At 49.9% G+C, this 107,891-nt stretch overlaps 4 protein-coding genes across 18 annotated transcripts in view; 2 read left to right on the top strand and 2 right to left on the bottom strand.

Annotated features, from left to right (window-relative positions):
• Positions 1-34,100: 34,100 nt before the first annotated feature.
• Positions 34,101-41,683, bottom strand: CFAP141 (cilia and flagella associated protein 141). Its single transcript, XM_088456290.1, has 5 exons — positions 41,630-41,683; positions 39,682-39,738; positions 39,555-39,595; positions 36,853-36,982; positions 34,101-34,848 (listed from the first exon to the last, which is right to left on the bottom strand). Exons 2-5 carry the CDS (start codon positions 39,727-39,729, stop codon positions 34,747-34,749), a joined length of 321 nt encoding a protein of 106 aa, XP_088312416.1. The 5' UTR covers positions 39,730-39,738; positions 41,630-41,683; the 3' UTR covers positions 34,101-34,746.
• A 4,266-nt stretch (positions 41,684-45,949) lies between these two features.
• LTAP1 (lipid transport auxiliary protein 1) lies at positions 45,950-64,764 on the bottom strand. 4 transcript variants are annotated; one of them, XM_088456334.1, is made up of 7 exons: positions 64,619-64,764; positions 59,044-59,145; positions 58,848-58,956; positions 58,687-58,755; positions 48,191-48,357; positions 46,828-46,886; positions 45,950-46,746 (listed from the first exon to the last, which is right to left on the bottom strand). In XM_088456334.1, exons 1-7 carry the CDS (start codon positions 64,685-64,687, stop codon positions 46,548-46,550), a joined length of 774 nt encoding a protein of 257 aa, XP_088312460.1. In that variant the 5' UTR covers positions 64,688-64,764; the 3' UTR covers positions 45,950-46,547. The 4 variants fall into 4 exon arrangements, with proteins under 4 accessions (XP_088312460.1, XP_088312462.1, XP_088312459.1 ...); XM_088456336.1 differs by having other exon boundaries at positions 58,702-58,755; positions 64,619-64,763; XM_088456333.1 differs by having other exon boundaries at positions 58,839-58,956; positions 64,619-64,762.
• A 40-nt stretch (positions 64,765-64,804) lies between these two features.
• On the top strand, positions 64,805-96,557 carry UBAP2L (ubiquitin associated protein 2 like). Of its 12 annotated transcripts, XM_088456330.1 has the most exons (30): positions 64,805-64,915; positions 66,909-67,038; positions 67,124-67,201; positions 67,335-67,445; positions 68,377-68,539; positions 68,706-68,801; positions 68,997-69,042; positions 69,129-69,235; positions 69,739-69,813; positions 71,340-71,392; positions 71,489-71,574; positions 71,661-71,832; positions 72,149-72,344; positions 72,425-72,687; positions 72,859-73,031; positions 73,517-73,709; positions 73,976-74,030; positions 74,435-74,612; positions 74,708-74,774; positions 75,062-75,245; positions 80,622-80,710; positions 80,938-80,991; positions 81,277-81,358; positions 81,731-81,948; positions 83,914-84,019; positions 84,651-84,767; positions 85,825-85,892; positions 86,112-86,309; positions 87,595-87,642; positions 96,003-96,557. In XM_088456330.1, the coding sequence occupies exons 2-30, from the start codon at positions 66,949-66,951 to the stop codon at positions 96,096-96,098; spliced, it is 3,462 nt and encodes a 1,153-aa protein (XP_088312456.1). In that variant the 5' UTR covers positions 64,805-64,915; positions 66,909-66,948; the 3' UTR covers positions 96,099-96,557. The 12 variants fall into 12 exon arrangements, with proteins under 12 accessions (XP_088312456.1, XP_088312449.1, XP_088312448.1 ...); XM_088456323.1 differs by lacking the exon at positions 84,651-84,767 and having other exon boundaries at positions 69,739-69,798; XM_088456322.1 differs by lacking the exon at positions 84,651-84,767 and having other exon boundaries at positions 80,944-80,991.
• A 6,883-nt stretch (positions 96,558-103,440) lies between these two features.
• Positions 103,441-107,891, top strand: part of UFC1 (ubiquitin-fold modifier conjugating enzyme 1) — a 9,388-nt gene continuing 4,937 nt past the window's right edge. Inside the window, exon 1 of the mRNA XM_088456280.1 lies at positions 103,441-103,595. Coding sequence (XP_088312406.1) covers positions 103,473-103,595 — 123 coding nt within the window. The 5' untranslated portion in view covers positions 103,441-103,472. The remainder of the gene's footprint in view (positions 103,596-107,891) is intronic.

Raw genomic sequence — 107,891 nt, 5'->3', positions numbered from 1 at the left:
AAGAACAGTCTGCGTGGTGGCAGAAGAACCGTGTATTTTGGTAAGTGACCGCGGTGCGCCGGCATCACAACCAGCTGATCCAGATTGTTGTATCTTCGAGTCAGCCCGGGTTCGTGACAGAGATGATGTATTAAAAATTATTAATAAGAACACAAATACAGGGCCTGATTCAGAGCCGGACACTGTGAAAGAGCGCTCGCTGTGAATCAGGGTTTTTTTCTTTTTTTTTTTTTGTGCGGCCTCCTGGCCGCTCGCTTAGCTGACAACCCACAGCTATTGCGAGCAGCCAGGTGATGGTCGCGACCATCGGGGCTTGAGACAAGACCCGTGTGGTAGGGTCTCGTTACCGCAAGCCCCAGTGAGCTTTTGGCTATTAGAGCCGTAGGCTCACCCACTGACATCACTCCGTTTGGCCAGCCACCCCCCCTGCCCGCCTCCAAAATGGGGCAAACCTCCGTTTGGCCAGCCACCCCCCCTGCCCGCCTCCAAAACGCCTCCGTTTGGCCAACCACCCCCCCTGCCCGCCTCCAAAATGGGGCAAGCTGTCAATCAAAATCGACAGCTGCCCCGCTTTGCTGCGAGACCCGTAGTGACGGATCCCCCAGTCGCTAGCCGGGTCTCGCGCATGCGAAACGTCGGAGCCGGCTCCGGCGTGCGCATGCGCAGTGGCCAAACATCGACCCGCTCGCGAGCGGGTCTGAATCAGGCCCAGAGTTCATTGGGATGAAACTAAATCCCAATACAATTTCAGTTCTGAATTAATATTTGTGGCTGCAGTAATGTTGCAGACCCCGACCCATCACACCAAACAGACATTAGTTGTCCCTTTCTTTATGGATTTTATTTTTAATATTAAAATTCATCACAATCTATTTTATATATAAAGATGTCACTGGCTCCTAGTGACTGGATAGGCTACATTCTCAGTGATGTCACTGCTTCCTAGTGACTGGATAGGCTGCACTCTCAGTGATATCACTGATTCCTAGTGACTGGATAGGCTGCATTCTCAGTGATGTCACTGGCTCCTAGTGGCTGGATAAGCTGCATTCTCAGTGATGTCACTGGCTCCTAGCGACTGGATGCGCTGCACTCTCAGTGATGTCACTGGTTACTAGCGACTGGATAGGCTGCATTCTCAGTGATATCACTGGTTCCTAGTGACTGGATAGGCTGCACTGTCAGTGATGTCACTGGCTCCTAGTGGCTGGATAAGCTGCATTCTCAGTGATGTCACTGGCTCCTAGCGACTGGATGCGCTGCACTCTCAGTGATGTCACTGGTTACTAGCGACTGGATAGGCTGCATTCTCAGTGATATCACTGGTTCCTAGTGACTGGATAGGCTGCACTGTCAGTGATGTCACTGGTTCCTAGTGACTGGATAGGCTGCACTCTCAGTGATATCACTGGTTCCTAGTGACTGGATAGGCTGCACTCTCAGTGATGTCACTGGCCCCTAGTGACGGGATAGTCTCCTATCTCAGTGATGTCACTGGCTCCTGGATAGTCTGCTCTCTCAGTGATGTCACTGGTTCCTAGTGACTGGATAAGTTGCACTCTCAGTGATGTCACTGACACCTAGTGACAGGATAGGCTGCGTTCTCAGTGATGTCACTGGCTCCTAGTGACAGGATAGGCTGCATTCTCAGTGATGTCACTGACTCCTAGTGACTGGATAGGCTGTATTCTCAGTGATATCTTCTGATTCCTAGTGACTGTATAGGCTGCACTCTCAGTGATATCACTGGTTCCTAGTGACTGGATAGGCTGCACTCTCAGTGATATCACTGGTTCCTAGTGACTGGATAGGCTGCACTCTCAGTGATGTCACTGGCCCCTAGTGACTGGATAAGCTGCATTCTCAGTGATGTCACTGACTCCTAGTGACTGGATAGGCTGCACTCTCAGTGATATCACTGGTTCCTAGTGACTGGATATGCTGCACTGTCAGTGATGTCACTGGTTCCTAGTGACTGGATAGGCTGTACTCTCAGTGATATCACTGATTCCTAGTGACTGTATAGGCTGCATTCTCAGTGATGTCACTGATTCCTAGTGACTGGATAGGCTGCACTCTCAGTGATGTCACTGGGTCCTAGTGACTGGATAGGCTGCATTATCAGTGATGTTACTGGCTCCTAGTGACTGGATAGGCTGCACTCTCAGTGATGTCACTGGCTCCTAGTGACTGGATAGGCTGCATTATCAGTGATGTCACTGGTTCCTAGTGACTGGATAGGCTGCATGCTCAGTGATGTCACTGGTTCCTAGTGACTGGATAGGCTGCACTCTCAGTGATGTCACTGGTTCCTAGTGACTGGATAGGCTGCACTCTCAGTGATGTCACTGGCTCCTAGTGACTGGATAGGCTGCACTCTCAGTGATGTCACTGGTTCCTAGTGACTGGATAAGCTGCATTCTCAGTTATGTCACTGCTTCCTAGTGACTGGATAGGCTGCACTCTCAGTGATATCACTGATTCCTAGTGACTGGATAGGCTGCATTCTCAGTGATGTCACTGGCTCCTAGTGGCTGGATAAGCTGCACTCTCAGTGATGTCACTGGCTCCTAGTGGCTGGATAAGCTGCATTCTCAGTGATGTCACTGGCTCCTAGCGACTGGATGGGCTGCACTCTCAGTGATGTCACTGGTTACTAGCGACTGGATAGGCTGCATTCTCAGTGATATCACTGGCTCCTAGTGACGGGATAGTCTCCTATCTCAGTGATGTCACTGGCTCCTGGATAGTCTGCTCTCTCAGTGATGTCACTGGTTCCTAGTGACTGGATAAGTTGCACTCTCAGTGATGTCACTGACACCTAGTGACAGGATAGGCTGCGTTCTCAGTGATGTCACTGGCTCCTAGTGACAGGATAGGCTGCATTCTCAGTGATGTCACTGACTCCTAGTGACTGGATAGGCTGTATTCTCAGTGATATCTTCTGATTCCTAGTGACTGTATAGGCTGCACTCTCAGTGATATCACTGGTTCCTAGTGACTGGATAGGCTGCACTCTCAGTGATATCACTGGTTCCTAGTGACTGGATAGGCTGCACTCTCAGTGATGTCACTGGCCCCTAGTGACTGGATAAGCTGCATTCTCAGTGATGTCACTGACTCCTAGTGACTGGATAGGCTGCACTCTCTGTGATATCACTGGTTCCTAGTGACTGGATATGCTGCACTGTCAGTGATGTCACTGGTTCCTAGTGACTGGATAGGCTGCATTCTCAGTGATGTCACTGGTTCCTAGTGGCTTGATAAGCTGCATTCTCAGTTATGTCACTGGCTCCTAGTGACTGGATAGGCTGCACTCTCAGTGATGTCACTGGTTCCTAGTGACTGGATAGGCTGCACTCTCAGTGATGTCACTGGCTCCTAGTGACTGGATAGGCTGCACTCTCAGTGATGTCACTGGTTTCTAGTGACTGGATAGACTGCATTCTCAGTGATGTCACTGGTTCCTAGTGACTGGATAAGCTGCATTCTCAGTGATATCTCTGGCTCCTAGTGACTGGATAGGCTGTATTCTCAGTGTTGTCACTGTCTCCTAGTGACTGGATAGGCCGCGTTCTCAGTGATGTCACTGGCTCCTAGTGAATGGATAGGCTGCATTCTCAGTGATATCACTGGCTCCTACTGACTGGATAGGCTGCACTCTCAGTGATGTCACTGGTTCCTAGTGACTGGATAAGCTGCATTCTCAGTTATGTCACTGGCTCCTAGTGACTGGACAGGCTGCGTTCTCAGTGATGTCACTGGCTCCTAGTGACAGGATAGGCTGCACTCTCAGTGATGTCACTGTCTCCTAGTGACTGGATAGGCTGCACTCTCAGTGTTGTCACTGGTTCCTAAGTGACTAGATAGGCTGTATTCTCAGTGATGTCACTGGCTCCTAGTGACTGGATAGGCTGCATTCTCAGTGATGTCACTGACTCCTAGTGACTGGATAAGCTGCACTCTCAGTGATGTCACTGGCTCCTAGTGACTGGATAAGCTGCACTCTCAGTGATGTCACTGGCTCCTAGTGACTGGATAAGCTGTGCATTCTTAGTGATGTCACTGGCTCCTAGTGACTGGATAGGCTGCATTCTTAGTGATGTCACTGGCTCCTAGTGACTGGAAAGGCTGCACTCTCAGTGATGTCACTGGCTCCTAGTGCCTGGATAGGCTGCATTCTCAGTGATGTCACTGGTTCCTAGTGGCTGGATAAGCTGCATTCTCAGTTATGTCACTGGCTCCTAGTGACTGGATAGGCTGCACTCTTAGTGATGTCACTGGCTCCTAGTGACTGGATAGGCTGCACTCTCAGTGATGTCACTGGCTCCTAGTGACTGGATAGGCTGCACTCTCAGTGATGTCACTGGCTCCTAGTGACTGGATAGGCTGCACTCTCAGTGATGTCACTGGTTCCTAGTGACTGGATAGGCTGCACTCTCAGTGATGTCACTGGCTCCTAGTGACTGGATAGGCTGCACTCTCAGTGATGTCACTGGTTTCTAGTGACTGGATAGACTGCATTCTCAGTGATGTCACTGGTTCCTAGTGACTGGATAAGCTGCATTCTCAGTGATATCTCTGGCTCCTAGTGACTGGATAGGCTGTATTCTCAGTGTTGTCACTGTCTCCTAGTGACTGGATAGGCTGCGTTCTCAGTGATGTCACTGGCTCCTAGTGAATGGATAGGCTGCATTCTCAGTGATATCACTGGCTCCTACTGACTGGATAGGCTGCACTCTCAGTGATGTCACTGGTTCCTAGTGACTGGACAGGCTGCGTTCTCAGTGATGTCACTGGCTCCTAGTGACAGGATAGGCTGCACTCTCAGTGATGTCACTGTCTCCTAGTGACTGGATAGGCTGCACTCTCAGTGATATCACTGTCTCCTAGTGACTGGATAGGCTGCGTTCTCAGTGATGTCACTGGCTCCTAGTGAATGGATAGGCTGCATTCTCAGTGATATCACTGGCTCCTACTGACTGGATAGGCTGCACTCTCAGTGATGTCACTGGCTCCTAGTGACTGGACAGGCTGCGTTCTCAGTTATGTCACTGGCTCCTAGTGACTAGATAGGCTGTATTCTCAGTGATGTCACTGGCTCCTAGTGCCTGGATAGGCTGCATTCTCAGTGATGTCACGGGTTAATAGTGACTGGATATGCTACATTTTTAGTGATGTCACTGGTGCAATGAGTGTACCTATAGTGTAGGCTGGGGGTGATGGTCACTGTCTATCCCTCTTAGTAAAGCTCCACACTGATATGATCCAGTCCCTGCCCTCTCGTGTCCCCCTCACAGGCACAGCTGAGATAATCAGTGAGCCCAGCACTGTCAGAGTATTCTCCTCCTTAATTATAGCCTTTGAGAAATGAGCTGAGGGGCAGGGACTGTGCTCCGACATTAAGACTGTCCTAGAAAGTTACAGTGTACTAAAATGAATCTCTCCCTCTCAGGTAGACGCTGGTCTGTCCCACCACCTTTGCCCCTGACTTTGTACACACTGGAAAGTGCAGTCCTCTCAGACCTGAAGGCACTGGATCCGTGGGGCTGCCGTGTCAGTGGGATGTAGGGGGAGGTTTATCAAGCCTTGGATAGTGATAAAGTGGAGAAGTTGCCCAAATCAACCAATCAGCTTCTATCATTTATCTAGCACAGTCTATGAAATGACAAGTAGACGCTGATTGGTTACTTTGGACTGCACTGCGAGCTGGAGAAGGGAAGAGGATGAGGAATCTGTTATCCTCACTTTACATCATGTTTTATTATGTTTAAACATTGATTTTGTTGAAAGTACCAATAAATCTAAAGGTTTAATTTTATAGACTGTTTATATGAGTATTCCCGTGAATGGGTGGGTAGGGGCCCCAGTGCAGGGTGGGTAGGGGCCCCAGTGCATTGCTTTACCCCGGGTCTGCAATGCTGTTAAGACAGTCCTAGGTGGGGGGTGGGGGACTCTTTAAAATGTTGCTCTGGGACCCACAAAGTTCTGGCTACACCCCTGACTGATACATTAGCACAGTGATGAAGGACTGTTATTAATAACTGGAGCATACGATGGCATTTAACTTTTTTTTATTTTTGATCTCAACAAACAAAGATATAAAACATCCATAGAGACACAATGGTACAAGCAGAGTCGGTCTCTCTTCGCTCTGAGATGGAGCTGGGTGACTGCAGAAGCAGCGAGGCAGGAACATATTACTGACCGGTACAGGTATGTCTACTGAGCCATGTTATTAGTGTATACGCACCTTAGATTATTAGCTAATATCGATGCACAGGGATTGTAGCATCATGCAGCACAGTGATTACGGCGCTGTTCCGCGCTCATAGTGTAAGTGAGGGCCAGTGGCATAACTAGGGGGGGTCGGGCAGGGCGCGTGCCCTGGGAGCCGTGGGATCGGCGGCGCGGGGGGGGGGGGCGCCGCCGGCCACGGTCCGGCCCGCCCTAGTTAGCCACAAGTGTAGCGCCGACCGCAGTGATTGCGGTCGGCGCTACACATTTACACAGGACCGGCGCTAGGCTTCCAGCGCCGGTCCTGTGCTGCACGCCTGAGCCCGTTCCCTCTCCCTGAGCGCTTGCCCAATAGCGCCAGGAGGCGGGCTCAGGCTGTGCATAACACACGCATCGCCGCCAGCGCTGGCAGCGATGCGTGTGTTAAACAGCAGCCAATGAGAGTCAGATAGACTCTCATTGACTGCTGCAGCACCCACTGCAAGAGCCGGGCTTCCTTCCGGCTCCTGCAGTGGGTAATGGGACTGACGTCATGACGTCTATCCCATAATGCTGAGCGCGCCAGCCCGGGAGGACTGGCGAGCGGTGGCGGGAGTGGCGGCGCGGACCGGAGCAGCAGGTAAGTATGTTTTTATATATATATATATATATATATATATATATATATACACACACATATTTTTTTTTTTTTCAACCTATCTGCAGAACGGGGGAGGGGGGTGGCTACTACCGAGGACCTCTACTGGGGGGTGGGCACCATTATTGGGAGGACCTATGCTGGGGGGGGGCTACTACTGGGGGCACTTAATCGGGAGGGGGAACCTCTACTGGGGACTACTACTTGGGGGGGAACTACCACTGGGGGCATAATAAAAGGGGCCTACTAGTAGAGGCACTGCACTCGGGGGACCACTACTGGGGGCAATAATAGGAAGGGCCACTACAGGGGGCACTGGATAGGGGGGATCACTACTGGGTGCCTGCATAAGGGGACCACTACTGGGAAAACTGCATGGGGGGGGGACTACTGCTGGGGGCACTATATAAAGGGCACTGCATCAGGGGATACTGCTACTGGGCACACTGCATTGTGGGGACTGCTACTGGGGGCACTGCATAAGGGGGAACACTACATGGGGCACTGCATTTGGGGGGACCACTACTGGGGATACTGTATAAGGGGCACTACTATGGGCCTGCATAAGAGGGACCACAACTCCATACTGGGGGTACTGTATAAGGGGTACTACTGGGGTTAAGGTGCATATGGATGTCAACGCCCCATTTTTAAGTGACCACGCCCATTTTTTCGCCACGCGCACACATCAGGGGGGGGGGTCCTTTTCAAATTTTCCCTGGGCTCCAAATACCCTAGTTACGCCACTGGTGAGGGCTGTGGACATCAGCGCGCTCTGGGAGGGATCGGAGACACACACTGATTGTAATGAGCTGTGATGCTGAGGACGATGGACACTGTGCAATAGATGGAGGAGTCCGTCTGTATTATACCTCACAGTAACCCACTCTCTGTACACTGCAGCTGGTGACTGTGGATTCCGGGGCCTGCGGCCAGAGATACTCGGAATGGTTCTGTGTCACCCGGCTCCAGCTGGCTGACCATTTCTAGAAAGGGATTATCACGTCCCAAATTGGCCTCTTGTTGTGTCTTCTATTGTTACAGTTTGGGAGATCTATCTATCTATCTATCTATCTATCTATCTATCTATCTATCTATCTATCTCATATCTATCTACAGTATCTATCTATCTATCTATCTATCTATCTATCTATCTATCTATCTCAGGGTTGCCTACCCTCCCGATAAACGGGTGCAGCTCCCGCCCCCCGGAAAGGCAGGCAAGCCTCACACTTGCCGCCGATCCCCCGCCCCCCCCCTCCGCCAATACCTGTTAAACCCCCGCAGCAGGGGGGGGCCTCTGACGCGATTCATGCTGAGTCGTGTCATTTTGGCCCTGCTCCCTGCTTCACAATGCCTGTTTTTCGGCATTGTGTAGCAGGGGTGGGGGCAAAATGACGCGACCGCGTGGCCCCGCCCCTGTCATGCCCACAAAACTATCTCAGCACATCCGGACATGCCCCTTTTTGCCAGCCACGCCCCCTGTTCTGCCGATCTGGCTGCTCCCTCTCGGAAGAAGCAGCCAGATAGTCGGCAAGTATGATCTATCTATCTATCTATCTATCTATCTATCTATCTATCTATCTATCTATCTATCTATCTCTCATATCTCTCATATCTATCTATCTATCTATCTATCTATCTATCTATCTATCTATCTCGCGCGCACATCAGGGGGGGGGGGTTTGTGTAGATGGTAGGGTGAGCTGGCCTGGACGAGTTCTCCCATCTCCCTAATCCAACAGTGTGAGATTTAGAAGGCAGGAAGTCATCCAGTGATACATACATGTGTAGTACAGTCTGTATACATACATACATGGCAGCCATATATGTCCCTGAGCAACCCTTCCTCTGTGTAAGAGCCTGTGTATCTGGGCTGGGGAGGGGGTTAGCACATACATCTGTAGTACAGTCTCTATACATACATACATACATGGCAGCCATATATGTCCCTGAGCGACCCTTCCTCTGTGTAAGAGCCTGTGTATCTGGGCAGGGGAGGGGGTTAGCACATACATGTGTAGTACAGTCTGTATACATACATACATACATGACAGCCATATATGTTCCTGAGCGACCCTTCCTCTGTGTAAGAGCCTGTGTATCTGGGCAGGGGAGGGGGTTAGCACATACATGTGTAGTACAGTCTGTATACATACATACATACATACATACATACATGGCAGCCATATATGTCCCTGAGCGACCCTTCCTCTGTGTAAGAGCCTGTGTATCTGGGCAGGGGAGGGGGTTAGCACATACATGTGTAGTACAGTCTGTATACATACATACATACATGGCAGCCATATATGTTCCTGAGCGACCCTTCCTCTGTGTAAGAGCCTGTGTATCTGGGCAGGGGAGGGGGTTAGCACATACATGTGTAGTACAGTCTCTATACATACATACATACATACATACATACATGGCAACCATATATGTTCCTGAGCGACCCTTCCTCTGTGTAAGAGCCTGTATCTGGGCAGGGGAGGGGGTTAGCACATACATGTGTAGTACAGTCTCTATACATACATACATACATACATGGCAGCCATATATGTCCCTGAGCGACCCTTCCTCTGTGTAAGAGCCTGTGTATCTGGGCAAGGGAGGGGGTTAGCACATACATGTGTAGTACAGTCTCTATACATACATACATACATACATACATACATACATGGCAGCCATATATGTCCCTGAGCGACCCTTCCTCTGTGTAAGAGCCTGTGTATCTGGGCAGGGGAGGGGGTTAGCACATACATGTGTAGTACAGTCTCTATACATACATACATACATACATACATACATGGCAGCCATATATGTCCCTGAGCGACCCTTCCTCTGTGTAAGAGCCTGTGTATCTGGGCAGGGGAGGGGGTTAGCACATACATGTGTAGTACAGTCTCTATACATACATACATACATACATAGCAAGCCATATATGTCCCTGAGCGACCCTTCCTATGTGTAAGAGCCTGTGTATCTGGGCAGGGGAGGGGGTTAGCACATACATGTGTAGTACAGTCTCTATACTTACATACATACATACATGGCAGCCATATATGTCCCTGAGCGACCCTTCCTCTGTGTAAGAGCCTGTGTATCTGGGCAGGGGAGGGGGTTAGCACATACATGTGTAGTACAGTCTCTATACATACATACATACATACATGGCAGCCATATATGTCCCTGAGCGACCCTTCCTCTGTGTAAAAGCCTGTGTATCTGGGCAGGGGAGCGGGTTAGCACATACATGTGCAGTACAGTCTCTATACACACATACATACATACATACATACATGGCAGCCATATATGTCCCTGAGCGACCCTTCCTCTATGTAAGAGCCTGTGTATCTGGGCAGGGGAGCGGATTAGCACATACATGTGAGAAGAACTAATCATATTAAAGGATGACCAGAGCACTAAGGTGGTGCTTCCATGGGGCTGCTCTCTGCAGGGTGTGCGAGCGGGTCACGCTATACAGTTCATGTTTTCTTCTCCTGTACACAAACATGCATTATACGTGTGTCCCCTCTGTCGCCATAGTCGTCCCAGACCACGTGTCGTCACTGGAGTGCGCGGAGAGACCTCGGCGCTGTAGCAATATGTCTGATATTTAGTCGATTTTCAATAAAACAACCTAATATCAAACATATCAGGCAGAGCCGAGGAGAGAAAGCAGTGATCCGGGTACCGTCCTCGCTGCGTGGGGTCCTGTCCATCCACCGGCCCAGCGCACAGAACCTTATATCACCTATGGTCTGCACGTGTACATGGACCTTACAGCGTGCCAGGCGGGTATTCATTACTCACATACCACCAGCTTACATATGTCTGAGAGAGAATCCCCGGGATGGGACAGTAATACCAGTCTAGGTACTACGCGCAGGAACGGAGCCATTTGGGGAGGTGGGCTGTTTAGCTCTGTGATTTCAATATTAGAAGGCCAGAGAGACAAGCAGGGGAAGAGACAGCCAGGATCTGTATGAAAGAGGGGTCTGGAAGAGGCACACAGAGGAAGAGACAGCCAATATGTGCGAGAGAGATGGGTCTGGAAGAGGCACACAGAGGAAGAGACAGCCAAGATGTGCGAGAGAGATGGGTCTGGAAGAGGCACACAGAGGAAGAGACAGCTAGGATGTGTGAGAGAGATGGGTCTGGAAGAGGCACACAGAGGAAGAGACAGCCAAGATGTGCGAGAGAGATGGGTCTGGAAGACACAGCCAGGATGTGTGAGAGAGATGGGTCTGGAAGAGGCACACAGAGGAAGAGACAACCAGGATGTGCGAGAGAGATGGGTCTGGAAGAGGCACACAGAGGAAGAGACAGCCAAGATGTGCGAGAGAGATGGATCTGGAAGAGGCACACAGAGGAAGAGACAGCCAGGATGTGTGAGAGAGATGGATCTGGAAGAGGCACACAGGGGAAGAGACAGCCAAGATGTGTGAGAGAGATGGATCTGGAAGAGGGACACAGGGGAAGAGACAGCCAGGATGTGTGAGAGAGATGGATCTGGAAGAGGCACACAGGGGAAGAGACAGCCAGGATGTGTGAGAGAGATGGGTCTGGAAGAGGCACACAGAGGAAGAGACAGCCAAGATGTGCGAGAGAGATGGGTCTGGAAGAGGCACACAGAGGAAGAGACAGCCAGGATGTGCGAGAGAGATGGGTCTGGAAGAGGCACACAGAGGAAGAGACAGCCAGGATGTGCGAGAGAGATGGGTCTGGAAGAGGCACACAGAGGAAAAGACAGCCAAGATGTGCGAGAGAGATGGGTCTGGAAGAGGCACACAGAGGAAGAGACAGCCAGGATGTGTGAGAGAGATGGGTCTGGAAGAGGCACACAGAGGAAGAGACAGCCAGGATGTGCGAGAGAGATGGGTCTGGAAGAGACACACAGAGGAAGAGACAGCCAGGATGTGCGAGAGAGATGGGTCTGGAAGAGGCACACAGAGGAAGAGACAGCCAAGATGTGCGAGAGAGATGGGTCTGGAAGAGGCACACAGAGGAAGAGACAGCCAAGATGTGCGAGAGAGATGGGTCTGGAAGAGGCACACAGAGGAAGAGACAGCCAGGATGTGGGAGACATGGGTCTGGAAGAGGTACACAGAGGAAGAGACAGCCAGGGTGTGCGAGAGAGATGGGTCTGGAAGAGGCACACAGAGGAAGAGACAGCCAGGATGTGTGAGAGAGATGGATCTGGAAGAGGCACACAGAGGAAGAGACAGCCATTGATGTGCGAGAGAGATGGGTCTGGAAGAGGCACACAGGGAAAGAGACAGCCAGGATGTGCGAGAGAGATGGGTCTGGAAGAGGCACACAGAGGAAGAGACAGCCAGGATGTGCGAGAGAGATGGGTCTGGAAGAGGCACACAGAGGAAGAGACAGCCAGGATGTGTGAAAGAGATGGGTCTGGAAGAGGCACACAGAGGAAGAGACAGCCAGGATGTGCGAGAGAGATGGGTCTGGAAGAGACACACAGAGGAAGAGACAGCCAGGATGTGCGAGAGAGATGGGTCTGGAAGAGGCACACAGAGGAAGAGACAGCCAAGATGTGCGAGAGAGATGGGTCTGGAAGAGGCACACAGAGGAAGAGACAGCCAAGATGTGCGAGAGAGATGGGTCTGGAAGAGGCACACAGAGGAAGAGACAGCCAGGATGTGGGAGACATGGGTCTGGAAGAGGTACACAGAGGAAGAGACAGCCAGGGTGTGCGAGAGAGATGGGTCTGGAAGAGGCACACAGAGGAAGAGACAGCCAGGATGTGTGAGAGAGATGGATCTGGAAGAGGCACACAGAGGAAGAGACAGCCATTGATGTGCGAGAGAGATGGGTCTGGAAGAGGCACACAGGGAAAGAGACAGCCAGGATGTGCGAGAGAGATGGGTCTGGAAGAGGCACACAGAGGAAGAGACAGCCAGGATGTGCGAGAGAGATGGGTCTGGAAGAGGCACACAGAGGAAGAGACAGCCAGGATGTGTGAAAGAGATGGGTCTGGAAGAGGCACACAGAGGAAGAGACAGCCAGGATGTGCGAGAGAGATGGGTCTGGAAGAGGCACACAGAGGAAGAGACCGGGTGTGTGAGAGAGATGGGTCTGGAAGAGGCACACAGAGGAAGAGACAGCCAGGATGTGCGAGAGAGATGGGTCTGGAAGAGGCACACAGAGGAAGAGACAGCCAGGATGTGCAAGAGAGATTGGTCTGTAAGACAGACAGAATGTTTGACTTAGGACATAGTGGAGAGGGACAGGCTGGAGGATGTAAGAGACAGATGAAGTTGGAGGAGAGAGACAGATTGACTAGAGAAGATCCCAGAATCAGAGACAGTCTGGGCGAGAGAGGAAAAAGAAGTTGTCATAAATAGGAGGAGAAAGAGATCAGTCTGGGAGAGGCCACGGGGAGATACTGGGATAAAGAGGAACTTAGAGAGAGGGAGAGGAGAGAGATGGAGGGAGAGAGAGGGAGAGGAGATAGAGAGGGAGAGAGACAGAGAGAGAGACACAAAGAGAGAGGGAGGGAGACAGAGGAAGAGAGAGAGAGAGAGAGTGCGCGCGAAGAGAGAGAGAGAGAGAGTGCGCGCGCGAAGAGAGGGAGAGAGAGGGAAGGAAATAATCATCTGTGGGAATAGGCAGAACACGGATTTTGGTGAATGACCAGGAGAGAGAGGACAATACATGTGACCCTGCAAGAGACCTCTAATATGCGGAGTGATGGGGAGCGGATTATTACATTACTGACCTCTCTAGTGATCTGCAGAACATTGCTCTGTCCTGTCTACCCCCTGACAGGTACATAGTGATATATTCTGCAGATTATTACATTACTGACCTCTCTAGGGATTTGCAGAACATTGCTCTGTCCCATCTACCCCCTGACAGGTACATAGTGATATATTCTGCAGATTATTGCTTCCTGAGCATCCGTAATTCTTCTGAGAATTCCATACAGAGGGGTTGCGGGGAAGAATTGGGAAGACGTAACCAGACTGCTGTTAGTGTGTACGGCTGTCAGTGTGTCTGACAAGTCACCAGCGCTGTGCCAGGCACCACACTGATACTGCTGTTAGTGTGTACGGCTGTCAGTGTGTCTGACAAGTCACCAGCGCTGTGCCAGGCACAGCACTGATACTGCTGTTAGTGTGTACGGCTGTCAGTGTGTCTGACAAGTCACCAGCACTGTGCCAGGCACCACACTGATACTGCTGTTAGTGTGTACGGCTGTCAGTGTGTCTGACATGTCACCAGCGCTGTGCCAGGCACCACACTGATACTGCTATTAGTGTGTACGGCTGTCAGTGTGTCTGACAAGTCACCAGGGCTGTGCCAGGCACCACACTGATACTGCTGTTAGTGTGTACGACTGTCAGTGTGTCTGACAAGTCACCAGGGCTGTGCCAGGCACCACACTGATACTGCTGTTAGTGTGTACGGCTGTCAGTGTGTCTGACAAGTCACCAGCGCTGTGCCAGGCACAGCACTGATACTGCTGTTAGTGTGTACGGCTGTCAGTGTGTCTGACAAGTCACCAGCGCTGTCCCAGGCACCGCACTGATACTGCTGTTAGTGTGTACGGCTGTCAGTGTGTCTGACAAGTCACCAGCGCTGTGCCAGGCACCACACTGATACTGCTGTTAGTGTGTACGGCTGTCAGTGTGTCTGACAAGTCACCAGCGCTGTGCCAGGCACCACACTGATACTGCTGTTAGTGTGAACGGCTGTCAGTGTGTCTGACAAGTCACAGCGTTGTCCCCAGGCACCGCACTGATACTGCTGTTAGTGTGTACGGCTGTCAGTGTGTCTGACAAGTCACCAGCGCTGTCCCAGGCACCGCACTGATACTGCTGTTAGTGTGTACGGCTGTCAGTGTGTCTGATAAGTCACCAGCGATGTGCCAGGCACCGCACTGATACTGCTGTTAGTGTGTACGGCCGTCAGTGTGTCTTATAAGTCACCAGCGATGTGCCAGTCACTGCACTGATACTGCTGTTAGTGTGTACGGCTGTCAATGTGTCTGACAAGTCACCAGGGCTGTGCCAGTCACTGCACTGATACTGCTGTTAGTGTGTACGGCTGTCAGTGTGTCTGACAAGTCACCAGCGCTGTGCCAGGCAGCACACTGATACTGCTGTTAGTGTGTACGGCTGTCAGTGTGTCTTATAAGTCACCGGCGATGTGCCAGTCACTGCACTGATACTGCTGTTAGTGTGTACCGCTTTCAATGTGTCTGACAAGTCACCAGCACATGGGACAGAGCAATGTTCTGCAGATCACTACAGATGTCAGTAATTTAATAATCTGCAGAATATATCACTATGTACCTGTCAGGGGGTAGATGGGACAGAGCAATGTTCTGCAGATCACTAGAGAGGTCAGTAATGTAATAATCTGCAGAATATATCACTATGTACCTGTCAGGGGGTGGATGGAACAGAGCAATGTTCTGCAGATCACTAGAGAGGTCAGTAATGTAATAATCTGCAGAATATATCACTATGTACCTGTCGGGGGGTAGATGGGACAGAGCAATGTGCTGCAGATCACTAGAGAGGTCAGTAATGTAATAATCTGCAGAATATATAACTATGTACCTGTCAGGGGGTAGATGGGACAGAGCAATGTTCTGCAGGTCACTAAAGAGGTCAGTAATGTAATAATCTGCAGAATATATCACTATGTACCTATCAGGAGGTAGATGGGACAGAGCAATGTTCTGCAGATCACTAGAGAGGCCAGTAATGTAATAATCTGCAGAATATATCACTATGTACCTGTCAGGGGGTAGATGGGACAGAGCAATGTTCTGCAGATCACTAGAGAGGCCAGTAATGTAATAATCTGCAGAATATATCACTATGTACCTGTCAGGGGGTAGATGGGACAGAGCAATGTTCTGCAGATCACTAGAGAGGTCAGTAATGTAATAATCTGCAGAATATATCACTGTGTACCTGTCAGGGGGTAGATGGGACAGAGCAATGTTCTGCTGATCACTACAGATGTCAGTAATGTAATAATCTGCAGAATATATCACTATGTACCTCTCAGGAGGTAGATGGGACAGAGCAATGTTCTGCAGATCCCTAGTGAGGTCAGTAATGTAATAATCTGCAGAATATATCACTATGTACCTCTCAGGAGGTAGATGGGACAGAGCAATGTTGTGCAGATCCCTAGTGAGGTCAGTAATGTAATAATCTGCAGAATATATCACTATGTACCTGTCAGGGGGTAGATGGGACAGAGCAATGTTCTGCAGATCCCTAGTGATGTCAGTAATGTAATAATCTGCAGAATATATCACTATGTACCTGTCAGGGGTAGATGGGACAGAGCAATGTTCTGCAGATCACTAGAGAGGTCAGTAATGTAATAATCTGCAGAATATTTCACTGTGTACCTGTCGGGGGTAGATGGGACAAAGCAATGTTCTGCAGATCACTACAGAGGTCAGTAATGTAATAATCTGCAGAATATATCACTATGTACCTGTCAGGGGGTAGATGGGACAGAGCAATGTTCTGCAGATCTCTAGAGAGGCCAGTAATGTAATAATCTGCAGAATATATCACTATGTACCTGTCAGGGGGTAGATGGGACAGAGCAATGTTCTGCAGATCACTAGAGAGGTCAGTAATGTAATAATCTGCAGAATATATCACTATGTACCTGTCAGGGGGTAGATGGGACAGAGCAATGTTCTGCAGATCACTACAGAGGTCAGTAATGTAATAATCTGCAGAATATATCACTATGTACCTGTCAGGGGGTAGATGGGACAGAGCAATGTTCTGCAGATCACTAGAGAGGTCAGTAATGTAATAAACAGCAGAATATATCACTATGTACCTGTCAGGGGGTGGATGGAACAGAGCAATGTTCTGCAGATCACTGGAGAGGTCAGTAATGTAATAATCTGCAGAATATATCACTATGTACCTGTCGGGGGGTAGATGGGACAGAGCAATGTGCTGCAGATCACTAGAGAGATCAGTAATGTAATAATCTGCAGAATATATAACTATGTACCTGTCAGGGGGTAGATGGGACAGAGCAATGTTCTGCAGGTCACTAAAGAGGTCAGTAATGTAATAATCTGCAGAATATATCACTATGTACCTATCAGGGGGTAGATGGGACAGAGCAATGTTCTGCAGATCACTAGAGAGGCCAGTAATGTAATAATCTGCAGAATATATCACTATGTACCTGTCAGGGGGTAGATGGGACAGAGCAATGTTCTGCAGATCACTAGTGAGGTCAGTAATGTAATAATCTGCAGAATATATCACTATGTATCTGTCAGTGGGTAGATGGGACAGAGCAATGTTCTGCAGATCACTAGAGAGGTCAGTAATGTAATAATCTGCAGAATATATCACTGTGTACCTGTCAGGGGGTAGATGGGACAGAGCAATGTTCTGCAGATCACTACAGATGTCAGTAATGTAATAATCTGCAGAATATATCACTATGTACCTCTCAGGAGGTAGATGGGACAGAGCAATGTACTGCAGATCCCTAGTGAGGTCAGTAATGTAATAATCTGCAGAATATATCACTATGTACCTCTCAGGAGGTAGATGGGACAAAGCAATGTTCTGCAGATCCCTAGTGAGGTCAGTAATGTAATAATCTGCAGAATATATCACTATGTACCTGTCAGGGGGTAGATGGGACAGAGCAATGTTCTGCAGATCCCTAGTGAGGTCAGTAATGTAATAATCTGCAGAATATCTCACTATGTACCTGTCAGGGGTAGATGGGACAGGGCAATGTTCTGCAGATCACTAGAGAGGTCAGTAATGTAATAATCTGCAGAATATATCACTATGTACCTGTCGGGGGTAGATGGGACAAAGCAATGTTCTGCAGATCACTACAGAGGTCAGTAATGTAATAATCTGCAGAATATATCACTATGTACCTGTCAGGGGGTAGATGGGACAGAGCAATGTTCTGCAGATCACTAGAGAGGTCAGTAATGTAATAATCTGCAGTCTATATCACTATGTACCTGTCAGGGGGTAGATGGGACAGAGCAATGTTCTGCAGATCTCTAGAGAGGCCAGTAATGTAATAATCTGCAGAATATATCACTATGTACCTGACAGGGGGTTGATGGGATAAAGCATTGCTCTGCAGATCACTACAGAGGTCAGTCATGTAATAATCTGCAGAATATATCACTATGTGCCTGTCAGGGGGTAGATGGGACAGAGCAATGTTCTGCAGGTCACTACAGAGGTCAGTAATGTAATAATCTGCAGAATATATCACTATGTACCTGTCAGGGGGTAGATGGGACAGAGCAATGTTCTGCAGATCACTAAAGAGGTCAGTAATGTAATAATCTGCAGAATATATCACTATGTACCTGTCAGGGGGTAGATGGGACAGAGCAATGTTCTGCAGATCACTAGAGAGGTCAGTAATGTAATAATCTGCAGAATATATCACTATGTATCTGTCAGGGGGTAGGTGGAACAGAGCAATGCTCTGCAGATCACTAGAGAGGTCAGTAATGTAATAATCTGCAGAATATATCACTATGTACCTGTCAGGGGGTAGATGGGACAGAGCAATGCTCTGCAGGTCACTACAGATATCAGTAATATAATGATCCGTACTTTATAAAATCATTTATAGAGGAACTCTGAGGTCTTGGCTGGAATGAGATTTAGGGTAATGCACCCTGAGCCCCTATAGACGGACGCCCCAGCAGTCAGTCTGCCCCTCTGTGAGAGTACCTACCTGCGGATCGGTCAGTCAGTGGTCAGGGATGGCAGCAGTGGAGCTGAGGGACCTGGGTTTATAATGCCCAGCCCTGCTGTGGGGCACAGACCCCACCCCCCCTGCTGCCAGCTTTCCCCAGCCGGCTCCTCTTATGCCATTAATTACAAATCATTGATCCTTACCTCAAATGATCCAATCAATAAGGTCCAGTCTGCGCTTTGCTGTGTGCTTCTGCTGGCCCCGGGGCCCGGGCTGTGGGTAATAAGCCGTGCTAGTCGGCCTTGTGAGCATGTAGCCTACAATCCTGCTCGGCTTCGCCTGCTCTGTGTCTGGGGGTGTAAAGTGTTTCACGGTCTTGTGTGGGTAGAGTGTAAGTGCCAGCGATCGCTGCGAGCCCAGGAAACAGACACTCTCAAGGCTTTCATTCATATCTGTGCTTACTCCTTACATCCATGTATCAGCCGCGGCCATAGGCAGCTGATACTGACATGTACTGAGGTTCCCATGCAGAGCCTATATAGGAGCAGCACATAACTACTGTAAGCCTGGGGGGGTCTGTGTATATCAGGGTACACTCCCCACAGGTGTCCCTACCTCTACTCACCTGTGTACAAGCAGGGTGCACTCACACCAAGCACCACAGCCTCTGTAATCACACAGATGTTCCTTATATCCGGCATTCAGGTGGTCTCCAGCCAGGAACACCCCTGACATATATCATCCAGAACCTCGTAGCTCCTCTACGGCGGTGCCTCAATTACTGTTTATATACATTAGGGGGTAAATTTACTAAACTGAGAGTTTTTAGAAGTGAGTTTTAGAAGAGATGTTGCCCATAGCAACCTAATCAGATCCTAGCTATTATCTTCTAGGAGGTGCTAGTTAAATGTTAACTAGAATCTGATTAGTTGCTATGGGCAACATCTCTTCTAAAACTCACTTCTGAAAACTCTCACTTTAGTAAATTTACCCCTAGATGTTTATCATTACATTACTGACCTCTTTAGTGATCTGCAGAACATTGCTCTGTCCCATCTACCCCCTGACAGGTACATAGTGATATATTCTGCAGATTATTACATTACTGACCTCTTTAGTGATCTGCAGAACATTGCTCTGTCCCATCTTCCCCCTGACAGGTACACAGTGATATATTCTGCAGATTATTACATTACTGACCTCTATAGTGATCTGCAGAACATTGCTCTGTCCCATCTACCCCCTGACAGGTACACAGTGATATATTCTGCAGATTATTACATTACTGACCTCTTTAGTGACCTGCAGAACATTGCTCTGTCCCATCTACCCCCTGACAGGTACATAGTGACATAGTGATATATTCTGCAGATTATTACAATACTGACCTCTGTAGTGATCTGCACCACATTGCTCTGTCCCATCTACCCCCTGACATGTACATAGTGATATATACTGCAGATTATTACATTACTGACCTCACTAGTGATCTGCAGAACATTGCTCTGTCCCATCTACCCCCTGACAGGTACACAGTGATATATTCTGCAGATTATTACATTACTGACCTCTATAGTGATCTGCAGAACATTGCTCTGTCCCATCTACCCCCTGACAGGTACATAGTGGTATATTCTGCAGATCATTACATTACTGACCTCTTCAGTGATCTGCAGAACATTGCTCTGTCCCATCTACCCCCTGACAGGTACACAGTGATATATTCTGCAGATTATTACATTACTGACCTCTATAGTGATCTGCAGAACATTGCTCTGTCCCATCTACCCCCTGACAGGTACACAGTGATATATTCTGCAGATTATTACATTACTGACCTCTTTAGTGACCTGCAGAACATTGCTCTGTCCCATCTACCCCCTGACATGTACATAGTGATATATACTGCAGATTATTACATTACTGACCTCACTAGTGATCTGCAGAACATTGTTCTGTCCCATCTACCCCCTGACAGGTACACAGTGATATGTTCTGCAGATTATTTTACATTACTGACCTCTATAGTGATCTGCAGAACATTGCTCTGTCCCATCTACCCCCTGACAGGTACATAGTGATATATTCTGCAGATCATTACATTACTGACCTCTTTAGTGATCTGCAGAACATTGCTCTGTCCCATCTTCCCCCTGACAGGTACACAGTGATATATTCTGCAGATTATTACATTACTGACCTCTATAGTGATCTGCAGAACATTGCTCTGTCCCATCTACCCCCTGACAGGTACACAGTGATATATTCTGCAGATTATTACATTACTGACCTCTTTAGTGACCTGCAGAACATTGCTCTGTCCCATCTACCCCCTGACAGGTACACAGTGATATATTCTGCAGATTATTACAATACTGACCTCTGTAGTGATCTGCAGAACATTGCTCTATTCCATCTACCCCCTGACAGGTACACAGTGATAAATTCTGCAGATTATTACATTACTGACCTCTCTAGTGATCTGCAGAACATTGCTCTGTCCTATCTACCCCCTGACAGGTACATACTGATATATTCTGCAGATTATTACATTACTGCCCTCTCTGGTGATCTGCAGCACATTGCAAATCCAGGAGACTGTGCTTGTAAGGAGAGGGCTGAAGTTTGCAGCACGGACTCTCTCTGTGTACTAGTTGTGTGGATAAGCTGTTTGACTAGTAATGCTGGAGAAACTCGCACCCCTAATCCCTCACACACGTACATGTGAAGAGAGCTGGTGATGGAAGCTGATGTGACATTGCTGTAAATTAATATTGATTCCCAATTTTTGCCCGCGGAGGATCCCTGACCTTGGGAATGAAGCCATATGCCGAAATCATATGAATCCTGCTCCTAAACTGCAAATAGATTCTGTCACACTACAGATAGGACCTATTAGTTGTATAGTCTCCAGTCTGTCTTCCTTTATCATCCAGGTTTATTAATCATAGACTGAATTCCATCTCAGACCAGCACTTCCCTTCTTCCAGCGCTACAAAACATCACAGGTCTCTTCTTCATGTGTCCAGCGCTATATAACCCTCACAGGTCTCTTCTTCATGTGCCCAGCACTATATAACCCTCACAGGTCTCTTCTTCATGTGTCCAGCACTATATAACCCTCACAGGTCTCTTCTTCATGTACCCAGCGCTATATAACCCTCACAGGTTTCTTCATGTTCCCAGCACTATATAACCCTCACAGGTCTCTGCTTCATGTGCCCAGCACTATATAAACCTCACAGGTCGCTTCTTCATGTGTCCAGCACTATATAACCCTCACAGGTCCCTTCTTCATGTGTCCAGTGCTATATCACCCTCACAGGTCTCTTCTTCATGTACCCAGCACTATATAAACCTAACAGGTCTCTTCTGCAAGTGCCCAGCACTGTATAACCCTCACAGGTCTCTTCTTCATGTGTCCAGCACTATATCACCCTCACAGGTCTCTTCTTCATGTGCCCAGCACTATATAACCCTCACATGTCTCTTCTTCATGTGTCCAGCGCTGTATAACCCTCACAAGTCTCTTCTTCATGTGTCCAGCGCTATATAACCCTCACAGGTGTCTTGTTCATGTGTCCAGCACTAAATAACCCTCACAAGTCTCTTCTTCATGTGCCCAGCGCTATATAACCTTAACAGGTCTCATCTTCATGTGTCCAGCACTATATCACCCTCACAGGTCTCTTCTTCATGTTCCCAGCACAATATAACCCTCACAGGTCACTTCTTCATGTGTCCAGCACTATATAACCCTCACAGGTCTCTTCTTCATGTATCCAGCGCTATATAACCCTCACAGGTCTCTTCTTAATGTGTCCAGCGCTATATAACCCTCACAGGTCTCTTCTTCATGTGTCCAGCACTATATCAACCTCACAGGTCTCTTCTTCATGTGTCCAACACTATATAACTCTCACAGGTCTCTTCTTCATGTGTCCAGCACTATATAACCCTCACAGGTCTCTTCTTCATGTATCCAGCGCTATATAACCCTCACAGGTCTCTTCTTAATGTGTCCAGCGCTATATAACCCTCACAGGTCTCTTCTTCATGTGTCCAGCACTATATCAACCTCACAGGTCTCTTCTTCATGTGTCCAGCACTATATAACCCTCACAGGTCTCTTCTTCATGTGTCCAGCGCTGTATAACCCTCACAGGTCTCTTCTTCATGTGTCCAGCACTGTATAACCCTCACAGGTCTCTTCTTCATGTGCCCAGCACTATATAACTCTCACAGGTCTCTTCTTCATGTGCCCAGCGCTATATAACCCTCACAGGTCTCTTCTTCATGTACCCAGCGCTATATAACCCTCACAGGTCTCTTCTTCATGTGTCCAGCACTATATAACCCTCACAGGTCTCTTCTTCATGTGTCCAGCGCTATATAACCCTCACAGGTCTCTTCTTCTTATGCCCAGCACTATATAACCCTCACAGGTCATTTCTTCATGTGTCCAGCACTATATAACCCTCACAGGTCTCTTCTTCATGTACCCAGCGCTATATAACCCTCACAGGTCTCTTCTTCATGTGTCCAGCACTATATAACCCTCACAGGTCTCTTCTTCATGTGTCCAGCGCTATATAACCCTCACAGGTCTCTTCTTCTTATGCCCAGCACTATATAACCCTCACAGGTCATTTCTTCATGTGTCCAGCACTATATAACCCTCACAGGTCTCTTCTTCATGTGTCCAGCACTATATAACCCTCACATGTCTCTTCTTCATGTGCCCAGCACTATATAACCCTCACAGGTCTCTTCTTCATGTACCCAGCACTATATAACCCTCATAGGTCTCTTCTTCTTATGCCCAGCACTATATAACCCTCACAGGTCATCTTCATGTGTCCAGCACTATATAACCCTCACAGGTCTCTTCTTCATGTGTCCAGCACTATATAACCCTCACAGGTCTCTTCTTCATGTGCCCAGCACTATATAACCCTCACAGGTCTCTTCTTCATGTACCCAGCACTATATAACCCTCATAGGTCTCTTCTTCATGTGTCCAGCACTATATAACCCTCACAGGTCTCTTCTTCATGTGTCCAGTGCTATATAACCCTCACAGGTCTATTCTTCATGTGTCCAGCGCTATATAACCCTCACAGGTCTCTTCTTCTTATGCCCAGCACTATATAACCCTCACAGGTCTCTTCTTCATGTGCCCTGCACTATATAACCCTCACAGGTCACTTGTTCATGTGTCCAGCGCTATATAACCCTCACAAGTCTCTTCTTCATGTGTCCAGCACTATATAACCCTCACAGGTCTCTTCTTCATGTGTCCAGCACTATATAAACCTCACAGGTCTCTTCTTCATGTGTCCAGCACTATATAACCCTCACAGGTCCCTTCTTCATGTGTCCAGCACTATATAACACTCACAGGTCCCTTCTTCATGTCCCCAGCACTATATAAACCTCACAAGTCTCTTCTTCATGTCCCCAGCACTATATAAACCTCACAGGTCTCTTCTTCATGTGTCCAGCGCTATATAACCCTCACAGGTCCCTTCTTCATGTGTCCAGCGCTATATAGCCCTCACAGGTCCCTTCTTCATGTGCCCAGCACTATATAAACCTCACAGGTCTCTTCTTCATGTGTCCAACACTATATAACCCTCACAGGTCTCTTCTTCATGTGTCCAGCACTATATAACCCTCACAGGTCTCTTCTTCATGTATCCAGCGCTATGTAACCCTCACAGGTCTCTTCTTAATGTGTCCAGCGCTATATAACCCTCACAGGTCTCTTCATGTGTCCAGCACTATATCAACCTCACAGGTCTCTTCTTCATGTGTCTAGCACTATATAACCCTCACAGGTCTCTTCTTCATGTGTCCAGCGCTGTATAACCCTCACAGGTCTCTTCTTCATGTGTCCAACACTATATAACCCTCACAGGTCTCTTCTTCATGTGCCCAGCACTATATAACTCTCACAGGTCTCTTCTTCATGTGCCCAGCGCTATATAACCCTCACAGGTCTCTTCTTCATGTGCCCAGCGCTATATAACCCTCACAGGTCTCTTCTTCATGTACCCAGCGCTATATAACCCTCACAGGTCTCTTCTTCATGTGTCCAGCACTATATAACCCTCACAGGTCTCTTCTTCATGTGTCCAGCGCTATATAACCCTCACAGGTCTCTTCTTCATGTGTCCAGCGCTCTATAACCCTCACTGGTCTCTTCTTCTTATGCCCAGCACTATATAACCCTCACAGGTCATTTCTTCATGTGTCCAGCACTATATAACCCTCTCAGGTCTCTTCTTCATGTGTCCAGCACTATATAACCCTCACAGGTCTCTTCTTCATGTGCCCAGCACTATATAACCCTCACAGGTCCCTTCTTCATGTACCCAGCACTATATAACCCTCACAGGTCTCTTCTTCATGTGTCCAGCACTATATAACCCTCACAGGTCTCTTCTTCATGTGTCCAGTGCTATATAGCCCTCACAGGTCTATTCTTCATGTGTCCAGCGCTATATAACCCTCACAGGTATCTTCTTCTTATGCCCAGCACTATATAACCCTCACAGGTCTCTTCTTCATGTGCCCTGCACTATATAACCCTCACAGGTCACTTGTTCATGTGTCCAGCGCTATATAACCCTCACAAGTCTCTTCTTCATGTGTCCAGCACTATATAACCCTCGCAGGTGTCTTCTTCATGTCCAGCACTATATAACCCTCACAGGTCTCTTCTTCATGTGTCCAGCACTATATAAACCTCACAGGTCTCTTCTTCATGTGTCCAGCACTATATAACCCTCACAGGTCCCTTCTTCATGTGTCCAGCGCTATATAACCCTCACAGGTCTCTTCTTCATGTGTCCAGCGCTATATAACCCTCACAGGTCTCTTCTTCATGTGTCCAGCGCTATATAACCCTCACAGGTCCCTTCTTCATGTGTCCAGCGCTATATAACCCTCACAGGTCCCTTCTTCATGTACCCAGCACTATATAAACCTCATAGGTCTCTTCTTCATGTGTCCAGCGCTATATAACCCTCACAGGTCGCTTCTTCACGTGCCCAGCGCTATATAACCCTCACAGGTCTCTTCTGCATGTGTCCAGCGCTATATAACCCTCACAGGTCCCTTCTTCATGTGTCCAGCACTATATAACCCTCACAGGTCCCTTCTTCATGTGCCCAGCACTATATAAACCTCACAGGTCTCTTCTTCATGTGTCCAGCGCTATAATCCTCACATGTCTCTTCTTCATGTGCCCAGCGCTATATAACCCTCACAGGTCCCTTCATGTTCCCAGCACTATATAACCCTCAGAGGTCTCTTCTTCATGTGCCCAGCACTATATATCCCTCACAGGTCTCTTCTTCATGTGTCCAGCGCTATATAACCCTCTCCTGTCCCTTCTTCATGTGTCCAGCGCTATATAACCCTCACAGGTCCCTTCTTCATGTGCCCAGCACTATATAAACCTCACAGGTCCCTTCTTCATGTGCCCAGCACTATATAAACCTCACAGGTCTTTTCTTCATGTGTCCAGCACTATATAACCCTCACAGGTCTCTTCTTCATGTGCCCAGCACTATATAACCCCCGAAGGTCTCTTCTCCATGTGTCCAGCACTATATAACCCTCACAGGTCTCTTCTTCATGTCCCCAGCGCTATATAACCCTCACAGGTCTCTTTTTCATGTGCCCAGCGCTATATAACCCTGACAGGTCTCTTCTTCATGTGCCCAGCACTATATAACCCCCGAAGGTCTCTTCTCCATGTGCCCAGCGCTATATAACCCTCACAGGTCCCTTCTTCATGTGTCCAGCGCTATATAACCCTCACAGGTCCCTTCTTCATGTGCCCAGCGCTATATAACCCTCACAGGTCTCTTCTTCATGTATCCAGCACTATATAAACCTCACAGGTCTCTTCTTCATGTGTCCAGCACTATATAACCCTCACAGGTCTCTTCTTCATGTGTCCAGTGCTATATCACCCTCACAGGTCTCTTCTTCATGTGCCCAGCACTATATAACCCCCGAAGGTCTCTTCTCCATGTGTCCAGTGCTATATAACCCTCACAGGTCTCTTCTTCATGTGCCCAGCACTATATAACCCCCGAAGGTCTCTTCTCCATGTGCCCAGCGCTATATAACCCTCACAGGTCCCTTCTTCATGTGTCCAGCGCTATATAACCCTCACAGGTCTCTTCTTCATGTGCCCAGCGCTATATAACCCTCACAGGTCTCTTCTTCATGTATCCAGCACTATATAAACCTCACAGGTCTCTTCTTCATGTGTCCAGCACTATATAACCCTCACAGGTCTCTTCTTCATGTGTCCAGTGCTATATCACCCTCACAGGTCTCTTCTTCATGTGCCCAACACTATATAACCCCCGAAGGTCTCTTCTCCATGTGTCCAGCGCTATATAACCCTCACAGGTCTCTTCTTCATGTGCCCAGCACTATATAACCCCCGAAGGTCTCTTCTCCATGTGTCCAGCACTATATAACCCTCACAGGTCTCTTCTTCATGTATCCAGCACTATATAAACCTCACAGGTCTCTTCTTCATGTGTCCAGTGCTATATCACCCTCACAGGTCTCTTCTTCATGTGCCCAGCACTATATAACCCCCGAAGGTCTCTTCTCCATGTGCCCAGCGCTATATAACCCTCATAGGTCTCTTCTTCATGTGTCCAGCACTATATAAACCTCACAGGTCTCTTCTTCATGTGTCCAGCACTATATAACCCTCACAGGTCTCTTCTTCATGTGTCCAGTGCTATATCACCCTCACAGGTCTCTTCTTCATGTGCCCAGCGCTATATAACCCTCACAGGTCTCTTCTTCATGTGCCCTGCACTATATAAACCTCACAGGTCTCTTCTTCATGTGTCCAGCGCTATATAACCCTCACAGAGATGGTCTGGGGGTTTGACTTGAATAGTCAGTGTAACCCTGCCCCCACTATGCAATGGCGAGATTACTGGCATTGTGAAGCGGGGGGAGGGGAGCCACAATGACGTGATTCCACGCTAATTGCATCATCAGGAACGCCAGGGTAAGGTAGGCAAGTATGATTTTGGCCACGTGGCATCTGTGATGGTGTAGTACTGCAGGGGTAAAAAAAGAAAAGGCCTTATAGCTGTTGTGGAACTACAAGTTATATCTAGCCTGGCATCAGTTGCAGTGCAGAACTGCAGATTGCTTTCCTGTGCCGTGTATAAAGTGACTGTAGAATGGATGCACACAGTAAACATATTTGTCTACTTGTAGTAATGCACAAAGGTCCAGTAAAAGGAATCACTACCTGTGATGGTTATAAAGTTCTGAGGGCCTGATTCAGAGCCGCTCGTAAGCAGCCGCTGGTTCGCTCCGAGCGATGTTAGCACAACTGCGCATGCTCCCTCCGTCGTGCGCATGCGCAATTCGGCACCATCGACCCGCTTGCGAGCGTCCTGCGCTCGCGAGTGGGTCTGAATGACCCCCTGAGTACTAGGACACAGCATCGGTCGCACGTGGGCTGGATTAAGGGGGGGGGTGACACGGGCGGTCTACCCGGGGCCCCCACACACACAGAGGGGACCCCACACAGGGTTGGGGTGACCCTGCCGAGAACAGGTGTCCAGTGGCATCTATTCCCAGATGGAGGCTCGGCTGCCTCAGTCAGTGCTGCTGTATACAGCGCAGAGCAGCACCCGAGTCCCCTCATCAGCGTCACATGACACATCACGTCCATGACACTGAGGAGGGGGCTAAGGAGCAGCTCTGCTGGAATCAGGAGCTGAGCAATCAGGGGCGGGGATGGAGGCAGTAGAGCTCCGTGTGGCTTTGCTGTGGGGGTGGTTGGTGCGTGTGGCTTTGCTGTGGGGGTGGTAGGCTCCGTGTGGCTTTGCTGTGGGGGTGGTAGGCTCCGTGTGGCTTTGCTGTGGGGGTGGTTGGCTCCGTGTGGCTTTGCTGTGGGGGTGGTAGGCTCCGTGTGGATTTGCTGTGGGGGTGGTAGGCTCCGTGTGGCTTTGCTGTGGGGGTGGTAGGCTCCGTGTAGCTTTGCTGTGGGGGTGGTTGGTGCGTGTGGCTTTGCTGTGGGGGTGGTTGGTGCGTGTGGCTTTGCTGTGGGGGTGGTAGGCTCCGTGTGGCTTTGGAGTGGGGGTGGTAGGCTCCATGTGGTTGAGGGAAGGGGGGGGGCTAGGCTCTGTGTAGTTTGGGGGTGGAGTTGGTAGCCTTCGTGTGGCTTGAAGGGTCCTGAGTAAGCCTATGGTCTGAGAAGATGAAGCCATATTTCTTGTCAGGGGCGTTTCTAGAGAGGAGGGTGCCCGTGTGCAGTCTCCGACACGGGCCCCTCCTCTCCGCCTTGCGGCCTGCAGCGCACTGAAGTTGTGCGCGGCCAGCGCCGGAGTTATAGACTCTGGGCACTAGAGTGTGCGCAGAGTCTATTTTGTCTCCATAGGTCACCGGAAAAATGGCCGTGGCGGCCATTTTTTTTCCTGTACTCCGCATGCACAAACGTCGGGAAAATGGCCGTCGACGCCATTTTCCAGTCGTTTTACAATGCCGGACCCCCGCGCCGACGTGGGACTCTGGAGAGGTAAGTAATATTATGGGTGCAGGGTGTGCGGTGTGGGCCCCCCTGGACCCATGGACCCATGTTCCCTGCACACCCTGCACCCATTATAGATACGTCCCTGTTTCTTGCGTATGGGATCGCAGTTGCAGGGTGTGACATGCCCCTGGGACACGCCTGTATTCTGTGCTGCCACTTCCCGTTACACCCCCCAATCGCTCCCTGTCAGTAACCTGTACCCTGAGACAGGCATATGGCGGCTTAGGCACATACTGATAATCGCTCATCTGCGTAAACGTCATTGCGTATGTGTAAAACTCGGAATCAGGGCCTTAAGCGATAACAATCGGGACTCGTGCGCAGACTGAAAACATCGGGGCCTTACGTGCGACTTGACACTGCGCATTTATGAACAAGCTCCTGTAGCTCCGCACTCTGACAATTTTCTGCACAATGTAAGTACTAAGTAAAGACAGGATGAGGGGAACTAATTATACAGTAGTCTCACGGCGCCAAACCGGTCTCCGCCCACTCATTTGCATACAATGGCACTTGCATGACTAAGGGACTTGTAAGTAGGTTATAAAGAAAAAAAAACGAAATCAGAATTCAATAATCCCTGCCCCCAATTTACCCAAACTCCTCTCAGATTGGATCACCCACGCCCACATTCCTGGGATGTCACGCCCGCTTTACGATCGGCACTTACGTGGTAATGTCTAAGCACATAACTAACATTGCTGAAGGGAAGACTTGTGGTATAGGTGCTGTCCACCTCCTGGTGACTTGTGTCTCTGAGTATTCTCCTTTTACTAACTGCAGTGATTTATCATCAGTTTATGTATTTATATTATTACCAAAACGAGGTAACGTGCGGAGAGCTTTGTAGGTGTCCATTGCCCCCCTCCCAGGGGTTATAATTTGTGGGTGTCTGAGCCTGACGGCGCCCTCTCCCTCAGACGGCCCTGGCGCGCGCCCACTTGCAGCCCTGGTTTTGTGGATAATGTGTATCGGTGTGCCGCAGGCCTCCAGCGCAGTAAGGGTTACTAGAAGCGCTATAGAACAATGAACAAGCAGATGGAGGTGGAATTAGGGGTGTGACGGCAGCTTGGCTCCTGTGAGGTGAGGTGTGGCACCGGGAGCTCCCTGCAAAAGAATTTACCATCCTGAAGCTTGTGGACTCGGAGCTGCGTTCCCTCACGTGCTGAGCAAGGAATTGTAGAGAAATATCTCATACCAGATAGAGATCTTTGTTCTGTTATAACACGCACCATCGCCTGGTTACTAAATGTAAGTGCCGGATCGGCCTGAGAGATGGGAAAATGCTGTGCTGTCATTGCCTTTACATATATAGAAATACTGTACAGCAACGTCTGGTAGACAGCTTTTATATGTTTCACTTTTGGCAGTGAACCAGGATCAAGCGAGGCACGAGGCTCCGGCCAGAGGGCCAGTTCGTACCCAAGTGCAGCTTGACTGAATGTTTTTCCAACACTCAAAATGGCCGCCTCCATATAAGGCGACCTGTGGGGTTTCAAAAAGTGTGAGTGGATCGGTGTGAGAGAGGGCTGCGCTAACCGGCAGCGTCATCGGGCCTTAGGCTTCCGTTACATTTCACTTTCTATCACTAAACAGCACATTTGGTAATATTAGAGCAGGCGTCATATGTCTCCTGGGCTTCTGTCATCCCGACATCCAGCTCACTTCCTGCCGCTCTCATAGGACTGACAGTTCTCAGGGATATCTGTAGGGGCTCAGCCTTATCCTCCGGCTGCAGATGTCAGTGCCACATCCTCTGACAGACCCAGAATTGCCGCCCAGGGAGATGCTCAACAAGATCTAGTTGTCTGACTGGTGGGATCCTGGGATTTACAGGCGGAATCCTCTCTAACCCTCATTAGAGGCCCCTGGGACAGACTGGTCCGGCTGCCTCATGACCGCTGGTGGTTAAGTGCCAATATTTGTTCTAGAACATCTAATATGGCTGCCAGAATTTCCTTTCAATCCAGGGCCAAATTACTGCAGAGGAGGAGGGTGTGTGTCGTCTGTGGTGTCAGAGGACCTCAGGGCACTGCAACGCATCTTCTATAAATGTTACCTTATATAAGTCCCAGAGAATGAGAGTAGACCTAATTATCCTAGGACAGTCCTGATTTTTGAGAGCTGGGTCCTGTCTAAAATGGCCATGGTTTGGCTATACAGGGAGCAAGGGACTATGCTTTCCCACAATTCCCTTTAGCACAAGAGGGATGCATATTTAGACAAAATGTCAGGCTGTCAGTGTACAAACACTACTGACCTCATTGAATGCAAGGCACTATTTCCCAGTGCATTGATAACTAAGCTACGTTCTCATTAATATAGAATAAGAGCACAAACTGGCTGCCTATCCAGTCACTAGGAGTGACATCACTGAGACTATAACCTATCCTGACACGGTCATATTACTGACTTGTGACTGGATAGGCTGCATTCTCAGTGATGTCACTGGCTCCTAGTGACTGGATAGGCTGCATTCTCAGTGATGTCACTGGCTCCTAGTGACTGGATAGGCTGCACTCTCAGTGATGTCACTGGTTCCTAGTGACTGGATAGGCTGCATTCTCAGTGATGTCACTGGCTCCTAGTGACTGGATAAGCTGCACTCTCAGTGATGTCACTGGCTCCTAGTGACTGGATAGGCTGCATTCTCAGTGCTGTTACTGGCTCCTAGTGACTGGATAAGCTGCACTCTCAGTGATGTCACTGGTTCCTAGTGACTGGATAGGCTGCATTCTCAGTGATGTCACTGGCTCCTAGTGACTGGATAGGCTGCATTCTCAGTGATGTCACTGGCTCCTAGTGACTGGATAGGCTGCACTCTCAGTGATGTCACTGGCTTCTAGTGACTGGATAGGCTGCATTCTCAGTGATGTCACTGGCTCATAGTGACTGGATAGGCTGCATTCTCAGTGATGTCACTGGCTCCTAGTGACTGGATAGGCAGCATTATCAGTGATGTCACTGTCTCCTAGTGACTGGATAGGCTGCACTCTCAGTGATGTCACTGGCTCCTAGTGACTGGATAGGCTGCACTCTCAGTGATGTCACTGGCTCCTAGTGACTGGATAGGCTGCACTCTCAGTGATGTCACTGGCTCCTAGTGACTGGATAGGCTGCACTCTCAGTGATGTCACTGGCTCCTAGTGACTGGATAGGCTGCACTCTCAGTGATGTCACTGGCTCCTAGTGACTGGATAGGCTGCACTCTCAGTGATGTCACTGGCTCCTAGTGACTGGATAGGGTGCACTCTCAGTGAAATTCGTGGTTTAAAACCACCAAATGTGTGTTAGTGTCAGGTGCATTTTAAGGCACAGATTATATTTCATTAAGCGTGCTAATGGTATATGATTTCTACTCGACCTCCATAGACTGTGAGAACAAATCATATAGAGACACATCCTGCAAAGCCGCTGCAAGCCTTTTTGGTGATGGCTCGCGGGTAACTAAGCAAGCATCGCCTCGCCTTAGTCTAGTGCTGTGATGTAAATCCTTGCAGCGAATCCCCACGTATAATGTCCTTAGTTTCTGCAGACGCAGGGTGCGGCGTGCTTCCAACTCTCCACTCTCCTGTATACAAGCACCCCAGATGTGTTTACTTTACAGAGTGATACAAGACAGGTTTACCATACAAAGCTACAAACCAAATCCCAGGGATAAACAGCATGCGTTGCATGACGCAGTCACATACAGGAGAGACACAGACATTGCTATTGGGGTGATGGGGAACAGAGAGGTCCTCTTGTGAGACGGGGGTGACCAGCACCCAGCAAATGCTCAGAGACTGGTGATGTTCAGCAGAAAATGTGAAAGCTTGTGTTGCCCTCTGCTGGTCAGTGCTGGAACTCTATCCACCCAAATTAGTACACAACACACTGGCGTATTGTTCCTGCTCAGCGAAAATAAAGGAGCATTTATCTGATGAAAGTCAAGTTCATCTCTGATTCTGCGTTAACTCCTTCCTCCCCGGCCTGCAGACACGAAATGCCAGTTTCACTCCAGCACATACCGAATCAAGCCCGCCCCTCCACGCCCGTCTATGTATGCATTCTGACCCTACTTCCATACAGAAATCCCTAAATCCAACAGAGTCGGGGGCATACGGAGCGCAGCGGCAGTGGAAGGGTTACATTTCACTTGTGCTGTGATGGGATATTACATTGAAGGATGTTAGGGATTGTCACTAAACCAGAGATCATATGGGGATGCCAGAGGCGCCCAGCCTCAGCGGCAGTCCGTATAGGGAGCGCTGTGCCCTGCGATTGTAAGACTTTATAGGCATATATTATATGACAGCGCCCTTTCTCCCAGACAGTACATTACCACCTCTCTCTAACCGGTCCAGTACAGCGTCTGTGCTCAACATGCGTCATAAAGTGTTGGCGGCTTTAGAAACTCATTATAATGCTGCGAATGTGATAATAGTGAACTTTTTTTTGCATTGTAACTTTTTATAGCTTAGAGGATAAAACTAGATAAAATTGCAGAATTGAGAAACGTTATTTTTTTTTTTATTTTATCAGTGGCGAGAAATTAGGGACAGTTGGCCTATCAACTGACAGGGAGTTAGCACCTCATGAATATTAATCAGGTAGCGTCTCAGCCAGATCATGGATCCCTAGCAAAGTGAAAGTCTGTGTCGTGCTTTAGGCCATAATCTCCTGCGCTTTATAACTCCCCTCAGGGAGATCCAATCGGGAATTACAAGGTGCATGGTGGCACGATTCACGTCACTGCAGTCCCAACCCAGGCTGCGTAATTCCTGGGAGAACGGACACAATGATTTAGGGTGGTGGGTCAGGTCCGGGAGTGTGGTTTGCTCTCACCCATATTTGAGTGTATAGTATAGGCCAGGGGTCCTCAACGCCCATCCTCAAGTACCACCAACAGGACATGTTATGTGGATGTCTTTAGCCAGGCACAGGGGAGTTAGTGTATCTTGCTGGGCCAGTAATTATCCCACCAGCTTCCATAGACCGAGATCCTGAAAACATGACCTGTAGAGAAAACTTGAGGGGTGAGGGTGAGAACCACTGGATTAGGCCGCAAAAAAATGTTGATGCTATATCTAAGATGCGAAACGTCCGTCCTGGAATGCAAAATGGCGATGGACCTGCTGCGCACTGTGAATCCTGCCGAAATGTACAACGTTATGGGGCGTGAGTCCCCGGGGCGCAGAAGCTTGCACTGGCGGATAGGGTAGGAAATAAACTGGACAGTGAATGCATTGAAGGTGCCTGTAGGCTGGTCAGAGATCACACTCTGACGTGACCTTTGCAGTATTGCGCAGCGACCTTGTCGTTCCTCGCCGGGGTACCATCATCCGCGCGGTGACGCCATGCTTATTATACAGTGCTCAGTAAGGAATTTGCCATCAGCTTTATTTGACTACTGTATAATACAGGATGTAATGTTGGGCACAGGCGCCCCTGGATAGAGATGCCCAGGGTGAGGTCATTACTGGAGAATGTTGTTACTAACAGATCACGCGGATTTTATTCATAGCGTTGTGCTAACAGCTAATTGGCAGCCTGGAAGCCATGGAGGTGACCTCTGCTGTGCATCTCACAGTCTCTGTCCAAAGAAGGTCTTTCCTAGTATGATCAGCTCCTCCTGGTACTGCTGGTGTTCCACCTGCAGGAGGCGCTGTAGAGCCGCTCTACGAACCTGAGGAACACACACATCAGTTCACCACATAGATTGCAGCCAAACTGAGAGCCCCCCCAATATTTATTTGTAGAAATTCACCTTTAATCCATTGCCACATATGTTCAGCTGCTGCACCCACCGAGCCTGAATATACAATGGCAGACTGACTCCTGCTGTACTGAGCCTGACTATACAATGACAGACTGACTATCCTGCTGTACTGAGCCTGATTATACAATGACAGACTGACTCTCCTGCTGTACTGAGCCTGATTATTCAATGACAGACTGACTCTCCTGCTGTACTGAGCTTGATTATTCAATGACAGACTGACTATCCTGCTGTACTGATCCTGACTATACAATGACAGACTGACTATCCTGCTGTACTGAGCCTGATTATACAATGACAGACTGACTCTCCTGCTGTACTGAGCCTGATTATTCAATGACAGACTGACTCTCCTGCTGTACTGAGCTTGATTATTCAATGACAGACTGACTATCCTGCTGTACTGAGCCTGACTATACAATGACAGCCTGACTATCCTGCTGTACTGATCCTGACTATACAATGACAGACTGACTCTCCTGCTGTACTGAGCCTGATTATTCAATGACAGACTGACTCTCCTGCTGTACTGAACTTGATTATTCAATGACAGACTGACTATCCTGCTGTACTGAGCCTGACTATACAATGACAGACTGACTATCCTGCTGTACTGAGCCTGACTATACAATGACAGACTGACTATCCTGCTGTACTGAGCCTGACTATACAATGATAGACAGACTATCCTGCTGTACTGATCCTGACTATACAATGACAGACTGACTCTCCTGCTGTACTGATCCTGAATATACAATGACAGACTGACTATCCTGCTGTACCCAGCCTGAATATACAATGACAGACTGACTCTCCTGCTGTACTGAGCCTGATTATTCAATGACAGACTGACTATCCTGCTGTACTGAGCCTGATTATACAATGACAGACTGACTCTCCTGCTGTACCCAGCCTGAATATACAATGACAGACTGACTATCCTGCTGTACCCAGCCTGATTATACAATGACAGACTGGTTATCCTGCTCTACCGAGCCTGACTATACACTGACAGACTGACTCTCCTGCTATACCCAGCCTGATTATACAATGACAGACTGACTCTCCTGCTATTCTGAGCCTGATTATACAATGACAGACTGACTCTCCTGCTATTCTGAGCCTGAATATACAATTACAGACTGACTATCCTGCTGTACTGAGCCTGAATATACAATGACAGACTGACTATCCTGATGTACCGAGCCTGAATATACAATGACAGACTGACTATCCTGCTGTACTGAGCCTGAATATACAATGACAGACTGACTCTCCTGCTGTACTGAGGCTGAATATACAATGACAGACTGACTATCCTGCTGTACTGAGCCTGAATATACAATGACAAACTGACTCTCCTGCTGTACTGAGCCTGACTATACAATGACAGACTGACTATCCTGCTGTACTGAGCCCGAATATACAATGACAGACTGACTCTCCTGCTGTACTGAGGCTGACTATATAATGACAGACTGACTATCCTGCTGTACTGAGCCTGATTATACAATGACAGACTGACTCTCCTGCTGTACTGATCCTGAATATACAATGACAAACTGACTCTCCTGCTGTACTGAGCCTGACTATACAATGACAGACTGACTATCCTGCTGTACTGAGCCCGAATATACAATGACAGACTGACTCTCCTGCTGTACTGAGGCTGACTATATAATGACAGACTGACTATCCTGCTGTACTGAGCCTGACTATACAATGACAGACTGACTATCCTGCTGTACTGAGCCTGAATATACAATGACAGACTGACTATCCTGCTGTACTGAGCCTGACTATATAATGACAGACTGACTATCCTGCTGTACCGAGCCTGAATATACAATGACAGACTGACTATCCTGCCTTATCCTGAACCTGTCTAATGTGCTGGATGTGTCCACTCACCAATACCAGTTCCTTATTCGCCATCCTCAGTTCCTGACGCATCTGTGCGCTCTGTCGTCTCTGGATCCGACCGGCGATGGTTCCCATGGAGTCCTCCTTCCATGCATTGTGGATACTGAGCTCCTGCTCCCTGCCATCCGGGAAGGAGACAGAAGGAGGTAGTTAGGGCAGTTTTATGGTCAACAAAATGCACTTTACTTTCTACAGAGCGGAAATGTCCCTGTAGCAGGTGTAAGGTTGTATCCTCAGAGCTCAGAGGGGAAATTAGACATAGTAGCAGGTGTAAGGTTGTATCCTCAGAGCTCAGAGGGGTAATTAGACATAGTAGTAGGTGTAAGATTGTATCATCAGAGGGGAAATTAGACATAGTAGCAGGTGTAAGGTTGTATCAGAGTACGGAGGGGAAAGTAGACATAGTAGCAGGTGTAAGGTTGTATCCTCAGAGCTCAGAGGGGAAATTAGACATAGTAGCAGGTGTAAGGTTGTATCCTCAGAGCTCAGAGGGGAAATTAGACATAGTAGCAGGTGTAAGGTTGTATCCTCAGAGCTCAGAGAGGAAATTAGACATAGTAGCAGGTGTAAGGTTGTATCCTCAGAGCTCAGAGGGGAAATTAGACATAGTAGTAGGTGTAAGATTGTATCATCAGAGGGGAAATTAGACATAGTAGCAGGTGTAAGGTTGTATCAGAGCTCAGAGGGTAAATTAGACATAGTAGCAGGTGTAAGGTTGTATCCTCAGAGCTCAGAGGGGAAATTAGACATAGTAGCAGGTGTAAGGTTGTATCCTCAGAGCTCAGAGGGGAAATTAGACATAGTAGCAGGTGTAAGGTTGTATCCTCAGAGCTCAGAGGGGAAATTAGACATAGTAGCAGGTGTAAGGTTGTATACTCAGAGCTCAGAGGGGAAATTAGACATAATGAACAGAAACGAAAGATAGAGGGGGCGAAGATAGAGAGACCTATTTATCATTAAATATTTGCTGCATATTCCTCAAAAACACCAATTTTCGGAGGATACCTGCAAATATTTAGTATCCCCCAGATGTATTATATTTCCGACATCAGCCACAGCTCCCTAAAGTTTCTAAAGGGGATACGATGCTGTCAAATTTACCAAGCTCATTCCGGAGCTTGGCCCCAGCAGCTAACATATCTGAAGATGGCGTAAGCCGCTGCAGTCTTTGGGTTACACATCGCAAAACTTGCCGGGAAAGGGTTACGGGAGAAGCTTCTCTGGCAATGGCCGCCATGCATGCGTGGTCTGTATAGTCCGGCACAGGAGTAACGAGATGGACTCCTTTTGTGATGATGGGCGATGGTGAGATGTTATGCCTTCACCATAATCAGTGTAGGGATGGATACAGATGGTTCTCACCACCGATGTTTTTCTTACGTTGGTAGTGGATTTAACCATTTGATGGCGGCATTTCCGATGGCAGCCACCACCAAATGGTGTGGAAGCGATGTCTGTCCGATGTTAAAATACAGCTTTCTCTAGCTGTTACACATCGAGAACTTGTGTTTTGTGCAATGCACACCATTGCAAAGTTTTTTCATCAAATTCTTTTGATGCGATGGTTAGTTGCCATTGCATTGAATGTTACGATGGCGGTAGCCCAACCATCATTCGATGGCGGATTTCCGATGTCCATCCCTAAATCAGTGAGCATCATAATTTCAGTGGTTATTAGAAAAACATGTTAATTATAAGGGATAATACAGCAAATTATTATCGACAGTAGAAGTCAGCTCAGATTTTTGTGACCTGTGTAAAAGGGAATCAGTATGATTTACCACCGGCCGCATGGCTGGCGGTTCTAATCCCGACAGCGGAAGCCCGGCAGGGGTGAAGATTCCGAAGCTACAAAGGTAAGTACTAACTAACCTTTTTTTACACCCTAACCCTCCTTTAGGGGTGCCTAACCCTAACCTCCCCCCCCCCCAGGTGCCTAAACCTACCCCTCCCCTTCTCCGCAGCCTAATCCTAAATCTCCCGGGGAAGGGGGGTGCCTAACCCTAACCTCCCCCCGGGGTGCCTAATCCTAACCTCCCAGGGGGGTGCCTAACCTTAAGTCCCACCTGGGAGCCCCTAACCTAACGCGCGGCTGTCCGCGTCCGGCTTACCTTCGATCGGTAAGCCGGGTATCGGGATCCCGGCGTAGGTCTAATGACACGTCGGGACTTCGACGCCTGTCATTTGTACCTTGCCGGGATTAGACAGACGGGAAGCTGGCGGTCGGGATTTCATCAGTCGGCTTCCTGACTACTTCCCGTGTAAAAGATCATAGTGTACTGGTGTTTTCACGGGGAGTGATTTATAATATCCAAATAATTAGCAGTATACATCACTTTCTATATTAAATGTACTATCAATGTGCCAGGTGACATAAAATGAGGGGTATAGCGTACCCCATCTGCTTTTATATCGCTCTGCAATCGTAGCAAACTAACCACAGTGGAATGCAGGCTTCTAGACAGCCCGGAATAACAGCGACGACGGGCAGCGTAATACGGTTTCCTCCACTGCTCCACAAACAGGACATGTACGTTATTTATTTATGGCTAAAAAGCGTCATCCACTCTCCATAACACGTCACTTGAGAATTCATCGTCTTAGGCGGAACATTTTTTATTACTTATAACATTAGTAACCGCCGTTTAGACGTTCTAGCTGTGTGCGCGTTATGCAGAAGGCTGTTATACCGTTGAAGTTCCATCTCCGCCAGGCGCAGCAGATCGTTTCTCTGAAAGGGAAACACAACCAGTCAAATCACAAGACGATTTAGTGGGGTGATTTGGGGAACGGGGCAAGAGGCCTTCGTCTACTGACCTGGGTCATGCTCTTTGTGTGTTGTAGCACCTTGGTGGTCAACATCATCACCAGCGTCTGAGGAGACAGAGGAGAAAGGGGAACTCCGCCTCTATGGACACGACAGCGCTGCCAATACTGAACACACATGGGGCATAGAGGCTGTGCATTCAACCTTCTGCAAAGGGCAATTGGGGAAGTTGCCCATAGCAACCAATCAGCTCCTAGCTGTCATTTATCAAGTACATTCTATAACATGATAGCTAGACAATGTTTGGCTGCTATAGGCAATGTCTCCACCTGCCCCGTAGTCCGCACCAGTGATGGGCCACCGGCTTTCCTCCAAGCCTTCACTTGCTGCCTCCAGCTCCCTCTTGCTTTGTTCTAGTTTGTAATATGTAAGGCGGCTGTCATGTTACTACAGATAGGTGTCTCTCTTTCCTTGATGAAATATATTAATTGCTGTTGAGACAAGGAGAACCGCGCGGCCCTTATGAATGTTAGAGGAAGAACCGTTACTAGGGGTGAGCAGTGACATTGCACAGGGCGCTGCCCCAAGGTCTTTGCTTCTGACCTGTAACGGCACCCTACCACTGGTATGGCTGTGTAATAAGCCACTGCTGCCCCTTTTGCACTACCCCAGGGTTGGAGAGCCAACTAATATAGGCAATAAATGAAATCTCACTCTGATCGGGGTCTGTAGGTGGGGAGAATACACACAGCACAGCAGCACAGAGTATTTCAGGTTATGTCACAAAGACTGGTGCTGGGATGGCAGGATCGATAATGCAGGAGACGGGTCCTTTATGTGAGCGGCTTCATGACCAGGTGCGTGAGGGGGAGTGCACAGTATTAGTGTAAGCACATCCCATTACCGATGATGACCTAAGCGCCAGCCAGGTGTTACAGTAACATAGGGCATGATTCACAGATGTACGCTAATGCTATTGCAGCTGTGACACCGCACTCCGCTGCTGCGCAAAGATGTCCAAATGTCGCAGACGCAGGGGGATGTATGGAGACTTCTGCAGCTTTGCAAATCCCAGCATCTGTGTACAAAGGCTCAGCATCGGTTCCAGACACTTCAATGATTGGACTTGAGTAGCGCTACGGTAGCGCAGAATGGTGGCGTGTATGGAGTGTCGGAGCACTGTCACTGCGCATGTCCCAAGCACGGTCACAACACATCTGCGTTTATTTCCACCACCTCCCATTAATCACACAAATAGTCGCTGCAAGCGATTACGGTACCATGACGCATGCGCCACACGACTCATATGCATGCACAGACTGCTGATTATCGCGCAACTACATCTCAGGTGCTTAAGCTGTTTAAAGCCACTAGGGGCAAAGCTATAGGGTAGGTAGGTGAGGAGGGTGGTACTATCATTTGTCTGTTCACATTTTGGGAGTTAAGTTACAGATGTAAAAAGTATTCATCAATTAGGCTGATTTACACTAATTCAGGGCGCTCAGGTGTGGGCTATAGTATACACACATATATATATATATATATATATAATCTCTATATATACATACACACACACAGGCATTCTATCTATGGGCAAAACCTGCATAGGGCAGCTGTGGGTTCAGACATTATATAATCAGATATAACACGGAGGTCATGGGTTTGAGTCTAACTAGAGCCCTATCTGTGTGGAGTTTTTATGTACTCCTTATCATTGCATGGGTTCCTCCAGGTGTTCCAGCTTCCTTTCACACTCCAAAAATATACTGGCAGCCTAATTGGCTTCAGACAAAAAATAACCATAGTGTGTATATGTGTGTGTACATGTGATAGGAAATATAGATTGCAAGCTCCACTGGGGCAGGGACTGATGTGACTGATATATCACTGTAAAGCACAGCAGAATTTGTGTGATATTTTATATATATATATATATATATATATAAAACGGTTAATAAATATGCTATGTAAATGATAATAAATAAGTGTAGTACCCACCTTGCAGCCAGGCACATGTGTGCTCCTGCTTCCAGGACTGTTACCTTGGTTACTGTCAACAGAAACGCTGGTCTAGTTGTCACTTCCTTAGCAATCGGGGTAGTGTCTGTATAGTTTTTTTTTAAATAAACTTTATTGACACTATTGTTTAAATAACAGGTTTGCCTAAGTGACATGAAAGAGACTCGTGCGTCATGAATGGAGGACAAAGCTGAGTCCATTGTGGCAGGTGCGTAAGTTCATACCAGAATCCTGGAGACGAGACAGTTGTTGGTGCCCCTTCCACTCGCATTCACTCCCAACATCAGTCCCAGCAGCACTCACATGTACTCCCCCAAACCCACATTTACTACCAACACCCCAGCAGCGCCCAGTCACACACTCTCCTCCCCCTGCATTCACTTCCAACATCCCAGCAAGGCCCAGCCACACAGTCTCCCTCCCTTACATTCACTTCCAACACCCCAGCAGCACCCAGTCACACTCTCCCTCCCTTACATTCACTTCCAACACCCCAGCAGCACCCAGTCACACTCTCCCTCCCTTACATTCACTTCCAACACCCCAGCAGCACCCAGTCACACTCTCCCTCCCTTACATTCACTTCCAACACCCCAGCAGCACCCAGTCACACTCTCCCTCCCTTACATTCACTTCCAACACCCCAGCAGCACCCAGTCACACACTCTCCCTCCCCTGCATTCACTTCCAACACCCAAGCAGCACCCAGTCACACACTCTCCTCCCTTACATTCACTTCCAACACCTCAGCAGCACCCAGTCACACACTCTCCCTCCCTTACATTCACTTCCAACACCCCAGCAGCGCCCAGTCACACACTCTCCTCCCTTACATTCACTTCCAACACCCCAGCAGCACCCAGTCACACACTCTCCTCCCTTACATTCACTTCCAACACCTCAGCAGCACCCAGTCACACACTCTCCTCCCTTACATTCACTTCCAACACCCCAGCAGCACCCAGTCACACACTCTCCCTCCCTTACATTCACTTCCAACACCCCAGCAGCGCCCAGTCACACACTCTCCTCCCTTACATTCACTTCCAACACCCCAGCAGCACCCAGTCACACACTCTCCTCCCTTACATTCACTTCCAACACCCCAGCAGCACCCAGTCACACACTCTCCCTCCCTTACATTCACTTCCAACACCCCAGCAGCGCCCAGTCACACACTCTCCTCCCCCTGCATTCACTTCCAACACCTCAGCAGCGCCCAGTCACACACTCTCCTCCCTTACATTCACTTCCAACACCCCAGCAGCACCCAGTCACACACTCTCCTCCCTTACATTCACTTCCAACACCTCAGCAGCACCCAGTCACACACTCTCCTCCCTTACATTCACTTCCAACACCTCAGCAGCACCCAGTCACACACTCTCCTCCCTTACATTCACTTCCAACACCCCAGCAGCACCCAGTCACACACTCTCCCTCCCTTACATTCACTTCCAACACCCCAGCAGCGCCCAGTCACACACTCTCCTCCCTTACATTCACTTCCAACACCCCAGCAGCACCCAGTCACACACTCTCCTCCCTTACATTCACTTCCAACACCCCAGCAGCACCCAGTCACACACTCTCCTCCCTTACATTCACTTCCAACACCTCAGCAGCACCCAGTCACACACTCTCCCTCCCTTACATTCACTTCCAACACCCCAGCAGCACCCAGTCACACTCTCCCTCCCTTACATTCACTTCCAACACCCCAGCAGCGCCCAGTCACACACTCTCCTCCCTTACATTCACTTCCAACACCCCAGCAGCACCCAGTCACACTCTCCCTCCCTTACATTCACTTCCAACACCCCAGCAGCACCCAGTCACACTCTCCCTCCCTTACATTCACTTCCAACACCCCAGCAGCGCCCAGTCACACACTCTCCTCCCCCTGCATTCACTTCCAACACCCCAGCAGCGCCTAGTCACACACTCTCCTCCCTTACATTCACTTCCAACACCTCAGCAGCACCCAGTCACACTCTCTCCTCCCTTACATTCACTTCCAACACCCCAGCAGCGCCCAGTCACACTCTCCCTCCCTTACATTCACTTCCAACACCCCAGCAGCACCCAGTCACACTCTCCCTCCCTTACATTCACTTCCAACACCCCAGCAGCACCCAGTCACACTCTCCCTCCCTTACATTCACTTCCAACACCCCAGCAGCACCCAGTCACACTCTCCCTCCCTTACATTCACTTCCAACACCCCAGCAGCGCCCAGTCACACACTCTCCTCCCCCTGCATTCACTTCCAACACCCCAGCAGCGCCTAGTCACACACTCTCCTCCCTTACATTCACTTCCAACACCTCAGCAGCACCCAGTCACACTCTCTCCTCCCTTACATTCACTTCCAACACCCCAGCAGCACCCAGTCACACTCTCCCTCCCTTACATTCACTTCCAACACCCCAGCAGCACCCAGTCACACTCTCCCTCCCTTACATTCACTTCCAACACCTCAGCAGCACCCAGTCACACACTCTCCTCCCTTACATTCACTTCCAACACCCCAGCAGCGCCCAGTCACACACTCTCCTCCCCCTGCATTCACTTCCAACACCCCAGCAGCGCCTAGTCACACACTCTCCTCCCTTACATTCACTTCCAACACCTCAGCAGCACCCAGTCACACTCTCTCCTCCCTTACATTCACTTCCAACACCCCAGCAGCACCCAGTCACACTCTCCCTCCCTTACATTCACTTCCAACACCCCAGCAGCACCCAGTCACACTCTCCCTCCCTTACATTCACTTCCAACACCCCAGCAGCGCCCAGTCACACACTCTCCTCCCCCTGCATTCACTTCCAACACCCCAGCAGCGCCTAGTCACACACTCTCCTCCCTTACATTCACTTCCAACACCTCAGCAGCACCCAGTCACACTCTCTCCTCCCTTACATTCACTTCCAACACCCCAGCAGCACCCAGTCACACACTCTCCTCCCTTACATTCACTTCCAACACCCCAGCAGCACCCAGTCACACACTCTCCTCCCTTACATTCACTTCCAACACCCCAGCAGCGCCCAGTCACACACTCTCCTCCTCCTGCATTCACTTCCAACACCCCAGCAGAACCCACTCACTCTCCCTCCCTTCATTCACTGCTGTCCCAACACCCCAGCAGCACCCAGTCACACACTCTCCCTCCCTTACATTCACTTCCAACACCCCAGCAGCGCCCAGTCACACACTCTCCTCCCCCTGCATTCACTTCCAACACCCCAGCAGCACCTAGTCACACACTCTCTTCCCTTACATTCACTTCCAACACCCCAGCAGCACCCAGTCACACACTCTCAGCCTCCTGCATTATTTGCCAACACCCAGACACTCACTCTTCTACCCTGCATTCACTACTCACACCCAAGCACACTCTCCTCCCCTACATTCACTTCCAACACCCCAGCAGAACCCACTCACTCTCCTCCCTTACATTCACTTCCAACACCCCAGAAGAACCCACTCACTCTCCTCCCTTACATTCACTTCCAACACCCCAGCAGAACCCACTCACTCTCCCTCCCTTCATTCACTGCTGTCCCAACACTGCAGCAGCACCCAGATACACACTCTCCTCCCTTACATTCACTTCCAACACCCCAGAAGAACCCACTCACTCTCCTCCCTTACATTCACTTCCAACACCCCAGCAGAACCCACTCACTCTCCCTCCCTTCATTCACTGCTGTCCCAACACTGCAGCAGCACCCAGATACATGTTCCTCTCCCAATTAACTACCAACACCCCAGCACACAAATACTACCTGCTGTTGATCAGGGTCCTCCGTTCTTGCACCAAACTGGGCAGATGTCTGGCTTACCCCTCCTCATGCACCATATAATATAAATAACCACCATACATGATAAACACAGGACGGGAGAGGGAGAAAAAGAAATGGAGCAGATTTCTGGGAGCACTTTAAATATAGTGAATTAATGGACATTGTACCATGTAATATAAACTTGGAAGTAACTCACAGCGACGCACATTTTAGTAAACCCAGATGTCCCCTCAATGTCATTAATTTAGGACAGAAATGAGTGTAACCCAAGCGATATTTACAATCACTGAAGAGGAGGTGTAATTGCAGCAAACATACATTAGGTGGCGTTGCAGCATGGACACCTGCTCCCGCGGTCGGTGGAGGTGAGCATCCTGTATGCAGCCATCTTCTATATAAACCCGACAGCTGAAAAGATCATTGAACCTAATTCACTCTCAGAGTGCTAAGATAAGTTCTGTAGGTGTGGACGCAGAACTCAGACGAGGGATAACTCATGTTCCGATTTAATACTGTACATGAAAGTTACAAAAGATAAACACCCCAACGCCGGGTGTAAAGGTCAGGGACGAACGGGGCTTATTTACAAATCCATATGTACAGTAGTTAAACTAAACCAGCAAATACATCCTGAAGGCTTTGAGCCAGTGACCAGTGGGTGCAACATGCGGATTGTTGGGCATCACTGCACCGAGTTCAAATGTCAACGTTTGGAGTCATTTAGCTGCATCTAATCAGCGACCCCCCCCCCCCCCTCCTTGGCCAGTCGTAAAGCTAAACTCCAACAATAACAGGGTTTATTTGAGGGCTTCCTACCGATCTGTAGTCATCCAACTCTTAGAGAATGAGATACGACACTGCCACAAGAGTGAAGATAACCTCCACGCATTTCGCCGACTATGAAATAATACTGTTATTTCTCTGTCTTGTGAGAAAGTTCATGACCCAGCGATGACCACAAACTTCCTCCAGGGGCAGCACTGCTCATGTTGTCCTGCAGAGGGAGCTCTCTCAGAAAAATAACTAGGGACCCTCTGATGTGGGGAGAGGGGGGTCTCACAGGACCAACAAAACAGGGTCCGCCAGAGTCACAACGTGCTTTCTAACGTATTGTAGTTGTCTTTAAAACTCTTTAACTCCAGGAAGTGTTTCGGTCTCTTGGTCTTCTGGCTGGAGGGCAGGTAAGTCACTTGGATGGTGGGGGAACCGGAGGTCTCCGGGGAGGAAGTCAGGTCTCTGGCTGCCGACTGACGCTGCCGATGGCTTCCCGCCTCTCTGGACTTCACACTGGGGGAAATAAGGCAGGAAAGATTATTATCCCCACATGGAACCAGAACTGACTACAAGGAGAGGACAAAGACATCTTACAATGCAGACAGCTCCGTCAGCGCCTCCAAAAACTTTTCATGATCCGTTTTTCCGTACACCTAGTAACGAAAGGAAGGGTTACCCAGAGTGACCCGATTATACATGGGGATGAACCGTAATTAGGAAAATACTAATTAATACACAAGTAAATTATTGAGCTATCTGGGATCTGTACAATTTATGTCTTTACGCTGGGTGAACGCAGGACTACGGCCACTCGTACCCTCCCCAAGTGACCCCAAGTAAGAGCTATCGAGTGAAAGTAGGGCCAAATTAGCCCATATTGTCATATAGCCAATGGAAGAGGGAATGTAACTTATACATTAATATATAACGTTCACTAAACTAGAGAAATTGTATACGTACATTATGTGTCAAAATAACAATACACATTATAGGACATATTGAGGGGGCGCAGTGACTGGTTGAAAGCAATTAGGACCTCATTCAGAGTCGGTCGAAGCGGCCGCACGATCGTACGGGAAAAGGGGCCGGATATGCAAATGATTCCCTCGCACGTTGCGTCCCTAAGTTCGGATCGGTAGTTGGCCGACCAAGGGGAGGAAGCGGCCGGAAGACAAAAAAATACGCCCCCTTCTCGTACGCATTACACGTCATCTCCGGCATATAAGGATTAATCGAGACCATCGGGAACCATCGGCACTGGTCGTAGAGCTTAAGGTTGACCATACCCTCTCTATAGCTCTACGATCATGTCAGTGTAAAAACCTCCCATGTCACATGTGCCATGACGCTACTTTGTTAATTATGCACTCCCATAAACCGTATGCACTCCCATAAAACGCCGTTCGCATAATTAGGCACGCCTGCGTTCGGATCTCCACTCCCCGTTTTCAAGCACCTTCCCCTGTTACCACCCACAAACGCCTCAATCTGTCACTCAAACTACCGACCTGGCTGTGTTCAAGGAGAGAAATTTGTGATCGTAGCGGCTAGTTTGCGCACGCGCATTGCGAACTTTACGCATGGGCAGTATAGCGAACATCGGTGGCGTACGACTGTGCGGCCGCTTCGACCGACTCTGAATGAGGTCCTTATAACCTTACAAAGTTTGTTTTTTCAAAACCATTGTCACCTAACTATGCAGCTTACAGACTGATGGCTCCGGCCACAGGGGTGGAACTGGTGACATGAAACGTAGCAGAAATGTCCTGCTTTGCCATTTCAGATTTTTGTCCTATCCCATCATCACTTCTGCATGTGAGACGATGGATTTAAGGGTTTGGGATGGAGCGGAGCTCAGTCAGGACAAAGCTGAACATCAGCCTCATCCATGCAAAGATCATTGAATAAATAAACGACAGCCCAGAAACACCACAGTGTTAGGACTGGGTGCTCTTACCCCCGTGCCATATCGGGCAGAGTCGTATCGGTCCAGCAGGGTATCCAGCAACGTCTTGCGCACGCTCCTGAAGGGCGAGCCAGTGTTCCTCATCTCTAGCAGGTACGCCCGGAAGTTCTTTCCAACTAAAGACTTGGGGTACTTGCGGTTCTCCTGGAATGGGATGTCTGCGGCACAGAAAGGGGCTCACTGTGTAGTGTGTAAGAGACTGATACATACTGTACTATATAATACACGGACAGCGTGGAAGACATTTCTCCCACATCACTATTTCGTCATTTGTCCTATAACCATCATAATCATTTGTGCTTCAAAATGGATCACCCCGGCAATGTGTGCGGAGATGGTTAATGTAACATTGTACACCATACAGGGACGCACCACTACTACTATTCTTACTACTAGGGAGAACAATAGAAGACAATAGCCGCAGTATTTCACATTTTATATATTATTCCCTTTATTCACACTCTATCGTTTTTACAAATATTTCACCTATTGATGATATCAAAGAGATAGATTTATAATACATACCAATAAAGATTTATTATTATAATAATCATTTCATCCTATGAAATGCTCTTCCTTTTCTACTTGTTATTCTGGTTAATATAACATACATGGAGATGAGATCCTCACAAATGACCAGGGCGATCACAATGAATCACAATATATAAGGACCAGTCATTAGCCAGGGGGCTAGCTATTGTGCTCAGATTGCAGGTTTTTTTTATTTGGTCTTCCCCCACCTTCCTGCCTATGTGGCCCCCTCCCTCCCCATCCGTCTCCCTCACCTCTGTCTCCCTCATCTTTTTCTCCCATTCCCGTTATACTGTCCGCCCTAAGTCTGTTCTCAGCCAGACAGACGTAGTGTGGAACTATTTCTTAAAGGGGTGAGGGGGAGGTGGTACAGAAGGGGTTGGATGGGCCCTCTATATTAGCATACAGTGGCTTGTGGGCAGGCCGCAGGAGGCGTTAGGTGGGGGGGCTTACTATATTAGCATACAGAGGCTTGTGGGCAGGCCGCAGGAGGCGTTAGGTGGGCGGGCTTACTATATTAGCATACAGAGGCTTGTGGGCAGGCCGCAGGAGGCGTTAGGTGGGCGGGCTTATTATATTAGCATACAGTGGCATGTGGGCAGGCTGCAGGAGGCGTTAGGTGGGGGGGCTTACTATATTAGCATACAGAGGCTTGTGGGCAGGCCGCAGGAGGCGTTAGGTGTGCGGGCTTACTATATTAGCATACAGTGGCTTGTGGGCAGGCCGCAGGAGGTGTTAGGTGGGCGGGCTTACTATATTAGCATACAGTGGCATGTGGGCAGGCCGCAAGAGGGGTTAGGTGGGCGGGCTTACTATATTAGCATACAGTGGCTTGTGGGCCGGCCGCAGGAGGGGGTAGGTGGGGGGGCTTATTATATGTGCAAACAGTGGCTTGTGGGCAGGCCGCAGGAGGGGGTAGGTGGGCGGGCATACTATATTAGCATACAGAGGCTTGTGGGCAGGCTGCAGGAGGGCGGGCTTACTATATTAGCATACAGTGGCTTGTGGGCAGGCTGCATGAGGCGGTAGGTGGGCGGGCTTACTATATTAGCATACAGTGGCTTGTGGGCAGGCCGCAGGAGGGGGTAGGTGGGGGGGCTTACTATATTAGCATACAGTGGCTTGTGGGTAGGCCGCAGGAGGCGATAGGTGGGCGGGCTTACTATATTAGCATACAGTGGCTTGTAGGCAGGCCGCAGGAGGCGTTAGGTGGGCGGGCTTACTATATTAGCATACAGAGGCTTGTGGGCAGGCCGCAGGAGGCGTTAGGTGGGCGGGCTTACTATATTAGCATACAGAGGCTTGTGGGCAGGCCGCAGGAGGCGTTAGGTGGGCGGGCTTACTATATTAGCATACAGTGGCATGTGGGCAGGCCGCAGGAGGGGGTAGGTGGGCGGGCTTACTATATTAGCATACAGTGGCTTGTGGGCAGGCTGCAGGAGGTGTTAGGTGGGCGGGCTTACTATATTAGCATACAGTGGCTTGTGAGCAGGCCGCAGGAGGGGGTAGGTGGGCGGGCTTACTATATTAGCATACATAGGCTTGTGGGCAGGCCGCAGGAGGCGGGCTTACTATATTAGCATACAGTGGCTTGTGGGCAGGCTGCAGGAGGGGGTAGGTGGGCGGGCTTACTATATTAGCATACAGTGGCATGTGGGCAGGCCGCAGGAGGCGTTAGGTGGGCGGGCTTACTATATTAGCATACAGTGGCTTGTGGGCAGACCACAGGAGGGGGTAGGTGGGCGGGCTTACTATATTAGCATACAGTGGCTTGTGGGCAGGCCGCAGGAGGGGGTAGGTGGGGGGGCTTACTATATTAGCATACAGAGGCTTGTGGGCAGGCCGCAGGAGGCGTTAGGTGGGCGGGCTTACTATATTAGCATACAGTGGCATGTGGGAAGGCCGCAGGAGGGGGTAGGTGGGGGGGCTTATTATATGTGCAAACAGTGGCTTGTGGGCAGGCCGCAGGAGGGGGTAGGTGGGCGGGCATACTATATTAGCATACAGAGGCTTGTGGGCAGGCTGCAGGAGGGGGTAGGTGGGCGGGCTTACTATATTAGCATACAGTGGCTTGTGGGCAGGCTGCATGAGGCGGTAGGTGGGCGGGCTTACTATATTAGCATACAGTGGCTTGTGGGCAGGCCGCAAGAGGGGTTAGGTGGGCGGGCTTACTATATTAGCATACAGTGGCTTGTGGGCAGGCCGCAGGAGGCGTTAGGTGGGCGGGCTTACTATATTAGCATACAGTGGCTTGTAGGCAGGCCACAGGAGGCGTTAGGTGGGCGGGCTTACTATATTAGCATACAGTGGCTTGTAGGCAGGCCGCAGGAGGCGTTAGGTGGGCGGGCTTACTATATTAGCATACAGAGGCTTGTGGGCAGGCCGCAGGAGGCGTTAGGTGGGCGGGCTTACTATATTAGCATACAGTGGCATGTGGGCAGGCCGCAGGAGGGGGTAGGTGGGCGGGCTTACTATATTAGCATACAGTGGCTTGTGGGCAGGCTGCAGGAGGTGTTAGGTGGGCGGGCTTACTATATTAGCATACAGTGGCTTGTGAGCAGGCCGCAGGAGGGGGTAGGTGGGCGGGCTTACTATATTAGCATACAGAGGCTTGTGGGCAGGCCGCAGGAGGCGGGCTTACTATATTAGCATACAGTGGCTTGTGGGCAGGCTGCAGGAGGCGTTAGGTGGGCGGGCTTACTATATTAGCATACAGTGGCATGTGGGCAGGCTGCAGGAGGGGGTAGGTGGGGTGGCTTACTATATTAGCATACAGTGGCTTGTGGGCAGGCCGCAGGAGGCGTTAGGTTGGCGGGCTTACTATATTAGCATACAGTGGCTTGTGGGCAGGCCGCAGGAGGGGGTAGGTGGGCGGGCTTACTATATTAGCATACAGTGGCTTGTGGGCAGGCCGCAGGAGGGGGTAGGTTGGCGGGCTTACTATATTAGCATACAGTGGCTTGTGGACAGGCCGCAGGAGGGGGTAGGTGGGGGGGCTTACTATATTAGCATACAGTGGCATGTGGGCAGGCTGCAGGAGGCGTTAGGTGGGCGGGCTTACTATATTAGCATACAGTGGCTTGTGGGCAGGCTGCAGGAGAGGGTAGGTGGGCGGGCTTACTATATTAGCATACAGTGGCATGTGGGCAGGCCGCAGGAGGCGTTAGGTGGGCGGGCTTACTATATTAGCATACAGTGGCTTGTGGGCAGACCGAAGGAGGGGGTAGGTGGGCGGGCTTACTATATTAGCATACAGTGGCTTGTGGGCAGGCCGCAGGAGGGGGTAGGTGGGGGGGCTTACTATATTAGCATACAGAGGCTTGTGGGCAGGCCGCAGGAGGCGTTAGGTGGGCGGGCTTACTATATTAGCATACAGTGGCATGTGGGCAGGCCGCAGGAGGGGGTAGGTGGGCGGGCTTACTATATTAGCATACAGTGGCTTGTAGGCAGGCCGCAGGAGGGGGTAGGTGGGGGGGGCTTACTATATTAGCATACAGTGGCTTGTGGGCAGGCAGCAGGAGGCGTTAGGTGGGCGGGCTTACTATATTAGCATACAGTGGCATGTGGGCAGGCCGCAGGAGGGGGTAGGTGGGCGGGCTTACTATATTAGCATACAGTGGCTTGTGGGCAGGCCGCAGGAGGCGTTAGGTGGGGGGGCTTACTATATTAGCATACAGTGGCTTGTGGGCAGGCTGCAGGAGGGGGTAGGTGGGCGGGCTTACTATATTAGCATACAGTGGCTTGTGGGCAGGCTGCAGGAGGCGTTAGGTGGGCGGGCTTACTATATTAGCATACAGTGGCTTGTGGGCAGGCCGCAGGAGGGGGGGCTTACTATATTAGCATACAGTGGCATGTGGGCAGGCCGCAGGAGGCGTTAGGTGGGGGGGCTTACTATATTAGCATACAGTGGCTTGTGGGCAGGCTGCAGGAGGGGGTAGGTGGGGGGGCTTACTATATTAGCATACAGTGGCTTGTGGGCAGGCCGCAGGAGGCGTTAGGTGGGCGGGCTTACTATATTAGCATACAGTGGCTTGTGGGCAGGCTGCAGGAGGGGGTAGGTGGGGGGGCTTACTATATTAGCATACAGTGGCATGAGGGCAGGCCGCAGGAGGGGGTAGGTGGGCGGGCTTACTATATTAGCATACAGTGGCTTGTGGGCAGGCAGCAGGAGGCGTTAGGTGGGGGGGCTTACTATATTAGCATACAGTGGCTTGTGGGCAGGCCGCAGGAGGGGGTAGGTGGGCGGGCTTACTATATTAGCATACAGTGGCATGTAGGCAGGCTGCAGGAGGCGTTAGGTGGGCGGGCTTACTATATTAGCATACAGTGGCATGTGGGCAGGCCGCAGGAGGGGGTAGGTGGGCGGGCTTACTATATTAGCATACAGTGGCTTGTGGGCAGGCCGCAGGAGGCGTTAGGTGGGCGGGCTTACTATATTAGCATACAGTGGCTTGGGGGAGGCCGCAGGAGGTGTTAGGTGGGCGGGCTTACTATATTAGCATACAGTGGCTTGTGGGCAGGCTGCAGGAGGCGTTAGGTGGGCGGGCTTACTATATTAGCATACAGTGGCTTGTGGGCAGGCCGCAGGAGGGGGTAGGTGGGGGGGCTTACTATATTAGCATACAGTGGCATGTGGGCAGGCCGCAGGAGGGGGTAGGTGGGCGGGCTTACTATATTAGCATACAGTGGCATGTGGGCAGGCCGCAGGAGGCGTTAGGTGGGGGGGCTTACTATATTAGCATACAGTGGCTTGTGGGCAGGCCGCAGGAGGGGGTAGGTGGGCGGGCTTACTATATTAGCATACAGTGGCATGTGGGCAGGCCGCAGGAGGCGTTAGGTGGACAGGCTTACTATATTAGCATACAGTGGCTTGTAGGCAGGCCGCAGGAGGGGGTAGGTGGGAGGGCTTACTATATTAGCATCCAGAGGCTTGTGGGCAGGCAGCAGGAGGCGTTAGGTGGACGGGCTTACTATATTAGCATACAGTGGCTTGTAGGCAGGCCGCAGGAGGGGGTAGGTGGGAGGGCTTACTATATTAGCATACAGAGGCTTGTGGGCAGGCCGCAGGAGGCGTTAGGTCGGGGAGCTTACTATATTAGCATACAGTGGCTTGTGGGCAGGCCGCAGGAGGCGTTAGGTGGGCGGGCTTACTATATTAGCATACAGTGGCTTGTGGGCAGGCCGCAGGAGGGGGTAGGTGGGCGGGCTTACTATATTAGCATACAGTGGCTTGTGGGCAGGCCGCAGGAGGGGGTAGGTTGGCGGGCTTACTATATTAGCATACAGTGGCTTGTGGACAGGCCGCAGGAGGGGGTAGGTGGGGGGGGCTTACTATATTAGCATACAGTGGCATGTGGGCAGGCTGCAGGAGGCGTTAGGTGGGCGGGCTTACTATATTAGCATACAGTGGCTTGTGGGCAGGCTGCAGGAGAGGGTAGGTGGGCGGGCTTACTATATTAGCATACAGTGGCATGTGGGCAGGCCGCAGGAGGCGTTAGGTGGGCGGGCTTACTATATTAGCATACAGTGGCTTGTGGGCAGACCGAAGGAGGGGGTAGGTGGGCGGGCTTACTATATTAGCATACAGTGGCATGTGGGCAGGCCGCAGGAGGCGTTAGGTGGGCGGGCTTACTATATTAGCATACAGTGGCTTGTGGGCAGACCGAAGGAGGGGGTAGGTGGGCGGGCTTACTATATTAGCATACAGTGGCTTGTGGGCAGGCCGCAGGAGGGGGTAGGTGGGGGGGCTTACTATATTAGCATACAGAGGCTTGTGGGCAGGCCGCAGGAGGCGTTAGGTGGGCGGGCTTACTATATTAGCATACAGTGGCATGTGGGCAGGCCGCAGGAGGGGGTAGGTGGGCGGGCTTACTATATTAGCATACAGTGGCTTGTAGGCAGGCCGCAGGAGGGGGTAGGTGGGGGGGCTTACTATATTAGCATACAGTGGCTTGTGGGCAGGCAGCAGGAGGCGTTAGGTGGGCGGGCTTACTATATTAGCATACAGTGGCTTGGGGGCAGGCCGCAGGAGGGGGTAGGTGGGCGGGCTTACTATATTAGCATACAGTTGCTTGTGGGCAGGCCGCAGGAGGCGTTAGGTGGGCGGGCTTACTATATTAGCATACAGTGGCATGTGGGCAGGCCGCAGGAGGCGTTAGGTGGGGGGGCTTACTATATTAGCATACAGTGGCTTGTGGGCAGGCTGCAGGAGGGGGTAGGTGGGCGGGCTTACTATATTAGCATACAGTGGCTTGTGGGCAGGCTGCAGGAGGCGTTAGGTGGGCGGGCTTACTATATTAGCATACAGTGGCTTGTGGGCAGGCCGCAGGAGGGGGGGCTTACTATATTAGCATACAGTGGCATGTGGGCAGGCCGCAGGAGGCGTTAGGTGGGGGGGCTTACTATATTAGCATACAGTGGCTTGTGGGCAGGCTGCAGGAGGGGGTAGGTGGGGGGGCTTACTATATTAGCATACAGTGGCTTGTGGGCAGGCCGCAGGAGGCGTTAGGTGGGCGGGCTTACTATATTAGCATACAGTGGCTTGTGGGCAGGCTGCAGGAGGGGGTAGGTGGGGGGGCTTACTATATTAGCATACAGTGGCATGAGGGCAGGCCGCAGGAGGGGGTAGGTGGGCGGGCTTACTATATTAGCATACAGTGGCTTGTGGGCAGGCAGCAGGAGGCGTTAGGTGGGGGGGCTTACTATATTAGCATACAGTGGCTTGTGGGCAGGCCGCAGGAGGGGGTAGGTGGGCGGGCTTACTATATTAGCATACAGTGGCATGTAGGCAGGCTGCAGGAGGCGTTAGGTGGGCGGGCTTACTATATTAGCATACAGTGGCATGTGGGCAGGCCGCAGGAGGGGGTAGGTGGGCGGGCTTACTATATTAGCATACAGTGGCTTGTGGGCAGGCCGCAGGAGGCGTTAGGTGGGCGGGCTTACTATATTAGCATACAGTGGCTTGGGGGAGGCCGCAGGAGGTGTTAGGTGGGCGGGCTTACTATATTAGCATACAGTGGCTTGTGGGCAGGCTGCAGGAGGCGTTAGGTGGGCGGGCTTACTATATTAGCATACAGTGGCTTGTGGGCAGGCCGCAGGAGGGGGTAGGTGGGGGGGCTTACTATATTAGCATACAGTGGCATGTGGGCAGGCCGCAGGAGGGGGTAGGTGGGCGGGCTTACTATATTAGCATACAGTGGCATGTGGGCAGGCCGCAGGAGGCGTTAGGTGGGGGGGCTTACTATATTAGCATACAGTGGCTTGTGGGCAGGCCGCAGGAGGGGGTAGGTGGGCGGGCTTACTATATTAGCATACAGTGGCATGTGGGCAGGCCGCAGGAGGCGTTAGGTGGACAGGCTTACTATATTAGCATACAGTGGCTTGTAGGCAGGCCGCAGGAGGGGGTAGGTGGGAGGGCTTACTATATTAGCATACAGAGGCTTGTGGGCAGGCAGCAGGAGGCGTTAGGTGGACGGGCTTACTATATTAGCATACAGTGGCTTGTAGGCAGGCCGCAGGAGGGGGTAGGTGGGAGGGCTTACTATATTAGCATACAGAGGCTTGTGGGCAGGCCGCAGGAGGCGTTAGGTGGGGGGGCTTACTATATTAGCATACAGTGGCTTGTGGGCAGGCCGCAGGAGGCGTTAGGTGGGCGGGCTTACTATATTAGCATACAGTGGCTTGTGGGCAGGCCGCAGGAGGCGTTAGGTGGGCGGGCTTACTATATTTGCATACAGTGGCTTGTGGGCAGGCCGCAGGAGGGGGTAGGTGGGCGGGCTTATTATATTAGCATACAGTGGCTTGTGGGCAGGCCGCAGGAGGCGTTAGGTGGGCGGGCTTACTATATTAGCATACAGTGGCTTGTAGGCAGGCCACAGGAGGGGGTAGGTGGGAGGGCTTACTATATTAGCATACAGAGGCTTGTGGGCAGGCCGCAGGAGGCGTTAGGTGGGGGGGCTTACTATATTAGCATACAGTGGCATGTGGGCAGGCCGCAGGAGGCGTTAGGTGGGCGGGCTTACTATATTAGCATACAGTGGCTTGTGGGCAGGCTGCAGGAGGTGTTAGGTGGGCGGGCTTACTATATTAGCATACAGTGGCTTGTGGGCAGGCCGCAGGAGGGGGTAGGTGGGCGGGCTTACTATATTAGCATACAGTGGCTTGTGGGCAGGCCGCTGGAGGCGTTAGGTGGGCGGGCTTACTATATTAGCATACAGTGGCTTGTGGGCAGGCTGCAGGAGGCGTTAGGTGGGCGGGCTTACTATATTAGCATACAGTGGCTTGTGGGCAGGCCGCAGGAGGCGTTAGGTGGGCGGGCTTACTATATTAGCATACAGTGGCTTGTGGGCAGGCTGCAGGAGGGGGTAGGTGGGCGGACTTACTATATTAGCATACAGTGGCATGTGGGCAGGCCGCAGGAGGCGTTAGGTGGGCTGGCTTACTATATTAGCATACAGTGGCTTGTAGGCAGGCCGCAGGAGGTGTTAGGTGGGCTGGCTTACTATATTAGCATACAGTGGCTTGTGGGCAGGCTGCAGGAGGGGGTAGGTGGGCGGGCTTACTATATTAGCATACAGAGGCTTGTGGGCAGGCTGCAGGAGGGGGTAGGTGGGCGGGCTTACTATATTAGCATACAGAGGCTTGTGGGCAGGCTGCAGGAGGGGGTAGGTGGGCGGGATTACTATATTAGCATACAGTGGCTTCTGGGCAGGCCGCAGGAGGGGGTAGGTGGGGGGGCTTACTATATTAGCATACAGAGGCTTGTGGGCAGGCCGCAGGAGGCGTTAGGTGGGCGGGCTTACTATATTAGCATACAGTGGCTTGTGGGCAGGCTGCAGGAGGTGTTAGGTGGGCGGGCTTACTATATTAGCATACAGTGGCTTGTAGGCAGGCCGCAGGAGGGGGTAGGTGGGCGGGCTTACTATATTAGCATACAGTGGCTTGTAGGCAGGCCGCAGGAGGGGGTAGGTGGGCGCGCTTACTATATTAGCATACAGTGGCTTGTAGGCAGGCCGCAGGAGGGGGTAGGTGGGCGGGCTTACTATATTAGCATACAGTGGTATGTAGGCAGGCTGCAGGAGGCGTTAGGTGGGCGGGCTTACTATATTTGCACACAGTGGCTTGTGGGCAGGCCGCAGGAGGTGTTAGGTGGGCGGGCTTACTATATTAGCATACAGTGGCTTGTAGGTCGGCCGCAGGAGGCGTTAGGTGGGCGGGCTTACTATATTTGCACACAGTGGCTTGTAGGCAGGCCGCAGGAGGTGTTAGGTGGGCGGGCTTACTATATTAGCATACAGTGGCTTGTAGGCCGGCCGCAGGAGGCGTTAGGTGGGCGGGCTTACTATATTTGCACACAGTGGCTTGTAGGCAGGCCGCAGGAGGTGTTAGGTGGGCGGGCTTACTATATTAGCATACAGTGGCTTGTGGGCAGGCCGCAGGAGGCGTTAGGTGGGCGGGCTTACTAGATTTGCATACAGTGGCTTGTAGGCGGCCTGCAGGTGGGGGGAGCTGGAGCTCCGGCCCTATGTCAGTCTAGGAAATGGCAGCGCTGTACATTTTCTATCACACTCTATTGGGCTTATGTAATAGGCTGCAAGATACAGGGTCTGGCGAATCCATCCGTGATTTTTATCAGGCAATGTGTGCTGGCACTTAATGGTTTCACAGTACCACTCTATAGTATAGGTGTAATGAAGAAGGAGATACAGAGGGGGAGATATATCAAACCTTGGAGAGTGAGAGAGAGTACCAACCAATCAGCTCCTGTCACTTTGCAGTACGTGTGTGAAACATGACAGAAGCTGATTAGTTGGTACCTTATCTCTCCAAAGTTTGATGCATCTATCCCACAATCCACAGCACAGTGCCACCTAATGGCTAGATTACAGAATGCATGCACAGCATCACCAAAGAAGCGTTCTCAGTACTCAGTCACCAAGATCTGCGAACCCATTTACCGCAAAGGCGTTTACCCGAATCTTTAACAGCATCCAGCGTCTTCATCCTGTACAGATAGTTGTAACAGCCTGGAAGACAAAGGCAGAGGTGAGGCCAGAGGAGACCCTGCAGTCTATGCAGAGGGGGAACACACGCGTGTGATGGCACATACCGTCCTGACCTGGCGTGTCCAGCTGGACCATCCGGTCATCTCCTTCCGCCAGGAGACGGGGCTCAAACTTTATGTCCTGGACCTTGGACAGCCGGTTATCTATCTCCTCCTTTAAGTCCTTAGAATGAAGAGAACAAGACAATGTGAGAAGATGGTGAAGCGGTGGCATTTCCCCGTCATCACCTGCTACGCCCAGTCTGCGTACCTTGGGGGCATTGTGCCCCACCGGGACGTGGGGTCCTCTGCGAGACTTCATGGCAAAACGCATTATCTGTCTCTTCACAAAGATGAACAGAAGGACGAACACCTGCAGTAAGAGAGGAAGGTGGGGATACGCATGTAACAATATATAGGTGGGTCCCCGCCATCTCATCACTGACCCCCTGTATATACCTCTAATATAATTTTCAGCATCACTAGTGTCCATAGTGTATTGGGGGAAACCAACATACTCACTGTCCCATGAATACACTTGTGATATAACTATAGTCATGCCCTAATCATCACCCGTCTGGACTACTGCTACCTCCTGTTCTCTGATTTTCCTGTCTGCTGCCTCTCTAAACTCTGTTTAATCTACTCGCCCTCAAACTAGGGGGGTGCACAATCCGCAGCTTCCCTGGACCCTCCGCAGCCCAACATACAGCAGCGTGTGCTGGGCTGGGCAGAGAGGCTCCTGCACTGACCAGCACCCGTCTCCTCTCCTTCCCTGCACGATGTGCGGCTATACAGCGGCGGTGGACAGGTAACAATTGCTTTCACCCTCTCTGCTCCTCAGAGGGTCATCTTGCCTCTGCACCGATTACCTCTGTGCAGTGCGCTCGTCTGCAGAGGCTCCAATGAAATGGCAGAACCGGCACTGGCACATTGCCGATCCTCAGCATCTCATCACACTTCCATGGGGAGGAGCTGGACCAACACTCATCCGCAGCCTCTGCTGCCTTTCCGAGGTCCAGAGGAGGGTGTGCGACAGTCACTCCCTACCTGGACAATCCGCTGAACAAGACAGGACCCTTCACACTTGTCTCCCCCACCATCTTAGAGGCTGCCTTCTGAAGGCCCAGGGACTCAGGATCCCTTCATCACAGGGACTAGTGGAGTCTCTGTTAGTGCATAGTCCGCAGTCTGTTTCTCTCTGCGTAAAGGTCTTAGGGAATATGCGCACGACCTGCGTGGCAGAGCAATTCGCATTGGTTTATCTCACGGGAGTTTCAGATCAAACTAATTTTGAGATGAAAGAAGTCACACCGACATGTGCCCTTATAGTTCATCAGACTATCTCCAGAGGTGCATCAGTCACTCCTCTGGTGGTCGAGGGTCAAAAATCTAGACATGTGTTGTCCCTTTGCCAACTGGGATTGGACATACTGTGACAATAGACGCCAGCCTTCAGGACTGGTGGGAGAGGTCATCTTTCAGTGCCGCTTTGAGGCAAAGCTCCCTATAAATGTACTTGGAATCAGAGTGGTGTTCAACACTTCAGCAAGGGGAAGCTAGCTTTTGTGAGGGGAATGCTATAAAGATCCAGTCACGCAATGCCTCATTCACCAGTGAGGCACTAAGAGCTTCCTTGACATGAGAGAGAAACAATCAGGATCATGTAGGGCGGAGTGGGATGTTACACCTCCAGTGGCTGTCTTCATACCTGGGGTGGAAAACTTTTAGCCGCTGGCATGCCTCCCAGCCCAGGGATGGTCCCTTCACCATGAAGTCTTTCACCAGATTGTGGAAAGGTGGGGTAAGCAAGACATTGGCACAATGGCATCTCAGCTTAACTACAAGGTGAAGGCGTTCTTAGCTACACCATGTCGTCCTTGGGACTTACGGCTGATTACCTACTCCCTTCAGTAGCGATGCTCCCATGCATGACTTTGGGGGCACAAGGTCGTGGTACATGGACTTTCTCAAAAGGGCTTCTCTAATATCATGGTTCAGACAATACTACAAAGAGCGAGCCAGGAACTATCACTGGGTGTAGCTACATCTCCTGGTGTAAAAGTGAGTGTTTTCCTACCTGTTCTTCTCAGGTGACCCCTCTACTACTGTACTTTAAGGAAGGTCTGGTGACCGGAGACTTAGCACTCCCTTTTACCTGAGATACAGGGTTTCCTACAGCAAATGATGCTTATGCAACCTACACCCCCCCCCCCCCCATGAGACCCTTGGGATATTACACCTTCCTCCCTCTGAAACTTGAATTTGCTGTAGATAAAATTCTTTATCTGGAAGGCAACCTTTTTTTAGCTATCTGTACAGCGAGGAGAGCTTCAGGAGATCTCTGTCTCTCAGACCTCCACGTCTAACTTTCCAAGAGAACAGGGCTGTATATCACCAATAAGTTATTGAGATATCCGGATGTAATTTGATCAACATAATCATTGATCCTTATATGCATGATGTTGTAAATTGCAGCTACTTATGTCACCTTGTTTCGTTTCATGATGGACAAAATCAAAGCCCGCAGTATTATTAAGTTCCCCCATTTGAAGGGTAACAGAGCCTGACAAATTCACGATGAGATGGTGGCTGTTTACGGTGATGACACTGTTGTAAGGTGGAGAAGGAACTTTCAAACTGTACACATGTCCCTCTCAGATGAGCCTCAATCCGGGAGACCCTCAATCACGGATGATCTTGACACAGTGAAGAAAGTGAAGGCTCTTGTCCATGAAGACAGACAACTAACCATTGGAGAGATAATGAAAGACGTTGGTCTTGGTTATGGAAGTGTGTGGAAGATTATGCATGAGCAACTGCACATGTCTAAAGTGTCATCACGTTGGGTTCCCCTCTTGCTGACTCCATTTCACAAGCAAACTCCATGTGAACTTTTGCATCGGATGTTGACTCTGTTGGAGCAGGATGAAGGTGATTTCTTTGCACGTCTCATGACTATTGATGAATGCTGGATCTACAGTTATGATCCGGAGATCAAAGAAATGAGCAATGGAAACACTCCTCCTCAACCCTCCCACAAAAGGCTAGGGTGCAGAAATCTGCAGGGAAGGTCATGCTGACCATTTTTGGGCCTGTAATCCTAACCGAAGGGTCAGACCACCATCAGCGCTTACTACTGCACTCTTCTGCAGAAATTGTGAGATGCCGTGAAAGAAAATCGCAGTGGTATGATCAGCAAAGGCATCCGTCTCCTAGCCGACAATGCACCCGCACATTCCGCCCCAAGTATCTGCTGTGGAAGCCGACAGGTGTGGCTATGAAACTTGGCCCCACCCCCCCTGTTCGCCTGATCTCGCACCCAGCGCCGTCTTTCTCTTCCCTGAGATGAAGTAGCCACTTTGGGGGTGGGAGATTTGACAACACAAATGATGTCATTCTGGAAGTGTAACAGAGGTTATCGAGACAATCGCAGGACTTCTATATTGATGGGTTGCGGAAGGTCAGGAAACGCTGGCAGTAATGTGCGGCTCTGCAGGGTGACCACGTGGAGAAGACTTAGGTTCAGCATACCACATTTATTTATTACCAGTTATTCATATAGCGCACACATATTCCACAGCGCTTTATAGAGAATATTTGGCCATTCACATCAGTCCCTGCCCCAGTGGAGCTTACAATCTATATTTCATAACACATGCTCACAAACATACACACTATGGTAAATTTTGAGGGGAGCCAAGTAACCTACCAGTATATTTTTGGAAACCGGAGGAAACCCACGCAAGCACATTTAGGGCCGTCGTGGGAATCGAACCCATGACCTCAGTGCTGTGAGGCGGTAACGCTAACCGTTACACCGTCTGTGTTGCTCATTTACCTTCTATCTCATTCTGTTCATGGCGATAACTGAAAATGTATGATACCCCCTCGTATAGTGTGCGTGTGAGCACCTGTATATGGTGTATGCTGCCTATATATAGTGTATGGGGGTCTCCTGTATATAGTGTATACTCCTTATTAGATAAGGGTTCCCTGCAGCACCTTGTACAATACATAATGTACCTGGTATATATTATATAGTGTGCATGTTGGCTCGTATGTAGGGCCCGATTCCCAGATTTACGCCAATGAATTAGCAACTGCGATCTCTTACGGAGTGAATTTGCGAAAAAATGCTAATGTCCTCCAAAGCTTAACCGAGCATAGGACCTTCTTATATCCGTCAAACAACGTGCATCAGAGCAAACATCGGGAACATTGACGCACATCGGGAGCCACGCAGCATGTAAGGCAGCTCTGACCAGCCGCAAACACAGCGTCTCTCCTGACATGCAGAGAGCTCTCATGCTGCGCAGGAGAACGCAATGGCTAATTTATACACGCCCATGAAACAGCATTTGAACGGTCAGACATAGGGATGGACATCGACGGTCGAGGTTTGCCGACCATCGATGTTTTTCTTGTGATGGTAGTGTTTTACCATTCAATGGTGGCATTCCGATATTTGCAGCTATCAAATGGTAAATATTCGATGGTGTTGTGATGGTTTATTTTTGTTTTGTTTTTTTAAGCTGAGAGCTGCGCTGTGACTGCCTGTAGCTCTCAGCATCGAGCATCTTGCCCGGCCCCCGATCCCACTCCCAGTTTCGTCCCCTGCCAGCCCTGAAATAGGACTATTGCGCAAGAAGTTTTGGGCTACCGATGTCCATCCCTAGTCAGACACGCCTGCATTTCCATAGCCACCCCCCGATACCTACGCCAAACGCTTACGGGAGCCTCACTGTATATAGGGAATGTGTTGTCCCCCTGTATACATGGTATGTGGTATCCCCTGGATATAGTGTATTGGGGAACCCCCAGTATATAGAGTATGCTGCATCCCCTGTATACAGGGTAAGGGGGTCCCCTGTATATAATGTATGGGGGCACCCCCAGTATAAGGTATGTGGCATCCCCTGTATACAGTGTATGGGAGAACCCCCAGTATACAGGGTAAGGAGGGGACCCATGTATATAGTGTATAGGGGAACCCCCAGTATACAGGGTAAGGAGGGGTCCCCTGTATAGTGTATAGGGGAACCCCCAGTCTACAGGGTAAGGAGGGGTCCCCTGTATATAGTGTATAGGGGAACCCCCAGTATACAGGGTAAGGAGGGGTCCCCTGTATATAGTGTATAGGGGAACCCCCAGTATACAGGGTAAGGAGGGGTCCCCTGTATAGTGTAACCCCCAGTATACAGGGTAAGGAGGGGTCCCCTGTATATAGTGTATAGGGGAACCCCCAGTATACAGGGTAAGGAGGGGTCCCCTGTATATAGTGTATAGGGGAACCCCCAGTATACAGGGTAAGGAGGGGTCCCCTGTATAGTGTAACCCCCAGTATACAGGGTAAGGAGGGGTCCCCTGTATATAGTGTATAGGGGAACCCCCAGTATACAGGGTAAGGAGGGGTCCCCTGTATATAATGTATAGGGGAACCCCCAGTATACAGGGTAAGGGATCCCCTTGTATATAACGTATAGGGGAAACCCAGTATACAGAATAAGGGGGTCCCCTGTATATAGTGTATAGGGGAAACCCAGTATACAGAATAATGGGGGTCCCCTGTATATAGTGTATAGGGGAAACCCAGTATACAGAATAATGGGGGTCCCCTGTATATAGTGTATAGGGGAAACCCAGTATACAGAATAATGGGGGTCCCCTGTATATAGTGTATAGGGGAAACCCAGTATACAGAATAATGGGGGTCCCCTGTATATAGTGTATAGGGGAACCCCCAGTATACAGGGTATGGGGGACCCCCTGAATATTAGGTACGGGAGGCCCCTGCGTATGGTGAGTATGCCCCCCTGTACATGGAGGCACCGCCTCCTCCTTACCAGGCTCCCATAAGCCATGATCAGCACCACGTTGACCCCGGACAGCCAGTTGCTCTTATTGGGCGCCATCTCCCCGCTGCCAGCGGCGCTTCCGCGTTCCCGCAGGTCAGGTGGTGACCTCCCAGGGACGAAGCCCCTCCCCCCACTCCTCCAGCCTACCAGCGGCCGAGCGAGAGGTGGAACGCAGCGCGCGTCGGGGGGCGGAGCGGCGGCGAGGTCACGTGGTGTGTGAGAGAGCAGAGGGGGCGGAGCGGCGGCGAGGTCACGTGGTGTGAGGAGAGAGCGGAGGGGCCGCAGGTAAGGACGGAGCGCGGCTGCCGCACGGTGGGAGGGGGAGACCTGGGGAGCGAGGGAGGGGAACCGGGCTCAAGCCGGGCCCGGAGAGGGGGAGGGAAGCTTGGGGGACCGGGCCGGAGACACACAGGTTCCCCGTAGCCTCTCATCCGTCCCGCGGCCTACGGGCCGGCCAAAGCCTCGGGCTCGATTAGGGATCCCCGCCGCCCATCTGCACCTTTACCGGCGACTAGCACCCGGCCTGTGAGACCCATCCCCGGGGTTTCCCTCAGTCTGATGCCAGCCAGATGGGGGCGGACAGCCGCGTGTGAGTGGCCCTTGGCTCCCCGGAGCCGCTGCCGGCCGCAGACAACCGGTGTCAGGCTGAGAGCTCACCCAGGGGCCTCCCGCACCCCCCACCCCAGCTCCTGGGGAACTGCGTTCAGCCCCAGCCAGTCCCCTCTTCTTACCATGCTCAGGGCTTTCTGGGGCTTGTAGTTCCCCAGCTGCCAAAGAGCCACAGGTTGGGCCCCTGCACATATTACGTGAAGCTCCCTATACTCTACGCCAGTGGTGTCAAACTCGGGCCCTCCAGCTGCAGTGGAACTACACATGCCAGCATGCAGTGCCACAGTTTTACTATTAGGGCATGCTAAAACTGTAGCAGGGCATGTTGGCATATGTAAGTTGAAGGGCCCGAGTTTGACACAACTGCTCTATGCAATGTACCCAGTGTGTGACTTTACCATAGAGACACTGTAACCTGGGCTCCGGAGCTTACACTCTAATGAGGGTAATGCGGTGCAGGATGGGGTCAGTGAGTGTTGGCTGCCAGGGATTGTGAGTTAGTGACGCCCTGAATGTGATGCCCAGGGCACTGCGTTGTAGGTGACTGCCCCTTCCCTGGCACACGGGTTAGGTAACGGGCTGTGCAAGCCTCCCCTCATCTACCTACCTTACCCCAGGGAACGTGTCTGCTGCCTTACAGCCCGGGGTGGGGAGCAACTAGCCCTGGGCTCCCCTGTTCCCTCAACTCAGTTTCAAGGTGGTAAAAAAAAAAAAGTAAAAATACTTGGTTGTGCATCACTCGCACTCTTATTTTTCTCAAGGATGACTGCTTTAGTATCGACCTGGGGTATAGCGACCTACACCCCCCACCTCGGCGTCTTTGTGATAGTAACTTTGCTATCTGAATTCTAGATCATCTTCTAGACCAGTGGCATCAAACTCGGGCCCTTCAGCTGCAGTGGAACTACAGATCCCTGAATGCACTGCCAGTTTTGCTACTAGGGCATGCGAAAACTGTGGCAGGCATGCTGGGATATGTAGTCCCACAGCAGCTGGAGGGTCCGAGTTTGACACCACTGTTCTAGACTATCTCCGCAAATACCCGTGCCAGCCATGTTTTCAAGTCTTCCCATGTGTTCCTGATCCAGGACTGTTACATAGCCTGTTAGAGTTACTTAGGGAGAGGGCTAGATTGTATCCTTAAATAGCCCGCAGTGACACGTGAGGCCCGTCCGTCCCCCCTACTGACTGAGCAGCTGCTGTGAGGTGTCAGTGCTAGGAGCCACCATCCAGTTGGGTTCAGAAGTCTTCGTATGTTTTACTTATATTTGCTTATTCCAGGCTCTGTCAACCTACATGAAGCTTAGTTGTTCAATAAGTAACATCTAACAAGCAATATAGGTGTCTCAGTGGTCTTTTATTATTCTTTATAAAGAGCAAATTACGGAGGCATCTTAATGCAAATAAGATACGGAAAGCCGTGGCCATATGAGCTTACGCTCTAAGAGGTGCTGAGAAGAACGGGTCCATATGGTGGTGGATTAGTGTCTCTGTACCAAGTCACTTCTCACATCCCGACACGCACTCCTTTTGCCATTTTTAACGTAATTTCCCGGCCTCAGCAGGTTCACGATCACATTGTTGCGTTCTGCATCCGGTTATCGTTTCTCCGTTAGGTGCACATGGCCTGCGCCATTAATAATCATCTAGTTTTTGTTTTTCTTTGCAGAGCTGTAACTTGTAAATACTGTTATTTGTATATACTGTAAATGATGACCTCGGTGGCGGCAAATCGTGCCCGGGGCAACTGGGAACAGACGCAGACACAAACTCAGACACAGCACAAGCAGAGGCCACAGGTACGGGTCCCCTGCGGCGGCGAGTAAGTCCTGCGCGGTAGGAGGTGATTGCGCCTCTCACGCTGTTTGTCTGTCGCCCTACTAGGCCACTGCTGAGCAGATCAGACTGGCACAGATGATCTCAGATCAGAATGATGCCGACTTCGAAGAGAAAGTAAAACAGGTGAGCTAGCGCCCTTTTCTCTGTCTATCATGTCATCCTGCCGATCAGTGCACGAGGGGTCTAGTATAAGGCCATGTGCGCCAGTAGCTGTGCTCCGTCACTGAGTGATTATCTTTTCCCTCTCTCTCTGCAGCTGATTGACATTACAGGGAAGAACCAGGATGAGTGTGTGATCGCGCTACACGACTGTAACGGGGATGTCAACCGAGCTATTAATGTCTTGTTGGAAGGGAACCCAGACACCGTAAGTGCCAGCGCTAACATGGTTACGTCCGCTCTGTTGCTTGTTTAAATATACTATATTACAACTATGGTTTTAGGGTAGAAGAGGATGGTCAAAAATGTTAAAAGAAAAAAATATATAATCTGTTGAGAACCATTCTGTGATTGCTCACCCTGCACACTGCCATATTTTTGTAATAGACCAATCTGGTTTAAATCTGCATAATAAAACGGGCCGCTGATAGACATGGCGTTATTGCGGCTGCAGAGTGTGCGCATAGCATCTAACGCTCTTGCGTACGTGCGAGCTAGGAAAGGTTTTCTTCTGGGGTAACGCAGAACACCACCATTTTGTTATATGAAATGAGGAAGTGGTGATGATTGATTAGATTAGATGACAGCGTGGTACTTCCTGTTTAGGCTCTAGAACACGCTGCAGTCTGGCAGCCCTCCGATAGAGCAGCGTTAAGCAGTAAAGGCCCAGACTGGGTGGAATTATGTCCTTCATGGGGCTTAGAAGTGGCCTGTATTCAGCCGCTCCCACAGATCCTCCCTACAATACCCTCCATGTAGGTCACTTTTTCCAGACCAGACCTCTCTGGTGACACATCCTTTCCCTTCAGTATAAATTAACCACCTGAGGCTCATTACGCTCTTGCAGGGCACAGATGTAATTACCGGCCACCTGCTTACGGTTCTATGTCTCAGCCGCAACAGATGCGGAGTTATATCTGTAATGGGTAAATGTATGGGGGAAGTTGCCCGGAAATCAGTATATTCTGAATTTATTTGTTTTATGGGGGAGCTATTCCACAGTTATTTGCGTCTGCAGCCCAGGAGTATTGACCCTGGTCTGCAGTACTGGGGAACACAAGTGTAGGGCGGTCATGTATTATCGCCGGTTTTCTGTGAGCTGCGAGTAGTTTGTGCTAGAATTGTCTTCTCACCCTCAGCACTCATGGGAGATGGTGGGTAAGAAGAAAGGTGTTTCTGGGCAGAAGGAGGCCGGACAAGCGGAGCCCAGCGAGGAGACCCGGGAAAACAGAGAGAGAGACTTCAGTCGCAGGCGCGGAGGAGCCGCCCGGAGGGTCCGAGGGGGCAGTCGCGGGAGAGAGTGTAAGCCACCTTGTCTTGTCCCGCCTGGTGGTTCACAGGGCCGCGGAGCTAGGATGCCCCGTCCTCTGCTGTGCTCTGCCCAGCGGGCCTCTGTCTATTAAGTGTTTATGGGATCTTGGCGGAGCCAGTGTTGCTTATTTTCACCCTTGGCTTCTTTCACTTCCAGTTCGGGCACAGGAAAACGGTTTGGAAGGATGCAAGAGTGGTGGCTCTTCTGGCAGAGGCACAGAGAGGGGGCGCAGAGGGCGCGGGAGAGGCAGAGGTAAACGTCTCTGATTCATGGGGGCACTGTTCCAGTGGGCTTACAGTCGAGTGGTACAATAGGTGTTTCTAACTAGTGAGCTTAGCAGTCTGGTCTACAGTGTGACCGGTCTTCGATTTAGGGACACTAATGATTACTGATGTTCAGTACTAATGGGGGCTGTGGGAGTTTAACTTTCTTCATCTCGGCCTCCAGGGGGTTCAGGAAGAAGGGGCGGACGATTCTCAGCACAGGGTATGGGGTATGTACATACTACTACTTTCCCTCTATGCTGGTGGGTGTTTTTATCGAGACCTTCCCTTGACTCTGTGGTGTTCTCTGTTCCAGAACTTTTAACCCAGCGGACTATGCGGAACCCTCCAGTGGAGAAGACCATTACGGCAACAGTAGCACATGGAACAACGCTGCTAGCTTTGAGCCTGACGATGGAACAAGTAAGGTTGCCCTGCTTCCTCTGCCATCAGCCCACCTAGCCAATGTGTCCGGAATGTGCTAAGATGTTAATAAATATGAATAGTATTTGCTCCCTTCGTAATGAGTGGCCGCAGTTATCCCAGTTCTCCCAAGTCCGTCCCACCCCTCCCCCCCTCCTTCCCCGTGCCTGGTCTGTTTTTCACACGTTGGGGTCAGCTAAGGAGTCAGCACCAGTAGTTGGGGTTTATATTGAAGCTTGTCTACAACTAGAGGGGGTAATATATATTGGTTTGGTGGAAAACGTTCTGGCTGGGCTCACTCCGAGGGGCAGGTTAATGGAGAACCCAGTGCTAGGGGGGTAGGGGTGGGGGGAGGCCAGTCGACTTCAGAGTAAGTTCTGAAGCTTGGGGGTAAATTGGGCGTGGATAGATGGGGGGTGAGGAAGGAGTTTCGGGGGACAACCTGCACTTTGACTCAATCTGATCTTTGTCTTTTTTTTTTTTTTTTCCCTTTTTTGTTTCAGGACTTGATTACATTGGGGGTGAGGGGCCAAATTATCCCCGAAAATTTTCCACTGCTCCTGGTATGAAACATCCAGGTGCTCACATTGCCCCTGATAACCTTGTTATTCCTGTATCTGATTGTTGTGTACAGCTAATCCCTGGCCTGAGAGGTCATACAGTGCAGACGGGCAGCTGGCATGTAGATATGGTGGTGTGGGGGTGGAGACACTGCGCCAGTACCCAGCACAGATGGTTATGGTCCACGGGATGGGTCTGGGTCTTCACCTCCGGAACTGTGGGACTTGTAGTTCATTACCAGATCTTGGGTGTCTGCATATAAAGAGAGGGCTGATCGTCGTGGAGCGTGAGCTCCCCGGACTGGTTAAGCGAGTGCGCTGTGGTGGTTTAATTACAGCGCTTCTCTTGTCCAGCCTACGTGACTGCTCCTAGACGGACAGAAATTGCTTTGTGTTAATCCAGTTTGCAGTGTGTTGTGTGATCTGCTGCTAGCTGCAGATTTATCATTGCTGTGCAGAGATCTATATGGCTTGGAATCAGTAGTAAAGTAGCTGCTTTACGGCCCACAGTAAAGCGCTGTTAAACCTTAAATACAAGGTGCCTTATTTGGAAAAGCGAATTATAACGTTCCTGATCTTATCTGATAGAGCTGAGGGGTAAGATTGCATTTTTCCACCGCGCACTTCCGACGCTGACCGCAGTGTCGGCTTGAGAGTCTGGCTGACAACAGAGAGCAGTAACCTGCGAATAAGTCCCGAGTGTCATGCTCGCTTTATACTGGGTCTACAGCAACTTGTATTTTACGTTTAGCGGCCATTTACAGTTGACGCAGATATTGCTGAATGTTTGTATATAGTTATCTGGATTACTTTACCTGGAGAGGTGAATGTACGTGGATTGGGCTCTGTGGCCCTAGACTGGAGTACTGGTAATCTAAGAGTCTGCTCTTATTTACTTCATATTTGGACGAAGAGCTAAATGTTGTGTATGGCCAGGAACTAGCGTTCCCGCTAGGCTGTTTTAGCGGGGCGCAGCGCCCTGCCCTCCTTCTGGAGGGCAAAAATCACCTTGCCCTTACAGCCTGCGGGTGCCGTCTTCACCCGCTGGACGCAGTGTCCCGCGGGTGGAGAAATGTGCTGTGACCCGGTCACCGCCGGAGAATAGACGCCGGGCGCATGCGCCCGGCATCTATTCTCACTGTTTGCAGCGCTTGGGGGCTGCCCGGCGTGTCCGTAAGTGCCGGGCACGCCCCCAAGTATGACGAAAAGGGGACGCGTCTTATAGACATGCCCCCTTTTCATGGCCATGCCCCTTTTTCGGGCACACGCACAAAGTTACCCTCTTTACTCTGGCGCCCTGCGTGTCACCGGAGCTGGAGTGAACACTAAGGAACACGTGACGTAGAGACACTTACAGCCGTGTGGTCAGTGGCCGTCGCACACGCCAGCTTTGCAGTTTTGTAATATGGAGTTGTTTGCGGGTCTTGTGCTATACTAATATGTGATCCTAAAGTGGAGAACTGACAATCACTGGCCGTGGTCAGCAACCACTGCATGGCCGGGCTCCTTGTAACCCCCATGTGCTCCTTCTTCTCGTCTGCCAGGTGCCTGGAGGACAGCCACAGAAGAGTGGGGGACAGAGGACTGGAATGAAGATGTAGGTATCACCGAGGTGGTTGTTGCACTGTTATGTACTGTCCCCATGTGGCCAGATGTCTGTCCCCTCTTTTTCATCCACTCTGTATATTTACAGCTTTCTGAGACCAAGATCTTCACAGCTTCCAGTGTGTCCTCCGTGCCACTCGTCTCGGAGAGCGTGACCATCACAGCGGGGCAAAGGTGTGTGAGACCCCCCCCCCTCCTCCCTAACTATATGCAGCCCCTGTACATTAGACCTAGTATCAGTCTGCTCTCGCTCTCCACAGAATTGACCTGGCTGTCTTGTTGGGAAAGAGTCCTTCATCCCTAGAGAATGATGCCTCCAATCTGGACTCCTCGCAGAACCCCACCTTATCGCAACCCCTCGTCTTCAGCAACTCCAAGCAGGGCGCCCTCTCCCAGGCTGGTCACGGCACGTCCTTCTCTCACCATAGCATGGTAGGTTGTGGACGCCAATATTCTGAATTTATCTTCTTATTGGATCATTGTTAGCTGTTACAGCTGTGTTTTGGCACGGGCTGTGTCTCCAGGAACCCTGGGGGTAATAACGTACTTTGTGGCATGCCAGTAGACCCTTCCTGACTGTATGAGTCGTCACTAAGGGGGGACAGTGCATGCAATAGTAATTGTTCCCGTCATGGCTGTTGGTCCATTCTACTGGCTGATGGCTCTGTGTGCGGGAGCTACAATGTAACAGTGGCCTCCAAGTCCTACATCCCCCTAGCAACATCCAGTAAATGCCAATCTTCCACAGGTTGGCATGTTGAGTAAAGGGTTTGGTGACGGGGAGCCTAAGGGCGGCAGTACCACCGGATCGCAGTTCCTGGAGCAGTTTAAGACGGCGCAGGCACTGGCTCACCTTGCGGTTCAGCATTCGCAGTCTGACTCCTCCAGTAACACCACGTGGGACATGGGCTCCACAACCCAACCGCCTTCTCTGGGGCAGTTTGGTAAGTTCTTCTAAGACCGTTTTGTTAAGTCTATCTCTTGTTACCCTGCTCTGTGGCATTAATTACTTGGACCTCTCCAGACCTGAAGAGCCCATCCGACCCATTCAATAAGCGGCAGAGTTTCCCTCAGACGTCGGCCATGATGGATGTGTACCTTCAGGAGAAATCGCCCGTGGCAAGTGTGCCGTCTGCCGTGACTGTTTGCCCATCCTCGCCCTTGACTGGCAAAGCCAGCCACCCCACTCAAATGTCCCCAGTGTCGTCCGAGAATCAGTCGGGAAGTCCTCAGCCGGCTCACCATAAGATGAAGGTTCAGAAGAAGAAAGCGTCGCTCACATCCAAGGTAACTGGCGTCTTCGTCGCTGCCTAAAGCCACGCTCTTATCCTGGGTGACTGGCCTGTTGGTGGTGGCGCTGTTGCTGCTGGCTTGACGCCCCGCACAGATTGCTGCAATGATGCCCGTGCGCAGTCGGGTTTGCGGTGTTGTGTTTCTCACACTCCGTTCTGCCATCAGATTCCGGCGCTGGCCGTGGAGATGCCGGGGACGGCTGACATCGCTGGGCTGAACCTGCAGTTTGGGGCCTTGCAGTTTGGCTCTGAGCCAGTCCTCCAGGAGTACGAACCCTCTACAACAGCGAATGCAGCCGTGAGCCAGCCTCAGAGCAACCTGTACACCAGCCCGGCAAGGTAAGTGCTTCCATAAAACACTCTCCCCCTCCCCCTCCTCTTCTCTGAATTCCTCTGTGCTGCTTTCCTACCATTGTCTGCTTTATTACCAGACATTGGGCCTGATTCTGATTTGGGAGTAAAGTTAAAGAGCAAGTACCTGTGTACTTGGACAAACCATGTTGCAATGCAACTGCGAATAAACTCTGGTTACATGTTAGAGATTGAACGCTGATCGTGCCTGGCTTTGTGGCAGCTGACCAGGCTGTGGTCTCCGTATGTCCATGTGGTGTCGTTTTGTGCCCCGTTCCCCGCATGCTGCACAACCGTAGACCCTTTCTAGCTTCATCTATAGCCACAAAGGGGGGACAGTTTGTGCCACAGTAACGCAGCGCTCGCGAACGATACCTCAGGTGCGCTTGTGGATCTTCCTGGCGTGCGCACATGTCCTAACGCAGCTCGGCATCACATGGGCTCGTCTTCTAAACTGTTCTTGTTTCCCGCAGCGACCTGTCCAGCAGCGCGGTCAGCAGCCAGAGCCCGGAGGCTGCGTATCCAGGAAGCGGTATCCAAGCGGCAACATTTACCTCACAGGTCAATTCTCAGGGCCCCATGTATGAGCAGAGGTCCACTCAGACCCGGCGCTACCCTCTCTCTTCCTCCTCCTCGTCGCCACAGAAGGATCTCGGCCAGCCCAAGGTACTGCAAGTCTGTGCAACACCGCCCCAGCGGATGCTTCCTGCGCCCACGAACCACGTGGAGAATTAATAGCTGCTTTATCTCCTCGATTGTGTTGGACCTTAGGGCGTTATATACTAAATGTAGAAAAAAAAAAAAAAAACCTATTTGTAGCTTTAATTTCCACTGAATACGCAAATCATCTCCCGTTTGCGCGAGCGTCACCTTATGATGGACCTTTATTTTTTTTATTTTTTTCTGGTAACACCGTCACCTTCTCTTTGCAGAACGGCTTCAGCTCCACGCAAACTTCCACAATGCAGGCTCCTGTATCAGGAGAAGGTAAGTCTGTGTCCAGCCGCTTCCTTGGTCCTCCAGGAGAGGGCGCCAGCACACCCGTAGACCCTTTCCGACTGTCCGTAGCCTTAAAGGGGGGACAGTGTGTGCTACACTAACCAGACGGTCAGAGAAAAAGTCGGACGTTTTGTTGTCTGATGATTGTGACGAATCTGTACAACGTTTTATCGTTTTTCCTTGTGGATTATTAAGGTCTGAGAAAATGTTTTTGATCTTTTTATCAATTTGCATAAGCATTTGGAATAAGGCCGCTCTGTGGCTTCATTAGGAACCTGTACCTCATGAATACTTACGCCGTCGCATGTTCAACATAAGTGTTGGGGGGAGAAGGGCTGCTCTCCCCCCTAGCATTGGTGTAACTGTTCATGTGTCCTGTCTTTGTCATTCAGTGCCCTCAGCACCCACGATAAAAGCAGATTCGTCTTCTGCTCCCAGCATCGCCTCCCTCAGCGACCCCGTGTCTGCATCCTCCTTGCTGGCCACCGCTGGGCCTCACCCCTCGCAACTGAGTGTCATGAGCCACGTCGAGGAGCTACCGAACCCACCCGTCTCCACTCAGCTCAGCAGGTAGGGGTGTAATAAATTCCAGGGAGCCCCACAGCGCCCCCTGCTGGTGCTTCATCATAGTGACCATGTAATATGCCTTTCTCTTCCTCCCGCAGTACGTTACCCTCCCAACACCAGGCGACTGTATCATCCACCGTGAGGACCTCATCATCCACTCCCATGGTGAGTGCAGGCAACGAGTTCCCCAATAACCCGCATGTCAGTAGACCCTTCCTGGCCTCTCACAATGGCCGTCAAGGGGGGACAGAACATGCCAGAGTTAAGCGGGCTGGCTGGCCACCCGATCAGTTATTGGTAACCGATGGCCTCCAGCATCCGTACACTTCAGTTCATGTAACAGCCGCTATGAATAAATGTCAGCAGTGTCCTACCTAGACGTAAACCCCATGACTTGTCTGATGTTCCCATGTTTGATTTTCTGGTGACCTCCTCTTTCTGTCCTCCCTCAGCACACCAGCATGGAGAGCGATCCCAGCTTGCACTCATCGGTCACCACCTTCTCCCTGGCCTCCAGCGCAGTCCCCAGCGCTCCGCCCGCCTCTTCTAACCTCAACGTCGGCAGCCTGGGCCTGGGCCTGAGCACCAGTTCCACCCTCGCCCCTTCCACGCGAAACTCCATTGCTACCGCGTCAGGTACAGGGAACCGGGGGGGGGGGGGTTGAGGGTTAATTATCATGTATTGCAGAAGTTTGGAGATGTTAGAGGTTTCATGTTCCCCTGAGTGAATCTGAGGGAGTCTATTGCAATTTTTTTTGGTTTTTGAGCCCAGACGTTTGCGAAAATCTGGTTTTATTCACTTACTGTGTCATTTGTACGTGATTTCTTATGGCTAATACTGGAAGGCTTGTTTGTTTCATTATAAATGTAAATATGAAGACATCAATTCTAATCTTCTGACCTGCTCTGAGCGCTGCTAATTATTGGAGGGGGATTGTTGGCTAAACGTAATTTTTTTTGTGCGTTTTTAAATTCTTCACTGAACCCGATGGGGACACTGGTACCATGGTGACTACACAAAGCTTCTGCAGCACCTTCCTACCAAAGCTTGGCCGCAGAGACATTAAACCTGTAGGACTTTAAAAGCTTGCACAGAGGACTAGGCGGCTACCTGGCACACAGCTGACCACCGGTGGAACGGAACGGTCAGCCGTCTGGCATAATGTACACTGGTGGCCAAAATTGGGGACACTTTTTGAAATTTGAATGTTTTTCAACTTCGAATGCTTATAATAACTGTTAAACTTCACACAGTGCAATGATTCATATATCAAATGCAAGGAAATTTAATGCTGCATTCAACACAATAAACAGGTCAAATAATTGCATTATAAGGGACGTTATGCCGTGAAAATCCCTGTGTACGTATGATGTTACTGTCCTATCAGTATTTCGTTGGGCATCCTTTATTTTTAAGACCGCAGCACAGCGACGTGATCCAGTATTGTGGTGTTACGTGAAAATGGTCTTTCGTATACAGCAATTGCGAGATAAGTTGGTGGGAATGTGACAACATCAGGAGTACGAAAGTTTTGTTTACGCTATCAGGAAACACAATCTATACAAAACAAAGAAGGAAAAGGCCGGAAAAAGTGCACAACAGCTGTTGATGATAGGAGAATAAAACTAATTTGCGTAAGGGACAGATGGATGTCTTCTGCGGCCATTAGCATTTCTGGTTCAGTTTGAAAAAAAACTGGTACATCTGAGGTGTCCATCCAATAAAAGACAATTAATTGAGGCTATAATTGTCTCATGGCACCACATAATAAAGAAGGAAGAGGTCCAAAACATTGTTTGGCTCATTGACACATCGCTGTGCTGCTGTCTTGAAAAATAAAGGATAGGGTGAAAATCCCTGTGTACTTATGATGTTACTGTCTTAAGTGTTGATTTCACTGCTTAACTTCCCTTGAAATGCTAATATTTGACCTCTGTTTATTGTGTTGAATTCCGCATTAAATTTCCTTTCATTCGATATATGAATCATTGGACTGCATAAAGTGACACAGTTTTTATATAAGCATTCGAAGTTGAAAAACATTCAAATTTCAAAAAGTGCCCGCAGTTTTGGCCACCACTTATGTAACAGATTTCCCTGCCTCGGTGTAATCCTGACAGATGGTCTGTTTAGGAGCAGCCCAACCTGTGGGCCTAAATGTCTTTGAACTCACCTGTCCTATTGACTTACCTGCGAAGCCCTAACATCATCCCACAAGGGGAGAGATCCTTCCTCCTCCGTAAGGAGGACCCAAAGCCGCCAGCATCGCAATGTCCTGGTTCAAGTGGAATATGAAGACCAACTCGGGTTGGAAAGACTGTTTTGTGCTGAGAACAAGCCCCATCTTGAAGAAAATTAGTAACCGTGTGGTGCCCAGATTCTCCCTATCTAGGCTATACCCAGAGTGATCCCTGTGCCCCCCCTAGTGGAGGAAGAAGAAAGAGGAGATCTGCAAGATGGCTGTCCGAGCTTCGGCACACTCCGTGCTATGGAAATCCTACAGGGAAACGGAGCTTTCCAAGTAAGGAACAGACAGAATACAGCGGATGCAAGAGCTGAGGCAGCATCTTCCATGCTATGTGTAGCTCCCATGGCACTAGTGGTGTAGGAACATCCGACCCTCAGTAATAGCTGCCAGCTACATCCGGGAGAATTCTGAGCATTGTGGGAACTCCGTATTAACACTTTGTCCCAAACCATCCTGAAAATCACAAGTTGGAAGTAAATGAGTATTGAGAAACATAGGTCCTCCAGACACTGATCATTATTCGCAGAGATAGACTTTGTAGCTCAATGCATGGGCTGAACCTCTTCTACATGAGGATCTTGACTTGCTCTACTCCCAGATGGTGACTGTCCCTGTGCAGATCCTCCCTTAGAGGCTCGCCAACATCCAGAGACTGTCCTGCTGTACGCCAGCCCAGTGCCACCATCCGCACCAGAAAGTTTTCTGTCTTGCCTTTCTTTTTGTGTTGGCAGGCATAGATATAGCACTGTATAATACAATATAGCATATAGCTGATATAATACAGCCCTGCCCAGCTCTTGATGCCCCTGTGCTTGGATTTGTTCACCTGGTTTATAGGTTTTAGAGAAGTTGAGGTTCAGAGTGACTGGATATTAACCATTTGGCATCAGGGCCAAAACTGGTTTGATTTAGCCCACATCCCCATCTGTTCCACTGGGACCGGAATTGCAATGCTCCCACATTTACTAAAGCAGACTAGTGGTAGTGTTACCCATATGAACCAATCCGTTCCTGTCTCCATTTTGTTTTTGGTTTCGTTCTTTACGTATCCAAAGCGGCCATGTGCGCTGGGGACTGGGAGAGTAGCTCCTGGTACTGCCAGCGCTGAAAAGGTTAATCTAGTCACAGATACCCTCACCGCTAGGAAGGAGCTTTCTCCTCCATGGGGGACACCGGAATCACGCTGGGTATAGGTGGTGAGCTGGAGTCTGGACACCAAACGGTTTATTTTATTTTTTCCAGCAGCGCAGACTCCCTCTCCCCCTATACCCGGTCTCCAGCACTAGAGGACCAGTTTTTCGTTTGGTGCCTAAGAGTTGAAGCGCCATGAAGGAGGTACGACTGAGTCTTCAGTGGGCAGAGCGATGCCTATCTGATATGTCTGCCGTATACATTCTGGGAGTCCAAAATTGGGAGGCGTATTTTCTCAGCCGCCAGGACATAAATTGATGGGGCCATCTGGACATCGCCATAATGGCCTCCTGTCACAACCGCAAACTGCCGAACTTCTGCTTATGGACCCGTGTTCCAGGGGCTCTTTTGGTGAATGCTCTGTCAGGTGGCCGTTTCCTCTCATTTACATGTATAATCCAATTTCCATGATTCCGTGTGTTCTTCACAAATTAGAGTTGGAGGGTGGCACGGTGATTCTCAACGCTCCGGATTGGCACTGCAATGCTCGGTACAACGACCTCCTTGGTCTGTCCATTGACACTACATGTTGCTTCCCTCTTCCACCCGGCCTTCTGTCTCGAAGTCTGTGCTTCCATCCAGATCTGACCCGGCTAGCTTTGACGGGGGTGGTTCTTGAGACATCGATCCTAAGGGCCAAGGGTTTGTCATCCGCAGTCATTAAAGCCCTGCTTAATGCAAGAAAACCTTTAATCGGCTTGGATCTATTGAATGGTGTTTGGCTCGGGGGTTTAATCCCCTCTTTCCTCCTGTTGAGGATCATATCCTCCTTACAAGCGGGACTGAATTTGGGCCTTGGTCTTTCATCAATCTCATTCTGCTCTTTCAGTCCTTTTTCAACATAAGGTGGAGTTATTGCTGGATTTCCAAACGTTTACCCAGGGTGTGCTACATCTCCAGCCTCCATTTGTTCAGCCAATGGCTTTGTGGGACTTGTTCTTGGTACTTCGAGCCCACCAGGACCCCCACTTATGAGCCCTTAGATTATATGGTGGATCTTTATTGGCTTACATGGAAGACCATTTTTTCCTTTTAGTCATTGCATCGGCCCATCACGTTTCAGACATGAGCGCTTTGTCCTGCCGCTCCTTTTCCTGATATCCCATCATGATCTGGCAGTCCTTCGCAAACGCGTTGGTTCTCTTCCAAAGGTTGTTTCCCGGTTTCACATAAACCAAGAAATTGTAGTTCCTGCTTTTTGCCTACCAGATTCTTCTGTGGAACAAGCCTCATTAGATGTAGTGAGGACCCTCCCTATTTATGCTGACAAGACGAGGGATTTGCGTCGTCCCGATTCCCTCTGTCTTGTAGGACCTTTTAATAAGTGGAGCTGGCCAGCTAACCACGTAGTCTTTGTCTCGAAACCAAGACCCAGAATCGACTTCCGTTGCCACAGGGATTCATTTTGGAGAGATACCTGAAGTTTCAAGCAGAAATTGGGTCACTTTTATACAATTTTCATTTTTGACCGAGATGTAAGGTCCGGGTGGCTTCGTTTGGTTATACGCCAGGCTTACTCTTAGGCGGATGTTTTTGCCCCAACTTGGGTATGGGCTCGTTCCACTAGGGCTGTCAGTACGTCTTGGGCAGCTCACGTGTCGCCTCTGTGGAACAACTTTGTAAGGCGGCCACATGGTCTTCTGCTCATACCGTCATTAGGTTCTATGCTTTTGATACCTTCAACTCTGCGGATGCGGGTTTCCAGCCAGGGTCATTAGCGCAGCACAGGAGCATTTTCCGACCTTAAGCTTTGGGACGTCCCAACGTGATCCTTGTGTCCTCCATAGAGTCTGAGGAAAGGATTTTACAAGGAAGGACAAATAATGGATTTCAGGATAGTCTTATCCATGATGACACACAGGGGGCTGATTCACATTTGGGAATAGAGTAAGAAAGAGCCGGTAACTGTGGACCAGAGGGACAATGTGCAGAGAGATGTAGATTTGGGAGGGGGGTGTCCAAACTAACATCTAAATTGCAGCGTAAGAAGAAAGTTGCCCAGCGTCTGTGGGCTACATGCAGAAGCAGCCGGTATTTACCCCACATGCCAAAAAAAAAACCATGTAAGTATTTGCCCCCCTTGCCTTGCAATATTGGTTGTCCAGGTGCACAGTTACTAGTTCTCTCTCTCTATTCCCTCATCTGAATCAGTCCCTAAGGGCGGTAGCATTAGGGATTGGGCTGGTGGTGGCCTTTAACGACCGTGCTAATGGAATGTCAGAAATTCACGGTAAAGAGCCTGTAGTCTCCGAGAAACCTGAAACCTCTCTAACATTTGCAGCATCTGACCCTTCCCAGGATGAAACCTGGGCGTCAAACAGAGCACGCCTGTCCTGCGGACACTAAATTAGGATCTCTGCAGGTGGGCGTAGCGAAAGGCTTAGAACAAATGTTTAAAGTGCCAGAGTCCTGGGTGGTCCTCTGCCCCATGCTATTAGTGTTCCCATGGGATGAATTAAATATTAGGATTAATGTACTCTATTAAGTGCCCGTCTCTGTCTTCAATTCTGACCTGGCCTGTGCTTGGGCCGTTCCGTGCACTTTGTATAACTGAATCCTTTGTGTCTTTCAGGTAAAGCCCCTCCAAACTTACCCCCAGGTGTTACCCCGCTGTTACCAAACCCATACATCATGACTCCTGGTCTGTTACATGCCTATCCCGTAAGTACCCTCTGGGATGGTAGGGGGGTTCCTGGGGGGGGGGGGGGTTGTCTTTTGACACTGTGATATGTTTCTCCAACTCTACTGTCCTACTGTCGCCCTAGTCTTTAGCCCCAACTTTGTGTCCTCGTAGCTACTAGATGTGATTGATGATGATGATGATGGATCAGTCAGTCCTGAAGGTGATGAAGAATTTCCATTTTAAGCTGGTTTCTGTTTTTCCCCAGCCACAGGTCTATGGTTACGATGACTTGCAGATGTTACAGACAAGGTTCCCCTTGGTGAGTGTGAGCGGAATTTCCATAACCGTTCCGAGTGGCGGAATTGCGCTGTAATTCGCTTTGCTACCGGACTTTTCCCCTTATTGCCCCCTTAATCACAGCGCGTGATCGGTTGACACCATTGTCATCCCATTGATTTTAAGGTCTGCGGTGTGGAATGGTGACGCCAGAGCAGGAGTGGTGGGAAGACTGTACTCCCGGAACTCCGCTCCTCTCTAAACGATGACTTCTGTGCTTGTAACGTCCGTGCCGCATCTAACGGCGCTCATTATCTCTGTATTGTAGGATTATTACAGCATCCCGTTCCCCACGCCCAGCACTCAGCTCACCGGAAGGGACGCCAGCTTGACCAGTAACCCTTACACTGGTAAGTGCCATTGTACCCTGGTAGAAGTGATACAGGGTGGTGTCAGCATGCCAGTTGACCCTTCCAGCTATATCCCGTGGCTGTGAAGGGGGACAGCGCATGCTATAGTAACGGAGATTGGATGAATCGAGGCAGATTTGTAGACTGTCCTTTAAACCATATAATCTCTAACACAGACCGGGCGCTATGCAATGTATGCACTGAGGGCTAGGCACCTCGTGCTGCAGGAACGTCATCATTATTGTTATAAGGTAGAGGGTCTATCTCCTCTATAGCATTGCGTTGTCTTAGTATCTGCTCCTTATAATGTCTTCTAAGCTTTCTCACTGTGTGATTGGGTGACTATAACGTTCCCATCCTCCTTCCACGCAGGTGACCTCAGCAAGTTCGGCCGCGCAGACGCATCTTCCCCGGCTCCGGCGACTACGTTGCCTCAGCCGCAGCAGAACCAGACCCAAGGACACCACACCACGCAGCAAACATTCCTTAACCCAGCCCTGCCTCCCGGATACAGCTACACCAGTCTTCCCTACTACCCCGGGGTACCGGGCCTGCCCAGCACTTTCCAGTATGGGCCTGCCGTGTTCCCAGTGAGTGCGCATTTCCGTTAGTAAGCGGTGACACCCGAACATAACTGTTTTTGGGAGGGGGAGTTGGGAAGCCCTGAAAATAGCACCTTACACATGACCGCCTCGCAGCAAATCCTCTAAGTATGATTTAACCCCTTCCCCTCTCTGTTGGACAAAATGGCCCCACCCTAAGGGGGCGGCTGTGGACCCTTCATGTCTTGTCGCAGTCAGGCTCGGAAAAGACGCCATTTATTTTGACACATCGCTCTGCACGCCGGGAGGGGGGGGGTCAGTGTAGCTGAGGTTTTCTTTTAGATTTTATTTGAGGGTGTTCCCTTGGTCGGCCTGGGGAAGGGTCAGCATTAATTATTCAGACTGGGCCCCAGTCCGCCCTGGTATTGATTGGGAGGTCAGTATTGAAACGCAGCCTTTGGGTATAGCCAGTTCCTTTTTTATTTTCATGACTCAGAAGAGACCATTCATCTTTATTTTATAATCTCCCAAGTAGAAGAGAGAAGAACTTTTTGTTTTAACAGCATGTAAGCAGGTACAAGTAGTTCCCCCGCCAGGTCTTACACTCACATTTACATATACTGTGCGTATAATTAGGATCACAAGTTCCCGTACAATCTAGAAACCTGAGTCTCGTTAATAAAAAAAGGCCACGTACTGAGCTTGGTGCATTGTAATATACACCTGTATGTAAGGCTGCGTTTTACATTCAGATTTCCGGTAATAACCTAACCAGCCAATCGCCGCCTGGATGGTGTTGAGCCAACGCTATGGACAACCTGGGTTGATTTTTAGTAGGGATTAAACTCTCCCCCTTTTCTTAGCCGTACCTGAAATTTGACGCTCTTGTCTGTTTTTCCTGTGTTGTAACATGTTTTGCTAAATATATATATATTTTTTTGCCTGATTGTAAATATCTCAATACTTAATAAAAGTATTTTCAATAAACTGTGCCAAATCTGCTCCCCTTGAGCGTTCCTCATTACTTCTGGGCTACGTCACGGTGCAGCCCCTTGCGGGTTGCACCCAGGGATTAGTCTCCTGCCAGGTGGTTTCGGTATTACAGCCGTTATTGCAGCTCATCCCGTAACTGGAACACGTCAGACGTCTGTAGCTGTTTCTCCAAATTGAACCTCCAATTCTAGACACAGCATGACTGGGCAATAAAAGGTGGCATCGGGATCTATGGTGGGTAGAGCTCTGGAACATCTAGGACTGGCTTGTTTGGGTGCTAGAACTGCAGTACCCTAGGGGGGTGAGCGGCAGATTCCCCCTGTCCTCCCTGGATGTATTAGTGGCACCCTTAGACTTACCGCTAACCTCCCTGTACACTGCTAGCAACTCTCCAGGAGAGCGTCCACCCGCTGCAGAGACTTTCCCCCTATGTTGGGGGAGCAGCGCCAGGTACGTTGCAGAGGTGAGAATACAGCCTGTCTTCTGTGTGTCTGGCACTGGTCCTGGGCGAGAGGCTCTCACTGGTTGTCTTGGCATCCTCTGCCCCCCCTGGTGTTTAGGTTATCTTCTTTCTGAAATAATGTTTGGCTTGCAGCCATCTCATTGCCTAGATTACCGGGGACCCTGCACTACGACATTCTCCCCTCTACGTTATTTTGTACACTTAGAAAACTGCAATAAACACTGGACTTGTGGCCAACATAACAGCACCCCGGCGTGTTCAGCCCAGGAGATCGGACGATGGGTGTTGGCGTTTGATACAGAGCATTATCTAGGGTTAGATCAGCATGCTATGTACAATGCATTACCCAGCACTTTGCTCCATAGATATTCCATGTAGCTGGGATGAAGAGGACACACCGTATCAGTTGAATGGCTGCAAAAGAACTTAATTTCACGTCCCGTCGGCAAATACGCCTGAAGCATCGCTAGTCGTCCCCGTTGTCTTGCAGTTAGAGAAACTCGTCCTACCAGATGTGGTGGGTGATTGCTCACACTTCCCTTTTCTTTCCCCACTAGGTGGCGCCTACCACTACAAAGCAGCACGGGGTGAATGTTGGCGTCAATACGTCGGCTGGGGCCTTCCAGCAAGCTCCCAGCTATGGCTCCCACGCTTACAACACTGGTAAGGGTCAGAGACGGGGTCATTTCCTGCAGACAAACTAAATGCAACGGTAAATAGCCTCACACTTGACGGCCGCGCGGAGCTGAGCAGTAGAGCGATTTACGGATGGAAATGAAATGGGACAATTCAGAGCCGCAGGGTTTTTGTTTCTGCTGTAATAAAGCTACTTTTGTTACCTGGTAGCCCCGGGCTCCCTAGTTTAGCAGTGAAATGAATCTTTTACCCCAAAGTGCCCCCTCGCCTCCCTCCTCTCTGCTCTTCCCTGTCTCTGTCCTAACTTTTCCCTACAGCAAAGCGTCTGCCCCCGCTGGTGGTCCGAGCAGCAGCAGGAGAAGAGCTGTGTATGGTCCATTTAAAGCCACATAGAGGGTCGCTGATTAAGGAGAACCTGAGATTGGGCACCAAAGCACTATGAATTGTAGGCGCCAGATTGTTTATTCATCTTACACAGGGACTGTGATAGCCGGGCCGTGTTCCTGTCTGTCCCACTCGTCAGGGTTCATGTGCCCACAATGTATTATGGAGGTTAGGATGAGTGTTTCTTGCCAGAATGCTTCCCCTGGTGGTTATGTTGGGTATGTGTTGGTGGATGAGCTTGGCGTCCGATGCTGAGGGCTGTGTCTGTTCACAGGCTTTGAGGACTTGAGCCAGGTTTCCAGCGTGGGGGATTTCTGTAAGGGTGCATTTAGTGGGGCTACTCCTGCTCAAATCAAACCTGCTGCTGCTTGCACCAATGGACCAGGCGCTGGTAAGTGCTCTCTGCTTCCAGCTTAATTTCCTTGTCATACACTGAGTCTTGCTGCCTCTCTTCCTTCTCTTTCCTCTGCTCTCTGTACCCTCCCTCTTCTGCGCCCTGCCCCTTTCCTCCCCCCCTCTTCTGCGCCCTGCCCCTTTCCTCCCCCCCTCTTCTGCGCCCTGCCCCTTTCCTTCCCCCCTCTTCTGCGCCCTGCCCCTTTCCTCCCCCCTCTTCTGCGCCCTGCCCCTTTCCTCCCCCCTCTTCTGCGCCCTGCCCCTTTCCTCCCCCCCTCTTCTGCGCCCTGCCCCTTTCCTCCCCCCCTCTTCTGCGCCCTGCCCCTTTCCTCCCCCCCTCTTCTGCCAATTCTCACTGCTTCCTTTCTTCCTCCGCTTCCTTTCTCCTTCTGCTGCTCCCTTTTATTTCTTCTCTTCCGCCCTTTCTCCCCGCTTCCCCCTGCTCCCTACCCTACTGATACGCCGCTGTCTCATTATGTGTATTTAGATAGCGCCTCCTGGTAGTGAATAGATCTTTCTTACCTCTTAGATGGCTCCTCAGACAGTAGTAGATTTGTGAAAAACTAATTTCCTGGTTTCCCTTTTAATTTTTCCTGTGACTCCCGGCCGGCTCCTCCTGTAGGTCCACCCCAGGCACCCATGTAAATGACAGCTGAACACAGTGTGGTCTCAGCGGAATTACATTGGCTGAAAGTAATTGTGAGGCTTCTGCATTGTCCAGAATAACTGTACAGGACAGAAATGCCCCTTGTGCTCCCTATAAATCTGTCTCTAGTAGAGCCCAGAGTGCGTCGCTGCTTTGTGTGTAGGGCGTAGTGCTGGATCCTCGGCCTGCTGGGCGAGTGCTTAGGGGCCGTTCCGCTGTAGGCTGTAAGAATAATTATATGCGCTGTAGTCCTTGTACCTGGGAATCGGCCGCTTCCCCGTATGTACCCAGAGTGCACCGTGATGGGATGTACCTGTTACAATATATGATTTCTGGCTGGATGGGGTTAGTTTTTGCGCTGGGAAATCACCCAACAACTGTGTGCAAATGTGCTGTGCTATCCCCGCAGGTGTGTCCGTCACCTCCAGTAACACCGGCGTTCCTGATATCTCGGGCTCCGTCTATTCTAAGACGCAGGTATGTCACAAGGTGTACTTCTGTGTGGCAGGGGCTGGCATGTTTGCACAAGGCTTATGGGACTTTACTAGCATTCGGCTTCCCCCTCCGTGTTCTTCACACTGTCCTTTCAGTCTGCAGCCAGGAAGGGTTAGAGATTAGTGAGAGGAGCTGTGCCACGTGGGCTTCGTGTCGTCCTCTTCCATCACCTCACCGCTGGTATCTCCTCCTTTCTTTCAGCAATCGTTCGAGAAGCAGGGATTCCACACTGGTACCCCAGCCACGTCCTTCAACTTGCCCTCGGCGCTGGGAAGTGGGGGCCCCATCAACCCGGCCACAGCAGCCGCCTATCCCCCGGCTCCATTCATGCACATCCTGGCCCCACATCAGCAGCCCCACTCCCAGATTCTTCACCACCACCTCCAACAGGATGCCCAGGTAACCCAGGTCCCTTATGGCATCAGATGGTTGTGGCCAACATAATTGCTTCCATGTCAGATACTGATTTGTATTATGTGGGTCCAGAGATTTGCTACTACATGGTCTTCTATCACTTAGCAGAGAGTGATTACTTACAATTACAGTGATCAATTCTATATACTGTACCTGGTCTCACCTACAGTATAGTGATCAGTGCTATACACCAGATCCCCAGGACACAGAGAGGGAGTGATATCACTATATATACATCACTGGTAATATCTCACCTACAGTATAGTGATCAGCGTTATACACCAGATCCCCAGGACACAGAGAGGGAGTGATATCACTATATATACATCACTGGTAATATATCACCTACAGTATAGTGATCAGCGTTATACACCAGATCCCCAGGACACAGAGAGGGAGTGATATCACTATATATATACATCACTGGTAATATCTCACCTACAGTATAGTGATCAGCGCTATACACCAGATCCCCAGAACACAGAGAGGGAGTGATATCACTATATATACATCACTGGTAATATATCACCTACAGTATAGTGATCAGCGCTATACACCAGATCCCCAGGACACAGAGAGGGAGTGATATCACTATATACATCACTGGTAATATCTCACCTACAGTATAGTGATCAGTGCTATACACCAGATCCCCAGGACACAGAGAGGGAGTGATATCACTATATATACATCACTGGTAATATCTCACCTACAGTATAGTGATCAGTGCTATACACCAGATCCCCAGGACACAGAGAGGGAGTGATATCACTATATATACATCACTGGTAATATATCACCTACAGTATAGTGATCAGTGCTATACACCAGATTCCCAGGACACAGAGAGGGAGTGATATCACTATATATACATCACTGGTAATATATCACCTACAGTATAGTGATCAGTGCTATACACCAGATCCCCAGGACACAGAGAGGGAGTGATATCATTATATACATCACTGGTAATATCTCACCTACAGTATAGTGATCAGCGCTATACACCAGATCCCCTGGACATAGAGAGGGATTGATATCACTATATACACATCACTGGTAATATATCACCTACAGTATAGTGTTGTAGCCTTATGATGTACATACAGCCTGTACCCATGTAATACCTTGTGTATGGCTCAGGTGATGCCACCACAGAGACATGACTGATTCATGATGTCCCCTCCACCACTGTTGGGTTGGTGCCCTCTTACCCATGCTAAAAAAAAATCTATCCCTTTATTTTGCATATCCGGCCCTTTTGCACCAGCTGCCCTATTTGCAGATTTTGTGTTACCAGCTGCTGCAAGATGAACAGGTAAATGTGAGAACACTGCGGCCCGCACATGGCGGCACTCCACTCACATGGTGGGAAGTGGGCACACTCCACTCACAATCACTGCTGTGCCACTGATTGGTGAAAGGTGTTGTCTTAATATGAACTGGTGCATGAGTTCCGTTACCAGTTCCTACTTAGCGGATGTGCACTGCGCCCACTTACCCAAAACGTTCTGGTCAGGGCTGGGCCCTATCTCCGCTATACCCGTGTATACAAATGATATGCCACGTCTTGTATGTGTGGGTACAAGCAGAGCAAGTCCTTACAGACCTAATAAAAATAGGGGCTCTGCAGAACCAGTCCTTACAGACCTAATAAAAATAGGGGCTCTGCAGAACCAGTCCTTACAGACCTAATAAAAATAGGGGCTCTGCAGAGCAAGTGCTTACAGACCTAATAAAAATAGGGGCTCTGCGGAACAAGTCCTTAGAGACCTAATAAAAATAGGGGCAGGGGCCCTAGATTGCACACCGTAAGCACAATATGAGGTGCTACCTGCTGAGACTTGTAGTGCTGCAAGCATAAAGAGACAAATGCAAGTGCACACTAACCATGCTGAACCTAATAATATAGCTGCTAAATAGCATCAAAGAGGTTCTTTGCATAACAATGGCCATAATTATGGGCCTGCCCACCGCGTCCAGGTGACCTCTATCAGGCAGGTCCCTAACACTCCCATGGAACATATATAGGGCACGGTACCCCCCAGGCCTACCCAGCAGAACCGCCCCATGGCATCACACTAGTGTGAGATTTAAAGTGAGGGTTAAAAGAGGAGATATGGTAAGAACTTACCTTTGTTATCTCCCTTTCTACGAGGTCTTTAGGGTCCACAGGTGACCTTGGCGTATAGGTGGATGACTTAGGCATCGGGCACCATGCAGTTAATTTATTTCCCCCAGGATGCACTGGTTCCCCTCCATACCCCGCCTCCCAGCCAGGGCATAACTCAGTTCAGTAGCAAGCCAGAGGCCGGAGGAGAGTACTGTGAGAGAGAAGGAAATATGGAACATACAAGAATCACATTCTCGCTAAGAAGGAGACAGAGACTGTAGACCAGACAACACCATAGCTACCGTACAAGGCGTAAGGGCGGGTGCCCTGTGGACCCTAAGGACCTCGTAGAAAGGGAGATAACAAAGGTAAGTTCTTACCATATCTCCTCTTTTCTACTTCAGGTTCCTTAGGGTCCACAGGTGACCTTGGGGATGTCCCAAAGCAGTTCCCCTTAAGGGTGGGTACGCTCCTGTAAAGAAAGGAGGACCCGCCGCCCAAAGGAAGCATCCTGAGAGGCGAAGGTATTAAATGAATAATACCTCACAAAGGTCTGGTATGAAGACCAGGTGGCCGCCTTACGAAGCTGTACAGCCGAGGCACCATGCTGAGCTGCCCACAAAGGGCCCACAGACCTCGTAGAATGAGCAGATACAGAAGGCGGAGCTGGAAGGCCCTCCCTAGAGTAGGCCTCTGAAATAGTCAGACAAAGCCATTGTGCCAAAATCTGCTTAGTGGCAGGCCAACCCCTTTTATGGAACCCAAAAGGGACAAAAGAGAGTCTGACTTTCTATATGACCGAGAACGGTCAACATAAATTCTGAGGGCTCGCACCACATCCAAAGAGGCCTCACCTGCTGAAAGACCCGGCCCAAGAAAGGCCGGAACCAAAATTTCCTCATTAATGTGGATACTTGTCACCACCTTAGGAAGGAAACCAGGGCGAGTACGAAGCACTGCCCTATCCTGGTGGAACACCAGATATGGAGAGCGACACGAAAGGGCCCCCAAATCTGACACATGTCTAGCCGAAGCAATGGCTAGAAGGAAGACTGTCTTAAACGTAAGCCATTTCAAATCCACTGATTCCAGTTGTTCAAAAGGCGGGCCCTGCAAGACCCGAAAGACAACCGCCAAATCCCAAGGCTCCACCGGAGGCACAAAGGGTGGCTGAATCCGCAGCACACTTTGTAAAAAGGTGCGCACATCCTGCAAAGTCGCAAACCATCTCTGAAACCACACTGACAGGGCCGAGACTTGTACCTTCAGTGAAGCCAGGCGGAGTCCTAGGTCCAGGCCTGCCTGGAAATCCTAAACGTCCAAGGGTCATACCCTCTAGGGGTGCACCACTGAAAGTAGAAGTGCCACACTCTGTGGTAAATCCTGGCCGAGGCTGGCTTCCGTGCACTCATCAAGGTGTTAACCACCGCACTAGAGAAGCCCTTTGACCTTAAGAGGGATGCCTCAAGAGCCATGCCGTCAAAACCAATTGACCCAGATCCGGGTTAAGGCAGGGACCCTGTGACAACAGGTCCCGACTTTGAGGTAACACGGAGTGTCTATCGACAGACTCTGAAGGTCTGAGTACCAGTGCCTCCTTGGCCACGCTTGGCCAGTCATCAGTAGGAGCTTGCTTCCTGCCTGCTTGAACTTTCTGAGTACGCGAGGAAGAAGGGACCTTGGAGGAAAAAGGTACGCAAACCGAAAGGTCCACCTGACCGACAGAGCATCTACTAGTAGAGCGCCTGTGTCTCTTGTCCTCGATCCGTACACTGGTAGTTTGTAATTGTGTCTACGTCCGGAAGGCCCCACCTGTCCACCAGGAGTTGAAACACCACCTGGTGAAGAGACCATTCCCCTGGATGCACGTTGTGACGGCTGAGGAAGTCCGCTTCCCAATTGATGACTCCTGGTATGAACACTGCCGATATGGCCGGCAGATGGCATTCTGCCCATGTCAGGATGTGTGACACTTCTCGCATGGCCGCCTGACTTCGAGTTCCTCTCTGGTGCTTGATGTATGTCACCGTCGTGGCATTGTCTGACTGCACCTGCACAGGATTTCCTTGTAGGATGTTTCTTGCTCTTGTGAGAGCCAGGAAGACTGCCCTTAGTTCCAATATATTGATTTGAAGGACGGTTTCCTCTAGCGTCCACCGACCCTGAAAAGAGTGGGGACCTGACACTGCGCCCCAACCCCGCAGACTGGCATCCGTTGTCAGTAGAGTCCAGTCCGGTATCCAAAAGGGGCATCCCTGGGTGAGATGCTGAGTTTGCAGCCAACAAGCCAGAGACGACCTGATTTCCGGGGAGTGTCTTCAATTACCGAGGTGATCTGTCCCATCGGGCAAGGATCAATTTCTGTAGAGGCCTCAAATTAAATAGTGCATACTCCACCATGTCGACCGTTGACACCATGTCGACCCCAGCAATTGCATTGCTGCATGCACAGAGACCCGGCGACTGTGGACACATCTGCGTACCCGCTTCTGCAACACCGAGATCTTGTCTAATGTCAGGAAGATCCTTTGCTGTTGTGAGTCCAATAGAGCTCCTAGATGCAGCATCCTCTGCGACGGAGTTAGAGACGACTTCTCCCAATTTATGACCCATCCATGCGACTGAAGCACTGAGATGGTCATCTGGAAGTGATGGAGAAGTACCTCTGGAGATCCTGCCAGGAGCAGCAGATCATCCAGATATGGTAATAGGAGGATCCCCTGCAGCCGCAGATGGGACGCCATTACTGCCATAATTTTTGTAATTACCCGAGGTGCCGTGGATAGGCCAAGGGGTAACGCCTGGAACTGGAAGTGTTGCTGTTGCACAGCGAACCTCAGAAACCGTTGATGCGAAGCCGCAATAGGCATCCCGGATGTCCAGGGATACCATGAAATCCCCCGGTTCCAAAGCCAGTATGATAGTAGGTAGCATCTCCATCCGGAAACGAGTAACCCTGAGGAACCTGTTTAAGCACTTGAGGTTCATGATAGGACAGTATGTCCCATTGGGTTTTTGCACCAAAAACAAGTTGAAATAAAACCCCATGCCCCACTGGGGTTCTGGTACTGGGACAATCACTCCTGCCTTGCGCAGGGAATATACCGCTTCCTGTGTCAGTAAGGCTTTGTCCTTGTTAGAAACGTCCGAGTGGAAGAATTGGTGAGGGGGGCCGGCTGCGAAACGAGAGGGCATAGCCCCGAGAGACCACTTCTCTTACCCAGGCATCTGTTGTGGTCTGATGCCAGCACTGGGCAAACTGAAGAAGTCGGCTTCCCACTGTGGGGTCCCCCAAAGGGAGGCCCGTCCTGTCATGCTGTGGACTTTTCGTCTGGTTTAGAGGCTGGACGCCTTGTACTTCAAGCTTGCTTTTTGTGTCTGCCAGTCTTCCTGACAGCCGTCTGCATGGGAAATGACTGGCCTTTAAGCCTAGTCTGCGCCCTGTAGGGCCGAAAGGAGGGAGTTCGGGAACCAGAGGGGATCGAGGATGATGGCAGACGAGCCAACCTGGCCGCTGCTAAAGTGTCCATGATCTTGTCTAGATCTGAGCCTAACAATACCTTCCCGTTGTAGGGTAAAACTTCCAGTCCATTCTTAGAGTCCGCATCCGCCCTCCAGGAACGGAGCCATAAGGACCTGGGCGCTGTGACAACCGCGGCTGACACTCTTGAGGATAACAAGCTGACATCCAGAGCTGCGTCATTCATATAGGTAGCCGAATCACGTATCTTGCCCACCAGGGACAGCTGGTCCTCTGAAGCATCAGGAGATAGGGACTCCTCCAACAGATCTGCCCAGGATTCCACGGCCCTAGCTACCCAAGAGATAGCCATAGACAGTCTGGCCACTGCTCCTGACAAGGAGTAAATGGACTTTAGGCAGTTTTCCACCTTGTGGTCAGTTGAGTCCTTTAAGAACGCAATGGAAGGCATAGGTAAGGTCGCACTTCTGACTAAGCGTGTTACATGGGGAGTCCAATACAGGAGGTGAGACCCATTTCTTGAAGTACTCCTCAGGAAAGGGGTATGCATTGATCAGACGCTTTTGTGGCTGGAAACGCCTCGCCGGAGCCTTCCAGGCCTCCTCCAGATGATCCACTAGCTGATCTGAAGGAGGGAAAATGGCTGTAGAACTTTTAACCCTCTTAAACAAGGGGTGTTTAGAATTAACAGCCGGAGGAGCATCTTCCTCCTCAATGACCAACACCTCTTTTACTGCTCGGACCAGGCCCGGAATGTAAACACTGGACACTGGATGCTACTCATCCTTTGGTGATAGTTCTGAGTCAGACTCTGGAAGCACCCCATCGTCCTCGGACGACTTGTCATCCTCGTCCACGTAGGGATGGCGAGGAGACACAGAAGGCCTTTTTGCCAGCACCCTAGGGGTCCTAGATAGTGAATCGGGGTCAGAGCCCGCAGACAGGTTGACCTGTGTAGGAGCGGCGGTCCTGACTTCCGCTGGACTGTCAGGGTTGTCCGCTCAATCCCGCTGACTCCAGTCAGCAGAACTTCTAACTTCAGGGGCTCTTCTGATAGCCCCCCTGCAAAACCCTGTGCTCCCCAACCCCTCCGGCCGGGGCACCACACTAAACTGAGTAATGCCCTGGCTGGGAGGCGGGGTATGGAGGGGGACCAGTGCATCCTTGGGGAAAGAATTTAACTGCATGGTGCCCGATGCCTACGTCATCCACCTATACCCCAAGGTTACCTGTGGACCCTAAGGAACCTGAAGTAGAAAGAATAATATAGAAAGCCTATGTGTTAAGTTCTACCTAAGTAGGGGGTTATAATTGTGCTTAGGGTGTGCAATCTAGGGCCCCTACCCCTAATAAAAATAGGGGCTCTGCAGAACAAGTCCTTACTGACATGAAATAAAAATAGGGGCTCTGTAGAACAAGTCTTTACTGACATGAAATAAAAATAGTCGCTCCGCAGAACAAGTCCTTACAGACCAAATAAAAATAGGGGCTCTGCAGAAAAAGTCCTTACAGACATAAAATAAAAATAGGGGCTCTGCAGAACAAGTCCTTACCTACATGAAATAAAAAATAGGGGCTCTGCAGAACAAGTCCTTACAGACCTAAAATAAAAATAGGGGCTCTGCAGAACAAGTCCTTACCGACATGAAATAAAAATAGGGGCTCTGCAGAAGTCCTTACAGACCTAAAATAAAAATAGGGGCTCTGCAGAACAAGTCCTTACAGAACTAAAATTAAAACAGGGTCTCTGCAGAACAAGTCCTTACAGACCTAAAATAAAAATAGGGGCTCTGCAGAACAAGTCTTTACCGACATGAAATAAAAATAGGGGCTCTGCAGAACAAGTCCTTACCGACATGAAATAAAAATAGGGGCTCTGCAGAACAATTCCTTACAGACCTAAAATAAAAATAGGGGCTCTGCAGAACAAGTCCTTACAGACCTAAAATAAAAATAGGGGCTCTGCAGAACAAGTCCTTACCGACATGAAATAAAAATAGGTGCTCTGCAGAACAAAATCCCTTCCAGACCTAAAATAAAACTAGGGGCTCTGCAGAACAAGTCCTTACCGACATGAAATAAAAATAGGGGCTCTGCAGAAAAAGTCCTTACCGACATGAAATAAAAATAGGGGCTCTGCAGAACAAGTCCTTACAGACAAAATAAAAATAGGGGCTCTGCAGAACAAAATCCCTTCCAGACCTAAAATAAAAATAGGGGCTCTGCAGAACAAGTCCTTACCGACATGAAATAAAAATAGGGGCTCTGTAGAAAAAGTCCTTACAGACCTAAAATAAAAATAGGGGCTCTGCAGAACAAGTCCTTACAGACCAAATAAAAATAGGGGCTCTGCAGAACAAGTCTTTACCGATATGAAATAAAAATAGGGGCTCTGCAGAACAAGTCCTTACCGACATGAAATAAAAATAACGGCTCTGTAGAAAAAGTCCTTACAGACCTAAAATAAAAATAGGGGCTCTGCAGAACAAGTCCTTACAGACCTAAAATAAAAATAGGGGCTCTGCAGAACAAGTCCTTACAGACCTAAAATAAAAATAGGGGCTCTGCAGAACAAGTCCTTACAGACCTAAAATAAAAATAGGGGCTCTGCAGAACAAGTCTTTACCGATATGAAATAAAAATAGGGGCTCTGCAGAACAAGTCCTTACAGACCAAATAAAAATAGGGGCTCTGCAGAACAAGTCCTTACCGACATGAAATAAAAAGAGGGGCTCTGCAGAACAAGTCCTTACAGACCTAAAATAAAAATAGGGGCTCTGCAAAACAAGTCCTTACAGACATAAAATTAAAATAGGTGCTCTGCAGAACAAGTCCTTACAGACCAAATAAAAATAGGGGCTCTGCAGAACAAGTCTTTACCGATATGAAATAAAAATAGGGGCTCTGCAGAACAAGTCCTTACCGACATGAAATAAAAATAGGGGCTCTGTAGAAAAAGTCCTTACAGACCTAAAATAAAAATAGGGGCTCTGCAGAACAAGTCCTTACAGACCTAAAATAAAAATAGGGGCTCTGCAGAACAAGTCCTTACAGACATAAAATTAAAATAGGGGCTCTGCAGAACAAGTCCTTACAGACCAAATAAAAATAGGGGCTCTGCAGAACAAGTCTTTACCGATATGAAATAAAAATAGGGGCTCTGCAGAACAAGTCCTTACCGACATGAAATAAAAATAGGGGCTCTGTAGAAAAAGTCCTTACAGACCTAAAATAAAAATAGGGGCTCTGCAGAACAAGTCCTTACAGACCTAAAATAAAAATAGGGGCTCTGCAGAACAAGTCCTTACAGACATAAAATTAAAATAGGGGCTCTGCAGAACAAGTCCTTACAGACCTAAAATAAAAATAGGGGCTCTGCAGAACAAGTCTTTACCGATATGAAATAAAAATAGGGGCTCTGCAGAACAAGTCCTTACAGACCAAATAAAAATAGGGGCTCTGCAGAACAAGTCCTTACCGACATGAAATAAAAATAGGAGTTCTGCAGAACTAAAATCGGAGTTGGCCTAAAATGACTTTAGCATTATGGGTACAGTAACGAGACAGCCGAAGCTTCTCCTCAGTTTTGACTTAAAAATGTAGTCGCACTAATATTAAATGTAAATCAAGCCGGGTTTAATATTAGTGCTGCTTTAAATTTTGAGGTCAAACCCACCGATCGCATCTAATATGTACCCCTAATAGTTATATTTACTGTACATCACTGACTCTTTGCTGGTGAAGGATGAAGCAGTCGGTTCCTCACACGGTGGAACTATGAATCCCAGCATGTCCTGACAGGCTTTGGTGTTACTTTTAAATTAAATGTATCTCTTTTGTTTTTTGTTTGTAGTCCTTATTTTTCCAGTGCCATCTATGCCCCGTCCTGTGGATGCATGCCCAGTAGTATTGTATAATTCAGTGTAAATGGCATTTTAACCCCATTCCCGATGTTAATGTCAGAGTGAATTTTTGTGCTGACGACTTTTGCTTGCACACTACCTGGTTACCCTGATGCCAGCGGTAGAGGGGGTAACGGGGCACTTCTGTAATAACCGACACCTTGTATCGCTTTTCTCCATAGACTGGCTCCGGACAGCGAACCCAAGGCGCCTCCATGCCGCAAAAGTCTCAGGTCAGCAAGTCCACGTACAACAGCTATAGCTGGGGAACCAACTAGCGGCAGATGACCTCCGAAACCCCAAACAAAGATCATTGCAAAACTGAACTGATCGGCACAAAAGCATCCCGAATTCTCCCCTCTCTCCACCCGTCTGTGCTCACCCTCTTCCCTCTTACCTATATGTAATATAGAATTTGTATCTTCCCATTTTCTGCATTCAAATTATGAAATGTTTGCTATTTTGGCAGAGGGCCGGTCTTATTAATATTATTATTATTATTATTATATTTTTTTGTTATATTATCCCTCCTCACTCCTCCCCCTCCCCTCCCTTTTTATTTTTACCTCTTTTTGCAGAGGTCGGAGAGGGGATGGGTGTACATCACCCCTGTATACATTAGGAAGGATTGCTATGACTTCTGCATTGTACGAATCATTAGTTGATGTGTTTTTTTTTGTACTGTGTTCTAAATTTAATGGATAAATGTGTCTTGTATATATAAAAGGAAAACACAGCTGCACGTCTCTCGTTGCTGATTTATTTAACGTACGCCATCAGCCACACACACGGAACACTAAGATCCAGTAAAGTACCTTCCCCTATGCAAGGCACCGTACAACAAATAACATATTAATTGTTGCAGACTCCGCTAGTGGTAGTCAAAAATAAAATATTACTCTACTAGACATTATGTATACTATCAGCCTATACTTTTATTAGGAGCCAGTGACATCACTGAGAATGCAGCTTAGCCAGTCACTAGGAACCAGTGACATCACGGAGTGCAGCATATCCTAGGAACCAGTGACATCACTGAGAATGCAGCCTATCCAGTCACTGGGAACCAGTGACATCACTGAGAATGCATCTTATCCAGTCACTAGGAACCAGTGACATTGCTGAGAGTGCAGCTTATCCAGTCACTAGGAGCCAGTGACATCACTGAGAATGCAGCCTATCCAGTCACTAGGAGCCAGTGACATTGCTGAGAGTGCAGCCTATCCAGTCACTAGGAGCCAGTGACATCGCTGAGAATGCAGCCTATCCAGTCACTAGGAGCCAGTGACATCGCTGAGAATGCAGCCTATCCAGTCACTAGGAACCAGTGACATCACTGAGAATGCAGCCTATCCAGTCACTAAGAGCCAGTGACATTGCTGAGAATGCAGCCTATCCAGTCACTAGGAGCCAGTTACATTGCTGAGAATGCAGCCTATCCAGTCACTATGAGCCAGTGACATCACTGACAGTGCAGCCTATCCAGTCACTAGGGGCCAGTGACATCACTGAGAATGCAGCCTATCCAGTCACTAGGAATCAGTGACATCACTGAGAGTGCAGCTTATCCAGTCACTAGGAGCAGTGACATCACTGAGAGTGCAGCCTATCCAGTCACTAGGAGCCAGTGACATCACTGAGAATGCAGCTTATCCAGTCACTAGGAGCCAGTGACATCACTGAGAGTGCAGCCTATCCAATCACTAGGAGCCAGTGACATCACTGAGAATGCAGCCTATCCAGTCACTAGGAGCCAGTGACATCACTGAGAATGCAGCCTATCCAGTCACTAGGAGCCAGTGACATCACTGAGAGAGACAGGAGGTGCTGATGTGGACAGCGGTTTGTCCGGGACTCCACTTGACCACCAGGGCATAACCTATACTGGCGCAAGGGACAGCTAAGGCCAGGGACCCGGTGGTAGATGTCAGCATAGGGGAGAAGGTCCTCTCCCTGTGGCCCCTCCCCCAGCTCAGGGCACCATTCCACTGCAGTCTTGCCGCCCCTAAGCTGCTCCTCCCCCACCCTCCATCTGAGAGACTCACAGCAGCCATTTTCTGCATCAGCCTCAGGTCTCCGGGAACGCTGGATCCGGCCTCCCTGTATACCTCTTTCAGGAGCCAGGTTATACAGTGCTATTTCCTCCCAGCCACTGCGCTCTGTGCAGTTATATTGTATGCTCTGTATTGTACGTGACTTGTGCTAGCGCTGCTGTGTAGTTATATTGTGTGCTCTGTATTGTACGTGACTTGTGCTAGCACTGCTGTCTGTGCAGTTATATTGTATGCTCTGTATTGTACGTGACTTGTGCTAGCACTGCTGTCTGTGCAGTTATATTGTATGCTCTGTATTGTATGTGACTTGTGCTAGCGCTGCTGTCTGTGTAGTTATATTGTGTGCTCTGTATTGTATGTGACTTGTGCTAGCGCTGCTGTCTGTGTAGTTATATTGTGTGCTCTGTATTGTATGTGACTTGTGCTAGCGCTGCTGTCTGTGTAGTTATATTGTGTGCTCTGTATTGTATGTGACTTGTGCTAGCGCTGCTGTCTGTGCAGTTATATTGTGTGCTCTGTATTGTACGTGCCTTGTGCTAGCGCTGCTGCCTGTTTTATTTTTCTCAATTGTCAGCTTATACCTTTCCCTTTCATTATAAACCTGGAATACTGTGGTATAGGGGGTTCACTGTACCTCACATCTACCTGTATTTGTTAGGGCTGTCACATACTGTATATCTGTGTTGCGCACTGCACTGTGCCATATTGTACATATATCTGTGTTGTGCACTGCACTGTGCCATATTTTACATATATCTGTGTTGCGCACTGCACTGTGCCATATTGTACATATATCTCTGTTGCGCACTGCACTGTGCCATATTGTACATATATCTGTGTTGCTCACTGCACTGTGCCATATTGTACATATATTTGGGTTGTGCACTGCACTGTGCCATATTGTACATATATTTGGGTTGCGCACTGCACTGTGCCATATTGTACATATATTTGGGTTGCGCACTGCACTGTGCCATATTGTACATATATCTGGGTTGCGCACTGCACTGTGCCATATTGTACATATATCTGGGTGGCTCACTGCACTGTGCCAGATTGTGTTTAGACTGTTTAGCAGGTTTAGCTTCAGAGGATCTCATTCAGGATGGTCTATGTGCATCTCGTTATACTGCACCTGGCCCATCAGCCCCTGCATCCCCTCCTCAGGACCCTGCTTTGGCTTCTTTTTCACAGGTGCTGGCAAAAATAGCTGACCACCTAGCGGTCCCCATGGTAGCTCCCCCTATGGAATGGCCACAGCAGGTACTCCCTACAAATCCTTTGCCTCCCCCATGGGTACTTTCTACCTCAGTGCAGAGTCTGGGGGATACCTCTACAGCCTTTCACCAAATGCTGCACAAAGAGAGACCCTTACCTAGTAACCCTACTAAGCGTGCTGTGTTATCTTCCCAGTCCTCCCAGCTATCAGAGTCTGAGTTATCACCTGGGGAGGCAGAAGATGCAGCCCTCTCACTCTGACTCCCCCTCGGGAGACGAGGAGCCCCCCTTACCTAGTAACCCTACTAAGCGTGCTGTGTTATCCTCCCAGTCCTCCCAGCTATCAGATTCTGAGTTATCACCTGGGGAGGCAGAAGACACAGACCTCTCACTCTGACTCCCCCTCGGGAGACGTGGAACCCCCGTCTAAAGTGAATATACCTGCACTTGTGAGAGCTGTAAAATCTCTTCTTCAAATAGAAGAGGCAGAACCCACTCCTAAGGCAAAAGAGCCACTATGTAAGCGACAGAAGGTAGTTTTTCCAGAGTTTCCTCACTCTGATCAGTTATATGATCTAATGAGTCATAGAATAAGCCCAGTAAAAGGTTTCAGCTGCCTCAATGCTTAATTTCCTTTTACCCTCTTTCAGCTGCACTAAATGGGAAGCTCACCCTGCAGTGGATTCCCACGTGACACGCCTGGTTAAGAACGTTACGTTACCTATCCATACTGCAACCTCGTTAAAGGAGACCACGGATGGAAGGATTGAAGGTTGCCTGAAGTCTATATACTCTCTTACAGGAGCTATTACTCGTCCTGCCAGGGTTACAGCCTGGGTGGCAAAAGCCATTGAGAGTTGGGCAGAGGCCCTAGAAGAGACATTTCCCTCTGATGCTTCCCGGGAACAGCTGTCCTACATCTCTCACATTAGGGATGCAGCCTCCTATTTAGGTGAAGCAGCTCTGGATACTGGTCTCCTGGCTTCCAAGGCATCTGCTATTTCCGTGGTAGTCAACCGTATTGTTTGGCTTCACTCATGGAAGGCGGACTCTGACTCTAAAAAGACTTTGGAGTCTCTGCCTTACTCTGGTGAGAACCTGTTTGGTCCAGAATTGGACAAGATTGTGACTACCTTGGCAGCTTCTAAGACGGCGTTCTTGCCCTCTGCATCTACTATGAAGCCTCGGATGTCGTCCTTTCGTCCCCAAGGGAAAGCTAAAGGTCAGTTCTTTCCACGGCAGTTGGCATCCACAAAGGCCTCCAAGCCTAGGACCAAACAGGTCTGGTCTACTAGACGTCCACCTACCAAATCTGAGGACAAGCTTTCAGCCTGACAGGGTAGGCCTCTCCCAGAGTGGGAGGCCGACTTCTTCAGTTCGCCCCCAGTTCTCAGACCACCACAGACGCCTGGGTACAAGAAGTGGTCTCCCACGGATACGCCCTCTTATTCCTGAGGCGGCCCTCCCAGCAGTTGTTTTGCACAGGACCTCCAGTGGACCCAAGGAAAGCCCTGCTCCTCCAGAAGGCCATTCAGCCCTTGCTGCTCTCGGGGGTAATAATTCCGGTCCCCTTATCACTGCAAGGGACGGGTTATTATTCTACCCTTTTCTTGGTTCAGAAGCCCAACGCTACCAATGTCAAGCACTGCCTTTTGGGCTTTCTACAGTTATGGCGGCCTATCTTTGTCGTCAGGGAATCAGACTGCTCCCGTACGTGGACGTTCTCTTGCTCCCCAGAGATTCTTCACCCCCATCTACGAGTAACCATTGCCTTTTTACAAACGCACGGTTGGCTGATCAACTGGAAAAAGTCTTCTGTGACCCCTTCTCAAAGAATGGTACATCTGGGAGCCTTCCTGGACTCTCCAGCTTAGAGAATCTTCCTGACAGCAGACAAAATCTCTGCACTACAGCACCGAGTCCGCAGGTTACTCCACAGTCGCCGAGTGTCAATTCAATCTGCAATGCAGACCTTAGGACCCATGGTGTCCACCTTCGACATGGTGGAGTTCGCTCAGTTCCACTCCAGGCCCCTACAACACCTGATCCTCTCCAGGTGGAATGGGCTGCCCCATCTGCTCAGATCTCAGACGATGGGCCTCTCTCCGAAGGTTCGCCTGTCCCTATCCTGATGGCTAGATACGTCCCACTTCAACAGGGATTGCCCCTTTTGGTTCCCGGACTGGGCACTCCTGACCACAGATGCAAGCCTCCGCGGGTGGGGAGCAGTGACCGGCCAGCACTCCTTCCAAGGGCACTGTACTCCAGTTGAGACGATCTTACCAATGTCCTGGAACTCCGAGCCATCTACAAAGCCCTAACTCTGGCTCAGAATGTTCTTTAGGGCAGGCCAGTACAAGTACAGTCTGACAACGCCACAGCAATGGCCTACCTCAATCATCAAGGAGGCACGATAAGTCGGTCAGCGATGGCAGAAGTATCCTGCATTCCCACATGGGCCAAACGCCATCTCCCAGCCGTCTCCGCAGTGTTCATCCTGGGGATTCTCAATTGGGAGGTGTATTTCCTCAGCCGTCACGACGTGCATGCAGTGGAAGTGGTCTCTACATCCAGAAACCTTTCAGCTCCTGGTGGACAGGTGCTGTCTACAGTCATGGCCTCATGACACAACCACAAGCTTCCAGTGTACGGGGCCAGTGTCCTATATGAAATTCCACAAGAAGGGATGGCCAGCTAACAGTCATGCGAACCCATGTGGCCAGAGACTATCTCACAGGCTTACACGCAGACTGGCCTTCCTGTGACGGCTACAGTATCTGCTCATTCTACATTCTCTGTGGATCCCTCATGGGCAGCCTGGCGTGGCACGTCTGCCAAACAACTATGCAAGGCGACCACGTGGTCTTTCTTGTGATCATAACTTTCATAGGTTCTATGCCTTTGATACATTTGCCTCTCAGGATGCTTCCTTCGGGAGCCGGGTTCTCCTCTCAGCTCAGGAGTGTCCCCGCCCTTGAACAACGGCTTTGGGACATCCCCATTGTCTCCCTATGGACCCTGAAGAAGAAAGGAGAGTTATGGTAAAACTTACCCTTGTTAACTCTCTTTCTTCGAAGTCCATAGGGACCACCGGGCACCCTACTTGGTCACTTGTTTCCTTCTCGGTGTGAAAGTGTGATTCTTCAGTTAACCAGTCTTCCTTCTCTCCTATCCTGCTCCTGCCTTGGGCTTGTTAACAAAACTGAAGTGCCCTCAGGCTGTGGGCGGAGTATAGGGGGAAGGACCGCAGCATCCTGGGACAGAAAAGCTTTGCTGTTGGTGTCCGGTCCTCCAGGTCCCTCCTACACCCCTTTGTCTCCCTGTGGACCCTATGGACTTCGAAGAAAGAGAGTTAACAAAGGCAAGTTTTACCATAACTCATTTTTTATGTAATGTTCTTGTAAATTTAAATAAAAAATATGAGGTATAGTTTCGGTGGGTCCTACATAAATAATTACTGATATTGATGTTGGATACTTGTCCAAAAGGAGCCAAAATTAATACAATAAAAGATTTATATTGATGGTACAGACTTTCCTCACTTAAAGACCGAGTTCCGTTCCTACGACTCGGTCATTAAGCAAGGATATATAGTGGCTGGGAAGCATCAGGACCCAGACTCAGGGTGACATGTGCCTGTGTGTGCCCTACTTTCTCCGAGAGCGAGCCGCGTCCCGTCCGTCCGTCCTTTCCCTTACGGAAGACAAGGTGTCCCTGAGTGTCCCGCGCCATAGCCAGGGTCCCCTCTCGCTGCAGTCTTTTTTTTTTTTTATCACTGAGAGTCACAGTAAGCTGGTTGGAGCGCCAGTCGTAAGTCTGAACGGTCGCTAAACGGGTCGCAAAGTGAGGAATGTCTGTATAGTCATATAAAATTTCCAATGAAGGCTTCACATTGTCAGATATATCAGCTAGTAAGAATGCAAAGCTAAAATACCCTTGGATGTTATATTGTTCCCCGGGCTATTTAACATGCGGCTTTTCAGCTGGTGTGGAACTACACATTTCAGCATGCCCTGACAAAGCTTTAGCATGCCCTAATAGTGTTATTTACTGTAAGTCACATACTGTTCCTGTTTATGTACTTTGTAATAATCACAATAATAATACTGCGGCAGGGCATGCTGGGATGTGTAGTTCTGCATGATGAATACACCTAGTATCTCCCATTCTATTCAACTTACACGAAACTCAGCATTGCCAGCACATAAGATGGCCGCCAGAGTCTCGTACCGTACTGGCACCGCAATCACTTCCGCTTGTATCCTTTCTCAATGGAATGAAAGATCCCCTCTCAATATTTGTTCCAGCAGTGAAGATGGCCGCCATAGGCTCTTTCTGGAATGACAATAACTTCCGCTTCCTGCCTCTCCTTTTTCCAACATGGTGGATGAGGCCACTCGCCGGGTGGTGTCGGAGATTCCACTTTTGAAGACCGGTGCGAGTCCCAGGGACAAGGAGCTGTGGGTGCAGCGGCTGAAGGAGGAGTACCAGGCGCTCATTAAGGTGAGGTGGTGTCACATAATTATAAGTCCTCGGAAACATGTGAGGGGGTTAAAAGGTTCCGGGTTGGGGAATGGACCTCGCCTTAACTGTCATCTCTGTCTTGTTGCGGGCGACCTATCTCTAGGACCCAGTGACACCCTCAGTATAGCCCCCAATATCTACATACAGCGCCCCTGTACTGTATATATTCATACTGTATACAGCACCCTCTTTATTCTGTACTGCTCCCTTATACTGTATACAGCACCCTCTTTATTCTGTACTGCTCCCTTATACTGTATACAACACCCTCCTTATTCTGTACTGCTCCCTTATACTGTATACAGGACCCTCCTTATTCTGTACAGCTTTATACAGTACCCCATATTGTGATGTTGTGTACTGTAGTCCCATTCTGTATACTGCACCTCCATACTCTATGTTAGAGCTCCCCTATTCTATGGCAGATCAGACACCTCCGTCACCACGTCACCTATGGTGTTAGAGCTCCCCTATTTTATGGCAGATCAGACACCTCTGTGATCTCGTCACCTATGGTGTTAGAGCTCCCTATTTTATGGCAGATCAGACACCTCCGTCACCACGTCACCTATGGTGTTAGCGCTCCCCAATTCTATGGCAGATCAGACACCTCCGTCACCACGTCACCTATGGTGTTAGAGCTCCCCTATTCTATGGTAGATCAGACACCTCCGTGATCACGTCACCTATGGTGTTAGAGCTCCCCTATTCTATGGCAGATCAGACACCTCCGTGATCACGTCACCTATGGTGTTAGAGCTCCCCTATTCTATGGCAGATCAGACACCTCCGTGATCACGTCACCTATGGTGTTAGAGCTCCCCTATTCTATGGCAGATCAGACACCTCCGTGATCACGTCACCTATGGTGTTAGAGCTCCCCTATTCTATGGCAGATCAGACACCTCCGTGACCACGTCACCTATGGTGTTAGAGCTCCCCTATTCTATGGCAGATCAGACACCTCCGTCACCACGTCACCTATGGTGTTAGAGCTCCCCTATTCTATAGCAGATCAGACACCTCCGTGATCACGTCACCTATGGTGTTAGAGCTCCCCTATTCTATAGCAGATCAGACCCCTCCGTGACCACGTCACCTATGGTGTTAGAGCTCCCCTATTCTATGGCAGATCAGACACCTCCGTGATCACGTCACCTATGGTGTTAGAGCTCCCCTATTCTATGGCAGATCAGACACCTCTGTGATCACGTCACCAATGGTGTTAGAGCTCCCCTATTCTATGGCAGATCAGACACCTCCGTGATCTCGTCACCTATGGTGTTAGAGCTCCCCTATTCTATGGCAGATCAGACACCTCCGTGTTCACGTCACCTATGGTGTTAGAGCTCCCCTATTCTATGGCAGATCAGACCCCTCCGTGACCACGTCACCTATGGTGTTAGAGCTCCCCTATTCTATGGCAGATCAGACACCTCCGTGATCACGTCACCTATGGTGTTAGAGCTCCCCTATTCTATGGCAGATCAGACACCTCCGTCACCACGTCACCTATGGTGTTAGAGCTCCCCTATTCTATGGCAGATCAGACACCTCCGTCACCACGTCACCTATGGTGTTAGAGCTCCCCTATTTTATGGCAGATCAGACACCTCTGTGATCTCGTCACCTATGGTGTTAGAGCTCCCTATTTTATGGCAGATCAGACACCTCCGTCACCACGTCACCTATGGTGTTAGCGCTCCCCAATTCTGTGGCAGATCAGACACCTCCGTCACCACGTCACCTATGGTGTTAGAGCTCCCCTATTCTATGGCAGATCAGACACCTCCGTCACCACGTCACCTATGGTGTTAGAGCTCCCCTATTTTATGGCAGATCAGACACCTCTGTGATCTCGTCACCTACGGTGTTAGAGCTCCCTATTTTATGGCAGATCAGACACCTCCGTCACCACGTCACCTATGGTGTTAGCGCTCCCCAATTCTATGGCAGATCAGACACCTCCGTCACCACGTCACCTATGGTGTTAGAGCTCCCCTATTCTATGGTAGATCAGACACCTCTGTGATCACGTCACCTATGGTGTTAGAGCTCCCCTATTCTATGGCAGATCAGACACCTCCGTGATCACGTCACCTATGGTGTTAGCGCTCCCCAATTCTGTGGCAGATCAGACACCTCCGTCACCACGTCACCTATGGTGTTAGAGCTCCCCTATTCTATGGCAGATCAGACACCTCCGTCACCACGTCACCTATGGTGTTAGAGCTCCCCTATTTTATGGCAGATCAGACACCTCTGTGATCTCGTCACCTACGGTGTTAGAGCTCCCTATTTTATGGCAGATCAGACACCTCCGTCACCACGTCACCTATGGTGTTAGAGCTCCCCTATTCTATAGCAGATCAGACACCTCCGTGATCACGTCACCTATGGTGTTAGAGCTCCCCTATTCTATGGCAGATCAGACACCTCCGTCACCACGTCACCTATGGTGTTAGAGCTCCCCTATTTTATGGCAGATCAGACACCTCTGTGATCTCGTCACCTATGGTGTTAGAGCTCCCTATTTTATGGCAGATCAGACACCTCCGTCACCACGTCACCTATGGTGTTAGCGCTCCCCAATTCTATGGCAGATCAGACACCTCCGTCACCACGTCACCTATGGTGTTAGAGCTCCCCTATTCTATGGTAGATCAGACACCTCCGTGATCACGTCACCTATGGTGTTAGAGCTCCCCTATTCTATGGCAGATCAGACACCTCCGTGATCACGTCACCTATGGTGTTAGAGCTCCCCTATTCTATGGCAGATCAGACACCTCCGTGATCACGTCACCTATGGTGTTAGAGCTCCCCTATTCTATGGCAGATCAGACACCTCCGTGATCACGTCACCTATGGTGTTAGAGCTCCCCTATTCTATGGCAGATCAGACACCTCCGTGACCACGTCACCTATGGTGTTAGAGCTCCCCTATTCTATGGCAGATCAGACACCTCCGTCACCACGTCACCTATGGTGTTAGAGCTCCCCTATTCTATAGCAGATCAGACACCTCCGTGATCACGTCACCTATGGTGTTAGAGCTCCCCTATTCTATAGCAGATCAGACCCCTCCGTGACCACGTCACCTATGGTGTTAGAGCTCCCCTATTCTATGGCAGATCAGATACCTCCGTGATCACGTCACCTATGGTGTTAGAGCTCCCCTATTCTATGGCAGATCAGACACCTCTGTGATCACGTCACCAATGGTGTTAGAGCTCCCCTATTCTATGGCAGATCAGACACCTCCGTGATCTCGTCACCTATGGTGTTAGAGCTCCCCTATTCTATGGCAGATCAGACACCTCCGTGTTCACGTCACCTATGGTGTTAGAGCTCCCCTATTCTATGGCAGATCAGACCCCTCCGTGACCACGTCACCTATGGTGTTAGAGCTCCCCTATTCTATGGCAGATCAGACACCTCCGTGATCACGTCACCTATGGTGTTAGAGCTCCCCTATTCTATGGCAGATCAGACACCTCCGTCACCACGTCACCTATGGTGTTAGAGCTCCCCTATTCTATGGCAGATCAGACACCTCCGTCACCACGTCACCTATGGTGTTAGAGCTCCCCTATTTTATGGCAGATCAGACACCTCTGTGATCTCGTCACCTATGGTGTTAGAGCTCCCTATTTTATGGCAGATCAGACACCTCCGTCACCACGTCACCTATGGTGTTAGCGCTCCCCAATTCTGTGGCAGATCAGACACCTCCGTCACCACGTCACCTATGGTGTTAGAGCTCCCCTATTCTATGGCAGATCAGACACCTCCGTCACCACGTCACCTATGGTGTTAGAGCTCCCCTATTTTATGGCAGATCAGACACCTCTGTGATCTCGTCACCTACGGTGTTAGAGCTCCCTATTTTATGGCAGATCAGACACCTCCGTCACCACGTCACCTATGGTGTTAGCGCTCCCCAATTCTATGGCAGATCAGACACCTCCGTCACCACGTCACCTATGGTGTTAGAGCTCCCCTATTCTATGGTAGATCAGACACCTCCGTGATCACGTCACCTATGGTGTTAGAGCTCCCCTATTCTATGGCAGATCAGACACCTCCGTGATCACGTCACCTATGGTGTTAGCGCTCCCCAATTCTGTGGCAGATCAGACACCTCCGTCACCACGTCACCTATGGTGTTAGAGCTCCCCTATTCTATGGCAGATCAGACACCTCCGTCACCACGTCACCTATGGTGTTAGAGCTCCCCTATTTTATGGCAGATCAGACACCTCTGTGATCTCG

Source organism: Taudactylus pleione, unplaced genomic scaffold (assembly GCF_031769625.1).
Source record: "Taudactylus pleione unplaced genomic scaffold, aTauple2 ptg000696l, whole genome shotgun sequence".
Taxonomy (NCBI): Eukaryota; Metazoa; Chordata; class Amphibia; order Anura; family Myobatrachidae; genus Taudactylus; species Taudactylus pleione.
The sequence above is the reverse complement of the archived record's forward strand: the minus strand, read 5'-3'. Positions and strand labels throughout refer to the sequence as shown.

Coding starts and splice junctions, on each gene's coding strand:
- CFAP141 (XM_088456290.1), bottom strand. CDS start 39,729: ATGATGTTGACCACCAAGGTGCTACAACACACAAAGAGCATGACCCAG. Junction 39,596..39,681: donor ACACAAAGAGCATGACCCAG/GTCAGTAGACGA, acceptor TTTCCCTTTCAG/AGAAACGATCTGCTGCGCCT. Junction 34,849..36,852: donor CGAATAAGGAACTGGTATTG/GTGAGTGGACAC, acceptor TGTGTTCCTCAG/GTTCGTAGAGCGGCTCTACA.
- LTAP1 (XM_088456333.1), bottom strand. CDS start 64,687: ATGGCGCCCAATAAGAGCAACTGGCTGTCCGGGGTCAACGTGGTGCTG. Junction 58,957..59,043: donor TGGGGCACAATGCCCCCAAG/GTACGCAGACTG, acceptor CTTCATTCTAAG/GACTTAAAGGAGGAGATAGA. Junction 46,747..46,827: donor CTGACGGAGCTGTCTGCATT/GTAAGATGTCTT, acceptor TATTTCCCCCAG/TGTGAAGTCCAGAGAGGCGG.
- UBAP2L (XM_088456330.1), top strand. CDS start 66,949: ATGATGACCTCGGTGGCGGCAAATCGTGCCCGGGGCAACTGGGAACAG. Junction 71,833..72,148: donor CCTTCTCTCACCATAGCATG/GTAGGTTGTGGA, acceptor AATCTTCCACAG/GTTGGCATGTTGAGTAAAGG. Junction 73,710..73,975: donor AGGATCTCGGCCAGCCCAAG/GTACTGCAAGTC, acceptor TTCTCTTTGCAG/AACGGCTTCAGCTCCACGCA.